General features: G+C 40.9%; 4 protein-coding genes across 4 annotated transcripts in view; 3 read left to right on the forward strand and 1 right to left on the reverse strand.

Moving 5' to 3' along the window:
* Positions 1-9053: 9053 nt before the first annotated feature.
* On the forward strand, positions 9054-12704 carry zic2b (zic family member 2 (odd-paired homolog, Drosophila) b). Its single transcript, XM_072657347.1, has 3 exons — positions 9054-10205; positions 11215-11378; positions 12003-12704. Exons 1-3 carry the CDS (start codon positions 9332-9334, stop codon positions 12153-12155), a joined length of 1191 nt encoding a protein of 396 aa, XP_072513448.1. The 5' UTR covers positions 9054-9331; the 3' UTR covers positions 12156-12704.
* A 3300-nt stretch (positions 12705-16004) lies between these two features.
* On the forward strand, positions 16005-70872 carry pcca (propionyl-CoA carboxylase subunit alpha). The gene is made up of 23 exons (XM_072657507.1): positions 16005-16076; positions 17991-18068; positions 20793-20840; positions 22306-22374; positions 27520-27633; positions 29788-29841; positions 35972-36103; positions 38877-38913; positions 40046-40124; positions 42651-42753; positions 42858-42952; positions 43463-43613; positions 44596-44739; positions 45918-45992; positions 50937-51005; positions 51117-51192; positions 52904-53117; positions 56342-56444; positions 57941-58039; positions 58611-58664; positions 62766-62906; positions 67584-67661; positions 68735-70872. Exons 1-23 carry the CDS (start codon positions 16023-16025, stop codon positions 68801-68803), a joined length of 2136 nt encoding a protein of 711 aa, XP_072513608.1. The 5' UTR covers positions 16005-16022; the 3' UTR covers positions 68804-70872.
* A 2233-nt stretch (positions 70873-73105) lies between these two features.
* Positions 73106-108352, reverse strand: marchf4a (membrane-associated ring finger (C3HC4) 4a). The gene is made up of 4 exons (XM_072657238.1): positions 106613-108352; positions 84659-84814; positions 83298-83490; positions 73106-74443 (listed from the first exon to the last, which is right to left on the reverse strand). Exons 1-4 carry the CDS (start codon positions 106988-106990, stop codon positions 73956-73958), a joined length of 1215 nt encoding a protein of 404 aa, XP_072513339.1. The 5' UTR covers positions 106991-108352; the 3' UTR covers positions 73106-73955.
* A 22698-nt stretch (positions 108353-131050) lies between these two features.
* Positions 131051-144179, forward strand: part of vps8 (VPS8 subunit of CORVET complex) — a 107033-nt gene continuing 93904 nt past the window's right edge. The window contains 9 exon segments of the mRNA XM_072656910.1: positions 131051-131247; positions 132798-132866; positions 134048-134178; positions 135754-135850; positions 136838-136870; positions 136986-137040; positions 141201-141325; positions 141428-141514; positions 141615-141682. Coding sequence (XP_072513011.1) covers positions 131176-131247; positions 132798-132866; positions 134048-134178; positions 135754-135850; positions 136838-136870; positions 136986-137040; positions 141201-141325; positions 141428-141514; positions 141615-141682 — 737 coding nt within the window. The 5' untranslated portion in view covers positions 131051-131175.

A 144179-nucleotide genomic window follows, 5' to 3' on the forward strand; every position in this document is an offset into this window, starting at 1 on the left:
GATAGAACATTCAGATTAGGTTTCTAGCAGTAAGGGCAGATTTCACTTGTTTCTTTACATGTTTCAGAGACACATAACCATCAGTTTACTCCTGGTTTGTGTAACACTCAGTATTTTCAGATGTTCCAGTTCAATTTTCACAATTATGTTTCAAAGCTGCATGTCTGAGATCTCTCTTACAGGCCAAAAGTTGGGAAACAAACAACTAAACATGTAAAATGTATTTATTTTCATAAATAATGGACATTTCCTATAGTTTCACTGCAGGTCTCTAAGGTTCAACTTTGCCTTTACCAACAGTGTGTGCAGTAAGTTTTGCTGCTGCTGCTGACTCCCCTGCAGAGTTTTACTGCAGCTCTAATCACATCCACCTGATCCTCCTGAACAATCAGAAGCTCGGAATTCAGGAGCTTGAACTCAGTAAGACATGTTACATTAGCAATTTACAGAGGTAAAGAGTTAAAAATGAAGTAGTAAGAGCATAGCAGCAGATACTAGTGGAATACTATGGGGAAACGTCCTCCATATCCATCCAGTAGACGTCAAAGGACACTTTCTTAATAATTGGCTAAATGACATTACTGTAAATGGCTTCAAAAGGTTTCAGAAATCACAGTTCGTTTTTAAATTTGGCCTGATGCATATGTTCTGTCTCTTTTGGTGTACTGTATCTTCATATTTGTCATATTTCTATTCTATTCTAACTTAAATAGTAACTCAATTTATCCAAATTTCAATTATTGAGATGTAAACAAAGCCACTCTGATGTTGGTATTAAATGGTTAACTGTAGGAAAAATTACTGACTGATTTTTTGCAAATACAGAAAATCTAGCCTTTATTTACTATCAAAAACCAATAACCGATCCAGTTATTTTGCAGTTATTTTGTATCACCAGAGACTGACCCGATTCATCTGTTCAGTAAAATCCCTTTTTTCAGTTTCTATAATCAGACATTCTGGCAGATAATTCAGACAATCTTAAAATCGCTGTTTGACTCATCTCCCTGACCAATCAGCTTCCAGCTCCTTCACTACACTGCAGTCTGATCACTTCCTGTGTGTGTGTGTGTGGTGATACACACTCTGGACTCATATCTGTTGTTGTTGCTCTACTGGTGTGTAATAACTGGTTTATAGTGGGTGAATATGCTGCGATTGGGTTTCTGTAGCGTTAGTGTTAGCTTTAGCCTCCACTCCGTTCTGAACAGGTTCTTCAGTGCTGGTTTATAAACAGAGAAAGGTGACCGGTTCTCCCGCCGATAGACAGTTTTATAAAGGTTCAGATATGATGGTCTGTTTTCATGTTCATGTTTCACACTGCAGACTCTAAACTCTTTTATTTACCTTCTGAGATTGTCTGCACTGCTGCAGCCGACTGGGCAATAATGTCTGTTAAAGGCACCTTGAGGACACCAGATGGCGCTCCAAACACCCTGGTTACAACAGAGACTCAGAACTGGGTTGGGTTTAAAATAGCCGATACCCAATCCATTAAAATAGGCCGGGATCAGCTCCTGATCTACTATGTTAAGGATAGTAAACTAGTGGTAAATATGATAGAATATGTTTTTTTATGGGAATTATTTTTCTTCACATCACCCTACATGTATCCCACCACCAGGAATAGATTTAAATAATATGTTGTAGGCCCAAACCATCTCAAAACGTCTGTAAAACAGTGTCTGAGAAACAGTGTCAACCTTTTCCATGCAGAAACCTTCTGTGATGAAGCTTTTAAAGGCAATAAAGTCTTTGGATGTAATTTAATCCATCCACAAATTCCTTTGTTTATATCTTGACCACTCAATTATGCAAAAACTAGTGGAATTCCCCTTTAACTGCTAATACTAAAAAAAACCAGTTTACACAAACATGGCTTAAAGAAAACAGCGGAACAATGAGGACATGATTATGGACTTCCTCTCTGAGATGGGACTTTGATCCATAACAATATGAGCAGTAAACACACCTACATCCTCGCTTCTGACACCACTGATATGGTGGAACATCAAACCCGACCTCTCAACCTCTCAACCTCAAAGCATGTTTACGCTGGACCATTACACTGCCTCCTGTTCAGAACATATGGATTAACACTCGCATGATGATGATAAACAAAACATATAGGCCCTATAACCACCCCTTTGACTTAACCCTTTGAAGTCATCACCAGCAGAAAAACAAGCATGGTGTCATTTTCTATGAATTATCTCACACTAGTAGTTCATTGAGACAAAATTTTGTGCCCAATCACTGTGGATCCTAAAGGACAACTGGCTTAAATTATTAAAAATGTTTCCTGCACAACAACCCCCACTCCTCAGAAAGGCAGAATGGGGATTTTTCTGATCTTGGGATTTTGTTCCAACAGCAATAATATTTGACATATTTTTCTGCTCTCTTTATTCTATTGTTTATATATCCTTATATTATTGTATCTTCTGCATTTCTGTCTGCATGGGTTATTCTCTTATTGAATATTAACATATACAAATTTACATTATTGGAAATTTATAATACTCTTTATTGTCGTATAATAATTATTGTATGTATCTTTGTATCAATCTATATATCTTAATATAATTTTGTATATATATATGTAGTGTTCTTTATATTGTTGTGATTGTATGTTATTGTGTATTTCTTTGATTGTATATGCCTTTATATTAATGTGTATATGTTTGTATGATTGTATGTATCTTTACGTTATTGTATGCATGTTTACATGATTGCATGTCATTGCATGCACCTTTATATTACTGTTATTGTCTATATCTTAATATGATTGTATGTATTACTATAATTGCATATTACTATATGCAACGTTATATTATTGTATATATCTTTGTATGATTGCATGGTTTATATATATATATATTTACATTATTGTATATTGTATGTTATTGTATTGGTTTTTATATTAAATTAGATTTGTTAGTATATATATATATTTATATATATATATATATATATTGTGTGTGTGTATATAGTGTTATTGTAAATGTTTTTATATTATTGTGTATATCTTAATGTTATTGTATATATGACTTTATATTAAATTATCCATGTTTTTATAATTGTCTATATATGTTCAGTTGATTGTGTTATATTTATATAATTCATATTTCTATATAATTTAATGTATCTATATATTAAATTATCCATGTTTTTATTGTTGTATACATTTTCATTTTATTGTACATTACTCCCTATATATATTTATATCATGGTTTATGTCTTTACATCACTATACATTTAGAGGGGAATGTGCTGTGTTAGCGAGCTTGATGGTAGATTCTGTTACAGAGTGCTGATGTGGGGTTATATGGGGATAATGCTGGTGTAAAGACTGCGAAACTCCATTGTCCTTTAACTCCATCACCTGTTAGCTGCAGACGCCTGGCGGGCGAGAGCTGCCCGGGGCCGCGTGTCGTCCATCTTGGTAAACCTTGTCTCTATAGGCATTGTTCACTGACCTTTGACCTTCGCAGACCCTTCTGCAGTCCGGTCATCAGGCCCCCCTCTCGAGCATTTGATTTGGCAGCGCAGTGCAAAGGGAAGCAGAATGCTTGGGAATTAGGGGCTGTTTTCTGGCATCCCCTTAGCGGGGGGGCTGAGCTGACCTGGTCAGACAGCAACAAGTGACAGAATCATGATGGTCCACACTGTTTATCTCAGCTCTGAGAGGAATGCGTCTGCTAGGACCAAGCGTTTCTTCTGAAATCAAGGCTCTTAATAGGGAGTTTGTCCTCCCTTTGCTGCAGTAACAGCCTCTAATCTTCTGCGAAGGCTTAACTCTAGATGTTGGAACATTACTGTGAAGATTTTATTGCATTCAGCCACAATAACATATGTGAGGTCAGGTGCTGATGTTAGATGATTAGTTCTGGATTACAAACATCACTCCAGCCCATCCCAAAGGTACAGGATGGAGCTCCATCACTCCAGAGAACATTAGTGAGGTCAGGTACTGACGTTAGCTGATCAGGTCTGGATTACAGCCACCACTTCAGTTTATCTCAAAAATATTGGATGGAGCCTCTTCTTTACAGAAAGCACAGTTCCCGTGCTCCACAGCCCAATGCTGGGGGGACTTAGACCCTCTAGCTGATGCTCAGCATTGGGTATGGTCACTGTAGTTCATCTGCTCTAGAAGGTTCCATTCTATGGGTAAAAGGGCTTTTCTATGGAGATTATAAAAGCTGCATGTGGTTAAAGCCGTTTAGCTCAGCAGTATGTGTGTCTCTACCTGTAAAAAAGAGGAATCTAGAATATGCATTAGTGTATGCACTATATGGACAAAAGTATTGGGACACCCGATTCATTCATTGTTTCTTCTGAAATTAAGGGTATTTAAAAAAAGAGTTTATCCTGCTTTTGTTGGAGTAACTGTCTCTACTGTCCAGGAAAGAAGAGAGAAGGCTTTCTGCTAGATTTTGGAGGAGCATTGCTGTGAAGATTTGATTGCATTTAGAGACAAGAGTGCCCAACTCATCCCAAAAGAATTCTATAGAGCTCCATCCTATCCAATTCCAGAGAACACAGTTCCACTGATTCACAGCTCAATGCTGGGGGGCTTTCTACCCCTCTAACCCACGCCTGGCATTAGGCATGGTGCCAATAGTTTCATGGTTATCTGCTCCAGAGAGTCCTATTCTATTGGCAATACTTCTCTACATGGACTGGGCATGCTGTGTGTGTGTATGTGTGTGTGTGTGTGCATTTGCACATCTGTGTCAGCAATGGGTGCAACGTGAAGTAGCTGAATGCATTCCTCAGAAGGAGTGTCTACAAACTTTTGGACATATAATGTATGCAGGCAACATCTGAAGGAAAATTGGGGATAACAGAAGTATGAGTGCATAAGATGCAAATTGTCTTACTCAGTGTATGTGTGTGTGTGTGTGTGTGTGTGTGTGTGTGTGTGTGTGTGTGAATTGCAGGTGGGTTTGAAGTTGGAACTCCTGCTGTTGATCTGAACAGACCCCCTCCCCTCTTCATTCCTGCATGTTGGTGATATTATGCTAATCCTTCTCTCCCTCTGAATTGCTTCTACATTATATATATTTTTGGGTTGCCATAGCAACAGCAGTTCCCTGGACCCCCAAACCTCACATAGTTGCATAGTTGATCAAGTGGACATACCTGGACAATAAGAGAAAAAGAGAGGGAGTGGGGGGAGTGAGAAAGAGAGATAAAAAAGAGAAACTCGACAGAGAGAGAGAGAGAGAGAGAGAGAGAGAGAGAGACAGAGAGAGAGAGAGAGAGAGAATGAGTGAGAGAAAGTTCAGATGTTTTATTTATTATATATTTTATACATATGACATATTACATTATACATACATACATACGTTCTTATCTGCACTTAATTAATATGTTATCTGTACTTAGTTAATATCAGCTTCCAGGTTTAGCCATATTGTCATTTTTCCTCAATATTAGACTTAAAGCAGTTTAGAAAATTATTAGAAATAAAATATTGTAAATAATAAGTAATTTTAAATTATTATAAATGACTATTAATTAAAAATTATATTATAAATTATATTGTTTAAATACCAAACAATCTAAATATCTCTTTAATAAAAGTTTCATTACAGCCACATATTATTTTATCATATATCATATTATCATGTTATATATATTTTTGTGTGCGATATGATATTAAACTAAATAAGTCGTGCGTTTTGTTTAGCTGTTCAGGGTTTAATGCAGTGGGTCTGTCTAAGAATCTGCAGCAGGTCTGCGTCGCGTTACGAGGCGATCTCATTCTCATTCTTTCGTTTCGGTATAAACGCGTAACTCTGGACGTTTTGCGTAAAGTTTTTTTTACAGTTTTATTTTTCGCGCAGAAAAATACAGTAACGTATCAGTGCTGATAAACATATAGCGCACGTTCACACACGCCTTTAGCCTTTATACCTACAGAAACATATAGGGTCTCGTGCAAAAGTTTGTGCACCCCTAGGCAAATTGAACTGAACAATAATAAGTCTGAACTGAACGATGCGGATAGAGACTGAACCACTGCCGGGGTTCATTTACTAAATTTAACTTAGAGTCAGTGAACACACAGACATCATGCTTTAAATGTGCAGACCTGTCCGATTTTATTAAACATTTATTATGATGTTGTTTACAGAGGATTTCTTCACTTATTTGCACTTAGTAAAGGAATGTCATTTGTCCAGGAGTGTCTATAGCTGTGTATATCACTTATAATCCACATATGTGCAGTGATGAGCAGTTTAAGGGGGCTGTTGGTGAATATGTGTGTCAGTTTGAATGACTTTTGACATTTTTGTGATCTGCGTGTTTTTAATAATTGTCAGGGCTGCAGGGCGGAAAGCGGGTCAAATGCTGACCCGGAAAAATGCTAAGGCTTCCCCAAAACAGGCTGAAGACGCCCAGTGAAATTAGGTTAGGGTGCAGGTTCAGAGTGAAGCGAAATAACGTGCCTCCAGGACCCTCGTGCAGCACAGAGCAGCACAACGCTACACAATAACAGGCCAAACACAGGACAAGTGTGTAAACATCAGTGCAAAGCAAAAATACATACAGAGCGATGGAGGCCACAGTTATACGGGTGATTACGCCAATAGGTGGCAGACCTGTCAATTTTAGACTACTCTTTTTTTTTAACTCATATGATGTTATGAAGCTGTGTTAGCGTGTGGAATGCTGGGATATGTAGTTTTGATGGCATGTAGTCAGATTTTAGGCATAAATAGCCTTTTAAATAAGTGTTGAAGGTCTCTGGGCGCTGGGACGGGTTGGGTTTCCTCTGTCTTTAAACAAATTGAAGAACTTTCACAAAAAGCAAGTTCCTGGAGGTGCTTTATTAGGTGTCTGTCGGTGGGGTCAGTCCAACCGACCCCTCGAAGTTTTTTTTTTGGTTGTTTAGAGAGCGGTGCACGAGGAGATATGGGTATATTTTAAAGACGCTGGTCGCTGACAAAACTGACTGCTTTTTTGTGAGGTTTTTTTTTCTTTAGACTTCGTTAATAAATGCATTTAGACTTACAGTCCTATGCAAATGTTTGGGTACCCCTGCTGAAAGGATAGATTTAGTGGATTTTCTAAGTGTAAATAAGTGAACAAATCCTCTACAGGAAACCAGCCTAAATCTAACAATCCACTGCAGTGTTTTTAGACACAGCTCAGATTTATTTTCTGAACTGAACCTTTTGGAAATCAAACCTGTTTAAAAACTATTGAAAACAGTTATTTTGAGTTGCAGTGAAACCGGCGACTGGGTCAAAAAAGAAAAAAAAGTAAAGCAGAGTGTATAAATCACATTTATTAAAAACATAAGTTTGTATTTAAGGCTCTAAATTATGTTATGATAGTAAACCACTCTGTGTGGTATTTTTCTGTAATCGTATTAAATGAAACAAACGAACAAATAAATAAAAAAATACCAAAAAAGACTCTAGAGAGACTAGAAATTAGGCTGCACGTGAAATAAATAAATAAAACATGAATAAATAAATACATTAATAAAATAAAAATATATGAAAATATGAGAAACAAACAAACGAATAATTAAACACAAAATTAAATAAATAACAACAGTGAAATAAAAAAACGGGTGGGGCTTGACGAAAATCACGTGCAATAAATAAATAAATAAATACTCGAGATGAACATCCACCCTCTTCTCTTCTTTTCACCCTAAGACATTCTGGCTGTTGTGGGTCATTTCCCTGAACGCAGGATATTAAATTATATGAAGCACCGGACAGCAGGTCAGTGCTGTGGTGCTGGAGTGTCCGGTGGGTCACTCCGGGTCAGTTTTCTGGTTTTGGAGGTCTGAAGCTGGGCTTACTCAGCTCTCTGAGTTCAGCAAGTCTGGATTTACACCATGTCCCACCATACATGTAGGATACTGTTATACAGTTAAGCTACACACCGACAGACAAACTGACCTGCACACACACACACACACACACACACACGCGCACACACCTGCACGCACGTACACACTCCTATACATATGCATAGCCCAGAGGCGCGTGAGTAGTCTAAACCCATTAAAGAGTAGAAGAGCTGCTGCTTCCCTGAAATAATGACTGAAGTCAAATAAAAGTGTCTTTAAAATAAAAGTATTTTTATCAGAATGTTCAGAAGTGTTGCTGAAGGACTGAGGGGACCTACAGTACCCCACCCAGCCTCGAGCAGAGTATAGAAATATAGCTATAATAAATATAATAAATATATAATAATAATAATAATAATAATAATAATAATAATGCAGTGTATGTAGTGTCATTACTTTTCTATCACGTCAAATCAAGTAAACCAACGTTGACTGTGCTGCAGATGTCTGGTGTAGAGGATGTCACGCATTCACACTTAGAAGCGGCTCATTAAGCCCTTAGTTTTGCATAATAGTAACTACGTGTTTAGGCTTCCCTTTTTGTGTTGGCGATGTTTATATAATTAATGGTAAATGTTCACTTAAAAAAAATAATATATATATATATATGTATATATATATATAGCAGAGCTTATTTAATGGGCTATTTCGTCTGCGCGCGCCTCATTCAATTTTATTCAATAGGTTAAATGAAAGCTTCTGCTATCGCATAATGTGAATCTGGCATTTGTTGTTTACATTGTGTCCCAATTTCAGAATGAATGGGCCAATAGAAATGCTCCTAAATTGTTTTGCATTTGATTTGAATTTAATTGCATTGTCTTCCATTAAAAGTTTATTTAAAGTTGGTTTTTATCTTCTTCTGTAATATTTATTTTCATGTGGGTGTTTGTTTTTATTTTTTACATTAACTTCTGTGTTTTATCCACACACATAAACACACACACACACACACACACATACACTTTATTCCTCTAAACGCTGTAAACCCTGGCGCTTCCTCACTTCGCCCTGCACTCTGGTTGGCTGAGAGAGGAGGATTAGTGTTTTTTGGCACAGCCAATCAGAATGTGCGGCCCGAGCCGCAGGGGTCCGGTTGTAAAGGGGGCGTGAAGGGGGAGCAGTAGATAAACGGGGCCAAACTCGAGCGGAACAGCACAGAGACTCTCTCTCTCTCTCTCTCTCTCTCTCACGCCCGGATTTAAACCTCAGCTTTAGTCTCGAGATGAGCGCCTGCGTTAATCTCTGGCACGTAGATTTTGAATTGATTTGATTTTAAAATCTTGTGCTTTTTTTTTAGTCTATATTAGTTTTTATTTCATAGATTTTTCTTTCTTTCTTTTTTCTCCTGCTTTGATTTTTTCGCTTATTCATATTTATTCACTTTAAACTCTCAGATTTTGGGTCGTTTTCCTCGTTTTAACTTCTTCGCGCGCTCCTCAGTCAGCCATGCTGCTGGACTCCGGTCATCACCAGCTCTCCGCCAGTTTGGGCTCGATCAACGGGGGCGCGTTCTCGCCGCACGACCGCGAGCTGGAGCTCGCGCAGGGCTACGGGCTGCTGGGCGCGCGCGCGCACTTCGGGCCAGCGCGCGCGGACTTCTTCCTGCGCGGCAGCGGCGCGAGCGGCGGTTTTGGAGAGGCCGGCATGAGCGCGAGCGCAGGCCATCACCACCCCGCCCATCACCAGCATCATCACCAGCAGCAGCAGCACGCGATGTTCGGCCACGGGCACGCGCAAACGGACGGCCAGGGCGCAGTGGGGCATGCGCTTTTCCCGGGCTTCCACGAGCAGCAGCATCACCACCACCACCAGCAACAACAGCAGCAGCAGCATCTCCACGCGCTCAACGGAAGGTTGGACGTTTTCGCGCGCGCCGCAGCCGCCGCGGCTGCCGACCCGTACAGTCAGTACGGGCTGAACGTGAACGCGCACGTGAACGTTGGCGCGCACCATGCGCACCCCTTCTTCCGCTACGTGCGCCAGCGGTGCGCCGAGCGCGAGCTCGAGCTGGCGTGCCGGTGGACGTCGGAGCGCGAGAGCCAACGCGAGCGTCCGTGCGGCCGGACGTTCGGCACCATGCACGAGCTGGTGGCTCACGTGTCCGCCGAGCACGTCGGAGGACCCTCGGAGCACAGCGAGCAGCACGTGTGCCGGTGGGAGGACTGCGCGCGCCACGGCAAGCCCTTCAAGGCCAAGTACAAGCTGGTCAACCACATGCGCGTGCACACCGGGGAGAAGCCCTTCGCGTGCCCGTTTCCCGGATGCGGCAAGGTGTTCGCGCGCTCCGAGAACCTCAAGATCCACAAGAGAACGCACACAGGTGAGTGACGGGGGCTCGAGGTTTAAAGGAACACTCCAGCGGTTTTCAACCACATCTGTACCTGCTGTATATGTCGAGGATGATTGATTATCATTGGCAATAATTTGTCTGTGGTAATCAATCATTTTTAAATTGATTAGAGAAGCAACAGAAAAGTCGTGGACTCAGAACCCAATAGAAGTCAATGGGCAGATGCTGAAGCTCATTGACTTCTATTGTACGGTCAAATGACACCCTTAAGGTCAGTGTTTCTAATAAAGTGGCCATTAAGTGGACGTACAAAGATCTCTAATAAAGAGGCTAGACGTTTTATTATAGTGTCCAGTCAGTGGATGTAGCAGGTAGGTGTTTCCAATATAGTGGCCAGTGATTAGCTGCTTCCAATATAGTGACCAGTGAGGGGATGTACCAGTTAGATGTTTCCAGTAAAGTGGCCAGTGACTAGCTGTTTACAATATAGCGACCAGTGTGTGAAGGTACAAAGGATGGTGTTTCCAATAAAGTGGCCATTGAGTGGACATCCAGTACAGATGCGCATACTGTGCACAAACCCATCAGACTAGATGTGCGGTTTCCGGTCGTTAGGAGGTGCGAGACAGTGGGCTAAACTGACATTTCCAGTGTAGCATGAAGACAGGCTTGTACTGGAGGACGTGTGTGTGTGTGTGTGTGTGTGTGTGTGTGTGCACTGCAGAGTGGGTGTGAATGGCTCTGCTATTGAGGACACACAGACTTGGCGCCGGCATAGATGGGCCGTATTTGGGGGTGTGTGTGTTGTTGGTGTGCAGGAATCAAAGTTAGCCCAGTTTTGTAGCTTGTTTGAAGTGGTGCGCACTCCTGCACAGCCAAAGGATAAGAACAGGGACAATACGCAGGAAAAGCTGCAGCTCATGCCAGTATTTTAGCAATTATCCCACATCTCTGCGCCTTTAAGTTAGTGTGTGTGTGAATTTCCTGGACTGGATAATGAATTAATGTGTATTTCTCCTGTGTTTGTTCTCTTGTGCAGGAGAGAAGCCCTTCATGTGTGAGTTCAGCGGATGTGACAGACGCTTCGCCAACAGCAGTGACCGCAAGAAGCACATGCACGTCCACACGGCGGACAAGCCATACCTGTGCAAACTGTGCGACAAGTCCTACACACACCCCAGCTCTCTGAGGAAACACATGAAGGTATGCAACCCATTTGACCCTGTTCTATTCGGCTCATTAGGCCACACTTGAGACGCAGTAAAGGGCTCATATCAGGGCAAAATTATGAAAAATGATTTTTTAAAGATAGTAGTTGATGTAGTTTTAAGCGCTTGTTGCGTTTCGTAACTCCTTAGTTCGTTCAGTCTGTAAACAAGAAAATCGTTTCCGTGTTTTTGTGATGTCACAAAAACAATTAAACCTACAGCTGTTTAGCTCCGCCCCTTTTAGTTATAAGGACTAAACAAAGGTCGGTCTTAAACTCACAGGCTTAATTTATAGATGTTTTTTTTAAAACATTAAAAATTGTATTAGGATATGGGCCCTTTAAGAAAGTTTCATGTATAAGTTAAGCTAAAACTAAATAAATAAATAAAAACTATATATAAAAAATATTAACTATTTTATAATTTATTATTATTTAATAATTGTATTTAAATAAAGACATGTATATGTATTTAAACATATTTTGCATTAAACTATATATTTTAGGCTGTTTAAAAAAGTAAATATATTTTAATATTTATTTATTTATTAATATTTATTATTCTAAACAGTCCATTGCTATTTACGCTAACATGCCCTCCTCCTCTTCCCCGGCTTCAGGTTCACGATGAGCAGAATCCACTGAAGGAGGACTGTTCTCCAGGAGGAAGTTCCGGTTACGACTCCTCCAGTGTGGTTTCTCCAGGCTCTGAGGTTCAGGACGGACTCTCCCCAGAGCCCCCCAGCAACAACTTTAGCGAGTGGTACGTGTAGAGGAACAGAACCGACCCAGTGAAGATCTGCACCACTTTACCCACCACTCCTGCACTGGACTGAGCAGAGGACAGTCTGTTACCTGTGTATTATATTGTAAATGAAGGCGGCTTTTTACTTTATGAAGGAATGAATACGAGCTCTCGCCCGCAGGCCTGAAGGACGGGTGTAGTGTGTTTGTGTCTCGCTGTAAAAATCAGGATCTTATGTTAAGAAATGGTTACAGGACACGCTGAAATGTCCGAGGACTCTTTTCATACAGAGCATATCTACTTCAACCGGACAGAAAGTGCAGAAAAATGGGCGCGAGGTGAAAACGGACAGAGAAAGTCAGCGTGGGACTTTTATTTTATAAATTTTTGGTTAACGTGACGTCTTGCAGATGTACGTGTCCTGCTATATTGCAACAGTGTTCTGTGGATATCGATGAATGATGTGTTTATAAAAATGCAAAGAAATATTTATGGAACTTTTTTTTTTTCTGAACAAAAAAATTCTTATGTGTTTTGTTAAAAAAACATTTCTCAGCTCTGAGATATAAACTCTTGTGATAACCTATGTACAAAATAAAAGTCTTATAAAGAAATAAAAGAAATATTTGTGAAAAATATATATGCTTGCAGTTCTGTGGCTTGTTTAACTCTACATTCTTATTATTTATTTTATTCTACAGCTTATTAACAGTAATTACCACCAACCTATAAAAGCCATAACATTAAAACCACTGAAGTGTAGTGAATTATCTGGCCACAGTGGCACCTGTCAATGGGGTTGGAATATTCTGTACATATTAGGCAGCAAGTGAACAGTCAGTTCCTGAAGGTGATGTGTTGAGAGCAGGAAAAGGCAAGCATAAGGATCTGAGCCAATTTGACAAGAACCAGACTATGATGGCTAGACATGCAGCGGTCAGTACCTCCCAAAAGTGCTCCAATAAAAAACACCTGGTGAACTGGCGACAGGGTGATGGGTGCCCCAAATTAATTAATGCGATCCATTGAGGACCCACCTCACAACTGCCTCTGCTGCTAAGGTCTTGGTGCCAGATACCACAGGAAGGTCTTTTGGGGTCTACAGTGGGTCAGAGCTTCAGTTTCAGTGACACGAGGTGGGCCTACACAGTATTAGGCATGTGGTTTTAATGTTATGGCTGATCAGTGTGTCCTGCCAATAAAAAGATTGAAACGCCTTATATGCATTAAGCTAGCTATGATAGGTCTGAATTACGTGAAATTATTGATGTAATCAGTGTAACCAATTTCACCATTACATTATTGATTATTAATCAATGATTAATCATCATTTCACATAAATTTGACAGATCAGATGTTGACAGATAATATATACAGTCCATCGTAGAGAAGAACCCTGGTTTAATCACTCAAACGCTTCTTTGATTTCACTCATTGTTCTGTGTACAGTTGTGTGCAAAAGTTTAGACGCCCCACCTTCTAGGTCAAATTACATGGTTTGTTAATTTAAAAAAGTCGAAAATAGTAAATAAATCTTCCACAGATAGACATAGACATATTTTTGCTCATGTTGTTGTACTGTTTATAGTTAATGTATTTAAAAATGCATCTACAAATCTATAAAGGTTATAACTAATATTATAGTTTTTATATTTAAAAATGTGCGGGGTGTCTAAACTTTTGCACACAGCTGAATCTCCTTTTTAAAGGTCAATTGATTTTACTGAAGCATCATTCTTAATCCCAGCTAACAGATCCATGTGGGGCCTGTATGTGTAGCCCAACAGGAACCCAAAAATATTGTCCTTGGGTTTCATGTTGGTCCCACATATGGATGCCCACCAGGGTCAGTGATGTGACCAAGGGGGCCCTTACCTGGGTTGCACACTGGACATGGGGCCTAGATGGGACCCATGTGAGATTGTGCCCATTTGGAAGCCAATACAATTTGTACAAACCCACTCAGAGCCCACCTGCAACCCACCTAGCCAATATTCCACCCATGTGAGCTCCACATGAAGTCATTGTAGAATCCTCTACTGCTTTGTTTGCCATTCAGGACAAATCTAACATTTCTGAACTTCCTACCCATGATTTGAAGCCTGTGACGGTGCTCAGGACTGACACTGAGATCATTCATTCAATCATCTGCAACCAAAAGGATTATTTCATTCCAAATACTGAATCCAAACTTTTGAACAAGGATTTCTTTTCAACATTTCTTTTGCACTTCAATGTTCCCAACAGGCCTCGTTATTCAGCAGTTCCTTGCCATTCTGAATATTCGAGAAACAGGCGAGGGCTTGCATCTCTAAAGGCCTTTATCTTGTAAATGCAGGCTAACAGGTACACTGAAGAAAGTGCTGCATTGCATTGACCCGATTCAAATGTGAGCAGCATTTCCACATGAATACAATATGTACACAGCACTGTCCTTCAGTTTGTTTACTTCTGGCTACTGAGCATATTTGATTCGTGTGGAAATGGCGCACACATTCGATTCAAGTATGCTAATTGCGCCACTTCGTTTGGGTGCTGGGTCTAAATTAGAAAGTCAATAACCTTCCTTAAACTGTTTTAAAGGAGAGGTTCATTTACACCATTTCTTCCTTATCCCAAATGTAGATTACCTGCCAGAAAGTTTGGTGTCTGACCAAAGCAGTGGCGCGACCAGGCTAATGTAAAGACGTCCATGCCACCAAAAAGATTCTGGGTGACCATAAACTTCCATTACTTCCATTAGCTAAATTAACCTTTTAGCTGCAGTACAAAACTGTAGCTAAAAAGTACAAAAATCAGAAGATGAACAGTTCTTGGCTGATCTCTCAACTCTACTTGGTGTTAGCGGGATGATATAATAAGATAATATAATAAAAATGCTATAAAACTGTGGTCAAAAGTAAAGGGACGCCTGCTTATTCATTGTTTCTTCTGAAATCAAGGGCAATAAAAAGAGTTTATCCTGCTTTTGTTGGAGTAACTGTCTCTACTGTCCAGGAAGTAAGTGCATTGCTGTGAGGATTTAATTGCATCCAGCAACAAGAGCTTTAGTGAGGTCAGGATGCTGAATGATCCCCTCCCCACCTCAACCCGACTCCCCAGCTCAACCCAAAAGCACTGGATGGAGCAGCATCCATCATTCCAGAGAACACAGTTCTTCCACTGCTCCACAGCTCAATACTGAGGGTCTTTATACCCCTCTAGTCCACACCTGGCATTAGGTACGCTGCCAACAGGTTCATGTTTATCTGCTCCAGAGAGATCTATTCTATTAGCAGTACTTCTCTACAGGGACTAGACAAGCTTTGTAGGTGTGTTTGTGTGCATTTGCACATATGAGTCAGCAAGAAAGTAAAAGTAGCTGAATGTGTTCATTAGAAGAAGTGTCCACAAACATACTGACTGTCCTTTGTGAGTAGATTTGTTATTGTATAATTTTCTGTCGTAATTACATCTGTAATTATAATTGTAATTAAATTAAAATCTTAAAAGTAATTGATGTTTAAATGATCATAGACATTTCTAAATATTAACTGGTTAATGTCAGGTGGTGATTTCTGTCGTCAAATTACAAATGACTACAGTCTAAAGCCTTCATTTATTATATTAATGATATATTAAACATATATATATATATATATATATATATATATATATATATATATATATATATATATATATATATAATTTAATATATTATTATATTATATTAGACTTTAGGAAGGCTCTCGGGATCTCGTTTTGGGCTCAACGAAATGCAGAAGTGTGATTGGACGAAGGGGAAAACGCCTCAAACATATCTGCTCCCTGATTGGCTGAAAGAGACCCACGCCGTTCTATCGAGTGACGTCAACGTAGCGTAGCAGCAGCAGCAGCAGCAGCAGTGGCGGCCAACATGGCGGCGTACAGAGTCACTCCAACCTTTCAGAAAGTCTTGCGCGCTGTAAAGGTGAGCGTTCAGTTCCCGAGTGTTTGGACACAGGTGTTTAAATACTTCGACCACCCTGAGGTTTAGTTGCAGGGGTTGTGCGACGACACGGTGCGCTGAAAAGCCTAACTTTGCAGAAATAAGCTCGAGGCTAGCACAGTTAGCCACCTAGCATTCTCGTTGTTTCTGTATGCAGGAGTTATTAAACTGGTTTTATCTGCTTCATACTCATAACACTGATCCACAGAGCTGGTGGTGGAGCATGGCAGATGACTGTCTGGTGGAAAACACACTGATTTGGTCAGTGCAGCCGCTGGGTGTGAATGACAGTGTGTCAGTCTGCTCTGTCAATGTCAAAACGTCCCATATGAAGCAGCTGCAGGGCAGCTCCAGAGGTCTGTGGGCTTCACAGCTCCACAGATAACAAAGTTCAAGGATTCAAGGAGACTTTATTGTCATTTGCATCACATGTGGTACATGGGGTGGAATTAAATTGAGATCCTAAGGTCCCAGTGAGACCCAAAGAGCAATTATTCAATAAATAAAATAATAACTATACAAAAAATCTACAATATAAGAAGGGTAGACATAAATAAGAAAAGTAGGAAAGCAGATACATTTTTAAAAAGTAGCAGCAATCTAATCACAATATGAGATGAATGTAGCAGCGTGAATGAATTAAAAGCAGTAGCATAATAACATGTCTGAATTAAATCCCCCCCAGCTTAAAATGAACCTTTTAGCCAACCAAGTAAGACACAAAAATCAATCAAAGCAATTAGTGTTTATCAAGCTTAAATATATTTTTATTCAGAAATGCATTCATAAAAACTTTATATTTAAAGCACTCCTTATATCTATTTTATATTCTTTATATTTATTTTATATTCTTTATATTTATTTTTTATTTCTATTTTTAATATTCCATTTTTATTCCCTATAGGACCTCTTTTCATTTAATTTAGGTCCACTTTTGTGACACTTCTGTGGGTGTATAAGCAAAAATAGTCATACATCACTTTCACATTACTACTTTCTGATGTTCCGTTTTACAATTAAACAGACTGTAAGACTCCTTTATAAGAATTATCTGTTTAAATTGGCTGCACCCCATGAGAAGCACTGAGAAGCTTCTTACAGCTTCAGCATGAGTGGGTGGAGATAAACTGCAGAAGAATATATGTAAATATGTTGGTTTGTGAATCATAGTGGTCATAAAGGGACTATATGAATTGGTGAGTGAATGGCATGTTTTAAAAAAACCCAGAATTGTTTATGCTTTTACAGTGAAAATACGTGATACATGATACATGTATCAAAAACATGATAATTAATCTTTTTTTTTTAATTATTATTTTAACCCAATTTTCACATTATTTTTAGTCATTGTCAGTTCCCACCCAGTAGCACATGGACACAAGACATGATGGCTGCAATGCTGGGAGGGTGAAAGCTAGCAAATCCTTCATCCGAGAGTAGTTGTGCTCTCTGGGACTCCTGGGATAATACTGGCGATCACTGATAACAGTGCCAACACTTAGACAGCTGTGCCACTTGGGAACCCCTGCGGTTCATATTAAACACATGTAACCATGCTCAAATCATCATCATCAGTACTATTGAGGTTTAAAAGAAGCAGTTTTTGTTAACAGCAAGGCAAAAAATCTGTGTAGAATTACTTGACTTTTTTTTTATTGTGATTTTCATTTACCCCTGATCTTATATCCGCACCTGCTAACATTCAGAAACCTGTATTCTATTCTATTCAGTTCACATTTCAGTTCTCACTATGAAGCTGTGGAAAACAGAGCAATGCTTGAATGTAAACATAAAAAAACAGTACACAGATATTTACAGCTTTATTATTGATAATTACGGTATGTGACCTGTTCTGATGTGAGATCAGTGTTGACAAAACCACTGTTTCTGTTTCAGCATGCCTCCCTGCGGCCGAGGTGCTATGTCATAAGCTGCCATGCGCAGTACTCCACAGTGTATGACCCACATGAGAAGGTAAGACCATACTGCTTGGGATTCATCTGAACTGGACTTTACACTTGGCCTGAGGTCAGTGTATTAGGAGCAGATTTTTACAGTTGATCATAGACTGAGATCACTTCATATGGGCCAGACTTTACAACCTGTCCGGGATTTATACATATAAGACAGACCTCATGGCTGATCTGGGATGTAAGCTAAATTTTACAGCTGCTCTGGGATCAGTTCATATTATCCAGAGGTTACTGCTAACCTGGCATCAGTTCCTTTGAGACATACTTATAGACATGCTGTAGGTAGTCTGGGATCAGTAATCTGGGCCAGATATTACAACTTGACTAGGATCAGGTCATACAGACCAGATTTTACATCTAATCTGGGATCAGTTCATAGTTCTTCTGCTGCTCTGGGATCCATTTGTGTATGCCAGACTTTACCACTGCTCTAGGATCAGTTCATATATGCCAGACTTTACCGCTGGTCTAGGATCAGTTTGAATATACCGTATTTTTACAGCTGGTCTAGGATAAGTTTATACATGCCATATTTGTACAGCCGGTCTGGGATCAGTTTGTATATGCCAGACTTTACCGCTGGTCTGGGATCAGTTTGGTTTTAGCAACACTTCATGGCTGAATAGGATCGGTTGGTATTTAGCCTATATGAACTAATCCCAGACCAGCTTTCAGTCTAGTTGCAGCTGATCTGGGATAAGTTCATAAAGACAAGACTTGACAGCTCATCTGAGATCAATTTGTATCAGCTAGACTTTACAGGTGATCTGGGATCAGGTGGTGGATTTTCCAGCTAGACTGGACATGATATACAGGATGTTCTTCAGAGTAACTTTCTTTTCTTTTCTTTTTTTATTTTTTTATTTGTAAAATCTCTCTCCTTCACTCGTCCTTACTTTGGCTGCCTGATCGTCAATACAAACAACATGCCTGCATCCTAGTAGCTTTGATCTCTCTCCTTCAATCAGCCAGTGCCCAGAGGCCTTGTGTGTGTTGTTGGGAGGGTGCTGGATTAGAGTAACAGTCGCTCAGTGGGAGTAAATGGGGGGGAATATGCTCTGGGGTAATTCTTGAGTGTGTGTTGACCAAAAGGGAAAGAGTTCTGACATAGCTCTCAGATTTTTTTGGAAGGGGTGCCATGAGCAATCAACTCGGTCGACTACAATGGACGACCAAATTAGTTGCTGATTAATTTAATAGTTGATAAATAGGTGTTTCTCATGTTAACTAGGAACGGTTCAAGATGTGCATGAACTAAGCATTAAATCCAAAGTTTAACCACAACAGTGTGGGGTACAGTTTTCCTGCCACGGTTACTATTTAAAGTAATAATTCCCTCAGTCTGGATACAGAGCTGCAGTGAAAACACACAGACTGAGCAGCTGTCTGTCACGTGACATGTGAGTGTGTGGATAAAAACAGTATGGCCTGTAAACACTGAGCCATGAGAGCCGTAAGCCAACACATTGAGGACGGCCTCACATCTGCAGAAACACCCCTCTGGTGTGTGAGTGGAGAGCAGAGTTCTATTAGTGTGAGGCGTCGAGTGTAAAAAGGAGAAGCAAAATACAGACAGCAAAAACAAGGTCAAATGCAACAACAAATGTGTCAATATAAAAGTCATGAACAGATTGTGTGAAAATAAGTCATTAATACAAACAGAGTGTATCAAAGTAAAAGTCGCAACTACAAACATTGCAGTAAGACAAAATACTTGCAAACACAAAAGTTAAAAGTAGTGTCTCACATTTTCCTTTTTTTTTTTTGAAGATCCAATACATTGCAGGAGAAACTGATTTAGTTTTGTTCTATTTTATTGCTGCTACCTAAACGAATTATGACAGGAATAATAACTGACTTATTATTATTGTTGTTATTATATATATATATATATATATATATATATATATATATATATATATATATATATATATAATTTTTTTTTTTTTGGGGGGGGAACAAGGTATTTATTCACTTCATTGGAAGCAAATGCTTAAAACATCCTCATGCTAAATTCAAAAGCTTCATAAGAGTTATTTGGTAATTGAGCGATTCATGATCTGCAGCCCTAATTTGGACAAATGCTGTGTTTTTGAAAGCTTTATACACACACACACACACACTGTCTGTAGCAATGTCTGTATGTGTAGGGTGCTTTGTGATTTTGTTAGCTAAAAATGGAAGCAGACCAGCAAACTGTGACGCCTCTACTTTTGTCCATTCTCATACAGGACAGTATGACATCAGGTTGGCACTAGAGCTGTGTAGTAACAAGAACCTGCCAATACGATACGTATCATGATACTGGAGTTACAATTTAATATATTTTATATTTTGGGTGTTCAGAATATACATTTTGAGAAAATTTGTCAAATTATACAAACACACCATTATCTGCATTAAAATCTGAGTAACAATCAGAACAGGGCTCTGGAGACTGTACTAAATACACCACTGTCTGCCACCAATCTTTACATGTAAACTATTCATTAATAATCAGTACTATGTTTTTGAGAATCCATACAGTATTGCTAAACAACTACCACAATGCTTCGACATATCGATAGTTTCTTACACTTGTATTCGTCACTGGGATTGTGTATGAAGAAGGGAAAGTTTTTTTTCACAGATACAAACATACAGCAACACACAAACACAGTAGGCAAATCACCTGTTGTCAAAACGAAAGCCTTAATTGTGTTCTGCTCTTGGCCTCTTCCTACAGACCTTTGATAAGATCCTCATTGCAAACAGAGGAGAGATCGCCTGCAGGGTAAGTAGAGTGTGCGTTTCCTTCCTCTGTATATCCTTAGGCAGTCACAGGTGTGGATGTCTTTCCACCATGAGCTCGTCTGTTCTTCATTTTAGCCTGATAAGTAATGAATTGGGGCAAAATGAAGTCCTTCTGCTGGTCAGAGTATCTCAAAAATGTGATGTTTTCAGTTTGGGCTTTAGGTTTGGTGACTTCTTTCCACACTGAGTACACTTGCAAGTGTGCAAATATGCAGTCTTCCTTAGGATTCAGTTGTATTTTTCATTATTTGTCATTATATGAGCTCGGTTTAGCAAAGTCACTCAAACATATCATCGCCGTCATGCAAAATCTCAGTTTTTCGCTTTTTATCATAATGTGAATCTGACTGGTGTTCTTTATGCTCTGTCCAAATTTCATGATGAACGGACCAACAGAAATGCTCCAAAATTACTTGGAATTATATATTTTTACATTGACTTCAATTAACGGTTAAGAAGGTTTTTTCCTTTTCCTGTAAAGTTGTCATTTTGGAGGTTTTGTAAATTTACAGGAAGGTTTGTAGACACCTGTTCATTCAGCATTTCATTTTAAATGAAGGTTATTAATATGGAATTTTCCCACCTTTGCTGCAGTAACATCTACTTGTCAGTGCTGTAAAGATTTGATTGCATTCAGCCATGACAGCATAAGTAATGTCAGGTACTGATGCTCCACAGAATGCACTTGCAGTGCTTCAGAGCACAGTGCTGGAGGGGTTCATACATGGTGACCTTAGGGTCATGTGTGACGTCTTCAGAAAGCCCCATTCTGTTGACGAAACTTTTCTGTAGAGGCCGTACAGCTGGACATCTGTATCAGTACAAGTAATATTAATAATTTTAGTGTTAGTACCAATAGTCAGTTATTAGAACGGGTGTCTAGGTACTTCTGGACATTCGCTTAGTGTCCAAATGTTTGGGGACACCCCTTCTAATAATGCATTCAGCCACTTTAATCTGCATCCTTTGCTGACACAGATGTGCAAATACACACACAGCTTGTCTAGACACCGTAGAGCAGTACTGCCAATAGAAAAGGACTCTCTGGAGCAGAGAAACACAAACCTGTTGGCACCAGGTGTGGGCTAGAGGAGTTTAAAGCCTCCCAGCATTGGGCTGTGGAGCAGTGGAACTGTGTCCTCCATCTAGTACTTTTAGAATGAAGTTGGGGGGAGTGTTCATCCAACATCCTGACCTCACTAAAGCTCTTGTAGCTAAATGCAATCAATTCCTTCCAGTAATCCTCCAGAATCTAGTAGAAAGCCTTTTTCCCTGGACAGTAGAGACGAGACAGTTACTCCAACAAAAGCAAGATAAGCTGCCCTTGATTTCAATGCCCTTGATTGCTGAAGAAGCAATGAATGAGCAGGTGTCCCAATACTTTTGTCCACATAGTGTATGGTTTATTGTATAGTTTAACATGTACCTCCTTTGCTTAACCTCAGGTGATTAAAACATGTAAGAAGATGGGAATCAAAACGGTTGCTGTGCACAGTGATGTGGACTCAAGTTCGGTGAGTGCATTTGACCTAGAGGCAGCCTTTCTAATTCTGTAAGTCTTAATTCTTCATCAGCGTCATGATCGATTAAATTGGAGGGTGTTGTCAATTAAATAATAAAAAAAGACCTAATCTTTAAAGAGTCTGTGATTCTATACACATTCTAGTGCTTCACTACTTAACTTGCATATTAATAACTGAATAAAAAGCCTATAGTTTAAGAGGTTAACCACCGCCCCCCTTCTCCTCACCCAAGAAAAGACAAGGCCATCCCCAAAGCCCAGCAAATATGGACTTCTAACCCAAACTGCTTTCGCATGCGTATAAGCAGCTCCCCTACTGTTCTGTTAAAGGGAATCTGTATTTAGAATCTCTTTAAAGGCTTCTAATCAAATGCACAACCTCCTCCCCCCCTCCCCAGTTTGGACTTCAGCAGCAGGGGGTCCAGCCTGGGCCTGGTGTGAAAGACCTTCTCCCCCTCCAAGAGGGGGATGACTGACAGCCATCACATCACGTAACGGGGGTAGAAAAGTGCCCTCCACAAATGGTGTGGGGGACAGTCCTGGCTTTAGCTGCATTAAACACGATTAATATTCTAAAACGTAATTCACATTTCACAAATAAACTAATTGACTGTCCTTTACTTCTTATTTGCATCATATTTACGCCATATTGTGCACGATTCTCATGCATATTTTAAATATTCTTGAGGTTGGCACTATCATTTATATGCTCTTCTTGCCTCATTGTGTTTTTATGTTTTTAATGAGTCCTTTTATAGACCTCCTAGATACCTCCAGTGAAATATCTTAAGCCATTGTAAGTCTGAGGGATCGCATGTAGACCCACACTTGTGTTCCTCGCTTTCAAAACTTCGTAACCTACACACTATATTCATAGTAGCTACACTCAGATTCACAGTAGCAACTGGATTATACGCCTAAAGATTAATATTGAATAAAACTGTAGGCTTTAATGGTTTGCCTAAAACCAAAAATAACTCCTTGCAATGAAATTCTTATTTATGACCTGTGTTGACAAGTGATGACAAACATATTGTTTAAAAGTAAGAACTATATCTCAGCAGTAGGTGTGTGTTTGCAAATATATATATATATATATATATATATATATATATATATATATATATATATGTATATATATATATATATATATGAAGCAATAGAACACAAAAGGGAGTTTGTTGGTGTGCCGTTGGTGAAGGCGAAAATAAATAAAGTAAAAATGATTAATTAAATTAAAAAGTGAATTTATTATGCTTTAATGTTAGCATTTCCTTCCACCAAATTCCAAAAAAAAAAAAAAAGTTCCTTAATAAGCAGCCGGTTGCTATACCACAGAAACTCCGCTGTGCAGCCTGCAGTTCCTTCTCCAGCTCCAGTTTCCCTCTATCCCTCTTTATATATATATATAATTTTTTTTTTGTATAATTTTTTTTTTTTTTTTTGTAAATATATATTTTTTAAATGTATTCATCTTTACCAATCAGCTCGCGTGGCAGGAACTTCCTGTTGAATTATACATAAATAAATAAAATATATGGTATGATATTCTCTATGGACTGCAGACGCTACGGAATTGTTCTGTTCCACCAGCTTCTGATTCACTTTAATGAAGGACTGATTAGATAAACTAGATTTCCCCCCAATTTTCTCTCTTACCAGTGCTACCAGTGCTGGGAAGGCAAGCATGTGCCAGCATGAAGGCCAGCATGTCCTCTGAGTCACATAGCATCATATAGGCCCGGGACCATTTTGGGAAAAAAACTGCAATTGCTGTATATTATATTTTTTCTACGATATTAAGAAGTGCAGGAATTTTCACTACATTTCCTCAGAAATCACCAAAAGTCAATGATCCTTGATATCAGTAAAGCACTCTGTGAATCCAAGATTGGAGTAAAATAAATGATACCGTACACGTCAAATCTAAATGCCTCTAATCTGTAAAATGAGAACATGAAATGATATCTTGTGCAGCCCTGGAACTACTGCAACTTTTCAAACTGCTGCTAACTCAACCTCATTGGACAGCTCAACACATTGGGAAAAGAGCACTAACTGTCAGTTCTGTTACATTAGCTTATAGACTGGCTAGCGCTGCACTGAGCGATGGCTAGAGCGAGTGGACCATCCTGAAAAGAACGAGGCCAGTTGTGCTGTCTGGGTCTTCTGACCATGAATAATGTTAATAGTAACAATGTATTGTTTTTGTAAAATGTACAATAAGTAAAGCCCAGATAAATAACTTCTTTAACTAATTGACTAGTTGACTAATATTAACTTTAATATTTAATATTAAAGCTATGTTTCTGATGGAGGCAGTAGCCTGATTGGTCTTGCTTGGGACCTTCACCGCCTCAGGTTAACCTTCTTGTCGTTGCTATGGGTTAACTCTTCCCACACTGCCAGACGTCTCAGGAGTTTATTGGGCTTTAGAGACAAATGGTCTGAAGCACTGGAGCCCTGACAGTTAGATAGGAGCCAGACAGAACACACACAACCTGCTTAAGCACTCTGTAAAATCACTGACCTCACAGATGGCTGGGGGTCTGTGGTGTGAGAACTCGGAGACCATCTGAAGCTGTAACCAGAAACAACTGTTAAACTGATGATTGGTCCAGAAATGTTCAAACAGCTTCCTTGCTTACTCAGTCATGACATGGTTTAGTGTCTGAAACGAGCTTCTTTACTTTAGCACTGGAGCTACGAGGCCAATGTAGCTAACATGTAATGGAAGCGTATCTATATTCCACCATGCCTATCCATCTAGCTGTCTGTCGTCTGTCAGGCTAGCTATCTGTCCAGCAAGCCAGCATTCTAGATGTGCATAGCTAGATATCCAGATATACAGTATGTCCATGTACATTTTAGCATCAAGATACCTGTCCATCTAGATTTTTAGCAGACTGTCTTTCTGTCTAACGATCTAACAATCTATCCATCTGTCTAGCTAGCTGGCTACACAAATATCTGTCTAATATCAATTAATATACATAGCTAGATGGTTGAATAGATATCCAGATATGTCAGTCTAGACTTCTAGCAGTCTAGCCAATCTTTTGATCTAGCTATCTAAGTGTTGTTCTTGCTCTCTGTTCATCTGTCTAGCCAGCTATCTCATTATCAGTCAATTTACATAAGCTAGGTAGATTGATAGATATCTAGATCTGTGTAGGTTTGTAGCCAACTATCTTTTAATCTAATTAGCTATCTAACTATTCCTCTAGCTATCTGTTCATTCGTCTAGCTAAATAGGAAGTAACATACATAACCACATATATGAATATATATCCAGATATCTGTCCATCTAGATATTTTGCAGACTGTCTTGCTATCTATCAATTTAGAGACCTAAATATTATTCTCGCTGCCTGTCCAACTTGCTGTCTGCAAAGCTATCTAGCCACCTATCGAATTGTTAATAAAATATCCACATACGTAAATAGCAGACAGATAGCTGTTATCTTTCCAGCTAGATGTTCAACTACTGTCTTGCTGTCTATAGATCTAGCTATTTACATATCATGCTAGCCAACGTTATTTGTCCATCTGTCCATCTATATTTGTTGCTATTTTCTGTGTATCTATTTTTCAGTTCATTTACTTATTAATTTAGTCCATCCAGATATTTAACAGGCTATCTATTGATCTTGCCATTTAACTATTCTTCTGCTTTCTAATTTATGTGTCCGGCTAGCTATCGGTTTAGCTGTCTCAGCAGCTTTCATTATATCTAATTATTAAATAAACATCCACATATGTAGCTAGATATCCAGATATCTGTCTATCTAGACCTTCTGCTGACTGTCTTGCTGTTTATCAATTTAGCTGTTTTACTTGTTTATCTGTCAAACTAGCTATATAGCTGTTTAACTGTCTATTTGTCATTCTATGTATCTGGATATCTATTTATTAATCTATCTAGCTATCCGTTGGTTCAGAGATATAGCTAGATATGTTATCTAGCTGTCCACCCTTCCAACCGTCCATCTTGCAATATGATCATCTGTCTGCGTAGCCAACTGTCTATCTAGTGATCTAGGTATCTATCCTATAAAACATCAATGCAGACAGGAGAAGAGAACTGATGCTAGACCAGCACTCGTACTCCAGAAAGCTTGCACTCATGTTCTGGTGGGCAGTCACTGGCCTGGTGGGCTACTGATTGAAGTCTGATGATAAAACACTACAGTGTCAGAGTTGGGCGATCCAAAAAGAGTAGGATCACATCACAGCGATGCTGTCCTATTCCTTCTGGATCGCCCACCTCTGACCTCAGCTATTGCCGTAGCCCCCAGAGGTCATTGCTCTTGACCCTGACTGACAACACACTTGTAAAAAGAGTGTGAGCACTTCGTTACACGTCTTCTCAGTAACGTGTGTGTGTTAAGTGTAGCAGCATAGAGGGTGGCAGCTGGCTAGTGAGCGTGTTCTGACGCGCCGCTGTTGATGCAGTTGTCGGTGTTAATGCTACCCCAGGGTGACGTCTGTCACCTCATTAGCCAAAGACAATACTACCAAGGTGTCTGTGTGTACTCTTCTACATACTTTAGCAATATATACAGCACTCTGCTATAATTATTTTAGGCACCTGTGATACTAAAACACTAATATTAGAATAAGTACTAATAACAGTCATTTAAAGAAGTTGTGGTTCTCCATCACTGTCTTTATTAGAACATCTCCAAGTTCTCCTCATGGAGGCTAGTATTATTTAGAGTTCTCCTCCAACACCTGGTTTGGTAAATCAGTGCTTAATGATGGTCAATCAGAATGACCTGGTGATGGAATTGAACAAATCCACAATCCAGAAAAACCTGGAACCAAGCTCAGTTCTCCAAACCAGCTCACAACTCTCCACTACACTACTGTATATATATATATATATATATATATATATATATATATATATATATATATAATGTTCAGTATTTGTACAAATGAGCAATATAAATTTATATTATATATAAATTTAAATTTATGTTAGTAATAATAAGTGTCATATTTCCCACCCCTATCTCTACTGTAATGCTGTAGTCGTATGTGTGAGGTGGAAGTAAAGGACTAAAATCATATTAGTCACAGAACTCGTGCAGTGTTGTCATTTTTGGGGTGTGTGTGTGTGTGTTTCATTCAGGTTCATGTAAAGATGGCGGACGAGGCAGTGTGTGTAGGCCCCGCCCCCACCAGTAAGAGCTACCTCAACATGGACGCCATCATGGAGGCCATCCGACAGACAGGAGCTCAGGCTGTGAGTGGCCTTTGTAAATCTCTGACCCCACGACTGTCCAAATCCAGTCATTGAGTTAAGCTTCAGTTAGGGATTTCAAACTTAACTTATTAATGTCACGTTAACATGGTGTATTATTAATGCTGCCAGTTTTAATGCATATGGAGGACATAAATAAATGAATATAGTTATTGAATTATTGAAAGTAATAAATGCATTCTCTGTTCAGTCATATAGCTGTAACACAGTTTATTGCTTTTCTGGGAAAATCAAACATTAGTGTCAAATCTAAGCAAATATGAATTACATTAAAACAAATTGTGACTAATAAATACTGCAATATATAATAATCATAATAATATAATAATCATAATTATTATATACTTATACTTAGTCTTTGTCAGTCTTAGTTTCACATGCATCATGAAACTGCATATTGTTACATTTTTATATTTGAGAAATTAAAATGTAAAATATTATTTTATATGTATTTATTTATTTTATTTGTTTAATTTACTCTTTAATTTGTACAAAAACAATACAGTACAGCAAGACTTTTTGGACATTTACATTTGAAAATAACATTAAAAGATTAAATTCTCTCAAATTTGTATTTTATAGAACTCAAAAAAAAAACAAAGCCATTTCATCACCACCTTTCGATTAGTTTATTATGTTTATTTCCCTAAGGATCATTTAAATGGAATTGGTCTTGTTGAAAAACTGATGATCCACCAGTGCTCCTTATATCCTTTCTGCTTCAGAAACTATCTAGATGTTTTTATAGATTTTACTACGATATGTTTGGAGCATGAAAATGTTTTCTACTGGGCTTAAATAGTGTTCTGAACATGTACATGAAAAATAACACATTTCAATGTATTTATATTATGTCTATTAATACATGTTTATACACCCATACTGTTCCAGGCAATTTGACCCAGTTGTGGCAAAAGAGGGTTTAAAGGAAAAGAAAATCAAATTTAGGTCCAAAAAAGGATATTTTTGTAAATGATAATAATGAAAAAAAATAATTACATTTAGCTCAATTAATTTAAACATAATCTATATGTAATGTAATATTATTAAATAACAAAATGATGAAATGGCAAAACGTTTGAACTACTTTTGATAAGAAAAGAAAACTTTATTGTCTATTAGATTTACCTACAATGAAAACTTCTAGCACAAAAATACATACAAATACTTAAACAATTTTTTTTAACTAGTGGGTCCTTAAGTCTTCTGCCCGATGGCAGCAGCTGGAATGGATGTAGAGGGTGGGCGGGGTCATTGTAGTTCTAAAATGCTTTTTTTTTTGGTTATGGATGGGATGTATAAGTTCTGTTGTGACAGTTATCTTACTGGCCTGGTTAACCACCTGGACCAGCTTGTTCCACGGTTCTCGGACCAAAACACAATGTAAACTTGGTTAAACACAGGTGAGTTTGACCTGGGAACATTATCAAATGCATCTCACACATCACAGTGAATCAGTTTGATTCAGTCATACTGTTTCAGTTCAGAGTAATTGTTTAAATATGTGCCTATAAATGTGTCTTGAGGGGACATAAGCAGTATAAACGACACAGTTTGCTTATTGGAAAATACTGATTGAAGATTATAGTGATTGAATAATAAATGCTAATTGATGATAGAAATTAAATGAAAACCAAAATGAATACAGTTGAATCACCAACTTCAGAGTGATGCATGCTTAATTCCCTAAGCATAACTCAAAGAGAATTGGACTTGGTGAAAAGCTGATGATCCACAAATACCCTTTATATCATTTCTCCTCTAGAATTTAAAGATTTTTCAATGTATTATAACCTCGAATTTTACTAGGAATTAGTCATTCTGTTTCAATTCAGATTAGTGTTAAAATATTAGAAATCATTGCCATAGGACTATAGAAACACTACCGTTTATCTATTTAAAATAGTGTTTAATTGCAGGGATGGAATGTGTAGTAGTTGATTGTAGAATTCCAGAATCAAGGCAGTTGATTGCACTGATGCATATTTACACCCCTACGCATTACTAGGCCAAGTGGTTCATGAAAAAAAGCTAATGATCCATTAATGCTGCTCATATGGTTTCTCCTATAATAGATCTGTCATATAGAGCTAGGTCTTATTTTTCTCTTGAACAGCATCTCCTTTTGTTTTCTAGGTGCATCCTGGTTATGGGTTCCTCTCTGAGAATAAAGAGTTTGCCAGGAGGCTGGTGAGTCCGCTAGCTTTTACAGTTAGTCAGAGAGAGAGAGCATGAATGAATGAATGAATAAAAGAGAAAGAGAAAGAGAGAGAGAGAGAGAGAGAGGGATTGGGAAATGAATATTCAAATGACTTTGTTTTAAAGTTGGGGTCAGAATGGCCCCCTCGTGTGCTGATCTTCCCACACACACAGTCTGTTTTTGTAATTAACAGCTCAAGGCCCCCCTGTAGTAATTTAATTAAAGGTGTGTTCTGAGGTGAGAAGATTATTTGCAAACCAAATAAAAGCAGAGAGGCCGAAAGGTCGGTGTGTTACAGTTTACAGCCCAGCTTTTTTTTTCTTCTTTAAACAAACAAAAAAAAACCCCACACAATCTGTCTCAGTAGATCAGTTTTTCGCATGTAGTTCGGTGCTAAAATGTTTGTTTATCACATAAATAAACAGAGTTTGTGCAAAAGTTTTAGCGTAACAGCAGATCCGAATACTTTCCGTTCTTTTTCTACTGTTTTTAAAGCTGAAGCTTTTTTTATTCATTCTGAAACGTGAGACGAGAGAAAAACGGGGCCGGCGGAACCACAAGGAGCGACCTCCAGCCGGGTCTGCCCGTTACCACAGCAACCGCGCCAACCCCTGCGCCAAAGTGATATCTTTATCCGCCCTGGCTGAATATGTGGTGGATCGGGAGTGGCAGGAATTCTGACGCTTTCCAGAAAAATGCAAATAAGCTTTCAGATCCCCGTCCCGAACCCCCACCCCTACGCCCCCCACCCTCCCAAAGTTTGAGTTTTCTTTTTTTTTTTTAAATATAAAATCTATGGATTCCAAATTCTCTTAGCGATCTTTTGATTCCAGAGAGGTTCCCTCTGTTCTCCCTCTCAACTCCCTCACTGCGGGATACACACACACTCACACACACTGCGCTGCGGGACACTTCTCCGCAGTGCGATGAAGGGAGGGAACAGAACGTGACAAAGAAGACGTCTCTCTCAATATTTCTCTCTCTATACCAACCCCCTCCTTATCTAGTACGTTCTTTAAATATATGCACGTTGCCTTGCATTACATACACACTGAGGTTCTTGTATGTGTGTATGTCCTAAGAGAGAGTGTGAGAGCGTGCATGCATGTGTGTGTGCAACCAGTAGGAGTGTTCGTCAGTGTGATGGCATTGGAGCAAGCGGGGTTCCTCGGAAAACTCTTTTGATCTAAATCAGGCTCAGGCAGGAGGCACAAAGAGAGACGCGCGCACACACACACACACACACACACACACACACACACACTCTGAGTGTCGGGCGCACGTTGTCCCAGCAACCTTGGCCCCACATTGATGCTCATTGTAGTAATCATGATGCAGAGTACATCACGCTACAGTACCTTTGTACTTTAATGGCCGCTGTTTTGTACAGTAGATCCTCAGACAGGACACGGTTCTTCTAGGCTTCTTCAGTAAAGGCACAGGATATAGAGGGCCATTACAGCTCAGAACCTCAGTACTTCAGTGCTTAAATGGTTCTTTGCCTGGTTAGATTAGGTTCTCACACAAAGCCATGTATCTTCTTTTTCTTTTTTTTTTTTTTAATACAATATATGGACAAAAGTGTTGGGACACCTGCTCATACTTTGTTTTTTCCTAAATCAAGGATATAAAAAAAGAGTTTCCTCTGCTTTTGTTGGATGATGATGATCACTACTCCACCTCATCCCCCAACTTTTATTGTATTGTATAGTATTGGACTATCATCATTCCAGAGAACACAGTTCCACTGCTCCTCAGCTCTATGCTGGCATTAAGCAGGCTGGTGCCAGTAGGTCCATGTTTATCTGCTCCAGAAAGTCCTATTCTATTGACAGTACTTCTCTACAGCGACTGGACAAGCTGTGTGTGTGCATTTGCACATTTGTGTCAGCAATGGGTGCATCGTCAAGTATAAGCTCAGTGCCTTCATTAGAGGGAGTATCTACAAGCATATGGACCCCTTTTCCAAATTACAGTTGCTGACCTGCCTCAGGCCTGATTGGCTAAATCTAATCCTTTGTTTATGATGTCCAGACTTTTGCACAGGCCTCACTGATTATTTAGATTTTGATATTTTAGATTTGTCAGAACGAGGCATTATCTCTGTCTCTTATTCATTTATTTTAAACACACTATACAAAAGTATTGGGACACCTGCTCATTCATTGTTTCTTCTTAAATCCTAAGAATAAATAAGAGTTTATTCTGCTTTTGTTGGAGTAGCTGTCTCTACTGTCCAGGGAAGAAAGATTTCTACTAGATTTTGGAACATTGCTGTGAGGATTTGATTGCCTTCAGCGACAGGAGCAATAGTGAGTGCATGATATTGGATGATCACCACCCCAAAAAGTATTTGATGGAGCACCATGAAAGAGAATGAAAGAGGAACTGTGAATTAGGATTTGCATTGTATGCTAATTTGCTACAGGGGCTGTGTTTGCTATGTCTTAGTTAAGGAAAAGACAATGTGTCATTTGGCCAAGGGTGCTCAAACTTTTGCATAAAACTGTATTCTAAATAACAGTATGTCATGCAAACTATTGAACACCTCAACATAGCATTTTCTACGTTCAAATGAAAAAGGTAGGCTTTAAGTGAGCTGGCAGAAAACATGGATGGGGAACTACAGGGGAGGGCATATCTATCAAATTTGAGTGATTGGCATTGATTGATATATAACGAATCTGCTTGAACTTTAGCTTCATAAATCAGTAACAGGGATTCCTCAGTAGATCCAATAAGGGTTACATGTTTTTTTATATATGAGAAGAACCTTGTTTAGATGGTTCTACCCATTACAATGGGTTCCACTATTCTTTTCTGTAAAAAAAAAAAAAAACCCTTCCTTAGTACTACTACTTACTACCATGTTTGCTTCTTTGCTTACGTTTTTAACAGAGCTGCAATTCTCAGGGGTCCAAGCACTGAAAGTCCTCCACACATATCAGAAGTACAGAGGTGTTCACTACATATTCTGTACCGATGCCCAAAGTGGCTGAGGATTTTACTCTACAACACATGCACACACACAACACAGAAGAGTGGGCCATCCACTGCCTTCTGTGTGTGTGTGGAAATGAAGATGTCATTACATTAGCAGTTGAATGGTGATCCCCCCCCCCCCACACACACACACACGCACCACACACACTCACATAAGAATACAAGGTGAATGAGCCCCCTCTTTGTGAATGGAAGCCCCCTCTGCCCAATAGTTAGTACACTTTTATGTAGCGCAAACGACTGGCCCAAAACCCCTCAGGCCCAGAAAGATCTGTTAGGATTACCTCTATGGCCTCTTTACCATGGCAAAAAGACATTGCTTTTGAATAGAGGAGAGGAGATTGACTTCTTTAAGTGGGGTTTTTGGGGGAGATCGTGTGTGTGTGTGTGTGTGTGTGTGTGTGTGTGTGTGTGTGTGTGTGTGTGTGTGTGTGTGTGTGTGTGTGTTTCCAAAGCTTCCACTAGAGATGAGGGCACTTTACCAAATACAGTTCTTGTCTCCACACTTGAAACATTAGCTACATTAGTGACATTTGTTGGTTAGTAACGCTGATGTGGACGTGCATCCCTCTGATTTCACCAGTTTCCACGGTTTATCTGCAGTCAGTTCTATAATTATGCTTTTTAAATGCTGACTCTGCACTTATTTCTATAGTGATGCTATATCTGACTGCATGGTTCTGCTGCACACTTCCATGGTTGATGTTCTCATTTCTGTTGCTATTCTCCACCTATTTTTGTTGTTACTCTACACCTAAATCCATGGTTATGCTGCACCCATTTCCATAGTTATGCTACATCTAAATGCATGGTTATGCAACTTCCATGATTGATATTCTCATTTCAACAGCTATTCTACACCCATTTCCATGGTTTGTTAAACCCATTTCTGTAGTTCTACAACACGTATACCACACTTACTGTGCCACATCTGGTTCCAGTTGTTATTCTACATTTATACTCATCGCCATTGTTACACTACTCCCATTTGCAAGGTCATTCTTCTAAAAGTTCTGAGGAGACGCGTACCGGCAGTTGACATTTCAATAATTTAATTAGAGGGTTTGTGACGCTCAGAGTTTCCACCAGTGCACAGAGAAATGCATCAGATTACTATGAAATGAAAAAATTAACTTTACCCAACAGAAAATACCCCCCCCCCCATACACAAACACCTCCTTTATAAACATGTCTGTGCTTTTTCTTTTGCAGTTTTTGAGAGTTACTGGATGTAGTGATGTACTTCTTACTCAACACACACACACACACACACACACAGTGGAAGTGTGAAATGAGCAGAAGGAGGGAGGAGTGTGTGAGTGACGGCTGAATAGATGGAGGTGTTTTAATGGATTTGATTAGTCAGATCCCACAGAGAGAGCTTTTAGTCTATACAGTCTACCATTACAGCACACACAGGGAGGCCTGATCACATTATATATGGTCTTCTATTATTTATACAGACATTTACTAATTAGTTTTTTGATTACTTATTTAGTGTTTTATTATTTGGTTATTTTGTTATTTACACATTTGCTACAGTATAAACTTTATTTATAAGCTTTTTCAAATAGAATCTGAAATCTAGTATTTATTTTGACAGATGTTGACAATAGAATAAAAAATAATTATATTATTATTATTATGTAATATTATGTGCTGTATATATTATACTTATTTAAACCTATTTTTTATCTATGCATTTATATTTTTATAATTATTTATTATTATCATTTATTATAATATTATTATTTTATTTATAATATTTAAATCCTGTTTACATTTTTTACATTTAAAATACTTAAAATGTCTTATTTTAAATCTTAAAATGTATTAATCTAAAAATAACTAAAAAAACTTTTTAAAGCTTTTCAAAGTACTATCTGAAGAAGTTTGTCTTTACTTATTGGGAAGTTACAACATGTTTGATCATTTTACAAGGATAAAAAACAATTATTACATTATCAGTAATTTATTAAATGAGGCTGACATTAAAAGACCAGTGTAATAAACTGTAAAAAGTAATATCAGATAATATATACAGCGGTTATTAACACAGTCATGGCAATAACTCTTTGAATTGAGTTTGCGTATATAATGCTAATATATTAATGCTCTCTCTCTCACTCACTCACTCACTCATATCACTCTTTCATCACTGTCACTAATTGTATTGTTTAGGAGTCATGGGGTGAAATCTCTCTCCTAATTACAGGCCGCTCAGCGCTGATACTCGCCCCAGGCCCTCTATCTGTAGTATATTAGCCAGGACTTGATTGTGGAGCGTGAGAAAGGGGGATAACTAAAGTGGGACCCCCTTTTCCCGGGCTGTGCTTTGGTCAGGGTTAGGGTCTTTGGGCCGCTTATGTCCGCAGGCATCACCTGAGGCTAACTGTCCTCTTTTCTCCCACCTTGAGGTCAGTTTGTGAGGGGGATATAGTTTGTCATGGCAACCCAGTGGGGTACCTGCTGAGTCTGTTTCTCTTCTCTCTTTGTTTTCTCTCTTTTTTTCTTTTTCCTCTCTTTTGGTTTTTCTCTCTTTTCCTTTTCTTTTGTTCTTCGTACTGTTTCTTTTTCTGTTTTTTTCTCTCTTTCTCATCCAATCTTTCCTTCTTTTTCTTGTCTCTAAAATATTTGCAAAAAAAATCCTTTTTTTTAATCCCTGAAAGTATTTTTTTCATCTTCCATTCTTTAAAAAATAAATGAAATAAATTATTATGGATGTTGTGTATATTGTCATGAGTCATGAGGAACAGCTTGAACAAAGCATGCTAAAAAAGGCTGGTCATGAATGGAAGTGCCCCCAGTTAGCCTGATGTCATTTGAATAATGCTAACTGATGGCTGTACCCTGTGCTGGAGTGATGCCTGTCCAGGGGGTATTCTAGCCTTACACCCAATGATTACAGGTAGGCTCTGGACCCACCATGACGCTGACCAGGAGGAAGTGGATAAGAATATGAATTAATAAATGAATAAAGGCTGCCGTTCAGTCACGTTCGGTCATTATCAGCAGTATCAGTATTATTTACTGTTCTTTAAAGTGCTTTATTTTAGGGGTCTAAATATGTGCCTGACTGTATTCTCTCTTTTTTTAATTATTATTATTAAAAACCAGGCAGCTGAAGGAGTCTCCTTCATCGGTCCCGACACTCACGCCATCCAGGCCATGGGGGATAAAATCGAGAGCAAGCTCCTCGCCAAGGCGGCCAAAGTTAACACCATTCCCGGCTTTGACGGAGTGGTCAAGGTTAGTCCAACTGTTTGACTCTTTTGGGCTGTTTAGGAAATCACATCTGTATTTCAGTGTGTGTGTGTGTGTGTGTGTGTGATTACATTCTTAACACATTTAATTAGTTTCACACATCTGATTATAATGTAGTTTGTCTCACAGTCACAGACTCCCTGTGTGTAAGTACACACACTCAGTATGCACAGCTGGAGGGCCATTACAGCATACAGTTAAACCCCCCCCCCCCCCCCCCCCCCACACACACACACACACACACACAGCCCAACAGAGCACTAACACACCAACACATCTACACCCCCCACCCCACCCCCCATTACACCCAATTACTAATGAAACACTCTACCCAGTGGTCTACAGCCTGAGCTCTGCTGTGTTTAGTAACCATGCACAACACACTGTCTAAAACACACCTGTATTAGAAAGCAGTGCTGCTGTACCTGTAAACACACACTGACCCCGTTCACAGCTGCTCACTTCATATGACTGGTATTTGGATTGAGTCCTGATAAGATTTCAGCCTGATCCTGATACTCAAAACACATGAAGTGACCAGACGTACACCAGACGGACAGAGTGTCTCTGTCGTTTCCCGACCCCTCTTTGCCTCCCCTCCCTATAGCTACCTCTCCCTCTCCCTCTCCCTCTCCCTCTCCCTCCCTCCCCCAGTAATAATAATAGGGTTTTCTTATCCCTCTTTTTTAAACACTTTTCTTTAGCACTTTTTCACTCACTCTCTCAGCATCACTATTTCCTTATCTCCCTCTCTCTCTGTCACTGTTTTCTCTCCCTCTCGCTCATTCTTTTTTTCTCCCTCTACCTCTCTAACTTACTCTTTTCTCTCTATCTATCTATATCTCTCTCCCTCTCTCCCCCCTCTTTTTTTTTCTCTTCTTTCTCTTTTTTTATGTCTGTATTTTTCTCTTTCTTTCTCTTTCTGTCTTTTTTTCTTCTCTATCTCTCCAACTCACTCATTCTTTTTCTTCTCTCTCTCCACCACTGTTCCTCTCTCTTTTTCTCTCACACACTTTTTTTCTCGCTCTCTCTCTCTCTCTCTCTCTCTCTCTCTCTCTCACTCCTACTCTTCCTTTTCTCGCTCTTTTTTATTTCTGTAATTTTCTCTCATGTTCTTTCTCCATCTCATATGTCTATCTCTCTCTCTCTCTCTCTCTCTCTCTCTCTCTCTCTCTATTTCTTACTCTCTCTTCCGCCAACCTTTCTGTCTTTTCCTCTTTTCTATCTCTTTATTTCCTTCACTCTTTCCACCGTCTAAATACTTCCTCTTTGCCCTTCTTTAATTTTCAGTTTTCTTTAGTTCCTTTTTTCTATTTTTCTTTGGATTCCTTTGAAAGTCTTCTTTCTCTTTTTTATTTCTTAATTTCTTTTGTTCTCTAGAATAATTGCTTTATCCATCTTATTTTTCCTTCCCTCTTTCATTTTCTTTTCTTTTTTTTCTTTTTCATTTTTTTTTTTGTCTTTTCATGACTTTTATCTGTTCATTTATTATTATTATTATTATTATATATTTCTCTCTTGCTTTTCTCTTCTTTTTTATGTATCTCTCTCCTCATCCTCCCCCCCCCTCCTCCTCCTCCTCCTCCCTCCCTCCTGTGTGAATGTGTTTTAATGACCCCTCGTCGTGGCTGTTTTGACACTTCCTGGTCTTATTGCTCTATAAATGGGGCAGTGTTGCTCGCCGGCCGCAGACAAAAGCAGCAGGTCCGAGTGGGTATTAGCATATGAGAGAGACCATTTAACGACCACTGCGTCGTCCAGCAGATCGCTATCGTACTCTCACACACACACGCTAAAACACCACTCGTTTAACCCAGGACATGCCTGCACTGCTAGGCTTCTTACCTCGCTCTGAGCGAGGTGTGACACTTAACATTCTCTGATTCATAGTGTGGTGAATTTTAGAAGTCCTGTATAGAAATTCAGATTAACCCTTAAAACCAGTTCTGAAAAACAACATCCCTCGATCATATCCATACCATTACAGTCAAAAACCAGTCACCCACATTCAACCACATCCCACACACAGAAGAGCAGTGCAGTCACAGAGATCACTCGCCCTCCGCTGCCTGAGAGGGGGAACTGCACCTCTGTCTTACAAGTTTATTTGTCACAAAAGTAGTCATTCATGGTGCTGTTAGTCCACATGAAACAATAATATAAAAAAAAGATTGAATGTATAAAATATAAAGATAAAAGCCAAAACGTACACACACACACACACACACACACACACACACATATACACAGAGATAAGATGAGTGAAACTGTTCATTCCTCCGTAATTTCTATATATTTTGCTTTAATATTTATATATAATATTATTTTCCATTTTCTCCCATCTTTGTTTTTTTATTTTTACATTTGTGCCTTTCTTTTGCATTCATCTTGAGCCGGTCTCATTCCCATTATCATTTATTAAGGGCATTTTTTACTTTTTTCACTTTATGTGAATCTGGCTGTGAGTTACAGTTTTACAGTGTTACAGTTTCTCAATATTTTATGATGAATGGACCAATAGAAATGATCCAAAATTATTTGATTGACTACATTGACTTCCATTAAATGTTAAGAGGGTTTTTCTTTTTCTTTTTTTTCCTTTTTAGTTTTGTTTTTGATACAGAGATACAGTTTTTACGTGATCAGTGAAGTTGCTGAAGTTCATCATTAGACTTTGTGCTGGGCATTGCTGTGGATGTAAGTGTATGAACAGTTGGATATTACACATGTACCCGAAACACTGTGTTCTTGTTTGTAGGATGCAGAGGAGGCTGTGAAGATTGCAGGAGAGATCGGTGTGTATCTGTGTTAATCAGATTTTAGAAATTCTTGTTGGTAAACTTTTGGCAAAGTAGCATCCAACTTTCACTCTCTTCCTTTTTGTCCTCCTGTAATATTCAGTTAATGCTAATGTGTGTATGTGTTCCTTTGTCTGGTATTGACAGTTCTTTTCAACTGACCTTGGACCAGTTGTCTCCACAATTAACAAAAACATACCATATATACAATATCAAACTTGACAGAAGAGTGAGTGTCCAAGTCTAGAAATATGTAGTTCATCTTTAAAGGAGTGCAGACTCCTCAGAAATGATCTGTTTAAATAATAAACACTGCAATGCTAACTGAGATCCAGCAGCCCACCAGCTACTCATGTTTTGTTTTAAGGTTTTCTATAATCCCCTAACCTCTAGGCTCATTATTACAGTTATTAATAGATACCTAGATATAAATAGATATGGATCAGGATAGGGTGACCAATTTTTTGTTTTCAAAAAGGAGGACAATGGGGATACACAGGTATCCACTGTAGTTAGGATGTCTGGCTGGGAGAGGGGGTTCATGTAGGTCTATGTTAAAGGACTGTGGCAGTGTGTGTGTGTGAGGGTGAAAATACCTCTGAAACCATGCAGCTACAGGATGTTAATCCACATTAACACACACACACTCTTACTCATTTAGCAAAACCAATAAATAGCCTTAATAGCCTACATAACCAGATCATCTCCTTTCAGTTTAACCTACAACTTGGGCCTACTTAAAAGTCCCCTGCCACAGCATGCTAACTGCGGTGGATACCCGTTTGTCCCCCAGTGTCCACTTTTTTTTTTTTTTTTTTTTTTTTTTTTAAACACAAAAGCATGGACTCCACAGCATTTAAATCAAATGTTTGCACACATTCAACCAGGTGTTTCCAAACATTGTGTGTGTAGATATAATAAAATAAGATAAGCTAGATGTTAAGAAAAGCATAAGACAACCTAATATTCAGCAACCACTATGAATTTCTTCTTAACCCCTATGAAGTGAATATGTAATATGTAAAGGACATAAGAGAGAAGAACTGAAGAATGGGCCGACCTTCATGTCCTGAACCTCTCCTCTGTGTTAATATGGTTTTCAACCTGGTTTGCTTGCTTTTTATGGCAGGTTACCCTGTTATGATTAAAGCATCAGCTGGTGGTGGAGGAAAAGGCATGAGGATCGCCTGGAACGACGAGGAGACCAGGTGAGACAGACATGAGACATGAGACACTACTGCTACTTAACTCTACTGCTCCCATAAGAATCTCTTGAACGTGCTTGACTTTAGGCCTAAGTTTGACTGAGGAATACACCACTTAACCTCAGTTAGGTATCATCTGCATTGTTCAGTCTTACTGAACGAGGTACAAGTGATAAAACTGATAATATACATTATGTGTACAGCATCTTTCATACAAATGTGCTGCTGAAAATGCTTCACCAATAAGAAAAACCTCAACAACAACAAAAAATAAGTAAAAAATAAAGTAATGTAAAGATGCCAGAAGGAAGGTAATCGTGACAATCGTACAATAAAGCCTAGTAGCTATAGAAAATCAACATTTCTCTGCATCCCTGCAGTGGTCTGTAGTGAGCTTCTGTGTGTCTACACATACAGTGAAGGAGGCAGCTTCTAATTGCTGTCCTTATCTCTGGAGTGAAGTCCTGCCGTCGTTTGAATTGTAATTGGATTGAAGTCAAGCCAAACAGACAGCGAGAAAGTGTTGGAGTGAGGAGAGATGAAAGAGATTGGATCTGATAAGAGCAAGGCTTTGTTACCGACACCATGTCAACATTCCCCCTAATTCACTTTACCAGTCCCACTTAGACTGACCAATCAGACCCGGCAGTCTGAGCAATTGAGCCAATCAGGAGGAGTAGTCTACTCGGGTCGTGCGGCCAGTGCTCAAGTTTGCCTTGCTCTCGCTCAAGATCAGTGTTTGCAGATATTGAAAAAGTTCAATATCATGGTTCTCCAAATGGATTACAGTGTTAAAGAATGTTTAAGTGATTATTAAAGCATTATTAATTATAATTATGATTACTACTGCCTCATAAACAAATGTCCTACTAACCTGACAGAGCTTGAACATTAATACAATGCACAAAATGTAATTCTGCGGTATTGCAAATGTTAAAAAAGCACTTGCAGAAAATTCATGTATTATGTATCATAATATGTATGATTATATGTAATCTATTATCTGAAAACTAAACTAAAACCAAGCTTCTTGGCAAAACGAACATCATTATACAGCCATGTCTTGGATTTCCTACCAACTACATTACTAAAAATATCAGTGAGACTGCAACTCATCGTAGCATACTGAGATGAACCACTGCATCTCAAACTGTTTTTCCTCAAACCTCCAAACCATCCAGAAAAACCTTCAGCTTAACTTGCAACACATGGAGATGGAAAATGTGAACCCTCCGGGGGTCCCTGAGGAGGAGCGAATTGAGAACCACTGGTATTGATGATACACTATATGGACAAAATTTGGGACACTCCTCTTGATCATTGAATGCAGGTGTTTCATTCAGCCCCTTTGCTACAGGTGTATAAATCAGGCCTCTAGCCATGCAGTCTGCCTTTACACACATTAGTGAAAGAATGGGTGGCTCTAAAGAGCTCACTGAACCCCAGCGTGGTTCTGTAATAGGAGCCACCGCTGCAACAACAAAAAGTCAGCTGGTGAAATTTCTTCCCTCCTTGATCTTCCACCATCAGCTGTGAGTGGTTATTATTATTGAACAGTGGAAGTGTTTAGAACCACAGAGAGCAGCTCAGAGAAGCTACAAGCATGTATTGTGTTTTTATTTCAGTTAAGAAGTATATTAACACGCTAAACCTTTGCTTAAATGTAAGCTTTGCTGCTTAATTCATCACATAAACAGTTGAGTCCCACAGGGTTCAGTTTTAGGGTTTGTGAAACTGCTGCTGGTTGTGGCATTAAGTTGTTCAGTAATTTCTAATGGGCTTGCTTATGTGGTTACTGATACTGTATGACACACTGTTAGCTATAAATATATATTTGTTGTGTTGATATATACAGTATGTTGTACAGTAGCTATGTTTAAATTCAGTCTGATAATCCATTAATATTCCAATATTATTGTTTAATATTAAAGAATATTTAAACTGGAGCAGACTATGTCCAAATATACACCTCAGTACACCTCAGCTGGAATAGATTAGTCAGATTGAGAATTAAATCAGATAGATTTCTACCTGATTTAACAAGGTATGGAAGAAAAACCAAGATTACCTTTCCAGTACAAAACCTTGAGTATGTTCTGCACACAGTACAACACGGTTCTCAGCGCAAGAGCCTAGCTTGTTCAAGGCAACGACCACACGCGTTGTGGCTGTTAAAAGAGCTCTGGAACTGTTCTGGTTCTGGTTCTGCTGTGCAGCGATGCCTGGGACAAAAATGACCTTACTGAAAGAGTCATCAGAAGAAATGCTGTCCTAGACTGTTAAAAGTAAAAGATCCTTGAGGAACTGTGGAGGAAGCTCTCAAGGTGCTTTGAGGAAACGTCAGGGAACCTTTTTTTTATTTTTAAAAGCCGTTTCTTGAGCTTCTTCCACAGTTTTAAATTGAAGAGCCTCCAAAAGTTCCTCAGGGAGTTCCATCCTTTCGGTCCACACACTTTCAATCAGGGGTTCTGTGTCATGGGGTCAAGTCTGTAACAAATTGTTATAATTTTATTTATTAATTTTTTAAAGGGAAGGTTTCCGTTTCTCCTCCCAAGAGGCTGCATCCAGTTTTGGGGATGATCGGCTGCTCATTGAGAAATACATTGACAATCCCAGACACATCGAGATACAGGTGAGCACAAGCCGCAGTTTGAGGAGCTGTACATCGTTTGGATGTTGTCATCAGTTATAATTTTATGCTGATTATAATGTGTGTGTGTGCGTGTGTGCACGCAGGTATTAGCTGATAAGCATGGAAATGCTTTGTGGCTGAATGAGAGGGAGTGCTCGATCCAGAGACGAAACCAGAAGGTGGTGGAGGAGGCACCCAGGTGTGTGTCTGTGTTAGAGGTCTACTACCCGACCCGGGCCCAGCAGGGCTGGATCTCACACTCTTTTACGCTTTCTTCAAGGCTCTATATACTTGCACATTCTGTATATTGTGCTCTCCTGCACTCTCGCTTGTGCTTTCTCGTACAGTCTTGTGAGCTCTCATTTGCTCTCTTTCACGGTTGCGCTCCTGCGCACTCTCGCTCCCTATTGCTCTTACACTCTCTTGTTCTTGTTTGCTCTTTCATTCTCTCTTTCTGTTTTCTGCACTCTCATAGTCTTTCTCTTGCACACTTTTTCTTTCGCTCTCTTTCTCTCTGGCTCTGTGATCGCTCTCTTGTGCTTTATCTATTAATGAAAAAGCTTTTAGGAGGAAAGGAAATAGAAAAGGTTTCTGAAGAAGTGTGACTTCACTGGTGTGTATGTGTGTATGTGTGTATGTGTGTATGTGTGTATGTGTGTATGTGTGTATGTGTGTATGTGTGTGTGTGTGTGTGTGTGTGTGTGTATAGCACGTTTCTGGACCCGGTCACTCGGCGGGCAATGGGTGAGCAGGCTGTGTCTTTGGCCAAAGCAGTAAAATATTCTTCGGCTGGAACTGTTGAGTTTCTCGTTGACTCCAAGAAGAACTTCTACTTCCTGGAGATGAACACGCGCTTGCAGGTGTGTGTATGTGTGTGTGTGAGTCTGCAAAGACTGTTTTAATACTGAATACATCGCATAAAAGAGGCCATATTGTGGAAAACTGATTTCTTTTCTGTGTGCAAAATGAACATTGTTAGGCTTTTTAAATGGACCATTCACTCTATGCGGGAATTCTCTTAACACTCAACATGGTGTCTGGTTATGAAATAGTCCCCACCTTCAGAAAAGAGCCAATCAGCTTGTTAGTTTTTGAAAAAGCCCCACCCTTCATCTAAAAAGAACCAATCAGCTTGCAAGTTTACAAGCAGAGGAGGGATGACATAAATCCAGTCAGGTTGTCTCAAACTAAGTCATGAACAAAGCAGAAACATAAAACACTCTAAAACTGAAAGCTAAAATTACTGTCTCACATTTCACTCTTTTTTGCTGATTTAATTTGATTGAATTTAATTTTTTTGTATTTTATTTCTGCATCCTTAATTAAAAATATACTGGAGTTAATACATTTTTTATATTTTTTGGAAATTTCATTAAAACAGTGAATTTTTAAATAAGTTATCTTTACTGTCCTTGTTTCTTAGCAAATGCATAAAACACATGCAAATGCATTAAAAGCATGTGGCTACATAAGAGTTTGGTAATTAATTTGGTAATCGATTATTCATTATAATAATTATAATAATTAATAGATTATTCGACTAATAAAAATAGTTGTTTGTTGCAGCGCTAAATTAAATGCATGAAAATTTAACAGTATGTATGTTTATCTCCTAACACCTAGAACTATATAAAGACAAGTCATCTAAGGGGGCTTATCTGGCTCACTGATACATTGTTGACTGATAAATGGGAAATTGTTATTGGTCTAAAATTGGAATTACTGCCAATAATTACGACTGATAACATGCTGGTGCACATGCAGAGCACACAGCTAGCTGCTAGTGAGTGGAATTAGTTTTAAGTGAATCCTTTAAATCTGTGCCTGTGTGTCCTTAATCAGGTGGAGCACCCCATCACAGAGTGTATCACGGGATTGGACCTGGTGCAGCAGATGATCCGCGTTGCTAAGGGTTACAAACTACAGCACAAACAGGAGGACATCCCCATCAATGGGTGGGCTATAGAAAGCAGAGTCTACGCTGAGGTAAACAGACAAACAAGTAAACATACTGAAATACCTTACATGTCCAAAAGTTTGTGGTCAACCATTCTACTGAATGCATTCAGCTACTTTTAAGTCGCACCCATTGCTGACACAGATGGGCAAATGCACACACTCATCTTCAGAATAGCACACTCTACAGGGGTGTAATGGTGTACAGGGCAATAAAGTTCCCCAGCATTGAGCTTTGGAGCGGTGGAACTGTGTTCTCTGGAATGATGCTGCATCCACAACCTTTGGGATGAGTTGGGGAGGTGATTATTTAACATCCTGACCTCACTGATGCTCTTATCGTTGAATGCAACCAAATCCTCACAGCAGAGCTCCATAATCTAGTAGAAAGCCTTTTTCCCTAGACAGTAAAGACAGTTACTCCAACAAAAGCAGGATAAACTCTAATACCCTTGATTTCAGAAGACGCAGTGAATGTACAGGTGTCCCAATACTTTTGTCTGTATAGTGTGGCTGCTAATCCACAGCCCAACATTACCAAAAATGTTAAGTCAATTAAATCCATGTTATGATCACATTTTTAAGTGTGTCTGTTATTAAATGTGTGCACTCTATGTCCAAAAGTATGTAGACACCTGCTCATCCAATGGTTCTTTAAAAATCAAGGGGGTACACAGGGAGCTTGCCCGCCTTTGCTGAAGTATCAGCTTCTACACTAGATTTTGGAACATTGCAGCACAAATTTGATCGCATTTAGTTACACAAGCAGGCACTGAGGTCAGGTACTGATGTTGGGTGATCAGTTCAACGCACCGTGTGCTTGCATGTTTGCATAGCTGAATGCTGGTGTAATCCCTTAAGGTAAGGCTGTTCAAGCTGAATTCACTAATTAGAAGGGGTGTCTGGATACTTTTGGACATATAATGTGTACATGTAGTTATACTCACCCACTCCTGGATCACAGAAGCTATTCAAATAAGTTGTTGTTTAGCATTTCTAGCTTTCTGAACCACACACACTCTGCTTTGGAGTATGTATGTGAGACTTGGCCTTCTGAACATTATTTTGCTGTATTTCACTCTGGAGACAAGCACTTGACCTCTGGTCTCGTGTGATTTATCTGTGGAGATGATGTTTCTTCTCTGTCTGACTGTGTGTTTGTTTCTTGCTTGCTTTCTCTTTCTTTCTCTCTCTCTTCCTCCTCTCAGGACCCCTACAAGTCGTTTGGTCTTCCCTCCATCGGTCGGCTTTCTCAGTATGAGGAACCCATTAACCTGGCTGGAGTGAGTATTGAATTTACATAGAGAGAGAGAGAGTGATAGAGAGAGAAAGGGATGTATAACACTATTAAAGGGGTCACTGGCATCTTTGACCTTTGCTACATGTCTAGTCAGTAGGGGTGTAATTGTTCTTGAATTCACACCGAGCCGCCATGGTAGGGTGCACTCACTGTGTGATGCACACAGTCTCACAGAGAATACATGGTATGTGTTACTAGGGCAAATACAGTAATTTCACAAGAGGGCGTGCCACTTGGAAAGCTGTAAGGCTATGATAACTGTAGTCTTTGTCCTTTTTTATGTTTTGCTGCTTACTTAACACACTGCAGGCTGTATTGGCTAACTATGGAGTGTGCTGTACAGCACTAGATGGAACAAACGTTTAGCATGAAAATGAGCAGCTAACATGTATGTAGGCTGTAGACTGCATTACACAATGACTTGCCTAAAGCTGCCAGCCTCGTCGCACCTTTGGGGAGTCTTTTGGTTGGTCTTCTGGATTTGACTGAGGTTTGCCACAGACTTGAACAACCCAGGGTATCTGTGGCATTCACAGCGAAACCCAATGTGTCCAGTGTCTCCATACTGGATGAAAGCTGGTAAAAAAAAATCCACAGGAAATGATGGAATATTTACCCACATTCTGTTTCACACAGGACTAATATAACCTGAGGTTATTTTTATGACTGATATGGCGCAGTCAGACAAGACTAAAATCACTGAGGAACTATAGTAGTTATTTACAACTACTACTCTAGCCCACATTTTATTTATTGTTGTCTTCACTGTTTTGTATTGTGGTCTTTTGTCCTCTTACTGCTTAAAGGTGGGTACACTGACGTTAGACTAAATATGATCAAAGATTTAGTTTTATTACTTACCTAGATATGTACTGTGCATTGCTTCATGTATTGCTATTTAAGAAACAAAAACAAATTAAACAAACAAATAAAAAAAAAACAGTATTATGAGGTATTTTTAAGATGTACATCTTTTAACCTGTGGTTCTTAGTATTATGTAGTAGTATTCTGTTTACTTTAAACTGTATTTACTGTAAAGTAATAATTACTTTACCCCACCTCCCCATGTAACACTAATCCTGTCTGAATAGGGCTTAGGACACTAAATAAAAAAACAGTTAAACAGTAAATTTGCACTTATCATATTCTTATAAATTCCTAAGAGAGAGTGTGTGTGTGTGTGTGTGTGTGTGTGTGTGTGTGTGTGTGTGTGTGTGTGTGTGTGGTGTCCTGAGCTGGTGTATGGTATCAGGATACTCCCTGCTCAGATGTGCTTTGAAGCTATAGAGCGGACCTGTGGGCTTTTTCTTGCTCTTTTTACAGCTTTCCTGCCTCTAGAATAAACATATAATTGCTGCTGGATCTGTATGTATGTGTGTTTGTGTGTTTATGCACATGAAACACAGAAACCCCTGACAAGGAGAAAGATGTCAACAATAAAACGGAGTCAGGAAGTAAAAAAAAAAAAAAAATAGGGAAGCGAAGTGGTGATCCTATTGTAGAGCAGCGTTTCATCTGTAAAGAAAGCAAACAGGGCTGAGGATATTTACACTCATCTTCTGCCCGTTATATCCAGGACAAATAGATCACTAGCCATTTATAACAGTGTTTTGCTGGTCATTTATAGCAGTGTCATATTGGGACAATATGTTTTCTTTCTAACCCAAAATAGAACAGCTTTAAAAACTACTATTGTCTTCCTCCTCTGTTTGTTGGTCTAGTTATTGAGCAGGAATAGAGGCAAACATGAGAAGGACTGTATGACCCTTCATGATCATGGATCAGTCCTGTGGTGCCACTGAAGGCCTCTCAACTGACCATCTCAGAGTTGTGTATTGTTTAGCAAATTATACGGTATCTAGAATAGTCAAGATACAAGATCTGGCATGCCGTATTATATATTCTGTATTATATATACATATATAACAGGGATGCCCTGATCTGTTCCAGTGGATCTAAATCAGGACCGATCCTGGCATATTTTAATGGATCGGGTATTGACTATTTTAATCTTAATCCAGTTCTTAGTCTTTGATTTAACCACAGTGTTCAGAGCGCCGCCTGGTGTCCTCAAGGCGCCATATATGGACATTGGACCAGTCAGCAGAATTGTGGAGTCTGCAGTGTGGAGACATGAAAACAGACCAATAATATCTGAACTTTATAAAACTTTCACTGAAACGGTCTGTTTTACCGACGCTTGTTGTGTTGTGTTTTTAAACCAGCACTAAAGAAACCATTCAGAACCGAGTGGAGGGTAACGCTAATGCTAACACACACACACGCGCAATAGAAACCCCACACACTGCACATTCACCCACTATAAACCAACTATTATACACCAGTAGACCAACAACAATATATATTAGTCCAGAGTGTGTACCACTATACACACTCTCACTCACACAGGAAGTGACCTGACTGCAGTGTTTTAAAGGAGCTAAAAGCTGATTGGTCATGGAGGAGAGTCAGACTGGATTATAAGATATTAAACACTATAAAACAGTAATTTAAAAAAAGTCTCAACTAAACTGAATCAATCAGTCTCATTATTTCTCAAAGTTACTGAACGGGATAATCAGCAGCTCATCTTGGCTAAACTGAGACCCAATAGTTCCCATAGTTTAATGCATTGAACCCTTGGTTTATTATTCAGGTGTTAAGTACTGTGAATTATTTGGTAGCTATTTTGGGGTCTTGTGGAGTCCCTCAGGGCTCTATTTTAGGGCCTATGAAACTGCTATTAAATATGACAACAATGTTGTACCTGAAGTGTGGGCTTACAAACAAAGTCTTAGGGGTTAAAGCAAATCCCAAGATGGTTGATCAGGAACAACGTCTGTTGTGTTGCTTTATCCTTAGTAATTTGGAGTTGCATTACAACCTTGGATCAACGGCCTGATTCCAGTCCGCTAAGTGAATTGAATGATTTTAAAAGTCTGCTTTAATGATCTGTCAGGCAGTGATGGTGGAGTTGAATTACAGGTCATTGGCTGAACTGAAACTGAACTTCAAATAAACTTTAAAAAATGAAATTGAAATGATAATTGACCCCATTTCTATCTTTGATGCTGAGCTGACCCACATTTCATTCTTAAATGTAATTAGTTGTTAGTTGGAGTGAAGACTGTAAGTGATGTCTCAGAGATGATGGTAAATTGGTCCACACAGTAAAACAGATGATGTTACAGTGCTTTTCCACTGCATGGTATCTACACTACTCGACTTTACTCTGATTTGTTGCTTTTCCATTAGGCAAAACCTGGTATCTGGATCTTATATTTTAGTACATTTAAGTACCTGCTTGCTTGTGGTTCCAAACAAACGAAGTGGGGACTAAAACATGATGTCCAACACTTGCAGGGCGTTGACAGGCCAGTGAGAATCATCACTCTACATGATCTGCAAGCTAATCTAGGCGTTTTAGTGGCTAGCTGTTTTAATGGTCACTATTGACAAACAAGCCTGTTTTAGTCTTAAAGTTGTAAAGCATTTCACTGATGCAGGCTTGTGCCTACAGACTAGCTGCTGTCCAATGAAGTAACATGTACCTCCATTTTTGTCTGATTTTCTGTGTGTTTTCTTTATGGTTTGAACTGTCTGTCACTAAACAGACCAATAGAAATGCTCTAAGTGACTGAGTAAACTCTTATTTTACTTTAACTGCCATTCAAAGTTAAGACCATTTTGGCCTTCTCCTATAAAGTTACCATTTTGGAGATTGATATATATCTACTCTTGCTGTCTGGCTGGACATGTAAGAGAAAGCTATCTGGCTAACTGGCTAATGTTAAAATAATAAAAATACACTTCCAGTTTAAGCCTTTAAGTAAAGTGTTATCTAAAACATGAGACATTAAAGGGTATATATGTTACTTCTCTGCCTGTAATGAGCTGTGAGTTTAAAAAAAAAAAAAAAAAGTTCTGACCTTAAAAATAGAGCGGCACAAATAGAGCCGAGCTAACCCAGCTAGCTTGACGCCAACATAGTCAGCTCGCATTTTATTTATTTGCTTTTACTTTACTTTCTTAATAGGATTGCTTTAAACAAATTAACTATTTTAAATCTGAAACCTGTTCAGATAATGTAATTTACAATCTATGGTAACATAAAGTATCCAAACAATGAAATTCACATGACAATAAGCTGTCCCCAATATCATGCACATAGTGCGCATTTTACTTTAATTTTATTTACTTCAACTTATATTATTATACTTTATTTATTTTGTATATATTTTTATTATTAATTTCTTTTTTGTTATCTTTATCTATTGGTGAATGGAGGGACAGCAAAGTAAGAATTTCATTGTACAGCGTAACTGTCTGTTTCTGCTGTGCATATGACAATAAAACTCTTGAATCTTGAATTTAGGGTGGAAAGATTACAACGTTGTTAGTGATTAAATATTGTTTTGAGATTTATTTATTTATTTTATTTTTTGATTTATCTTTAAGAATAAAGTCTAAGTGCCTCTCTAAGGCGGGAGTTTAGAATTTCATCCAACTGTTTGGCAAAGAGAGCAGGCAGAAATGCGCACTACGCAGACGTGGCCAATATTGTGGATGGCCGTTGTTTGGGGGCTAGTCGCAGTAGTAATGGAAAACGAGCCAGGTAGCTACCAGATACCAAAAAACAAGTAGAGTCGAGTAGCGTAAGAAACCATACAGTGGATAATTGCCATAATGAAGCCCAAAAAAATTGGTGGTGTCAGAAACTGGATTATTTTGAACAAGAGAACATATAAATAGGAATATGCTGTAATTCCGAGATCTGTCAGCTTTATTGTTTTTCTGGTTGAGACAGTATCAGACAGGCCTGGGCTCTTTTTGAAATAAGTTTAGCACCATGTGCCTTTAGGTGTAAATCTTCCCTCTTGATGGAGTGTTTTATATTAACATCAAACATTGTCTTCTCTTCCCAAGGTGCGAGTGGACAGTGGCATTCAAGAAGGAAGTGACATCAGCATCTACTATGACCCTATGATCTCCAAAGTAAGCAGCTTGTTTTGAAGATGGTGGTGTTGAGCGTTCAGAGTTGATTGGATTGGACTGGACTGGTGTGTGGGTTGATTAGTTGATTAACTGGTGAATGTCTTGGTGTAGCTGGTGACCTATGGAGCCACGCGAGCTGAGGCACTGAAGAAGATGGAAGACGCACTTGATAACTACGTCATTAGAGGTAATGATGAGCACAGGCGGACAGACATGGTAGGCTTACTGTTCAGAAGTTTGGAAACATGGGGGCTCCAAGTGGTCCTGTGGTCTAAGGCACTGCCACTATGATCTGAGGAGCGGTGATTCGAATCGCAGGTCATACTTCTTTCCGGGTGGGTTGATTGCACTTCCTTCCCACATCACTCCTAGTGAAATGTTGGTTAGCACTGGGGTCTGATAGCTGTTGTATCAGAGCTGGGAAGCCGCGTCAGGCTTTACCTAGTGTTGGGGGCATTGCTGGTGGTAGGGGGAGTGATGACTGGGTAATTGTCCTTCCAAATTGGAAACAAGGTATAACTGGAAATAAATTAATACATTGGAAACACTTGTTACATTAATGCTTTTATTATATTTGATGTACGATCAGAACTCACAATGTCATTTTAATTAATTAATTTAAATTTTTTATATAATCTGTGACACACTGTGTTTAACAGCTCTTTCTACCCCATTCACCACTCTGTTTATTGCATATTCACCTTATTCTGCCACGCAATGTCATATCAAATGATCGTATGGTTTATGATCATATTATGTTCAAAGTGACTGTGCTCTGAAGTAGGCTGCTGCTGTGGTCACTGATCTTAAAGTGGCTAGCTATGCTAACCCAACATTCCAACAGGCTACTTAAAGTTGTTCAGAGCTGTTTAGCACGACACGCTGTCCAATACAGCACAAAAGGATCATATCCCAAGAAGAAGAGGACCTGCATCTGTGGAGGTGAAACTCTGTTATCAAGCTCCAGTGAAGCGGACGCTTTGGGCATTTGTGGCTGTCAGGTAAGCAGTTAGGCTAAGAGCCTCGCAAGCACCCAACTTCTCCGCTTCACGGGAGCTTCATGACCGAGCCATTTCTCTGGGTGAGGATGTTCTGGTGTTGGTTTCCCCTCCACAAAACAGTAAGTGCAGATGTATGATCGTTTGGGTGGATGTTTTAAATGTAGCTTCTTCAACTGGAAACACAGGTCCTCTTCTTTGGAAGGTGGTGGATATAAGTTATATGGTGCTCCGCAACACTCTGATCTCTTTTGTGTTGTATTCGTAACGCTGCTGCTGTTTAAGCGAAATCCTTCTCTTCCAATTATTGTGACTCCCTCTAAATGAGCAGATTACACTGCTCACTGTAATGTTTATTATTGTTGTGCTTGTGGTCCATATCAATGGATCCAGTGGATCCAATTCCTAACCTGAAGTAAGCAAAGATGGCCACCCCAATTATTGTCATTAAAAATAAGGTGAATACACCTCTAAAAATAAGGTGAATACACCTCATAATTTTAGGAACCATGTTAGGAACTCTGGGTATTGGCTGACTTTCTATGTGGCGGAAATGAATGGGGTTTTTAAAAACCTTAACACATTTGGTTCTATGGTTCCTCTTAAAACTCCTAAGTGCTCTGAAATCCAGATTACTCCCAAAGTCCCTAATATTGGAAAGTCGTCACATGCGGAATGCCAACAAACCTTCTGTGGTCTATTGCAGTAATAAAGAACTCAAAATCTACAGCTGTTATTTGAAGTTGCAGTGAGCATAATGTGAATAAATTTGGCCGCTGTTCTTTACATTGTGTAAAAATATCCTTCGTTTATTTTAAATATCAGCTTTGAAGATATGAGATTTTTACTTGACATCATTTTAAAACACTTATCTGCACTCTCACTCTCTCTTTTTCTCAGGCGTCACCCATAACATTCCTCTTCTGAGGGAGATCATCGTTCACCCTCGTTTCATCTCCGGTGACATCAGCACCAACTTCCTTCCAGAGGTTTACCCCGAAGGGTTCAAAGGGCACCCGCTGGTGGCCGGGGAGCAGAGGGAGCTTCTGGCAGCAGCCGCTGCGCTATATGTGGCCACCCAGCTCCGATCACAGAAGTTTCTGGGTCAGCAGAGGTCAGTGAGATGAAAGGGTTCGATCCATTAGTTCCATTAGTTCCTTTAAGTATTTACTTTACAGAATGAAGAGTGTGTTTCTTAGCTAAGCTAACCTTCAAGCCTATCTTAACTTGTTAGCTTGCATTAGCTGAATCAGGCACTCCTAATAGAACAGAAAAGCAGCAGTTAAATTTTAATTAAAGAGCCACCATGTCTGTTTTTCTAAAACTACAGTAGAAATGGTTCAAAGATCAGTTTTTTTTCTGTATATTAAAACCTTAAACAGGAAGTTTTTACAAAGAAATTAATATATGCAGTTATTTATTTATTATATAAAAGTTTAAAGCAGCATTATGTGAGAATTGTTTTTTTTTTTTGCTGCAGGGCTCCCTGTGTAGTTGGGGAGTGTAGTTCACTTGTATGTTACTGCTGTAAATACAAATGTATTCGTTGACAAGCTGAGAGATCCAGAAGCAGCATCAGAAGGTGAAGAAGCATGTGGACTGAGGCAGTAGAGTGATATTACAGGATTTTACACAACAAATAACTCTAATTATGTACATGTTAACCAGTTCTGGGGGGAGGTCCCAGGCAGTTTCACTAAGGTTTCATATTGCAGTAGCACTGTCAGGAGTGACAATGACAGAAATGCCATTCTTCCCATTACAGTGCATGAAACATCAACGTGATTCTGACACTGTAAAAATCTACATAATGTTGCTTTAATTAAACTGAAAAAATGTATTATGGGAAAATGATCTTCTTATATAAGTTATATAATTATTCTAATTTAATAACTACTTTCCATCTAGGAATATGTGTTGTTGATGTACTCTTCGTGTAATATTATTAAACTTATTATTAGTGTTATTAAATTCTTGAAGCAGAACCAAGCCTGATGAGTAGTGGTATGAATAGTTGTATAAGACTGCACTGCATCATTCTTTACTCACAATTGTATATTAGCAGATGTTTGCAGTATATTCAAAAAGTACAGTAAAATACTTTATAAGAAAGAATGCAAAATATCATAAAACAAAAACCATTAAAGAACATTCGTTAATATCAGAGTGAAGGAGAAAGTAAGCCTTACATTTGAGAGCATGGGAATCAAAATGAGTAAAATGCAGCAGTTAGCTGTTAATAATGGTAGGTGTCTAATGATCATTAATGGATAAAGGGATCTGTAACTTTATTAAAGAGATCTCTATAACATTTAGTAATGCTCCTAAAACAAGACAAAGTGTGTTGTGCTGGAGTAGGCACTGGGATCATGTCCTGAAGGACACAGTGTGTTGTCTTTAACACCTCTGTCTGGTAGAGATTATTTTCTCTATTTGAAAATGAAGTAGTGTTTATATCTGAGGCTACACCCAAACAAGCCATCTGTCCAAACATGCCCCCCCCCCTCTTTTTTTTCCCCAATCGTTTTCTAAAGTTATTCATGGCTGTGTGTGTGTGTGTGTGTGTGTGTGTGTGTGTGTGTGTGTGTGTGTGTGTGTGTGTGTGTGTGTGTGTGTGTGTGTGTTTCTTTGTAGTGACTGCAGCCCACCATAGTGGAAAAAACTTTCTTCTCACTAATTGATTTACTTTAGATCTGGTAACAGAGAAGCTGTCAATCAATCCATACCATGTGTGTGTGTTGTAGGGTCACATGTGTCCAGCATCAGCAGGGTTGCCGTTCTTTAAGCAGGAAGTTGTGGAGGAAGGATTAGTGTGGAGAGAAACAGTGTTTTTGAAGCAGCCTTTGCGAGTCGCCTTTTGTTATTGAGATAAACGAGTGAAAGCTTCATTCTCCTGCATCTGCCAGCGAGCTCTTACACGCTACTGTTCAGACGTCTGTATTCACTAATGAATCAGTCTTATTCTTTTTATTCTTTTTTTAATATGAAACAATAACTTCCACAAAAGCGGATTATATAGACTAATGATAGGATAGAATAGAATAGAATAGAAACTACTTGCCAAAATATCTTTTAGGTCTTATTGTTATATGTCATGATTTTGGGTGATAAATGATAAATGATGGATATTAATTTTAAAAGTAACTTAATTCTTAAATTCTTCTTTCTCATCGTTTGAGCATCATATGCAGCTCTGTTCATCCGGATTGAGGAAAATTCAGTTTTCTACTAATTGTTTAAAATCTGGGTTATAGAGGACTAATGTCAGTTAGGACACTCATTGCTAAATGGCATATTTTGCCATTTTATTATTAAAAAGTAGTAAAATTATTATAATAATTATAATGCAAAGAAGTTATTATTCAAATTTAAACACAGTACTAATATTTGAACTTTGAGAGCATTCAAAAATCACTATGGTGAAATAACCTTTACTACCAATCACAGCTCTCATGTCTTGGCCGGCTCTTCTTTAGTCTTTCACTTTGCTGTTGGGTGACTTTATGCCATAATGGAAATGCAAATTTAAGAAAAAACGTTAAGTGGTCTCTCTTTTTTCCAGAGCTGTGTGTATATGTTTTAGAATAAAACATTTTAGTCACAAAATCAAGCTCATAAAGAACAATAATTTCATCAAATCTGAATGTACAGTTACTCTTTTTCATAAAATCAGACCCACAAGATTGGCTACCCTACATTTGTTGGTCATTCATATTTTTATGAATAAGAAATGTCAGCTTTATCAAATTTTCAAGCTTTATAAATTCGTCATACCTTGTAATACCCCTCATCAAGCTTGGACGCTTCTAAGCAACTTCTGGTTTCTGCAGTGTGGATTGCTACTAAGAAATGGCAGTTCATGGGAAGTGTGGAGGTCAAGATGAGCTCTGGAAGGCCAAGAAAACTGCCTTTATGCCTTTATTAAAACCATCATATGACTGCCAACAACCTGCTTGGAGATTTTGAAACTATGGTCTGCAACCAGCAAACGTTTGCAGAAAAAAAGGACCTACATTTTATGCAAAAAACGCCACCACTGTGAAGTATGGGGCTGGGTCTGCCATGGTTGGCGGTTGTGTGGCTGCCACTGGCACTCTCAGTACTGCACTGGTGGAGAAAGAATAGATTCCACAAGCCATGTGTTAAAGGCTGATGTTGAACAGAGGATGGCTTCCACAAACACACAACCTATGTTTTGCATGTGACTGTGTCTGGTAAAACATGGCTGTATATTATTGAAGGTGTTTAACAGTAGTGTATCAGTGCACTACTGTTTTTATAGCAGTAGTTTTATTAACCTGTGAAAGTCTGTGACTTATTGTGTTTATTCCCTCGCAGAGTGCAGAGTGTTTCTCAGGAGCAGAGGAGCTGGGAGTTGTGTGTGGAGCTGGGTAAAGGAGTTCACATGCTGGGTGTGTCCCGCTCTGGAAGCAGCTACACAGTGAGTGAACAGGCCCAGAGTCTTTTCTGTTACACTGCTAAACTGGACGTTTGTGAATTCTTTTCTCGTCTCTCTCGCGCTCTCTCTCTCTCTCTCTCTCTCTCTCACTCTCTCACTCTCTCACTCTCTGGCTCTCTCCTTCTCCTGTCATTTGGTTCCTGGGTGTTTGCACACCTGTGGAACTTCACTGATGGATGAAAGGACCCTCAGGGGTCCTCATGATTTGGGATCAGCTCCCCACTGCCCATGTAATCCAATTAAAGCAGGTTTAAAGGCAAGCACTGATCCTAGATCCGCAGCTTGAGTTTGATCCATTTAACGCAAATCTGGTTTCCATAGAACTCATTTCTCACAGGTTGCTCAAACGATGCTGATCTCCCACCTGTTTACACTATTATTTTTGTCACATTAAAATATTTATTATTTTGTAAACAAATATCATGTAGATTTCAATATTGTGAACTAAATTTTTTGTTTACGTGTAATTCAAATTTAAAGTATTTTGGGGAAATGTTAGAATATTTAATATTGTAATAATACAACATATTATAATAACACTGGAATGGAGACTTTAAAGTTCTGAAGGATCATTTCATAATGCTAACCACTAAAATCCACAGTTCTGAGTACAGATTCCAAAATTCCATATGAGGGTTCTGAAGTTCCATATGAGGGTTCTGAAGTTCCATATGAGGGTTCTAAAGTTCCAGATGAGGATTCTGAAGATCCATATAAGGGTTCCAAAGTTCTATATGATGGTTCAAAAATTCTGAATAATTATTCTAAACTTCCATAAGATGATTCCAAAGATTGAATGGTCAAATGGCTAAATTCTTAATAGTGGTTCTAAATTTCTGGAGGACAAAGTTCTGAATGCTTATTTTAAAGTTCCATATGATGACATTTTGACCTGGTTTCTGAAGTTCTGGCAACTGATTTCTAAAGTTCTAAATGGCGGTTCTGCAGTTTTGGATGATGATTCCAAAGTTCCGAATGTGGATTCCAGACCTTTGACATGTTCAAAGGGAGTTAGCCCTAGATCAGACATTTACGTCTTAGATGTTCGATGCAGATGGGCTGTGTGTTTTGCCCCAGGACGCCACTTCAAAAATGGACCCCCTGCTCTCATTAAGGTCCTGGAGGTTGGGGGTCCTGAAGTCTTCAGATGCCTACTGACAGGCAGTGATCTGTACTGTTATTTACACAAGTGTTTCTGAGTTGAGAGTTTTTGGTGTGGGGGTGGAGGGGTACAGATGGGCTGGGATTGGGTTTAAACCCCAGCTCCTGGTTTTCCTTAAAGGCATCAGGTGGACTGCAACTCACACCAGATGTCGGTCATCCCTCTGTTCTCTGAAACACACACACAGCTACTCTCTCGGAATCAGGCACCTGTGAGAATACTCAGTAACACACTCTTCCCACTGATGACAGATTGATACTGATTTTCATTCTCTCACCATGTGCTGACCCCTGATACTTTGTGTGTGTTTGAGTAGGTGGAGATTGATGGAGAGAAAGTGGAGGTGTCTGGGGAGTGGAATCTGGCCTCTGCTCTTCTGCCCCTCACCATTAACGGCAACCATAGAGTCCTGCAGGTGAATACACATACACACACGCGCATACACACACACACACATACATATGCACATTCATAGCAGAATATTGTGACCGCCTCCCTACTAGTGGGAATAATCACCCCTGGCTCGGATGACAATAGAGAGACATTGTGGCATGGGCTGTATTCTAGCCATTTCTAAGATGCTACCACCTATTGATGATATCACTGCTGTCCCAGACATATCAGAATATTATAACCACCCCTGGTTTGGCGTGAACTCTGCCCAGGACATTCACAGATGCCATGTGACAGGGTTTGCTGCATGTATAAATAAGCAGTCACACCAATCAGTTGTAGCAGAGTGCAAAACGATCGCCATCGGCTAAGTATGTGATTCGACTGATGTCCGAAAGGGAGTGATAATGGGGTATAATAGGGTGGTAGAATTTTAGAAACTGCTAACTTGTGATGATGCAGCCCCTTTGTTATCGTCCCTTCAAAGTTTAGAATGAGCAAAAATAAAGCTTACTACCCAGATAAATAGCCTTTTGTGTATAATATATATATATATATATAACTTAACTGCTGTAATTTGTGTCTGATTTCAGTGTCTGTCCCGGAACTCCTCTGGAGAAATCACACTGCAATACCTGGGCACATCGGTAAGTTCAGCCTCATCATTAAACCATAATCTGACCTCGTTTCACCCCAAACTTGCCCTCACTGCCTCAGTGCCTGTGTGTGAATATCAAATACGAGCCGAGGGACGTCTGAGCTAAACTGAGTCCTTCATGAGTCCTTCACGTATCTTCCATGTCTAAATACTTACTCTGGCCATAAAAACTTGTAGTCGCAGACAAGTGTAGGTTGGTTTAGTTCACTGTGCTCTGTATTGTTCTAGGAGGTTTCTGCTTTACTTGAATTTTATTGAAATGACAAGGTTTGATTTCCCAGTCCAAGCAGATACGACTATACCAATGCAAGTACAGAGTGTTTGTGGACAGCCCTTCTAATGAATGCATTCAGCTATTTGCACCCATTTCTGACACACAGATGTGCAAATACACACACATGGCCTGTCTACTCCCTGTAGAGAACTGCTGCCAATAGAGTAGTACTGCAGTGCAGATAAACATGAACCTATTTGCACAATGCCTCCTAATGTCAAACTTGGGCTTTAGAGCGGTATAAAGCCCCCAGCATTGAGCTGTGGAGCAGAGGAACTTCTCTGGAATTATGGTGTTCCATCCTGTACTTTTGGGATGAGTTGGGAATGAGGTAACAATGAAATGGCCAGGTCATTTCATAGCATTTCTGTTGATCATGCATCATGAAATTGTGGCTGCCATTTAAAAAGTGACAAATAGTGAGATGCAGAAGTTTTTGTGTGACAGCAGTGATATATATTTGTGGGTGTGAGTGTTGGTGTTGTCGATGGCAGGATACACACCCCAGTGAGAGAAACAATACAGAATACAACATCCTGCACGGAGTACATGAACGTGCATACACACACACAAATGCACTCTATAGAGCAGTGAGCTCTCTCACAGTCCAGGTGCTCACAACATCACCACAAATCACCCTTGTGCCGCCTGAGTTGCCCCGTTCTCACCCAAAACAATAAGCAGCTTCAGTTCAGAGCAGCCTGAAGCTCAAGCAAACAAACAGCATTAAAACCTTCCTCACAGGAAGAGGAAGGAGGGTCCACACGCGGCCCAGCGTGTGCTCCATGCTTCAAACATGCTGATGGCCTTTTGCGGCTCGGCTCAAAGCGCTAGCGTGCTAAAGACGGCCTCAGTAGTAGTTTCCGGCAATTCTGTGTTTTTGGTCACTGGAGCTGTGGTTGCTCGCTCCTGTCCGGTTCCCGGGCGAGATGGAGGGAGCCTGCCGAGATTTAATGTTTTTTGGGGGTTCCCCCTTATTTCCCCCTACAGGGGATGCTATGAGAAGTGTCTGTGAGCACTGTCTATACAATGTTTTTAGGTGCTGTTTATCAGCAGAACTACTTAAACTGCTCAGTAGTTGATTCAGTAACTACTATAAATGATTCAGTATAGTTTAGCAATGATGTAGCAATAGATGACTCACTATAAATTATAAATGATTCTGTATATACAATAAATGATTCAGTAACTACTGTAAACGATTCACTATCTACTATAAATGTTTCCATATTTTAGCAACGATTCAGCATCTACTTTAGATATTTCAATATATATTATAAATGATTCAGGAACTACTACAAATGATTATGTATATATTAGCAATGATTCAGCAACTACTATAGAAGATTCAGTAAATATTTTAAATGATTCTGTATCTACTATAGATGATTCAGATGACATAAATGATTCAGTTACTACTATAAATGTATATGTAATGTTATATAAAAAACACTGTAATAATTCCAGTGTCTTTCCCTAGAATCACAGGAGACTGCTGTTAGCAAGCTAAACGGATTTGTAGCCAGTTAGCTTTTAGCCTTTCCCTCACTCTCTTCTCCGGGTTTGACTTTCTCGAGTCTTACCAGTAAAAGGATAAGCCTGTGCTTTCTATTCTGATGTGGTTAGCTCCAGCTCCTGTGTTTTTGGAGGGTGCGGACGTTGGAGAGAAGAGATGGTTGAAGTCAAGCTGTTTGCTTTTTAGCCCTGCCCGGATCCCCATTTGCCCCATTGATTCTGCGTTGTCGCATGCAGAGGTTAAGCTCCCCTTCTGCGGACGCTACCTTAGGAAAAGCTGCGGAGGCCTGGTTCCTGTAGCAACCCGTATTCCCATAACTAGCAGAGTCTGGAGGTGATGAGCTGCTCTCCAGTATCAACAACACCATCTTCTCCTGAAGTCAGCTTTCTCTGGAGGGCTGGGTGTTTGTGAAATGTGAGGGTGACAATATAACGAGTCAAGAGTGTGATGTTACAGTTTTTGTGTTTTGGAATTGGGCGATTTTCCAGCCCTGTTTTGGTTCTGTGAGTTTTCCTTTTGAATGAAGAGTCAGCAGTGTTCGAGGTTTGTGGTTTGTCACTTCCATGTACCGAACTCTCATTCTTCAGCCATGTCAAGCTAAATTCAGTTCTCCATTCTAGAGCCATCAGAACCAGCAGCAGTGTACAAGGTGCATTAACTTTACAGTTAAAGCGGACCACCCTGAGGGCCGTGGAGCAGTAACTGTGATGGAGTGGTCCTCTGAGGGTCTCTAACCTCTGTGACCTTGCCCTACCTGTGGTTCAGGATGATGTGAGACTTTCTACACTGAATTCCTGGAAAGTAGGCATTTCCCGCCGTGCAGAATGTTCCGGATGTTTCCCAGATGATGTGATTAATGAGCGGGTACAGCTTCATGTCCTCTGCCCACTGACCCTGAGCTAAAGTTACCCTCGTTAGAGGATGACATCATCTGGACAGAGTCACTGAAACCCCTCAGTTTAGAGTTTAGAGCTAGTGTAAGAAACAGGATGACAGTAGATGGAGTTTCTGTCTGACTATCCGTCTATCTCTCTCTCCCCCTTTCGTTCTTCTCTCCGTCTAGCTCTCTCTACCCTACGCTCTGTCCTTCATTGTCACACTCTCTCTCTCTTTCTCCGCTCTCAGACACTTCTCTCTTTCTCACACTGTCTCCTCTCTCTCTCCCATTCATTCTTTCTCCCTTTTTTTTGTCCAGGTTTTTTCTTTCTCTTACTCTCTCTCACTCTTTCTTCTTCCCCCCTCTCACTTTCTGCCCTGTTTCTTTTTCTTTCTCTCACTTTCTTTCTCCCCTCTCTCACTCTGACCCATTTTCTCTCACCCTCTCTCTTTGTCCCCTCTTTCTTTCTCCTCCTTTTCTCACTCACTCACTCTTTTTCTCACTTTCTCTCACTCTTTCTCTCTAACTCTGTCCCCTTTCTTTTTCTCTCACTTTCTTTCTCCCCTCTCACTCTTTTTCTCTCTCTTTCCATCTCCGCCTTCTCCTCTCTTCCATCTCCCTCTTTTCCATCACTCTTTTCTCTCTCTTCAACTCCCCCGCCTCTCTCTCCCTCCCTCTCTCTGTGTAGTGTCATTATAGTAATTAGCTGTGGTTGGGAGCAGGTCGCTCTAATGCTCTCTACAGACTGTTATAAACTAATGGCTCTCCATTAACGACAATTCTCAGTGCAGTAGGGCTCGTGCTCTTGGCAAAGTGCGTGTGTGTGTGTGTGTGTGTGTGTGTGTGTGTGTGTATAAAAAACAAAAAAAAACAGGGACAGACAGAGCTGCTTCTCATTCATTTAGTCACTGTGTGTGTTTGTGTGTGTGGAGGGCCAGGTCTGGTCTAATTGAATTAGGCTGAGCTTTGTTAAAGGCCTCTCATCCCTCTGATGGGCAGAACAAGGAAATGAGCCCTTAGCTCTGTGTGTGTGTGTGTGTGTGTGTGTGTGTGTGTGTGTGTGTGTGTGTGTGTGTGTGTGTGTGTGTGTGTGTGTGTGTGCATGCACGTGTTTGTTTAATGAGGGGTGCGGTACTGCCATCTAGAGGCAGAGAATAGAACTGCAGATATGTTTCGCTTATAACATGTGCTGTTCATCTTTTAATCTTATACACTATATGTCCAAATGTTTGTGGACATCCCTTCTAATAAATGCATTCAGCTACTTTAAGTTGCTGACACACAGCTGCACAACACACACATAAATATTTGGACATTTGGTGTGTCTCCAGTGCAAAATCGAAGAAGCCTAGCTTCAGAGACCAGGCAGACACTGAATCGACTTTCCCTGAACTTCACTGTAACATGGTCTGTCTGTGTTCAGTTTAAGGTGCGTGTGCTGAGTAAGCTGGCGGCCTCCCTCAGTAAACACATGCCGGAGAAGATTCCTGAGGACACCAGCAGCATCCTGAGGTCCCCCATGCCTGGCACGGTGGTGGCTGTTTCTGTTAAACCAGGAGATACGGTAAGAAAGAAAGTTATATTCAAGAAATATTCAAAGAATTGTTCAAAAGATATTATATAAACAAGAGTTTATATGTTGTCTGAATATTCAAAAGATTGAGTCTGTTTTCAAAATATTTAAATCACTGTTCAAAAGATTCAGATCATTGTTCAAAAGATTCAGATCATTGTTCAAAAGATTCAGATCTCTGTTCAAAAGATTCAGATCTCTGTTCAAAAGATTCAGATCTCTGTTCAAAAGATTCAGATCTCTGTTCAAAAGATTCAGATCTCTGTTCAAAAGATTCAAATCTCTGTTCAAAAGATTCAGATCGTTGTTCAAAATATTCAGATCATTGTTCAAAAGATTCAGATCATGGACCAAATACAGGAAAACACTCATTTGCGTATGTAGGCCTCTCTGAAAGCCCAGAGTGATGTTTTCTCCAGAGGAACATGCTTCACTGATTATGGATGGTTAATCTGACACTTTAGCCTTTCATAAAGCCTGCTCATAAAGTCCCAACCATGCTGGTTCTGAACAGTGATTTGAAAAGCAGTTCACAGATGGATCCACAGACTGATTCACAAACTGGTTCGCGAGCCGATTCATGAACCAGTTCTTTTGACTAATTATGTAAGAAGGTGAACAAGCTTCAATAATGCCCCTCTCTAGCTGTGTACTGAAAATGTTTTTAATAATGAAGACTCTCTGTTGCTCATCGTTCAGATCAGTCTGCTGGTGTTGAGGTGGACCTGTGAGCATAACGGCATTAACTCAAGGCAATTCCCTCTGACGTAATGATTGTGTGTTTGGCTGTTTGCATTCATAATGCATGTAGTGAGGGAGACAGAGGGGAAGTGAGGGAGTGTGTGTGTGTCTGTCTGTCTGTCTGTCTGTCTGTCTGTCTGTCTGTCTGTCTGTCAGTCAGTCAGTCAGTCTGTCAGGTTAGATTGAAAGAGTGCTGATTCAGAAAGGAAATATGTCATCTATATGCCAGACTCAGACTGACTGGCTCCACTTAATACATTACAGCCAGTCCATGCCCTCTTCCAGTAATACTGCCCTCTCTCTTATGCAGCTAACACACACACACACTAGAGCTGAGAGCTCTCCTGTTGATTACTCTCTCTCGCAAACACATACCCGTGCGTGGTAGAGGTGTACCGATTCTAAATGTTCATAATTCAGTTTGACACTACGACGCCTCGATTCAGTACATTTATCAATACAGTAAAAAATAAGAAGAGTGAATGTGCTGAGAGCCCATATACACACACACTTCTACACCGACTGACTAGAGTCTATACATACACACATGCAGTGCAGCCTTCAGTCCTGTGAAATATAAGAACACCCCATTAAATATTTGCTTCTTTATTAAGAAGTGTGAACATATCAGTAATTAACACTATCTGCAGATAAAGGTGATGTAATTACAATTAATCTTTGTAAAAACAGTGGAAAATTGCCTTTTTAATTATTATTATATAAAAAACGAAAAATAAAAGATGCACATTTCTACTGAGGAAAAATTTAGATCATCCTAATAGCAGGTGTCTTCCCCATTGACTGAAGAATTTTTTTATTTTTTACATTACATTTTAAACATTCCCTATAACCGCTTCCTGTCCCATACATCGACTAGGAGAATGTTTTTCCCACTCCTCCATGCAGAATTCTTTCAGCAATGTGATGTTTGACGGGGTCTTGCCTGTTTCAGATCGTCCCAGAGCACCCTGGGCTTTGACTTGGCTATTCCAGAACTCTCTATTCCATCTTTTAAGCCATTCCTTGATGGACTGTTTTGAGTCACTGTCCTGTTGCGTGGTCCACTTCAGCTTCAGTTTTTGGACAGCTGGTCTCAACCTTTCCCTCAAGCACCTTCTGATACGACAAAGAATTGTGGAATAGTGGATTCTTGCCGTCTACTCTTTGACTGATCTTACTAGGACAGCCTGACCTGATCTGGCCATGTTGGTCAGTTGTTCCACTTAAACTAAATGGTTTAGCGGACAGTGGAACGACTGATTTTGAATGAGTCTGAGATCTTTTAAAACCCCTTTCCAGACTGATCTGCATCTACGACCTTCTATCTGAAGGCCTCAGAGAGCTCTGGCCATGGTGATCTTCACCACTCACTTCAACAGTCAAGAGCAAACCAGACAAAATGTCTAGGGTTTAGATAAGACAGACTCCTCCAGAATCCTATCTAACTGTGTTCTAATCATCTGAGCTGATGTGGAGCACCTGATACCTGATTTGCCTCCAAGTAGTATTCAACCCCCTGCAGATTTTGCAGGTTTACACATTTGGAGTTAACTTGGCATTGTGACATTTGGACTGTAGATCAGCCTGGACGTGTGAAATGCACTGCAGCAAAAAAGAATGTTATTTCTTTGTTTATTGTTTTTTAAAATTGTGAAAAGTTTATTCGGAGGGTCAATTATTATTCAACCCCTCAAACCACCAGAATTCTGTTTGTTTCCCTCAAGTATTAAGAAGTAATTGAGGCATAAAGAACAATGAGCTTCACATGTTTGGATAAATGATCTGTTTTTTCCCGCCTTTTCTGACTATTTAAGCCCCTCCCCAAACTTGTGAACAGCACTCATACATGGTCACCATGGGAAAGACTAAGGAGCATTCCAAGGCCATCAGAGACAAAATCGTGGAGGGTCACAAGGCTGGCATAGGGGTACAAAACCAAGGAGTGGGGCCTACCTGTCTCCACCGTTGGGAGCATCATCCGGAAGTGGAAGGCTTATGGAACTACTATTAACCTTCCACGGCCTGGACAGCCTTTCAAAGTTTCCTCCCGTGCCGAGGCCAGGCTTGTCCGAACAGTCAAGGCTGACCCAAGGACAACAAGGAGGGAGCTCTGGGAAGATCTTATGACGGTGGGGACATTGGTTTCAGTCAATACCATAAGTAACGTACTCCACCGCAATGGTCTCCGTTCCAGGCGAGCCCGTAAGGTACCGTTACTTTCAAAGCGCCATGTCAAGGCTCGTCTACAGTTTGCTCATGATCACTTGGAGGACTCTGAGGCAGACTGGTTCATGGTTCTCTGGTCTGATGAGACCAAGATCGAGGTCTTTGCCAAGTGACGTTTGGCAACAGGATGGCACTGCATACGACCCCAAGAATACCATCCCTACAGTCAAGCATGGTGGTGGCAGCATCATGCTGTGGGGCTGCTTATCAGGCAAGGGGCCTGGCCATCTGGTCCTTATCCACGGGAAGATGGATAGCACAGCCTACCTGGAGATTTTGGCCAAGAACCTCCGCCCCTCCATCAAGGATTTTAAGATGGGTCGTCATTTCATCTTCCAACAAGACATAATAATATTGTAATATATGACATTGTAATATTTTTTGCATCTGTTAATAAAGGCTGCTCTTGTTCAAAGTTTGAAGGTTCTAACTTATTTGCAACTTGTTATATTTGCAAAATCTGCAGGGGGTTGAATACTACTTGGAGGCACTGTAAGTAGTAATACATGTGTGGGGGTTGGGGGGTCAAACCTGTCCTCACAGGAAACTAGTGTTTTTATTAATTACATTTTTATAAATGATTTTAAAGATATTTCTTAAGTTGGATGAAGTTAGTTACCTGCATCTTTCAGTATTGTTTACATGAAAATGCTGTATGACATATGATGTTTACATATGTTAAAAAGACAATGGTCTTAATGTGGTGTCCTGGTTTTGTCCTAGTCCTCACTGTATGACTGTATACACCCCCACATCATAGTACATGTGTGCAGTGGTTGGTGTGGCGCTAGAGATAACACCACTACCTACCACTGAGTTACAACACCATGTGGGAGACCAGGGTTCGATTCCCGGTCTGAGTGACTATGCTGCGCTACACCAATAAGAGTCCTTGGGCCAGACTCCTAACACTACATTGGCCCACCTCTGTGATATGAATAACCTTGTAAGTCCGCTAAATGCATCCCATAAATCATAGAAACACTTGACATGTAAAACACACATTTCTCAGTTCCCTGTCTGCGAACAGCAGTAGACTGTTGGTCCATATAGCTAAGGAGGTAAATGTGGGGATGACATTTATTTGATTGAGTGCGGCCTGTGGAGTTCTCTGCTGGAGAGTAATCATCAGAAATCATCAAAGCTGCCCTGCCCGCCTCGCTCTGCACACATGTACTGAATGCAGTGCCATTAGTCACCCAGCGGTTCTTCTGAAATCAAGGGGATTAATCGGGAGTGTGTCCCATTTACTGCAGCGACAGCCTCTGCTCTTCTGGGGTGACTTCACACTAGATGTTGGAAGAGGCAGTTTTATTGTAGCCTATATTATAGCCCATCTTTTATAAGATGTAAAAGTTATGAAACTTAAAATGTATTAATTAAAGAACTAAAGAATTTCTTATTAGATCAAAAATGATAAGTTATTCAACAATCTTTCTAATTTTTCTAAGATCAAATCATATTTAAAAAAAATATGTTCTTCAATACTTTCTTGACCTTATGATGGCCTCACACTGGTCTTAGAGTAAGTGTTTTTACAGAAGGTCTGTCTATTAATCAGTGTAAGAGTTTAGAGTTGAGTTTATTTATTTTTTAAAATGATCAGTTTAATACCCCTTTTTAAATAATAGATGTCCCAATACTTTTGTCCATAGTGTTTTTTTGGATTAATGAAATATTTTGTCTGTGTGTGTGTTTCAGGTGGCAGAGGGACAAGAGATCTGTGTGATTGAAGCCATGAAGATGCAGAACAGCATGACCGCTGCAATAACGGCCAAGGTGAGCACACACACACACAAGAACAGAGCATTGATGATACATAATCCACCTCCCTGACACTCCTCTCAATTAATCACCCTGACATAAAGAATGTCTTCTTCTGGAAGCAGCTTCAGTGCAGAACCAGAGAGAGAAGAGCGAGGGAGGGAAAGAGACACAGAGACACTTGCAGGAAAGAGAAAGGAGAGAGAGAGCTGGTCTTAAGCACAATGCAGATGATTCGGCCGTTAGGATTGGTTATTTGTTCCCCAAGTAAAGTCTCAGATTTGATCACTGAACAAGTCCACTGTGTTCTGAACAGACTGGCTATAGTGGCAATAGTGTTGTAACTACTGACACTTAGTGTATTAAAGCAACAGTATGTAGCAGTTCAACCTTTACAACAGCAGCTTCAGAATCATGCTGATGCTCCACTGACTGTAACAGGGAGAACAGCGCCTCTGTCATTCCCACTCTGGGCCGGAACGCTGCTACTGCAGTTTTGGCATTGTGGTGGAGCTGCACTACGAGACCTTTCTCCAGAACTGTGTAACATCTTATAGTGTAAAATCCTGTAACATGACTCTACCACCTTAGTCCACATGCTTCTTCCACTTGTATCTTTCAGCTGTCCACGAGGGGGCGCTCAAAGAGTGATTTGTATTCATAGCAGTAGTGTAAACATGAATCACACTCTCCAAGTGCAAACCATTCAAATTCTCACATGATGCTGCTTTAAGTGCGAATGGTGGCATGTAGTGTGGCTGATAACACCACCATTCCAATCCACCATCCCACAATGCCGCAGATGTAAATCCTTGCTGTCACACAAAAACCTCATATCTCCAAAATGTGAAAGTTGTTTTGGAGGATTTCTATTTGTCCGTTCAATATGAAATTCGGACACAATGTAAAGAACAGCAGAAGGACTCTTAACTCTTAATTTAAAAAAGTGGCAAAAATGGACATCCAAGGTTTTTGCAGGACAGTGTATAGGTACAAGTATCACATGTTCACATGTTGCTCTTTAACTGTGTGTGTGTGTGTGTGTGTGTGTGTGTGTGTGTGTGTGTATGTGTACTTTTCCCTCTTAGGTTAAGAGTGTACACTGCAAAGCTGGTGAGACAGTTGGAGAGGGTGATCTTCTGGTGGAGCTGGAGTAGTGCACACCTACTGTATGCTGTCCCACCTGGTCTTCGTCCTTCCAACAAATCAACACAGACACTACTAGCCTAGGAGGAACATTCCCCGTCACTGCGCCTTCTGTTACGTTACGAAATGTTTTCGGGGGCTTTCCAGATCAGATCGCAACAAAGCAAGTTCAAAAGTAAGGTCACTCCTGTGCCTTTGTTAGGGATGGGCATTTTCAGTATCCATCAGTGATCCAGGATGCCAGGACTTTCAGCAAAGCCATAACCATTAAAATAATAACAATAATAATAATAATAAACATGTTCTCCAATTTGGTTCTTTCCATACTCCGCCCACAGATGTGAGTTCTTTTGTAGGTACTGTTGTTTGGTTGGGCCAAACTTTTTAGAATCCTAATGAGGTTATTACTCACATTAACCTGAGTGTTTTAGATCTGCTACGTAAAGCTGAGTTTAATGTTTAGAAAGCTACGTTACCAAACTGGATTTCTGATGATGTTGCTCTGAAATTAAAACTAGGTGGAGTTGAAAACAAGTCACCATGCTAATGTTATGCAGTGACACAACCAAAACCCCCCTGGAACATCCTATAATGTTGCTTTAATGTGAAAACCTTTCCCATCCACACACATCTGTACATTTGTAAAAATTGAAGTTTGCATTTTGGCCTCGCACTTTCACAAAAACGCTGCATTTGGTCACTGAGAACTGAGTTTTTGGAAACCGCTCTCCAAGGTAGACATGTTTCTGGCTAAATCCCAAATACTTTCTTTACTTCCTATATAGTGAACTACATAAGTCATTAAACTACAATGTCTACCTGCAGAAAGCGCTAGATTTCAGATTTCCACATATGTAATCAGACAGAATTACTTTTATTTATATCATACATATAAAGAACTGTTTATATTTAGATTGCATAATTTTGTGGCTTGTGTAGAACACCACATAGGGAGCAGTGTGTAATTTGGGGTTAAACCTCTGTGTTGTTCGGGGTCTTCTTCGGGGTCTTTTGATGTCTCTTTAAGAGGTACTGTCGCCCCATATAGGGCAAACATGCTCATGCAAGCATTTTCATCTATGGAGGGAAATATTTTTATGTGTGGACGTGGCCTAAATCTATTATTTGTTTTTTGCATTCTGTCCAGATTTCATGATAAATGGAATAATAGAAATGCTCCAGAATGACTTCCGTTGAAAGTTAAGAAGGATTTTCTTTTCCGGTAAATCAGCAGCTTTGGAGATTTAAAAGGTTTTGCATGACCATGACAATGATAATCTGGAATTAATAGCGTCCTTTAAATGTACTATAGAAACTAACTGTTCGCTGTAGTCTCATTAGCTTGCATATACTTTACCAACTTTCTGTAAAACTTGTTAAACTCACCTGTGGGCCGATCATGGGAAGGTCAGTTGTGTTCAGTAATAGCAAAAAAAATAAGCTTGGACTCCTTATTGAACGGTTGTCTTTACACTGTTACTGCAGTTGAGATTAGAGGAAGATTTATGTAGCACATGACTTCATCCACGATCACCTTTTCAAAAAAAGCACTACACTGATCTGTATCAGCATCAACATATCAACCAACCAGTCGTCCTCAATGCCCATCCCTAGCCTCCACCTCTGTCAGATGTTGGTCTTTTGCGTTTGCCATCACCACCACCTCATATTGGCCAAGTTCACTCCTTCTGCTCACTGTATTAGATAGAGGTCAAGCTGATCAAGAGATTTGCTTTAAGCATAGGATAATTCTACCCCTTCGTAATCAGTGGTTTATAAAATTCTGAATATAAAAAAGACAGTTTGTACCTTGTATTAATGAAGCTTTGAGCAACTCTCAGATGACCAAGTTCGAGAAGATGCGTCCACTAAACTCTCCAGCATGTTTTCCTTGAAGATGTGAATGAAGCTGGTGGTCTGGGTGCAGTCTGCTGGACCTGGTGGACGTCAAACCTCACTGAAGTTTAGGCTTTGTTCTCCGTTGTCATAGGACTACACCACACAGCCTGAACCCATGTTCTGATTGTAAATGTTTTTAAGAATGATTTTGTAATAATAAAAGCAGCACTCATGGGAAGCAGCTTGGTTGTGTGTTGTGTGTGTTCTCAGTATTAAAGAAAAACAAAGCTCTAATTAACACCTTGTGGGTATTTTTCACAAAGCAGGATTTCTCAGTTTAGCCAGATAACTTAAGGCTACAAAATTTCATATGTTTGTGGTTGTTTTGTGGTGTGTGTGTGTGTGTGTGTGTGTGTGTGTGTGTGTGTGTGTGTGTGTGTGTGTGTTTGTTCACTTGTTCACTTTAATCACTGTAGCATCTGTCAATAACGTCACGTAAAGGTGATAATTAGACCCATCCATACAGTTGCCACACAAAACCCTGCAGCTCAGTTTACTGTCTATTGGCAAGGTAAGGACAGTCGCTGCTAGTTAGCTGTGTTGTCATTAGCCATATTAGCTTGTTAGCATGTTCACCCAATAAAGTAGAAGGCTGAATTACTAAACCTAGATTCAGACACAACTGGGGGCCTTCCTGCCTCAGAAGCCTGTCTCAGCAAGCAGCATGTCTTACGTTTCAGACGCAGCCATAGAGAAGAGCAGAGCATCCGGGGACTTTGCCCTTATAGTTAGACTGACAGTAAATTAACATGAAATAAAAATATCAAATCCTACGACCAGTCAGACGAACTACCCTGTCATGTCGACACACCCTTCATGGGGCCCTAAGCAGATTTTCATTTGGGGTCCCCCATACCCTACCTCGGCACCAGATGCTTCATCATTTCATAGAGAGAGAGATATTGTGCAATACGCTGAAGCGCCTGGGCCTTTATTTACAACCCAAGCAGCACATTTCTGCATTTGTCCAACAGTGGCAGCAGCCAACAGTAGACATTGGTTAACCCAGTATTGGTGTGATAGCATTTTGTTTTATTATTCAATGTTATTTTAATTTTTTTATATTTATGTTTTATCATGATATCTTGGTGCCTCTGGGGGCCCTCTGGAGGCGTAGGGCCTTGGGCCGGCTTTGGTTTCATGTTCTTAATGCGCCAACAACCACCTTCAACTGTAGACTTGCCTGAAAGCACTTTGTTGTAAATGACCTATAAACCCCTTCTGCTGTATCATTATCCACAAGTGTTGGCAAAATTCAGACTGGACTGATACGTCTTGTTGCCTCTGCAATGTTTATGCATATATACCGGGGTGGGATCTATAAGACACCAAGTGAACAGGTACCTCTTGGAGTTTGATGTGTTGGAAGCAGGAAAAAAGGGCAAGAATAAGTGGTGTTTTTGACGACTGGGTCAGAGCATCTCCAAAACACCAGGCAGGTCTTGTGGGGTGTTCCAGTATGCATTTGTCATTACCTACCAAAAGTGCTCCAAGGAAGGACAACTGGTGAACCAGCAAGAGAGCCATGGACACCCAAGGCTTGTTAATGCACGTCCAGGTCAGATTCATGATTTTTTAATGATCGAAAGCTCAGAATTGTTCACAGATCTGCTCTGATAATGACGGATCCCACTGTCCCCGTAAACGGAACAAGTTCCAAATGCGAAAACATTGGGGAACCTCAGGAAACTGCTACATTTCTTCTTACGAACAGTTGATGAATAAGGTCGTATTCTTCTGCAAAGTGCGTTGATAGGGAGTCTGACAGCCTCCTTTTTTATGAAGGCTTTTGACCCCTCCAAGCTGACACTTTACATTTGGCATGGTGATCTTAGGCTTCATATGCAGCTGTGCAACGGAACATGTACGAGCAATGGATGCACCCTGAATGCCTCCACTACTTGGAGGTGTCTGGATACTTTGGGGCATGTAATGTAGCTTTTTGTATCTGATAGATTTAAAATAAGGAAGAAAGATGAAGCTTCTGGTTGTCCTGTTCTGGACAACCCCAGACTGTTGTAAATTTGGGTTAGCATTGAGCACTGAGCATTAAAGTGGGCATTTTTGAATGCAAACAAATGAAGCCTGTAGACTACAACTGGCATTTTCTTGGTACATGACCAATCAGATCAATGATGATGATGATAATTAGATTTTTGGCCAAGCATATTCCCTTATTTACTTAATTCCCTGAGACAGACACACTGGCTGAGTGCCTGAATGTGTGCCCTCGATAACCAATCAGGGAAAGTGGAAGGCATATGAGTGATGGATAGCCTTGAATTGATCCACAATAGCAGCTGGTTGAGTAGTCAGCGGGAAGCGATGATGTCACCACTTTCCCCATCGCTCCTCATCAATCATTCCCTCCCCCATCCTGAGAGAAATGACAGCCTCATCCTTTACATTGCACTCCTTTTTTCTTTTTTAATTTAGCAATGTTTTTTTCCCACATATTTTAACAAATGTAAACAAAAGTAGTCCGTCAAACAAGACCGCTGAGGTCGGGCCACGTTTGCTGGGTAGCTCCGCTGGGTTACAATGGCTACAGGTCATCCCCATGGTGAGAAACCTGGTCAGTAAGAGTTTGTTATTAAGGCCAGGCAGCCTTGACAGCATCACCGACCCATCTGAAAGCAGCCTGGTGGGTTTCAATGTAAACTCAAGTTTGGCTTCAGTTCTGCTCTGTGTATTTACCACTATTCCCCCTGGTCACACATGGAATGCTGTGTGTGCGTGTCTGTTTGTGTGTGTGTGTGTGTGTGTGTGTGTGTGTGTGTGTGTGTATATACAGTACACTGCACCTGCATTGCATTCTTAGGTTTGTGCTTAAAACGCTCGTTGCTTCCTGTGGCCTTTCAGCTACTAATTTCAGCTCTAATGAACCGCCCACAGACATGCAGGTGCTTCAATCAGAGCTTGACCTTTTGAACCCCTTGTTAGAAACTGTACAGCCTTGAATTCTGTGCTTTAACAGCTAGCAAACACAGGATCAAACCACCCTCGCGCTCTTTCTCCCGTTCTTTGTCTATCACTCTGGCTTACTTTCTTCCTGTGTTTTTTTATCTTTTGGTAAACGCAGAAGTAAAATGGAAGGAACCGTTCTGAGCTTTGCTGCCTAGGAAACTTGCAAATTTCTCTAATGAAAATCTGGGCTAGTGAACAGCCTTAGAAGTGAACATCTCCCCCCTTTAAACTTGCCCTCATGAAGCACTGTGTATTTGAACATTTCAAACTTCAGTCAAGTCCCTTCCAGGCTGACCCTCAGACCGTAGTGACTCTCATGACCAGTTCGCGGTTGCCGTTTCCCGGCTGGCCTGCTTGTCCGGCCATGGCAGCTGGTGGGCGTTGCTCCTGAGGCCGGAGGTGCTGGCTGAGCAGCTGCAGTAGGTTGTACGCACAGTGATGTTCGGCCAGGCTCGCTGGCCCATTCTCCGCCTCTGACGATTCCTCAGTTTCTGGGGCGACAGGTGGCAGCGGTATGGCGGTGCCGGGGGTGGCCGTTGCCGTGGTGACCCCCATAAGGGAGGAAGTAGAGGGGGATGGGCCGGAGCCATTGGGCGGGGACGTCGACGCCCCAACCCGATGGCTGAGGGGCAGGGTAAGGGCGCGCAGGGTGCTGCTGGCTCCTCCTTTCTGAGGGTCCTCAGTGTCCTTCAGCTTGTCATAGTTCAGCACCTTCCACTGCTGGTTGACCGCCTGCCAGCGGTTGAAGATGCGGAACACGGACGGGCCTTCGTGCACAATCAGGGCTGCGGGGATGAAAGAAAGGGAGTCAGTGGACAATACATAAACACACACGCACATTTTAACTACAGTAACAAAAAACAGTATGGCAAAAGATCACATTTTCGATATGGACAAAAGTATTGGGACACCTACTCATTCATTGCTTATTTCGAAATCAAGGGTATTAAAAAAGAGCTTATCCTGCTTTTGTTGGAGTAACTGTCTCTACTAGCTTGCATAGCATTACTATAAGGATCTGATTGCATTCAGCAATGAGCGTTGGTGAGGTCAGGATGTTGACTGATCACCACCCCACCTCATCCCAAACTCATCCCAAAAGTACTGGATAGAGCACCAACCATCATTAGAAAATATAGTTCCACTGCTCCACAGCTCAATGCTGAGGGGCTTTATACCACCCTAGAGCCCACGCCTGACATTAGATATGGTGCCAACAGGTTCATGCTGCTCCAGAGATTCATATTTTATTGGCAGTATTTCTCTACAGAGGCTAGAGAACAAAAGTTTTCCCAGGATATCCCAGACCTGGACCATAGTGACCCTCAAGACTCAAGTCTATCTGAGATTCCTCCATTTACAACACATTTTCCTACCATACTCTTCCACAATGCTGATCTATGATTAAGACTGTAGGAAATACAGTCTCTCCCGGTAAAGTATGTCTGGGCAAAGGCCAGCAATTCTATAGCTTCTGCTGTGAGATTTAACCTCAAGCCCTATCTGGACGAGCTTAAAGTAAACATGGATTAAATTTACATGGGGTCACGGGGTAATTCTCTTTCACCGGGGCTCCTCTGTGGTTTTATTCTTGTCCAGATCGACCATGTCTGTGTTTTTCTCGGGCATTCTCTGAGAAAATAAGAGGTTGGATGGACAGTGGATATGAAACATGAACACTTTCTGCATCAATAAACAAAAACTCTGAAGCGAAAATGAAATCAAACTGTTTCTGGAAGCAGCGTCTCTTCGGCTGTTTGAATGCGGTTGGTGTGAATGTGATCATGTGACAACGTGAATTAATAAACATTCTAAACTCGCTCGACCTCTGCTGATTTTATTGCCTTTCGGATGCGAGAGTTTTATCATTGAGGAGATGTGTAAAATTTCTAATAATAATAATTTCTTTCATAATTTTCCCAATCAGAGCCTGCTCTGTTTTCTGGCCTGTACAGATGCATTAAAAGCAGGTTAACCAATCAGAGCTTTGTCGTCCTGGTTGCAGATCAAACAAATGAGCATCCAGGCGGCGGCAGAACAGCTCAGCCTGTTCCTAGCAGAAGACAAAAGCTTATATGAGAAACAACACGCTGCCTATAAACATGCAGAGGTTGAAGGAAATATATGGTGGAGCAGAGCTGAAAGGCTGGGGAATGACTGTGAGATCTTCACAGAGCATCCTAGTCTGTTCATGTCCACAAAGAACCGCAAACTATAACTTCCCTCGCTAATGAGCAATCGTGTGGAGGAGGGAAATGAAAGAGGGCTGAAGAAACCAAAGAGGGGAAATTTAAGAACGATGGCACTTTTTCAGCCCGTCTCCAGAGTACAGAAGAGCTGGTGTGAAGGTTCCACTACGTTAACAACTGCATGTGTGTGTTTTCCTCCGAAAGCAAAGTTGCACTTGGTGTGAATAGGCCCTTTTAGTTTTGGAAGATGCAAAAGAAATTTGGTGAACAGTTGTTACAATTGTGGGACAGTCTAGGAGGAACTGGTTAGTAATCATCACAGACAAACCTCATTTCCATTTAGATGTGGTCTGTATTATAAATGCTACAGAAGAGGTGCTCTGGTTGGTTGATTATTCAGTCCGACTGCTGAATACAGAGCGTGTTCTGCTGCTTTTATTAGAATAAAACTCTACGTTTCTCCTCTGGTTTGAAGAGATGTCCTTTTCTCTTAAATGTCCAGTACTCCTGTTTGTAACACTACGTAAGATTTGAGGCGTCTGTGTTCTGTTGTGAGGACCTGGCGAGTCAGTTTGGTTTTTTTTTGGTGAGCAGCCACACTCGCTGCGCATTTCTGCCTCAAGCTAGCCTTGTTATCCTTTATGTGTTTCTGAAGAAAGCTGAAGGCTAGCTGTACCGCCGCACCCTCTGGGTGTTTTAGAGCGTTCTGAGCTAAGCTGCAGCTCTGAACTCTTAACACCTCAGAAATCGCTGAGGACACAACGAAAAACTTTGTCTCTACCTGTCCTTGAAAGTTGTTGAGCTAAAAGATCCAGCAGTGGGAAGTTCTGTTCACTTGGCCTGGAGTTGTGTGCGCTATTTGGTTCGGATAATCTGGCCCCAAACATCTGCTTAGTTCCCCACCCCACCCTAAAAATCACATGGCTCGCATCACATTCACAACGGTTGGGACTGATATGGAAAAAACCTCCAAGGTTTTTTTTCAGTCAGTAAAAGCACTGTGCTGTTCAGGGAATAATCTATGACCGTTGCATTGCTGAGCAACCTAGACCTACTGTTACTGAACTACATGGGAAAATATCTGATTCACGGCATCCAGTGGCTCGTAACTGTCCCTTATAAACCTATATCAGCAAACATCATCCGCTCCATTTCGGCCCACCGTCTGTTGCTTAGTATCAAAGAGACTCGCAATGCATTCTGGTTACTAGAAATTACCAGTGCATTGTGGGAGATTGTAATGCTCACCTAATCACACTCGCATTCTACTTTGCGATTCGGGCACTCAGAGAACAGAATAAGTGGACAAGAAAGTGAATGGTTGGATGAAAGTGACTCGCCGAATTGACAACACGTCAACACGTCAGACGCACCCCCCTCCACAATCCAATCAATGTCAAGTATAGGGGAGTGACAGCCCACACAGGTGAGGGCGGGATATAGGTATGTCATGCACGGTTCTTTAGTGCACTCGCTGAACTACAAAGTGAAACCGGATCAAACTAGATCAAATGTGCAATTCCTTGCTATTAAAAAAGTAAGCCATTGCTATAAAAATATGAAAGCATTTTTACTCAAATCACATAGAAATCTAAACTGCACCCTACATTAGGTTGTGCCCCGTCCCCCCTTCCCCGTCCTCCCGTCCCCTACACACTACAAAAGATTCCTCCCCTAAAACACTGATAAGATGTGCTTCTCCACATTTTTCATTTCCTAGTTCACTCTACTTCTATTTTATAGTAGGCCTAGACACACACACACACACACACACACACACTGCCTTCTGCTCTGGTGTCTCCCCCGCGCTCCCGTATCGATTTTCTCTCTCCATCCCAGTCCCTTTTCCCACAGCCCCTCACTCAGTGCACTCACACACTTCAGCTGATCCACAGACGCTAGCACACGCTGGCTGCTATTTTTGCCAGTAGCTGAGTGTGAAAACTGCCTGCTTCTGGTGAGACGCTGACAAACCCAGTCTTTGTTTATCCTGGATTTCAGTCAGTGCTGTAGATCACAGCTGAACACAGCAAATGTCCAACACACTGTGCTGCTGATGCTAACGCTAAAGTGATCTGATTAGGTAACATTAGCTTAACCTCATTCTTTCTCTCTCTAACACGGCAGAGGAGACGCCTTATCGGTGCGGATCTTTCACACGCTCTCTCACTTTCTCTGTCTTTCGCACTCGCTCTAAATAAACACCACAGAAAAGCCTCTGTATCCATCAGCTAATCTCTCTCTCTCTCTCTCTCTCTCTCTCTTTCTCTCTCTCTCTCTCTTTCTCTCTCTCTCTCTCTCTGTTGGACTGCAGATCTTCCCATTACTGGTGGAGAATGTGAGCTGTGTATTGATTTAAACACACACACAGTTCTTCCCCTAGAGCTGGGAAAATCGGCCTGACTGGAGGAAGCTCTCGGGGCAAAGCTTGAATTTTGATCAGTGGGTCATTTCTCGCTTCTCTACAGGCCCACACCCCTCACGTTCTGTTACCACAAATAATTCTGTCGTGTGGATGATGTTAAAATGATCATTCTGGGCCATAATTAGGCAACTGATATTAGGCAACCACGCACCATGCATGGCAGTGAGCCGTCTCAGCTCGGCAGTGATTCTGTTCAGCTTACCTGAGCTAAATTCCTCTTTTCTATATGGGTATAAATGAGCAGCCGTTCTGAGCCATTTCTGCCAGGCCTCTTCTGAATCACTCCAATTATTCCCAGCATTAAAGCCCTAAAAAGGCTCTTAATACAAGTGTAATAGCATTGTTAAAGTATGAATGCTACATACACTATATAGACAAAAGTATCGGGACATCTGCTCATTCATTCAGTATTTTCAAGGGAGTTGATTCTGCTTTTGTTGGAGTAACTGTCTCTACTCTTTGGACTCTCTGGAGCATCATGTCTAATGCCAGGCATTGAGCTGTGGAGCAGTGGAAGAGCTGTGTTTTCTGGACAATGGATGGTGCACCATCCAGTACATTTGGAATAAGTTTGAGAGGTGGGGATGGTGAGGTGGGGTGGTGGAGCTCACCATCCTGAGCTCACTAACGCTCTTGTTGCTGAATGCTATTGAATCCTCTAAGCAATGCTCCTCCAAAATCTAGTAGAAAGCCTAGAGACAGTAGAGACAGTTACTCCAACAAAAGCAGGATCAACTCTTTTTTTTTTTTTTAAAAAGAAGAAACAATGAATGAGCATGTGTCCCAATACTTCTGTCCACATAGAGTATAAATTAGATTATTTAACAACTCGAAACACTGAGGAAAGCATGTAATGATATAGGCTTAGCTGCATTAGCCTCTTAGCTCCAGCGCAAACCCAAAGAAACAAGAATTAGACAACTAGCATGGGCTTGGCTGACTGACTACGTAATGAGAAAAAATCACTTAAAAATTCGATATTCAAAAGCAGTTTTAAGTGAGAACTGGTATTGTTTGCTCCAGGGCTCCCCCTACAGTTGTGGAGTATATTTAATATTTATACCACTGACGCAAATCCAAATCACGCTATATGCTCCACCACATGGACTGCTGTACACATGCATTTGTTGACAAGCTGAGAGACACAGAAGCAACTTCTCCAGTAAAAGATGTTAACATGTGGACTGAGGCAATAGAGTTAAATCAGCATTAACGTAGAATTAAAATTGAGTTAAAATGACAGAATGTTACACCAATATAATGCGCAGTATTACGCAGTTCTGGTGAGAGGTCTCGTGCAGCTCTACCAAAGTCCCATAGTGCAGCAGCAGCTGTCCTTTAACACACTCTCTCTCTCTCTCTCTCTCTCTCTCCCTCTCTCTCTCTCCCTCTCTCTCTCTCTCTCAGTTCATTCATCCACTCTGGTCGCTTGCTGAGACAGAGTGATACTTCACCGGCACAAACTCTGAAGAACTCAGCCATTGATCTCGCCTTCACACACACGTAGACACACACATGCACGCGTAACATTAGTCAATGAAACAATCCAGACAGTGCTATTGTTCTGGCAAGGCCCATTCACTCCACCAGAGACACACACTCTTATTATTCCCTTTAATCTAGCAAAAGAGTGTCTAACAGACTCCATTTAAATCCAATAGCTTCTCCATTCTCTATTTAGGCCTGTCTGGTACTCTAAAGGAGGCAGAATTTCCCCTCCATCAGTCTGTCTGTGTGTGTGTTTCTCACCATATTTCTCATCAGTTTTTATAGGCCAGCTGTGACACAATGGCACTGAACAGGACCTCAGTCACGGCCTCATATTTTACACAGCCGTCAGAGGTGAAGACCTGAGCACACCGCCTAGTCCTTACACTCACTGCAGCTTTAAGCCTTTCACACGCAGGGTCCTACCAGCAGGATGTGCCGTGGCTGGTCCCTGGTTGGTACGGACCCACCCATGGGATTATAATGTGCAGCCTATACATTCAGCTTCAAGCGTGACGCAACGATCATGTTTAGGTCAACAAGTGAAAAAAACACAGCGACACCTAGGTTAATCAACGTAAATCTGTCATTCATGCCTCTGGTAATTCTACCACCCCGTCACATAACCTCAGTGTAACATTTCTGCCATCAAATTTAGAATGTGCTGATTTATGTCACTGTAAACTTTTTTTTCCAACGTTTAATTTTATGCTCAAATCAAAAATAGAAAATGAAAAAATTCATCTAAAAATATTTAACATTATTCTTCACAAATGTACATTACTTTACTCCATAGTAAAGTTCATAGTAAAGGGAGTATTATGAGGGGCATGGTCGGAAATGAATGGAAACCCAGGCATGGCTGTTTCTGTTTAGAGTTGTGGTTCTGAGGAACACTGCAAAACGCCTGCAGAACCCAGAAATGTGAAAAGGGTCGATTCTAGGCTCTCTCAGCGACTGCTCGAAGTTCCACAACCTTTGAAATGTGGTTGAAATGTGATGAGAGATATTGCAGGAAACATTACAGAAGCCCTGCGTGATGATGCATTACCAAGTTTGCCTGGAAAGGTTAATGCAGTGTCCAGCCCCGCCCTCCAATCTTTATCATCCATCAGCCAATACAGCTGATCTCCTAAAGTCTGTGGACACCCCTTCTAAAGAATGCATTGAGCTACTTTAAGTTGCACCCATTGCTGACACAGATGTGCAAATGCGCAAACACACACAGATCAGTTAATCGCCCCCAGAAACACTGATCGGCCCATCTCTAGCCATAAAAATAAAGAGAGATCCCTGACCTGCTGGTCTGCACAGCTGCTGAAGCTGCGGGACGATCTTTTTCTAGAACTCCCTTGTGAAAGGGTTAATATCGGCTTTACAGTGCAGTGATTTACTGCTGAGGAAATCTCCATTTCCACACTTCTACTTCAACTATCTGTCAGTACATCTCTCTCTCTCTCTCTCTCTCTCTCTCTCTCTCTCTCTCTCTCGCTCTCTCTCTCTCTGTCCTGCTGTTCTTTACTGTTTTACTCCGGCGTACTGTCTCTCTCTTCTTTCCTCCCTCTCTCTCTGGTTTAAGGTCATCCTATTCCTACCTCAAGCTTATGCTGTCTCGCTCTTGCTCGCGCTCTCTGCTCCTGTCACACGCCCCACAGCGAAACAGATCCACACTTATCAGTTGACACTTAATTGACGCACAGTTTTATCATTTAATTAGAAGAGAAGCTTCTCCGATAGAGTGACACAAAAAGAGAGACATAGAATGAGCAAGACTGGGGGTTCTTTTGTGTGTATGTGTGTGTGTGTATGTATGTGTGTGGTTCACCGCCTCAATTACACCCAGATCTAGGAGCGCAGTGTGTTTTCAATGAGACACACTGGGCGGATTATGACTGGACCAACATCCTAAGACGAACAGATTAGTCCCAGTCTGTCTGTCATCATCTCTCATGCTTTTGTTTCTCTGTAGCTTTAACGTGGCTCGGCACTCGCTCACATTCGATTATGAGATACAGTTAAACAAAAGCACTCAGCTGCTCTCAGAGATTAGCGCAAGTGCCGATCTAGAATCAGAGTAAATGAGCAGAACTGATCTCAGATAACCACCATTACTCTAAAACACATCTCAGAAAGGGAGAATAAGGAGTCAGCGTTGATGAAGAGTTACAGAAACCAATGAGCATACTATGCGCTTATTTGCTAACTGCTACACTGTATGGACAAAAGTATTGGGACACCTCAACACAGTCGAGGGAAGGCTGAATCTGGATCTACTGGATCTGATAGCATCCGTGAGCATGCAATCGTTAGTGAGATCAGGATGTTGAATGATCACCACCCCACCTCATCCCCAACTCCCCAACTCTACTCAAAAGAACTGAATGGAACACCACCATCATTCCAGAGAGCACAGTTCTACTTAGCTTAATGCTGGGGGGGCTTTTTACCCCTCTAATCCACACCTGGCATGGTGCCAATAAGTTCATTACAAACATTAAAATATAAATTATATAATATAGTATATAATATAGCATAATACCTCAGGAGCTCAACCTAGTACAGACCAATTAGCATCCAGTTGCTTACTGGGTAATAGGCTAGTAGAAGTATGCCTAGACATCTAGGGATTCAACTGATCGAAATGAATCAGCACCTATTTACATATTCTGTGACACTATCCATCATCCTTTATTAGCGACACCGTGCTTCTGAAGTATTTCTATACAATGGTAATGCGTAGACTGAATACGTCTAGACTAGTTCGCTCTTCCTGTGCACTTAAATGCACAGACGAGTGAGTCTGCCAGCTTTTATGAATAAATACTGCTATTACTGCAGCCAAGAATTAATCCTCTCAATAACGCCCACGGTCTCATCATCTCAGACTGAGGCCCGGGGTTAGCTCAGCATGTGTGCTGTTTCTATGCTGCTGTATCTTAGCGCCAGCCCAAGTTTACTGTCACTGTTCCTGTGCTTAGCCTGTATCTCCTCCTTCTCTGTAGGTCTCATACATCACAGCCCGCTCCAGAAATAGAAGGGACCTCAGTACACTAGGAGAGGGGCTAGTCTGCGAGGGCTCTGTGCTGTACCCATTTGTAATTCATTGACAGGCTCCTACAGTTCATAGCAGGAACCAGCCTGCACCAGACAGCTGTTCTCTCTCTCTCTCTCTCTCTCTCTCTCTCTCAGGTTCACCTCAGTGTTGTGCTGGTGAGGGCTTTGCCATGTAAAGGTCAGGCAGAAAAACTACATCATATGTCCAAATGTTTGTGGACACCCCTTCCAATGAATGCATTCAGTTTTAAGTCACTTTAAGTTGCACCCATTGGTGACACAGATGTGCAAATGCACACAGAGAGTGCCTGTATAGAGCAAGACTCTCTGGAGCAGATAAGCATGAACCTATTGGCACCATGCCTAATGCCAGGCGTGGGCTAGAGGGGTATACAGTTACTCCAACAAAAGCAGGATAAATCCTGTTTCAACACCCAGTGAATGTGCCAGTGTCCCAATACCCCCCCCCCCCCTTTAGCTTACCGATGCACACCAGATCCATGAATCCATACATGGCATAGCAAATTTGGAAGAGCAGGTCCTGCCGCTGCCACTTGGCCGAAGGGCTAAGCGAAGACCACACCAGCCACGAAATGCTGGCAATTAGGAAGAGGGAGCCAAGCACAGCCGCCGCTATCTGCACCTTCTCAATCACTGTCAGTGAGATGGCCTGCCACTGCAAAGAGGCAGAAATAGAGAGCGAGAGAGTAAGAGTGACAGGGAGAAAGACGAGGGAGAGGGAAAAAACACAGTTAAACCAGTTAAAGAAATGATGTAATGGGCCATTCCCATTTCTATGAATTATTCTAGGTATACACTCATGTCCATGGTTATGCTAGGCACTTATGCTAGGTCTGATCGTGGTTGTTCAATTCATTGCATCAAAATGTCATTATGAATGGACCAATAAAAATGCTCCAAAATGACCTGGAATAAAATATTTTTACAATGACTTCCATTTAAAGTAAAGAAGGTTGAGGCTCTGAGTGGCTCAGCAGATGCAGATGCTGACACCATGGACTGAAGATTGTGAGTTAGCCCGTCATCAGCAACCGGAGCCTGATAGAGCACAATTGGCCATGCTCTTTCTTAAGGGGGGGGGGGGGGGGTAGATTGCATTCTCTCTTCTAATCACTCCAATTGCAATGCTATCTGTTGGCTGATGTATCAGTGTTTCCTCCAGGTGTGTTTGCTGCCCAGTAATGCTGGCTGACTTTACATGTATTGGAGGAGGCATGGGCTTGTCTTCACCCTCCTAGTGTGGGGAAGATTGCAAGTGACGCGGGGGGTTACTTTGCTCAGCTATGTTGGATAGAATGTTGGGTAAAAAATGTAAAAAGAAAGTTGGAGATATGAAGTTTTAATCCAACAGCGATGCTATGCTAAGTTTATAGCTATGCATCGCAACATAAATGGTCATACATACAGTAAAATATATGTCAGTAGATTTTATGGCACAATAATATGCTAACTACTGCTAAATATAGGTATCTCCATTGGTACCTCCACTGTACGAATACCTGCAAATATCAGTCCATATTTAAAGTGGAATGGCTAAGCTGTTTATGTTTGGTTGGAGAAAGCTCTAATCTCAGTGTCATACCCACTTCTCAAACCAAAACTAGCTTAGATAAACCCTAAATCTTCAGATTTTATACATCAACTTTTCTAGTCTACATTTATGCTCCTATTGCGCTTTCTGCTACTGACTGCATACAAAAAGCCTACGTGTCTATTCGTCAGACTAGATTTTAAAGTTGTATAGCATAGTACAATGAAGGGTTTTCCCAGCTCCACTAGGCCTGATTCACCTTACTGTGAGCTTAATAATGAAGGTGAGTCACCTGTAGTGGGTTTTTGGTGCTGATGGCGATGACCTGGTACTTGTAGTAGCACAGCTCACAGCTCCAGGAGCCTCTCTCGCTGATCCACTTTATCAGGCACGGCTCGTGAGTGCAGCGCACTGAACCACTACAGCGGCACGGACTCAGCAGCTCCCCCTGCAGGACCCAGCATGCAAGCATACATACCTTTATTATTGTTCCTACTTCCAGAAGAAAAATGGCAGTGCAAATTTTTTTTTAAATAAAACCTTTGCTTGTCGTCACAAAACAGCTTTACATAATTAGTAATTAGTAAAAGACAAATAGCGAAAACGAAATAACGTAAGAAGACATGAAGGATCAAAGACCCCCAGTGAGACCCCCCGACCCATCCTCCTCTGATCAGAATTATTTATAAATTATTGATTAAATTGACCAAACCATCTATACTGTTGAACTGCTCTGATCATAATCATAATATATGAATCATGGTGTAGATAGTTAATAGTGGTGATATTAGTAGTGGCAAATAGTTAAGAGTCCATTTAGGTTTGAACATGGTCATTAGACAGGTAGCAGTGGTAGGAGGGTGTGCCGCTGGTCTGGTATGGGTGGTGGTGGGTGGGGAGCCTGCTGGTGGGACTGGTAGGAGGCAGCTGGTCTAACGCAGGTAGAGGGGACCACAGCGGGCAATCTTCCAGCAGGTCGGGCTGGGTGGCCATTTACTTGGAGAAGGTAAAAAGAGGGTGGGACTTAAGGTAAGGTAGGTAAAAAGGTAAAACTCTGGAGTTAAACTCTGCAGGAGGGTAGCTCTCCAAGACCCAGAACTGGGCACCCTAGCTGAAGATACCTTAGATCCTACGGCACAATGTTGCTGGGGATTTCAGACAGTACACACTTACTGGTCAGTTCATAAACCACACTTATCTTGTAGCTGCAGTGTTAAGAGACTACAGCTCACCATTTCCCATCGCATCACTTGTGTCAGTCATCATCTAACTATTCATCAACGGTCAGTTTCCGACCACAGGCCTGCTGTTGGCCGTTGTATGGTCAGTGGTGGTCTTACAGTGGTCCCTGTCCATTGATCGATGGAGTGGGGGTTGATTAATTGTGCAATAACAGATGGGCTACACTCAGTTATTATAAACCTACAAAGTCAAAGGATCATGGCCAGGGAATCAATTTATAAGGTAGCTGTCTACCAAACTGGTCACTTTACACAGTGCAAAGTGCACACTGAAAAGCAAGTCGAGCTCTCTGGAATCCACAAGTCATATTTATTGGTATAACACAGTACTGTACAGCTTAGAGTGCCCTTAGTCAACTTAATGTAGGTGGCACACACACATACACACACTCTTTAGAATGATTGCACATATTTACACAAAGCCCTCTTAGTTAATTTGCTGAATGGCTGTATATCCGTCTGCCGCTACCTCCATAATGAGAACGCTGTCTCTCATTATGGCAAAACTGTGCTTCTAATTAAACACATTCCTTATTGAACAGTAACCAGAGACAATGGCAGCGGCGCTCTCGTTTGGTCCAAAGCCTTCTTCGTCTACACGCAGGCGCACACGCTATAATGATCCCAACTACACCATCTGTTGTGCTTTCTGCTGGCAGTCTGCTGGCCGGGTGTGCACACTTGCCGGAGCAGAGTGTGACTGACTGAACCTTCTTACATTGATGTGAGGTGAGTTTCACAACATCTCTTCATCATCTCAAGCTTCAGGTAGAGCGCGCTGAACGTATGGAATCAGGGCTATAAATGAACAGCACAGAACTGCTTGCAGCGCCACACAACTTGGGAGTGACTTAGGTCACATGATCACATCAGAACCCACATGATAAAGAAGCTGAAGAGAAGCTATATGAATTGCTGCAATTCTGGAATCCAGGCCCGAAACATGTGGGAACTCTTGCTCTGAAAGGAGGTGGTGGAAAAATACAAGCCCTCCGTAGTTGTGAATTTAGCGACATGCTAAGTTCGATTCAAACAGAAAGCAAGCAAAGCCCATATAATAGCAGTCTACTAAATGAGCCTGAAAACAGTGAAAACTCCTGAGACCATACACTCTCTCAGATATGAGATTTTGTTCTGTAAACGGGCGAGATTTGCTTCAGTTAGCTGGACAAACCTGGCTACACATTGCTGTCCATAGGCCGTTGGTTCTTTGGTAAATTGGATGGATTGCTGTCGAGTCCATCTGCCTTTAACTTGAGCAGATAATTGTTTCATTCCCGGTTTGGCTGTTTTCCCTAATAAACGCAGCCGTGCTGCAGAGTGTTTTGCCACTTGGTCCAACTAAAAGGGGGCATGTTCCAGCGGGAACGTGACATCAGTGCATATCTTCTATACATTTACATTTACATTTACGGCATTTAGCAGACGCTCTTATCCAGAGCGACTTACAAAGTGCTTTGCTATTTACCCATAGTTATAGTATCCATATGGACACAATGAAGAAGAAACTCTGGCAGAAGAGAAACTTGTACTTCATTCCAAAGCCTAGGATCCTTCTTAGTAGCTTGTCACGCAGATGAAACAGTCTAACCAGGCTGTGTGGTGATGTCACCTGAAGAGTCCCACCTTCATGTCTTAACGAAAATGAATTATAATAATAAGAGCATTTTTAACAGGTTTAGTTTTCTGCCATTTTCACTGTACTGTTCTTTCCTCTATCCTCCCAATGTTGTCTGTGCGCAGAGAACTCTGGGCAGCCTGGTTTTTGAAACACAGCTTCTCCACCAACACCATGTTTGTCGTTGTTACAAACATTTGACTCTGAACTGCCCTCTAGTAGATGTATTGCTTACCATCCATGCCAACGTAAAGAACACATAGAAGCACATGGCCAGGCATGGTTACAACAGTTGCCACAGTTTTGCATGCAAAGAGAGCATAAATGAGTCTTAAATAGGTCCTGGTTGTGATTCTGAAGCTACACAGTGCAGCTATTTGTGCATGGGAATTCACAGGGCGTCCGACAGCGTTTTAAATTAGGTTGATTCCAAAAAGCAAAGCACATTTCATCTTGAGAGATGCTGCACAGATCATTACAAAAGCCCTGCACGATGATGCATTACTGAGTTTGCCTGGAAAGGTTCATTTGGCATCCAGCCATGCCCTCGATCAGTATTGGTGATTGGCTGACCATGCTGAAAGACGACTAGGGTCGGTATCGCCCCCAAAAACACTGATTGGCCTGTCTCTAATAAATATCAATGCATTGTAGTATAGCATACTGTCTAACATAGCATGAAGCTAAAGCTGGCTTCTTATCCAAATTTGTCTGTTCCACCATTAAATGGTAAAACAGTTGCATTCGGCCTCCTTTACCCCTCATTTGATGTTAGTCCTGCTCGCCTAATTTGGCTGAACTGGTTGTTCTGTACACTTCTCCAGCCATATGTTCAGCACTGTTATAAGAGATGTGGGAAACTGTCCTTTAGAGTAAAATGGTCAGTCTCCACCACTTCTCTTAAAACAACCTTTATTTTAAGGCTGCAGTACAGTCTAGACTTACTGTCTCCAGGTCTAGACGTTTCAAGGGTGCTTGTTTGGAGTTTGGAATGTGTTGAAGGTCACGGTCGTCAGCCAACCAGAGTTTAACTGAAGAGAGGATTCACATCAGGACAGCACACATTAGAGCTGGCATTTTAGTGCCTGCATAATGCGTCTAAAATGAATACATTAACTAAACGTAACCTACATTTTAATATGTTCAACAATACTGAATTTAGCTTAAGATTTAAATAATACTAATTATACAACAGAAATCAACTCTTTCCTTTACACAGCTTGTAAGAGTTTTCTTAAGAGCCTTGTGGCTGAAGCTTTATCAGTAGAAAGCAGATACTTCATTAACATAAACAGTTACACTAGCCTTAACCAATAGCAAACAGTGCTTCGTACTAATGTACGCAATGTAGGCTCATTTTATTTATATATGAAAACCCCTCATAGCAACTGCTGCTTATCCTATTCAGTCTAACGAGAGGTTTTCTGTTAATAGACATACGTTTCCAGCATATTATCGATTTCAGCATGTGTGTAAAAACTTTCATACTGAAACTTACAAACTTACTTTACTGTTAAGTGCTATTGGCTGCAGTGTTTAAATGCTGTGTAACGGAGCTAACTTTAGCATGATGGCAAAAAGTGTTGTAGTCAAGACCAAGACAGGGACATGTAGGCCAAGTGATTACAAAGGCTGCGTAATTGTAAGGGGTAGCTCTAGGGCAAGGCCTCTTCCTGCCACCAGGGGGAGGCCCAGAGTCACGCCAGCCAGTAATTAAGCCCGATTTACTACACCTGGGCAGCAGGCTATATAAGCACACAGATCCAGTTGCCCCACTGCTGGATCTTTGACTCTGGTGGAGTGTGAGTGTCAGCCATATTCCCGAGTAGAAGGTTGAGTGGGTGTCTGTGTGAAACACACGAAGGAGAGTAATACCTATGGGTGGCACGAGGAGGCCTTGCCCTAAGGCTACCCCTTACAGTAATACTGTTCTGTGCCGTTACATACAATTTTTGAGTGCATTTCGGTCGAGATGACACCTCATTTTATGGTCTCCAGACCACATAAGTGTCAGGTAAGTACAAATACTTTGTTACCTTACTTAGGTAGAAATTTAAGCCAGTAATAATCATGCGACAGTTTTGCTCTTTAGTCTTGCACTACAACCACAAGGCTAATGTAGCGAGATAATGCTAACTAACTAACTGAAGCCTTAATTTACCTGTTCGCATCGTGTAACAGCTATAGCTGTGGTCCTGGTATAAAAGACGATATACAGCCACAAAAGCATGAACATAGTCCAGCATCATAGAACAAACATCAGCTTTTAATACAGACTATTCACGTTTAAGTGTTTGCCTTGTAATGGAAATGTTAGTATGTAACATTACAATGTTAGTAAAGTACCGAAGTATGCTAAACTTTATTATACTACATGCCAATGTAGCTAGCGAACCATAGCTAACTACTGAAGCTCTAATCATCATAGCTCATCATATAGAACTGAAACCAACACCATCCATCCCTTCCATCCACTTTTATTATTCAACATGGAAACATATCTTTTCAGTCTGCCTAGTTAAGCCATTATGGTCTGAACGTCATGGAGCAGTGATCAGTTTCTCCGCACATCACAGTGCTCTGGTCAGCATTCTGCCATTACTACGTTAAATTAAAGTCATATCAAGACCAAAGAAAGCCGGAGTAGATATAGACGTGTGGCTTAAACAGCAAATGAAAATGCACTTTTTAGACTTATGGCTGGTCTCATCTCAATAAACATTTTAAAAGTACACTTCGATCGAAATGAGACCGAATCCAAATGAGATTGAGGCCAAAACTTCCAGCTTTTTCACACTGCAGTAACAACAAAGTCAACCACTGGTGGCGTAGCATTTAAACTGGAATCTCAGTATTATAGTAACTTCACAATTACTGAATCCGTCCAATTCAAATACTTTACCTGTTTAAACAATCACTAGTGTGATGCAGGTTCCCATTACACTGCATTACATTTTCAGCCAGCATTCTGTAAAGTTCACTAGACCCATAATCGTACACATTATGGGTGGAGCATGGGGAAGTCAATTAAGGATATCAATTCATTCCAAAAAACATTTGCCCACTAGCTCAGGAGTTGAAAAGTTAGGTTGTGCCACTGCACTAAGGTACTGGCTACTGGAGTTCAGTTAGCACCGCTGATGAAGCTAATCAGGATTTTCTCTGTTGGATTGGAGGTTCTTGTTCTAACACACCTGGCTCTCACGAAGGAAAAAAATATATATATGTGCAGTTCGGAAAACCTCAGGGAATCAGAAGATTAGGTCTAAACACCTCCACCTGGATTCGAACAGGACTAACCCACACACAGCCATCCATGTCTCGGAGTCCAGGAGAGCGTAACTAGCTCTCTGGCTGGGTAGGATGGCGCCCCTCTCTGCCTAGGAATGGGCCAGAACAGTGATTTCTCTTTCAATACCAACATCTTGAACATCTTGAAATTTTAAAGTACGTCATTTTCCACAATGGCAAATTAGAGCAAGTTACATACATTTACAAACAATGTAATGTAACTTTTCTCAGTAGGTTCCATAAATATTAGGTGCACAAACTAGCACTATATAGGTCAACTGGAAATTCAATAGGATGCTTATACTTCTTCAGTACATAGCAGACCTATTCAAGTGAAAACTACATGTCTATTACAAAAAATCCTGTAAATCCTCCACCTAGATTTGAAGGTTTTCTGGTTTATATGTTTTTGGTCAAAAAACATTTCAGGCTTCTTGTAATCAAGGGTCCAGAACAGTTTGGCAAGATCTCCAGTCAAACACACCCACTGCCTGAAATGAATGAAATAATGTGTGAGTGGGGTTTGAGCAGGGACATGACTAAACCCTGCTGGACGCTGGCCTTCCAGGACTGGACTTGAGTATTCTGTTGTAATCTCTATTTATCTCTAAAAACTATTTATTTGGTAATAGTAAATGTATATTTATTAGAGGGTTATTTGAATAGAAAGATTTAAAAGTTCAACATCTCATAAGGTCTTTTGTGATTAGACGTTTGAGTTTTTTACAATTAGTTCTGGGATGTTTATCGACAAAAACAACATTTCGGTGGTATTTTTTCACATGAAGTAAAAACTTGGCTCTTTACTGGCCAGCTTACATATCTAATTTCTGTTCCACCTTAAATGGTAATACAATTGCTGCACCATTTAAGGTGGAACGAAAAATTTGGACCAAAAATAAATAAATAAACTTTATATAAATATATATACACATACACATATATATGTATGTATTATTTATTTATTTATTTTTGGTATAAATAACTATATATATATATATATATATATATATATATATATATATATATATATATATATATATATATATATATATATATATAGTGATGAAAGTGTCAACTACAAGTAATTTAATCTAAAGTCACGAGAGTTGCTCGCGGGGGGGAGCTTTTAGAAAACAATAGTTCCAGCACTGTTAAAATGACCTGATCGTGTCAATATCAGTACCTGGATACTCTCCAATAAACTCTAGCTATTTCACTCCAGCTCCAGCTGAGGTGTCTTTCAGTTTTTTTCCCTCCCTCTCTTCTAACCGCCTCTGATGGAGCCCGTCATGCTCAGCTGTGTGGCTCATGTTCAGGTGTTTAATCTTTCGACATCCATCACATTCAGCCTCGTTATTGTTTACTGGGGTGAAATATCTCCACACCAACACTTGTTTTTCTTTCTGTCATGTCAGAGCTGAACTACACGCCATCCTCTGGTGGGTCTGGGAGCAAGTCTGTGACTCACTGCACTACTTTTTCAGCGTGCCTGTGTGTTTGTGGGGGAGCGGTGAAAGAAGGCGGAGGAAAAAGTAGTTCCTATATGGCCTTTTTAAATAATGTGATGAGGCAGCATACACATCCATCCTACTAAAAAAATGAACTAATGACCAGGATCTTAATGATAATCCATATTTATGTGTCAATGCACCCATTACTAGCTCATGCAATATAACATATAGAAGAACCACTTATTTTAATTAAGAAACATGTTTGTAGAAGTGTGAGTATGTTCCAAGAACAGGTTTCAAGAATGGTCACATGATGTAAAAGTTCTTCACACTTCACATATCACCTCTGTTACAAACATGGCTCCTCTTATGGAGTCAAAAGAGGTTATTCTATGGCATTGCTCAAAGAATCTCCATTTTTAATAGTGTACTAAAAATGTCTTATGAGCTCCTTATTGGTGTAGCCTGAACCACACTGAGACAACCCACATAATACAGTTTGAAAATGTCACAAGTTTGGTACAGAGAAAAGCTCCCTGTCAAAGCTTCAGCTTCAAGGTTACTACTGACCATTAAATCTCGGAACAGCACCTCCGCAGTGCTCCGCTCAATCCCTCAGGTTTTCCTGAAATTGAGTGCCAGGATCTCGTTTAGTAAAGTCTTTTCTGCAGACCACACTTTTATCAAGCTGTAACGGGGTGGTGATGAGTGTGCAGGGCTGCTTTTCAAAGATGACACTGAAGCGGGCTGCACTGACCACATTGTAGGTATTGTGTGTGTGTGTGTGTGTGTGTGTGTGTGTGTGTGTGTGTGTGTGTGTGTGTGTGTGTGTGTCTGTATGTATGAACCCTGCCAACTCATCTCCCTTTGAGAGGATTAAGGCCTTTTATGAGGCTCCAGGTTGACAGACACACAGTATGTAATCTCTGCCAATTTGAGTGTGTGTTTGCCAGTGTGTATGCATGTATGTGCATGCACGTGTCTGTTTGTGCATGAGTGTGTATGTATTTGCATATGAATGTGCACATGGGCACATGTATTTGTGTGTGTGTGGGTTCACATGTGTGAGAGAGGCAGGAGATCCTCCACGAACAGGCTTCGTTTAATAGGATTATGGCATAAAGGCCTTAATCTGAGAGCTAGACCCTGCTCTCCACAGATTACATTTGATTTAGGGAAATCTCCCCTTACTTTTTTGATGCATAAAAAAAAAACATTCAAAAATGAAACCCCAAATCTAGACAAACTGACTCACAAGAGTTAACTCAATTAATGGACATTCCCTAAATTACATATGTACAGTTGTGTTATATGAAAGTAGTCATGTCATACATTTTCTTATAGTCAATAGTCATAATGTTTCACATGACCACTTTCCAACCTGTCTTTATCCCATACAGGTAAACACACAGTTTATTTCTGTGTCTTTAAAATGGCTCTAAAATGTCAAACTGTATTTTCCTCACCTCAGTTGAATAATGAGAATTCACTACATCAAAATAGAGCTGGAAAACGGGCCAATTCCAAAACCCCAAAACTCTGATGTAACAGTCTTGGGTTATTTTATTAACACCCCTGAAATTTATACACACCCAGCCCACTAACGAAAGCTGTTCAAGGCTAAACACAACAGCTACTTTGGCTAAACGCTAAGGCTAGACTTTAGCTGAGAAGGCTAAACGCTAAGGCTAGACTTTAGCTGAGAAGGCTAAACGCTAAGGCTAGGCTGTAGCTGAGAAGGCTAAACGCTAAGGCTAGGCTGTAGCTGAGAAGGCTAAACGCTAAGGCTAGGCTGTAGCTGAGAAGGCTAAACGCTAAGGCTAGGCTGTAGCTGAGAAGGCTAAACCCTAAGGCTAGGCTGTAGCTGAAAAGGCTAAACGCTAAGGCTAGGCTGTAGCTGAGAAGGCTAAACGCTAAGGCTAGACTGTAGCTGAGAAGGCTAAACGCTAAGGCTAGGCTGTAGCTGAGAAGGCTAAACGCTAAGGCTAGGCTGTAGCTGAGAAGGCTAAACGCTAAGGCTAGACTGTAGCTGAGAAGGCTAAACGCTAAGGCTAGACTTTAGCTGAGAAGGCTAAACGCTAAGGCTAGGCTGTAGCTGAGAAGGCTAAACGCTAAGGCTAGGCTGTAGCTGAGAAGGCTAAACGCTAAGGCTAGGCTGTAGCTGAGAAGGCTAAACGCTAAGGCTAGACTTTAGCTGAGAAGGCTAAACGCTAAGGCTAGGCTGTAGCTGAGAAGGCTAAACGCTAAGATTAGGCTGTAGCTGAGAAGGCTAAACGCTAAGATTAGGCTGTAGCTGAGAAGGCTAAACGCTAAGATTAGGCTGTAGCTGAGAAGGCTAAACGCTAAGGCTAGGCTGTAGCTGAGAAGGCTAAACGCTAAGGCTAGGCTGTAGCTGAGAAGGCTAAACGCTAAGGCTAGGCTGTAGCTGAGAAGGCTAAACGCTAAGGCTAGGCTTTAGCTGAGAAGGCTAAACGCTAAGGCTAGGCTGTAGCTGAGAAGGCTAAACGCTAAGGCTAGGCTGTAGCTGAGAAGGCTAAACGCTAAGGCTAGGCTGTAGCTGAGAAGGCTAAACGCTAAGGCTAGACTGTAGCTGAGAAGGCTAAACGCTAAGGCTAGACTGTAGCTGAGAAGGCTAAACGCTAAGGCTAGGCTTTAGCTGAGAAGGCTAAACGCTAAGGCTAGGCTGTAGCTGAGAAGGCTAAACGCTAAGGCTAGGCTGTAGCTGAGAAGGCTAAACCCTAAGGCTAGGCTGTAGCTGAGAAGGCTAAACGCTAAGGCTAGGCTGTAGCTGAGAAGGCTAAACGCTAAGGCTAGGCTGTAGCTGAGAAGGCTAAACGCTAAGGCTAGGCTGTAGCTGAGAAGGCTAAACGCTAAGGCTAGACTTTAGCTGAGAAGGCTAAACGCTAAGGCTAGGCTGTAGCTGAGAAGGCTAAACGCTAAGGCTAGGCTGCAGCTGAGAAGGCTAAACGCTAAGGCTAGACTTTAGCTGAGAAGGCTAAACGCTAAGGCTAGGCTGTAGCTGAGAAGGCTAAACGCTAAGGCTAGGCTGCAGCTGAGAAGGCTAAACGCTAAGGCTAGGCTGTAGCTGAGAAGGCTAAACGCTAAGGCTAGGCTGTAGCTGAGAAGGCTAAACGCTAAGGCTAGGCTGTAGCTGAGAAGGCTAAACGCTAAGGCTAGGCTGTAGCTGAGAAGGCTAAACGCTAAGGCTAGACTGTAGCTGAGAAGGCTAAACGCTAAGGCTAGGCTGTAGCTGAGAAGGCTAAAAGTGTCCTCACTGCAGCAGCGGTGTGAAAGGAAGAATGGCAGCATGCACGCTCACGGCTTGAACCGGTGACAGTGCCATCTAGCTCTCTGGTGGTGATGTAGGCTTGAAATGATTCGTAGCATTTTTATAACTGCAATGAGTAACAACGATGCAGCACATAAACAATGTAACACAGTAAAAGTATTAAACTCATCCAAAATATGTAGTGAAGTAAACGTGGAAGTAGGAGAAAAAAAAACAATCCTCCAGTAGATACAGATACAGTATTTTAATACTCAGTACAGTAGGGAAGTAGTTCGTGCTATACAGCTCTGGTAGGGAGTGAAGAGTACGCAAGTGCTCTGAATGCATGAGCATTTGGAACACAGGTGAATGGTGCTTCAGAGTCCTGCAGTGAACCACAGACTAAAAGCTTCATGATTTGAATCTGAATCTTTTTAGTGTCATGTGATCCAACCTGAGTCATTTCACTGATTCAGACTGACTTGATTCCACTTGGTGGTAATTAGGCACATCCGATTTGCTCATAATCTCTAATGTAAGAGCTGTAATCGTGATGTGCACGCTTGTAGAACTCTAACGGCCTGCTTGATGGAGCAGATGACATAGCTAAGCGGCTCATTTCAGCAGGAGATGAGGCTACTTCATCTAATTGAGTGAACTGAGTGAATCAGCAAAGTCTATCAGCCTGATAACCCACAGCACAGCTGGCCCTGTCCTGCAGAGTGACATGACGGAGCCTTTTCCTACACCCATATTTTCTACATCTTTACCCTTGAGTTTCACTGTATTTTTTACTCAGTTTACTCATGTGTACATTTTCAACCTCTCCTTATCCCATAAAATGAATCAGGGTGTTTTTGTTACTGTGCTTTACTGATATACACTATGAGTTGAGTTTAGGTCAGGTTGAGGTTAAAATTAGGTTAAGGTGTAGCCGATTAAGTTTAGGTCTAGGTGTAGTAGATTAGGTTTAGGTGTAGTAGGTTTAGTTTAGGTTAGGTTGAGGTTAGAATTAAGTTTAGGTGTAGTAGGTTAAGTTTAGGTTAGGTTTAGGTTGGAATTAGGATTAGGTGTAGTAGATTAAGTTTAGTTTAGGTTAGAATTAGGTTTAGGTGTAGTAGGTTAAGTTTAGTTTAGGTTAGAATTAGGTTTGAGTGTAGTAGGCTAAGTTTAGGTTAAGTTTAGGTTGGAATTAGGTTTAGGTGTAGTAGGTTAAGTTTAGGTGTAGTAGGTTAAGTTTAGGTTGAGGTTAAAATTAAGTTTAGGTGTAGTAGGCTAAATCTAGGTTAAGGTTAGAATTAGGTTTGAGTGTAGTAGCCTAAGTTTGGGTTAGGTTGATGTTGGAATTATGTTAAGTTGTGTTAGGTTGAGGTTGGAATTAAATTTAGGTGTAGTAGGTTAAGTTAAGGTTAGATTGAGGTTAGGTTTAGGTGTAGTAGGTTAATTTCTGTGGGTCTAAGTTGCGTCAGTAACCGTCAGTAACCTGTGCATATGTTCAGTGTGTGTGTGTGTGTGTGTGTGTGTGTGTGTGTGTGTGTGTGTGTGTGTGTGTGTGTGTGTGTGTGTGTGTGTGTGTGTGTGTGTGTGTGTGAGTGTGGGAGAGAAGCCCTGTAAACAGCACCATAGGGTATCCTATTTTGTACGATAATATCATAAGCATACCTCAAGGACGACAAGAAATTAGAAGAAGGTTAGAGAGAGCGAGAGAGACTCACTGATTAGAATTAACAGAGGAGAGAGAGAGTGAGAGAGAAAGTGAGAGAAAAGGAGAGCAAGATTGTATGAATCACAACTTGCATACACTCTTACAGGAGACATAATTAATGCAGGTCACTCTCATTCTATAGCATCAAACTATACACACACATGCACAAAGCAGCGGTGGAGCGGTTAGTGTTTGTACAAAGGCTGAATGAGAGGCTTTTAGTGTGGTGCGTAGCCAGTGATTGAGTGCTGCAGGAAAAAGCACACACACACACAGAACCTGGCCAGACTGAAAGCATTCACACCAGCACAGCAGCACATGAAAGCACACTCATTAGTCTCCATCAGGGATCCAAACCAGTTCATGGAACAAAAACCCCTGAGACCCCTGAAGTACAGTGTTTTGCAGGGAACAAAAAACAGGTGCGGCGCATTACGTTTGAAATCCTTTTTAATAAAGACATGTTCTGGTTCTGTGCAGCGCACTAGCTGCTAGCTGGCTTTGTCTGCTCTCGGGTGTTTAAAAAATCAACACCGCATCTCACGTGATGTCATCGTTTAGTGGCACACACTACAGCATTTCATGGCTTCAGTTTGTGACCTTACTATACAAAGGAAAGCCATGGCCTACTGGTTAAAGAAGTAGATTTGACACCAGAAGGTCACAGGTTCAATCCCGTGGGGGGTAGGGAGCTTTCTCCTCTGTCCACATTCATTTTGCTTGTGAAATACATATACGCCGATGGGCGTGGTGGTCTCGAAATGTCGTAAAATCATTACAATTTCTGGCGTATTGCTATCTTGACAACGGAAAACACAGGCGCGCCACTAACTGAAAACAACCTAGGCGGACGTGTACAGTCGGACGCTCATTGCTATCTTGGCAGTGAATTGTCAACACAGGCACGTGCCCAGTGTGTGTACACCCCCGCTCTGTGCCATTGAAATAGCAATCCGCCAAAGTCAGACCGCACCTGGCTCTTAAAGACAATGGCAAGTGACACGCTGATTGGTTTATTGCACGTTATGCCTAAAACACACCACATTATTAATTAAAAGACTTAGTAACAGTTCCTGTTGTTGCAATATCAAAGACACAATGACACAACCTAAATCAAGCTTTTGCAAAAAGAATGCTAAAATATGCCCCCAGGTGTTGAGTGTAATTCACTTTTACACCACTGCTGTAAATATAAATTGTGCATGAGTTCCCGTGCAGTTTCACCAAGTTTACACAGTGCATTAGCAGGATTCCGGCCCGGCGTGGGAATCTCAAAGACGCCATTCTCCCTGTTACCGTCAGAGGAGCACTAAAATGATTCTGAAGTTATTTTAAGATAAAATGATTAGAAAAATTGTTAGCTTGTGTTGCTTTAAGGGGATTTTACGTGATGTTGTTTCCTACCTAACAACAGACCTTAACCATGGCTTATTTCTTTATATATGGTCAACACACCACAAAACATACAACCTTCCACATTCACAAACTCCTTCAGTTTAACAGTCCTATTGATTCACAGCTTATTCTTACATAAAAAAGTCCATTCTAAAGGACTGCGAGTGTGTCTGAGAGCATCAGTGTCCTTCTCTGTCCCCGCGCTAACTTTTCGTTGGCCTTTAGCTGTGTGTCGGACACAGGCTGGCTGACTGTGGCTGGGGGCGCCTTTAACATGCAGGGCAGTGGATAGCTCTGACATTAAATATATATATCCAGCCAGAGAGAGCGCGGGAGAGAGCGATTAAGTGACAGGACTTTGGCTCGACCTGGAGAGCCAGAGTACAGCCGCGAGCGGAACTGGAATTCAGAAAACGAGAGAGAGAGAAAGTGTGTGTGTGTGTGTGTGTGTGTGTGTGTGTGTGTGTGTGTGTGTGTGTGTGTGTGTGTGTGTGTGTGTGTGTGTGTGTGTGTGTGAGAGAGATGAGACGAAGACCTTTCATGCTCCAGTGCTAGCGAGATTCACTCATCTGAACTAAGTGTGGCCCTGCTATCCTGCCTGAGTGAGAGAAAGAGCGCGAGAGAACAGAGCGAATGAGGGAGATGGAGAGAACTATATCTGGTAAATGGTAAAGTGATACTCAACACAAACATCCAACATATTATTTGTCACATATTGATATATACTTGTTTGTGCTCGTATTAGCCTGTATTAATAGCATTAGCCTGACTTAAACAGTAGTATTAGCCTGTATTAGTAGTATTAGCCTGACTTAAACAGTAGTATTAGCCTGTATTAGTAGTATTAGCCTGACTTAAACAGTAGCATTAGCCTGTATTAGTAGTATTGGCCTGACTAAAACAGTAGTATTAGCCTGTATTAATAGTATTGGCCTGACTTAAACAGTAGTATTAGCCTGTATTAGTAGTATTAGCCTGACTTAAACAGTAGTATTAGCCTGTATTAGTAGTATTAGCCTGACTTAAACAGTAGTATTAGCCTGTATTAGTAGTATTGGCCTGACTAAAACAGTAGTATTAGCCTGTATTAATAGTATTGGCCTGACTTAAACAGTAGTATTAGCCTGTATTAGTAGTATTAGCCTGACTTAAACAGTAGTATTAGCCTGTATTAGTAGCATTAGCCTGACTAAAACAGTAGTATTAGCCTGTATTAGTAGCATTAGCCTGACTAAAACAGTAGTATTAGCCTGTATTAGTAGCATTAGCCTGACTAAAACAGTAGTATTAGCCTGTATTAGTAGTATTAGCCTGACTAAAACAGTAGTATTAGCCTGTATTAGTAGTATTAGCCTGACTAAAACAGTAGTATTAGCCTGTATTAGTAGTATTGGCCTGACTAAAACAGTAGTATTAGCCTGTATTAATAGTATTGGCCTGACTTAAACAGTAGTATTAGCCTGTATTAATAGTATTGGCCTGACTTAAACAGTAGTATTAGCCTGTATTAGTAGCATTAGCCTGACTAAAACAGTAGTATTAGCCTGACTAAAACAGTAGTATTAGCCTGTATGGCTGATGTCTGTCATTAGCACAATGCCAACGGCTAGCGGTGGTAAAAGTTTCCATTGTATTGTCATGGAGTAATGTAGTGTTGCCTACATGTCCCTTGCAAAACTGCTCCAGTGTAAAACGAAGACAACAGAAAAATACAGGATGAACAGCTACCTTCAGGGCAAAAGGAAAATCGTGTACATTGTGATTTTTGCTCGTACCACCACCTCAGGGCCTCTATTTCCCCGACTGTATATGCTGTTATGCTAAAACTTGCAGTCGAATGCAACGGCTCCTTATCTGTTACGCTCAAACTCGAAGCGTGGGGAAATCATAGCAGTGTCAGCGCTATGGGGGCTGGGATACATCTGTCAGATTACTCGCCCATGATTCAGTAGGCCAAGAGTTGGATCCCAGCCAGCAACTGCTGCTGGTGCACCTGTGAGCAATACACTTAACCCCAGGCCCCTCCAGGGAGACTGTCCCTGCGGCAGCTTAATGTAAAATCAAATGTAAACTGCTCTAATACCCATCCTGGAATTTTGAGTCATGACTGTGTAGTTTCTGCGAGTCAGTGGAATAAAATGAGAGATCAGTGTTTGAAATCCCCTTTCTTCTATTCCACAGGGGATACGAGTGTGTTGCTTATGAATTGTGAATAAAATTGCTTGAACATCAACACCTATCCTGTGTAGCAGTAGAAGTGCTGATTAGGATCAGCTACGCTGTATGAGAACGGTGTCGAATCAGATGTGAAAGGCAGAGACAGGCCCTGTATCAGCACTTTTCCTCTCACAAACAGTAAACCACTCTTTCTATAACAAATTTCAGTATCAAAAAACAAGTACACTATATGGACAAAAGTATTGGGACACTAGTTCATTGTTTTGTCTGAAATGAAAAAGGGTAGTAAAAAGTTGATCCTGCTTTTGCTGGAGTAACTGTCTCTACTGTCCAAGGAGGAAGGCTTTCAACATGATTTTGGAACAGTACTGAGGATTTGATTGCCTTCAGCCACAAGAGCGTTAGTGAGGTCATCACACTCCATGCCCAACTGCCCTTGTCATCCCAAAAGTATTGGATTGGGCACCATCCATCATTCCAGAGAACACAGCTCAGTGCTGGGGGCTTTGTACCCCTCTAACCCACACCTTGCATTAGGCATGGTGCCAATAGAGAGTCCTATTCTACTGGCAGTACTTCTCTACTCTATGGATTAGACAAGCTGTGTACTACTTGAAGAGAATATGTAAGGCTAACAAGGCTAATGTTGGGTATCCACAGGAAAGCAGGAATCAAGGCGGCCTTCGGAGGTGCTAGCGGAGTAATAGCCAGGTGCTTGGCTAAAAGCTAACCCTAGCAGACCCTTCAGTCTCTGGCATGCAGTCTCTTCAGCTAGCTAACCGAATGCCATGTTGACTGGACACCTGCAGAACCCAGAAAGAACAGCAACAGTATTCGGTAAGACACTAAAAACAAAGCTATGCTATGTTATGCTATACTATGTGGCTACTGTGAGCTGTCAAAGTGATGCTATTTTTGTAATGTGCCAAGAAAAATCAGTGTGTTTCATTCTGAGGCAAAATAACAGGGTGGTAAAAAGGCTTATAACACTGCATCTGAGCATTTCGCAGCCCAGCCAAAATCTCATATTTACTATTTTACACCAAACACCATCGTAAATACCCAATCAATGCATTCTAAGGCACCTGATAGAGTGTACAAAATACAAATACAGCAAAACTGACTGAACAGTAGAGCTGTTATTATTCTACAGATCTGTAGGTGGGCCTAGAAAGTGTCTGCTTTTGAATATGAACTAAACTGAACAATGAAGTAGAACACATAAACATGCTGAATACTGGGGGTCATGTGATTGAAAATAATGGAAAACTTGGCTACTTGGTTTGCATTATTATTAATATAACTGCCAGGTTGACGCTTAATAGCACTTAAAAGCATCATATTAGTGTGTCGGAACCAAACTACAATCCTTAGTGCCAATTCTTTTATGCACTGAGATGAGTGCCAACTGAGATGGGTGCCAGCTTTTTTAAACACCATAGCATACACTGCAACTCTGATACTCTTACAAACAAAGGTGTTTCAAAGGGTTGCTTGAGTGATGCCGTAGAAGAACCACTTTTGGTGTCATAAAAGACCCATGTGTGTAGCTTTTTTTTTTTTTAAGGTCTCTCACACATCATCAAAAGTGGTTCTTCTATTGCATAGCTCAAGGAACCCTTTGAAGCACCTCTATTACCATGAGAGTATCAGTAGACAGAAGCTCAATCTGTCCTCATTTCAGCACATCAGCTCTGAGTTGATTCAGTAATGTACAGGGTAGTGGAGGGGGGCGGAAATGCGATGTCCTCGCACAGAGGCCGTGGGATCTCATTAAATTATAAGCAGCGTTTGCTTACTAAGCAAAATTACAGAGGAAAAACAATCTCATAACACACAGTGCAGTGTGTTGGGAGCTGTTGGAGATACAACCTGGATTTAAAACTGCTTATGTTATACATTATTTGGACAAAAGTATTGGGACTTGTCAGTTCTTGGCAATGTAATCTTTGTCTGCCGCATCTCTAGCGTACGGGTCATTACCACAGACAATTAGAATGCAGTCCCCTGTAATTAGAAAACAACTGAACCCCTTGACTAAAAATGCACTTACAACATAAGCCAATGGAAACATGCTGAAGTTATGTCAATGCAAATATTATGTGGACAAAAGTATTGGGACGCCTGCACATTCATTGTTTCTTCTGAAATCAAGAGCATTTATCAAGAGAGTTTATGCTGCTTTTGTTGGAGTAACTGTCTCTACTGTCCAGGGAAGAAGACTTTCTACTAGATTTTGGAGGCATTCAATGACAAGAGCATCAGTGAGGTCAGGATGTTGGATGATCAACACCACCTTTACCAATATAAAGATTCCTCACACTCTTAAAAATAAAGGCGCTTCAGCAGGTTCTTTGAGCAGTGCCCTAGAAAAGCTATGTTGGTGCCATGAAGAACCAGTTTTGTAAAAGAGATACATGTGTGAAGAACCTTTCTAAGACATAAAGGTCAATATAAAGGTCCTTTACCTCTTTACACTTACATCTCCTACACAAAAATGGTTCTTAATGGAATCGAAAAGTGGTTCTTCTATGGCATTGCTCAAAGAACCATTTGTAGCACCTTTATTTTAAAAGTGCTTCTTTTTTACAATGATTGTTCTTTAAGGAACCATAAAGAACCTTGGTTACTCCACCCTAACACTTCACATACTGATGGAGAGTGAGTTCCAAGGCATCGCTCAAAGAACCCTTTGATCTATAAGAGTGTAAAACGGAACTGTTCCATCTGGTCTGTTTTAGTAACAACAAGTCAGACCCATTCCCAATAGCTGTTATTTTAACAGGTTCAATGGCATCCACCACTCAGAAAGGTTAGCGCTGATAGCTTAGGTCGCTTAGCATCGTGTGGAGCAGAATCATGCTAACTATCTTCTAATTAGCTTTAATTCATATCAGCCTTTTTCACATGACACATTCCTTTCATCCAGCATCTCAGAAGCTCTGGGCCTGGACTACAGGATTTAATATTCTGCTTCATGGTAGCCCTCATAGCACTAGGGCCATTACCTTCAGCTGGATACGTCCTGTCATCCTGTCTGAAGGAGCACGTATTACATCCAATGACCCAGTGGGCTAATTAATCACTGGGGTGGGAGTGAAATTATGCAAACCGGATTGGGTCCTGCAAGCAAGGCTGGAAAAATGCTCAAAACAATCTCCACCTCCTGTTTATTAAACCTCTCTGCCTACTTTCTCTCTGTCTGTCTCACTCGTTTTCTTCTCTCTGGAAGAAACGGGTCCGGAGGGGATCCAAAACACCTTTCTTTCCACCCCTCTGTGGTGTTGAGGGGGCGAGAGGTGAGCAAGGTAGGGAGAGAGAAAGAAAAAAACATTATTTCTTTTCTCAAGCATGTAATTGGCCCTGCGTTGGCCACGCCACAAGAGAGCCAGCGCGCATTTGCATATTTTCATCTGGGTCTGGATGGTGGTGGGCAGTTTGGAAAGCAGCTGTCCCTGTTTGAACTGTGAGTTGTTTGATGTTTCTTCATGGGTCAGAGCAAGGAGAGAAAGAGAGATGCAGATAAAGATACAAAAAAAGAGAGTGACTCAAAGCCTGACCCAACACAACACACACACACTCACACACCTTAGCCAGAGAGTCTCCTCACAGCCCCATCTGCTTCCTGCACTGCTCTCATTACAGACAGAAAGCCATCCATCAGCCGCCAGCCAGCTACACCACCCTAACACTTCACACACTGATGGAGAGCGAGTGAGAGAGAGCGGGAGAGAGAGGGAGAGCCCCCTGCCCAATGGCTAAGGTTGAATTTTCCTCACTGGCTGCAAAGGTGCAGCACTGCTCAACAATGACAGCACTAGATCAGCAATCTGAGTGAGTTCAGGCACACACACACACAAGAGATTTTATAACACTGTTGTGAGGATTTGATTGCATTCAGCGGCAAGAGTGTTAATAAGATCAGTAACCCCAACTCATCCCAACACCCAGCATCGGATGGAGCACCACCATCCTTCCAGAGAACACAGTTCCACTGCTCCACAGCTCAATGCTGAGACACTTTATACCCCTCTAGCCCACACCTGGCCTTACTTTTACGCCTGGCATGATCTGCTCCAGAGAGTCCTATTCTATTGCCAGCACTTGTGTGTTTGTGTTCATGAGCTGAATGCATTCATAAAAATAGGTGTCCACAAAAATATGAACATATAGTGTATATAGTGTGTGTGTACCAGGCTTTCTCCAGCAGTGTGTTGTGTAAAGGGTGGCTGTCATTACACTTGTATGCCTGGAAGGCCACTGAATTAACCTTTAAGTAATGGGATCAGCTAGCCTGCTCTGCCTATGGACAAATATCATTCTTATAAAACCCCTGAGGCGGAGTAATCAGTAGGTAATGCGCATGCAGAAAGGTTCTAAGGTCCTGAAACCCCAGTATGTAAATGTGTATATGGCACCAACACCCCATGCTAAAAGATAACACTGTGATGAGCTATCCCTTTTTTTTTCACATGGAGATGTTCTGACTGTCCATCCCGAGTAGACAGTAAGCAGGAGACTAGCAGGCCTGTGCACTCAGTCATTAGGAACCACCCTGCAACCTGCAACTCTAAGCTAGTGCTCTTAGCTTCATTTAGATTGCTGCTTATCTACATTTCTGTGCTGGAAATACTTTCATCACCACAGAGTGTTGCATCTGCTTCAGGAGAAAGACCCCTTGACTGCTGTGAATCTCTCTCTGAGCTTGAGGAGGGCAGTTGGAGAGATCAGGCTGCTTCCACATTTAAAATGCATTAACACTTGAACCGTGTGTGAGTGGTGATAAAACACTACCCTGATGTTGATTTGCCATTACATGCTCCACTTTAGAGGATGTTATTCATGCTGTGTATGATACTATAGCCGCCAAAAGGTGTCCCACAGCCTTTCCAAAAGTATCCAGACAGTCCTTTAAGACCAGAAAGGCACCAAAAAGACAGGAATAGAGTCTAACAGACTTCAGTTCTGGTGTTGATCGATGCTGAATGTGGTAAAAAAAAATTCCAGTGCAGTTCTAGGAGTTGCTCAGTGCTTTAGTATGAGATGTTTGTTTTATTAAAGTTATCAAATAATGAAGATCAGTTTAAGATAATATGGTATTTACCAAGTGTCCCACATTGTTATGAAAAATGTTATAATTAATCATTTATTTTTTAAATTTACTCTTTACCTGATATTATATGATATATTGTATTTTCACAATGTGTCTCACTTTATCTGATATTACATGCAATATGATTTGCCAAAATTGTCCCACTATACTTGATATTATGTGAAATACGGTATTTACTTATGCGTACTAGTTTGCCTCATGTTATATGAAATATGGTATTTACTAAGAGCCCTGCTTTACCTGCTATTATGTAAAATACGGTATTTGCCAAAAGTGAACTAGTTTAACTGATATTATATAAAATATGGTATTTCCCACAGTGCCCCACTTTACCAGATATTATATAAAATATGGTATTTCCCACAGTGCCCCACTTTACCTACTATTATATGAAATACTGTATTTCCTAGAAGTGTCCCATTTCACCTGATATTATATTAAGAATGGTATTTGCCAAAAGTGTCCCATTACCTGATATTAAGCAAAATACAGTATTTTAAAGTGAACTAGTTCCCCTGATATTATATAAACTATGGTATTTGCCAAAGTGCCCCCCACTTTACCAGATATTATATGAAATATTGTATTTTCCCAACGTGTCCCACTTTACCTGATATTATATTATATTAAGGATGGCATTTGCCAAAAGTGTCCCATTACCTGATATTAAGCAAAATACAGTATTTTAAAGTGTACTAGTTCCCCTGATATTATATAAACTATGGTAAGTGCCCCCACTTTACCAGATATTATATGAAATATGGTATTTACAAAAAAAAAAATACCATTATTTACTAAAAAAGTATGACAGCATTACCAGACCTGTCCTGCTTTATCTGATCTTCTAGGGAATCCGGTAGTAACAGTGCACAGGGGTCTTCTCCGGTTCCTATTCTAGTTCTGTATGAGACTCTATAAATCAGGGACACTTCACCTGAACTCCAACCCACCCCCCTAACCCCGACCCCCTTCAGTTCTCCTACCTGTTCTGGTCCCTGGAAGCAGATCCTGCAGAGGGGCGTCCTGGCCCCGCTGTCCGTGCAGCTGCTGAGGGACAGTCTCTCTCCCAGTTTGTCCAGTTTGTCCACTTTCTCCTTGGTGCAATCCTCAGCCGGGCTGCCCCCTGTCCCCTCTGTCCCCTCTGTCCCCCCGGCGGCTCGGCTCCACTCGGCGCTGCCTTCGGCGCTCCCTGCCGCCTGCTGGCCGTTCATGGGTGTGAGCGGCGGCCTGAGCAGCAGAGCCTTCAGGTCACTGAGCAAGACGCGACGGCGGCCTTTCTGCTTGCCCTGGCGGCGCAGCATCGGTGTCCCACTCGGCAATGCCCGGCAGCGCACAGCAGTGACACCGACGGCCAACAACATGTGCCCACTTTTACTGGACAACGGGGTGGACGGCGAGAGCGCGGAGCTGCTGCTAAGACCTAGAGAGCTGGACTCCGGCGGGACTCATAGAGGGTGGCTGTGGTTGGGTGATGGAGTCGTTTGTTGGCTGAAGAAGCCTGGAAAACGCGGCAGTTCTAACGTTTAAACGTTAGTTTGTCTCTCAATGTTTTTGAAATGTTCAAAATGGTCTAATTTGGCAGCTTTTAAGGTGTGTGGCCGTTAAAAGCCGAAAGTCAAGCCGAAACCTGCCCGTGTGGGACCTCCTTCAGCGGTGCGGGGTCGCGGTTTTCCGTTAAAACCGTTAAAACCGTTATTTTCAAAACGAAAGAACGTTTATTTTCAAACCGCGTTCCATGGTCGGAGTTCCAACGCCGCTATTGGTCAACGGAGCCGCCGAGCACCCACGTTTACACGTCCTAGGTGCAACAGTGTGTATATGTCGCTGTGTGTGTGTGTGTGTGTGTGTGTGTGTGTGTGTGTGTGTGTGTGTGTGTGTGTGTGTGTGTGTGTGTGTGTGTGCGCGCGCCCGCGCGTGTGCTACACTAATTACTCACTGACATTCACTGCCAACCCATACGAGCACACCAACCGTTTAAAGCGCTACACTGAGGCTGACCAATCCTGGCATCTCCACGGCAGAACCTCCGAGATGGAGAGAAAAACATGTCGAGATGGTTCTGGTTCCACATGGAGATCATGAACTAGAAAGCAGGTCGAGCAGATTCCTCAACAGGAACCAAAAGCTATGGGAGGAAGGAGGCAGCTTCCAGTCTGGAGCTCCATAATTGCCCCCACCTCCCCAATCCCAATTCCATTCAGTTCCCAGCCGTTGATCACTGGACTTGAAGGCTCCCGGGAAACGTACCGCGTTGCAGACGGTGTTCAGGGCTGGTGCCACCAGCCAGCAGCGGCAGCAGCAGGACGGGATCTTGGTCGCCTTCACGTCCTGTAGGCTAGTACGCCCATCAGAACATCTAAGCATCCCAGAGTCGTGTCATGTGCACGCGCAGGCCGATTCCAGTCGCACACACCACACACACGCGCTTCCCAACGGTTCCTCCCTAACCGCCCTTCCTTTTCCTCCCTATGGCGGGGTTTCCTTTTCCGAGGCTGCCAGCAGCGCCGAGCATGTCCGAGAAATACCAGCCGGAGCGACGCTGAAAAGCGAAGGAGACGAGGGGTGGGGGTGGGCTGGCTAGGGGGCGTGAGGAAGAGGAGGAGGAGGAGGAGGAGGACAGGAGAGCTGTCGTTCGCCGAGCGCCGCCGTCGGTTTTCGTCACGACAGCTCTTCCGTTCGCCAACCAGAGACACACATCGCTGCTGGAAAACGATCAGAGTGACTGCGGCTTCAGCACCACGGGCCCGGACAGCTCCCGCGCCTGCCTCTGTACTTTATCTACAGTATGTGCACACACACACACACACACACACACACACACACACACACACACACACACACACACACACACACTCTCTCTCTCTCTCTCTCTGTTCTCTCTGTTCTCTCTCTCTCTCTCTCTGTTCTCTCTGTTCTCTCTCTCTCTCTCTCTCTCTCTCTCTCTCTCTGTTCTCTCTCTCTCTCTCTCTCTCTCTGTTCTCTCTCTCTCTGTTCTCTCTCTCTCTCTCTGTTCTCTCTCTCTCTGTTCTCTCTCTCTCTCTCTGTTCTCTCTCTGTTCTCTCTCTCTCTCTCTCTGTTCTCTCTCTCTCTCTCTCTGTTCTCTCTCTCTCTCTCTCTCTCTCTCTCTGTTCTCTCTCTCTCTCTCTCTGTTCTCTCTCTCTCTCTCTGTTCTCTCTCTGTTCTCTCTCTGTTCTCTCTCTCTCTCTCTCTGTTCTCTCTCTCTCTCTCTCTGTTCTCTCTCTCTCTCTCTCTGTTCTCTCTCTCTCTCTCTGTTCTCTCTCTCTCTCTCTCTGTTCTCTCTCTCTCTCTCTCTGTTCTCTCTCTCTCTCTCTCTGTTCTCTCTGTTCTCTCTCTCTCTCTCTCTCTCTGTTCTCTCTCTCTGTTCTCTCTCTCTGTTCTCTCTGTTCTCTCTCTCTCTCTGTTCTCTCTCTCTCTCTGTTCTCTCTCTCTCTCTGTTCTCTCTCTCTCTCTGTTCTCTCTGTTCACTCTCGTTCTCTCTCTCTCTCTCTCTCTCTCTCTGTTCACTCTCCTTCTCTCTCTCTCTCTCTCTCTCTCTCTGTTCACTCTCCTTCTCTCTCTCTCTCTCTCTCTCTCTCTCTCTGTTCACTCTCCTTCTCTCTCTCTCTCTCTCTCTCTCTCTGTTCACTCTCTCTCTCTCTCTCTCTCTCTCTCTGTTCACTCTCTCATTCTGTATGTCCCTCTCTCCCTATCTGTCTGCCGCTATCTACACTATCCAAGTGTCCAAATGTTTGCAGACACCCCTTCTAATGAATGCATTCATCTACTTTAATCTGCACCCATTGCTGACACAGATGTGCAAATGCACGCACACACACACACACACACATAAATGAGCAGTGAAACTCTCTTGGATGTTGCTCCATCCTGTACCTTTGGGATGAGTAGTGGAGTTGGGGATTGATGAGGTGGCGTGGTAATCATCCAACACTCTGACCTCACTAATGCTCTTCTAGCTCAATGCAATCAAATGCTCACAGCAATGTTCCAAAATGTAGTAGAAAGCCTTCATCCCTGGACAGTCGAGACAGTTACTCCAACAGAAGCAGGATAAACTTTTTTAAATACTAATAAAAAATTTTAAATACTCCTGATTTTAGAACAATGAATGAGCAGGTGTCCAAATACTTTTGTCAATCCATCGCTCTTTGTCTTCATGTCTCCTCTTCTTCCTTTTCCGTCTCTCCTACCTCTCTCTCTCCCTTTCTCCCATGGCGAAAGACAGCTTCATGTCTATTGTGGATTATTTATATGTGTGGATCTGTGTGTTATGCCTTCTATACAGGCTACACAAATATATAATGAACCTTGTATGTAGAGAGGCATTAAATACACGCCTCTACATGTGTAACGTTATATGCTTATCTCTGTGTATGTTTTACATTAAATATATCAAGCACATGGTCCTGGATCTTTATCCTCCCAGCCTTCTTCGCATAAATGTCATGCTTTCCTCGCTTAATAATTTATCTATGCTGCTATATGGCCCTGAACACCTCACACACACTCCACACACACACTCCATACACACACCCAGCCCGTAAACCCACTGAACCTGGGAAGAAACTCACCTAAAAATAGAAAGAGCGAGGAGTTCCCTTCCATCACAGTCACTGAGTGCAGACTCGTGTGGGACCATATGTCCAAAAGTATCCAGACACTCAGTTAATACCCTCAGGCTAAAACAGAAAGAATAGAATAAATAGTGTGTGTGGTGCTGCATGAGTGACAGAGCGACACAGTGGTGTTTCTGGAGGTTTTTACACACCTGTCTGTCTGTCTGTCTCATTCATTGTTTCTTCTGAAATCAAGGGTATTAGAAAGAGTTCATCCTGCTTCTGTTGGAGTAACTGTCTACTGTCCAGGGTAGAAAGAGAGGAGAGAGAGAGAGAGGCTTTCTACTAGGTTTTGGAGCATTGCTGTGAGGATTTGATTGCATTCAGCGGCAAGAGCGTTGGTCAGGGAGGTCAGGATGATGTTGAATGATCACTCAGCCTAAAAGTATTGGATGGAGCACCAGTCATCATTCCAGAAAACACAGTTCTTCCACTTCTCCACAGCTCAATCCTGTGGGGCTCTACACCCCTCTAGCCCACGCTTGGCATTAGGCAGCATGGTGCCAGTAGGTTGATGTTTATCTGCTCCACAGAGTCCTATTCTACTGGCAGTGTCAGTGTCTCTACAGACTAGACAAGCTGTGTGTCTGGAGGGGGGTATGCATTTGCATATGGGTGCAATTCAAAGTAGCTGAATACATTCTTTAGAAGGGGTGTCCACAAACATTTGGACACAGAGTGTAGCTATATAAACCTACGTTATTGTTGTTATTATTGCACTGTGTTGGCCAAACAGAAAAAAAAGAATACAATAAATAAATAAATATTAAATAAATAGACAAACTGTCAGCCCACTCTGCTTTTTGCGACTGTGGAAAACACTAACTTCCTGGCGCTGAGCTGAAGCAGCCAATGGTTTCCATTTTTAGACTCACCAGATGATGTGTTGTGACAAGTTTGGCAAACCTAAACCGTGAATTAAGTGTTCAGTGTCCTGGTATAAAGCATGATGCGCTTCACAACACTGTCCACCGTCTCTCCGGTGACAGGCCGGTCAGAGCAAATTTGGAAGCACTGTGTTGAGGTGAAGTTTCCCGTTAAAGGTGGGGGGGGGGGGATTGGCAGTGTATAGAGTGGCTCAGAGTGGGAGCGCTGATGTTTCTCTCTCTCTCTCTCTCTCTCTCTCTCTCTCTCTCTCTCTCTCTCTCTCTCTCTCTCTTTTGTTAACAAACCCACACTGACCACAGTAATCTTACATAAGTGTTGCTGGGGAAGAAAACAGCGCACAGGAAGTGGAGGAGACATTTGTCTGCCGTGGACGCTAACGCTAATGCTAACACTGCCTGACAGATTGGCCTCTATCTTTCAGTGGCCGTGAGTCACTCCAGCCATGATGTGAGGGAGAGAATGCAACTCAGACCACTTCTCTCCATAGCACAAGAACCCAAGCCAAAGGAAAAAGCAGCTTATGGAATTTGGAAAAGTATGATTAAGTAAACTGAGTTGGTAAGGCATTTAGGGGCTGTACCCTGGCGTTCCCGAAGAGGTTTGGAAATTTGGGGGGGTGGCGGTCTCCAGTGTCTCCAAAGTCCAGCAGCTAGTTTTTCACCCATTTTTTTATTTCCCCCAGAAATCAGATTGTAAGAATCGTAAGAAGGTGGGGTTACGCTTAGGAATTAAGTGATTGACAGCTGAAGGAGACTGGTTATCTGCAGGGCCTGCATGACACCCTTTCTGTTCATTACATGGAGAAGCTGTAGTTGTAGAGGAACTTACTGGACAAAAATCCTGTAAGCTCAGTGAAGGTGGTCTGAGACTAGTGAGTGAGTCTGGCTTTGCCCCTGGTCTCTACTGCACAGACTCTGGTTGCATATTTGACAACATGGTGGATAGTTTTGGCTTCATTTCTATAGAACGGACAGGAATGGAACCACAAGTTTTAGAACAAGGGCTAGTCCTTCATTTGAACCCAGTTTGGAAGGCCAATTACTCAAGTGAACTCCCCAAATAACAGGAGGATGAAGACTCCAACACATGTGAAGCCAGACACTGCCGCTTTTTGAACGGCCACTGACCAACCTCTCGGACACTCGGAGTGAGCAAGGCCTGAGAGAGCAAGGCCAACTGTGCTCTATCTGACTCCAGCTGCTGATGGCAAACAGCATGACCCAGGATTCAAACCAGCGATCTTTAGATCATAGTGGCAGCACCTTAGTCCACTAAACCGGTTTCTGGAACGGACGTGTCATTGATCACTGGTTTTTAATTATCCAAGTCAAAGAAAGTGTGCAAACGGTGGTTTTACAACCCATTAAAGCAACATTATGTAGCAATTTTACCTTAAAATATCAGCTCCCCTGTCTGTAACAGGGAGAATGACATCTCTGTAATTCCCAGTTACACTGGGAAGAATGGTTGGCACAGTACTGCAGACATAGGAATGCGATAATGGAACTTCTCACTTCTATACAGGCTGTGAAATCCAGCCCTGCTTCCTACCTTTCCATATGTTCGCAGACGATGCTACTATGTTCTGCAAGGAGAATCGCGATTTCAGCGCTAAATCCTCTTAAAACACCTAATCTCTTTCTCTCTCTGTTACACACACACACACCAGCCACACCATTTTACAGGATTTCCCCACCATGACCAATAAACCTATGCTAATGAATGATTTCATGTATGTTCTGAGAAGCGTTTGAAGCACCATGGCTCGCAGCCTCATTCCTATTCCAGTGAATCTAAGCCACAGAGACACAAGAGAGTGGAGCAAAAATAACGAGACACACTGAGACGGAGCCAAGTCTCAGAAAGCCATCCATGCAGAAACGGACAGAGTGGAATATAGCTTAGTGGAGTCAGTCAGCCACCGTCAGCACCATTCAAACTGTCACTGTGCGAGATAACTTCACCCTTACATCGCTATTGCTAGTTTTATGGCTCCGCCCAAATTGAGACTATGCCTTCTGGCGTCCTAGAATTCACTTGCTTTTTGCCACATTGATCATGTTGTGTGACGTTTCCCTTTAAAAATGCCAACGAATGCATTTATTGAGTATTTTAAGTTGATGGAATCCAGGCACTCCATTTAAAGGTAAAAAAGGTGCACATATTTGTCACTGTACAGCGAAATGTGTCCTCTGCATTTAACCCATCTGTGGTAGTGAACACACACACACAAGTGAACTAGGGGCAGTGAGTACACACACACCCAGAGCGGTGGGCAGCCAACTCCAGTGCCCGGGGAGCAGAGAGGGTAAAGGGCCTTGGCGAGCTTGCAGAGCCCGGTAATCAAACCCACAACCTTGTTATGGATAGCCCAGCGCTCTAAACGCTGAGCCACCACTGTCCCTGATGAGTGAGTTCACCTGTTACTGACTAGACTATTTTAAAAGTCAAATAATTATATGAATTATGAAAACAAATGATTACATTTTTGGATTATGAATCCCTCCATCACCAAATATTTCCTATGTAGCTATTAGCTTTTCAATGTAGCTTGTTTTTATTAGCATTTGCTAAGTTAAATAACTTCAAAATTGACAGTTCATTGTTTAAATGAAATTTCTGCTAATATAAAATCAATAAAACTTCAATATATTTTTCCTGTCAACAGGAAATTTAATTTTTTTTTAATTGCAGCAATATAACTGCAATACCCTCCCCACACACACATGTGCAATTAAGAGTCATTTGCAATTACCTGTAAATAACCTGTAAATAATATTGTTATTGTTTTTTTACTACTACTACTTTTATATTGTGTATATAGTGGTCATTTATCTACGTTTTTGTAACTGAGTGTCTTGCTATCCCTTTCTGCTGTGACACTGAGAATTTCCCCACTGTGGGACTAATAAAGGATTATCTTATTTTTTCTTAACATATTTTTTCTTGACAAAAAAAAATGTGTCAAATGTGTTTTTGTGAGGCAGTGTGAAAGAATTTTGTGTTTCTGCTTTGTTTGTATTAGTGACTTTTATTTTGCTGATTGGCATAAACTGACGCCATGTTGAGCATTACGAGAACTGTCGTCAATATTTCGCTATTTATAACGTCTCTGGGTTGATTTACTTAAAGATTCCTCTTTTTACACTCAACCAGTGTCCATATAAGACTCCCACACCTCACAGATAATACTCCACTCTGCACTCACACACCACAGTGATGTAGCTGTAGGTTCACGTGACCGACCGACAGCTTAAACAATGCTAACTGGTGAATTACAGCTCAAGTAAGTTAGCTAGCGTTAGCTGTCTGCATTAGCCTAAACGTTGTAATGCAAGACTACAAGAAGTGCAAGAACGAGACTGTGGCATAATTATTACGAGAAGCCGTGCGACTTCCTGGCCCTGATTTAGCAGCTGGTCTGTCGGGTCTGTGTCTGCGTGGGATGGTACGGCATAGTACCAATTTGGCCCTGCAGTGAAGAGGCCGATATTCCCATAACTAGAGTCTGGAGATGATGAGCTGCTCTCCATTATCAACAACACCATCTTCTCCTGAGGTTGCCTTCCAGTTTTACTGCTTCACCGGCTTTGACTCGGGCTTTTTTTTAGTGGGCTGGGTTCATGTCAGTTTCAGGGGTGTAAATATAACAAGTCAAGACTGTGATGTAACAGTTTTGGGGTTTTGAAATTGGCCTGTTATCCAGCTCGGTTTCGCTTCTGCTGGATTTATTTCTAAGGGAGGAATCTCCTTCATCCAGATCTGTTGCTAAGCCCAGGCGAGATCTGATAAGCACAGTTACTCACACTGTCAGATTCTGAAGATGTGGACGGGCTGGAGAAGCAGATTTGAGAATTAGGGACGCTTGGCTTGTGTGGACAGAAGAGAGAGATGTAGCCCAGTGGACCTGTGCTACATGTTCGTGCTTGTGTGTGTATGTGTGTGTGTGTGTGTGTGTGCACTTATGCATGGCTTTGAATGTATATGAAGTGAAATGTATAAGGGAAAGTAGGGTAATCCTATTAAAAAAAAACTTTCCAGGAATAAGACTCCTCCAGCTTTGAAGCCAGAGATTTGACGTCATATTCCAAGAGATCCGTGCAACAGACCTCAGAGGTTACGCAAGATTTCGAAGTTTGGGCAACATGCCCAAATAAGGAACTGTAGGATAAGCAGTTTATCTCTATGGAAAAAAATGAATGGTTTCCTGCCGTCACACCCTGTGTACATTTCCCCCTTAACCTCACTGTATACTCTGTTAAGGAGTTGAGGAATGCTACAGCCATGCTACAAGCAAGCTAACTCCGCTATTACTAGGCTATAACACTAGTATTTCCTGACAGCAGCAGCTACTCAAACTGAACTCTACTACTGCCCAAGCCTCTTACCTCCCACACTGGACAAAGAGTGCTGGTTTGCTTGAGGTATTTTGGTGAGGCTTACCAGTCGTATCATCTCATTTACCACAAGAAACGACCGCAGCGATTTCAGTCTCTTATAAGAACAGCCTATAAGAGTTCCTTATATGGACATGACTGCATAAGAGTGTGGTTGGGAATTAGATACACATCCTATATCCATCGCTTTCTTCTGCACTGAACCCATACAATATGTGGACAAAAGTATTGGGACACCGGCTCATTCACTCTTTCACTTCTGAAATCAAGACTATAAAAAATGTTGATCCTGCTTTTGTAGAGTTCATCATATCAGAGGACACAGTCCCACTGCTCCACAACTCAGTGCTGGAGGGGGGCTTTATACCCTTCTAGCCCACGCCTGGCATTAGGCATGGTGCCAATATGTTCATGTTTATCTGCCCCAACTGAGTCCAACTGCCAATTCTAAGTATTCAATAACAAAAATACAGTAAGAATGAAGGACTTAGGTACATAATTATAATTGCTCCAGAATATTTTCCACTCTGACTTTCAAGTCAAGTCATTTCAAGGCCCCTGCTTTTCAGTCTAGATGCTCCTCTGGATGCTTTACATGCACAACTTATATGTAAGGGAGTCAAATCTGCCTCCATGATTTGACAGAGAGGGTTGTTTATCCAGTATGGCAGTAATGTCTTACAAGACATTTAAACAAAGCCTCCATCTAAAGAGGAAGCCAAGTAGAACCACAGCCACAGAGCTTCTGCTCAGCAACCTCCCGTCGAATCTGAAGCTGCTGGTTGCGGACAACGCTGCGGAAACGTCACAGGCTGCTTCATACACACTCAAAAGAGCGGAGTGGCTCCCAGCGGGGTGTCTGATCTAATATGCATGTCTGATCTTACCTCCCTAATACCACTTTCAATAGCGCTGAAATCCGCAGCAAGCAAAGCTGAAAAAGCACTGTGACTCTAAACTGCAGGACGTGTTTCGTTGATTGCTGTTCAGTGACTATTACACATTACACAGGCATGTTAGTACGTCTCACAGTACCTATACGTTAGATCCTGTCCAATGAGAAACATGTCTCTCCAACATGATGACTTTACAGGAGAAGGCAAATGTGACTTCTTAACTTTGAATGGATGCAGAGGCGGCCCAAGGCATACTCGAATTACGCGACCGCTTAGAGCCCCAATCCCACCAAGTGGCCTCCAAGAGCACCAAGATATCATGATAAAAAAATATTTCATTGAATAATGAAACGTAATGATATGACACAGGGAAAAGCCATTTCTGTATTTATTTATTTTTATAGTTGGCACACTAATACTACTCAATAAATGTCTAATCAATGTCTGCTGTTGGCTGCTGCCACTGTTGGGTAAATACAGATATGCGCCTCTTGGGTGGTCGATAAAGGCCTGGGCTCTTCAGCGTATTGCACAATACAATGATGAAGCATCTGCTGCTGAGGTGGTGGTACGGGGGGCCCTCAAATGAAAATCTACTTAGGGCCCAGTAAAGGCTTGGTCCGGCCCTGAATGGAAGTTGAAAAATAACAGTTTATTTCAAGGGATTTAAAGCATTTCTATTGGCCGATTCACCCAGAATTATTTACACAGTGAAACTGTTAAAAAGATAAGATCCTTGAGGAGTGTTTGTTAGTTCTTCAGTTTGAAACTGTGGAGGAACCACTTTAGGTGCTTTGAGGAACCTTCAAGAAAAGGCGAAAAATGGCGATACAAGTTTTTCATTGGACAACAGTGATATGGTCACAATCTTGCCAAAAAAACCTTATATCTCGATTTTTTTATTCCATACTGTGAATCTGGCAGCTGTTTATGAAATACCTACATCTTCAGAGGAGGAACAGGCCTGAAGCCCTTCCTCTGTAATCCTCCCTCCCTCCTTCTCCCTAGTCCAATAAATTTCATGTGTTTTTGCACGTCTGCACAGCCCTCCACCACCCTGCCACCACCCTTTTAACCCTGTCAACTCTCATTCCTGACTCCACATATCAGAGCAAAAGTCACCTGAACTCCGGCCCAAAACTCCTCCTTCTCTCACGGTCATCTCAAAAATAATTATAAGCAGAAGGCTTGGTTGGAACCAGCAGCTGCTATTGTTGCCAATAGAATAGGACTCTCTTGAGCATGAATGAAACCTGTTGGCACCATACCTAATGCCAGGCGTGAGCTAGAGGGGTATAAAGCCCTCCAGCATTGAGCTGTGGAGCAGTGGAATGATGACCCAATCATGTCAGCATGATTTGACCAGAATCTCAAAAAAAATGTTTCCAGCATCTTGTGGAATCCATCTCATGAAGAAATTGGGGCTGTTTAGAGAGAAATGGGAGCCTGTTTAGCTCTAAGGGATGCTGGGAGGTATGGAAATGGTCATGTTACAGTTGAATTCTGACTGTTTTGGTGCATTACACCACAGCGATGGAGGAAAAAAGTGAAACGCAAGACAGATGGAGGATACAAGTCATTAATGCAGTGCTTGAACTGCATCAGAGGTGCCTAACCTGCAGCTGACTCCCAGCTGGCTCAGCTGATGCAGCAGTAATAAGTGGCTCAGCTTCCAGGGTGTAGATTACACTATCAGCCTGGAGTCACACCTCTCCCTCCTCCCTCCTTGGGGTGGAGTGTATAAGACATTTGATCTGTGGTGTCGAGGAGAAGGTACCTTGTAGATCACATTCCGAAGGCCTGGAACGTCGCAAGTGTGTGCGATGAGTCATGATTTCATTTTAACGTATTTAGAGTGCAATCAAGTTAGCAAGCCTGTAACACATCTACATGGTGTTTAATCCCACTTTTTAGATGAGAGGAATTTATAATTAAGGCTGTTTAGAAAGCCTTTTAGATTCCTAGAAAGGAGAGCTACATTAACTTAACCAGTTGGAGCTGGTTGTTAATGTACTGCATAAGTGATCATTTGCCAAGTGAAAGCATCTTAAATATGCCTAGTATAAGTATACCATAAGATTATTCAACCTACACTGCATGTCCAAATGTTTGTGGACACCCACAAACAAGTGATGAAGGCATTCAGCTACCTTTAATGTGAAAATCCCCTGTAGAAAGGTTTTGCCAATCAAATATGGATGCATGGACATGCAAGCATGGACCCCTAGTAATAGAAATCCTTCTTCCCTGGACAGTAGAGACAGTTACTCCAACAAAAGCAGAGTAAACTCTTTTTAATACCCTTGATTTCGGAAGAAACAATGAATGAACAAGTGTCCAAATACTTTTGTCTGTATGGTGTATGTAACTTGTCATTTGAAGTATGGGCCCACATACAGGCTTTTAGGGTTAAAGGGGTTAAGTAGCAAAATCTGCTAATTGCACATAGGCTGCATACATATGCATATACTGTACATAGTTGTTAAACATCACATACAGTGCTGCAGTAGGCTCATTTATTATTCAGGGAAAAGTCTTGTCAGACATGTTTACAATTCTTCCTTCAGCAGATGCTCCTCTCCATAGTGACTTACTAAGCATGCAGAAAAACAGATGGTACAAGGGAACTGGTACTCACAGGAGGAGGACCACACCTGAAACAACAGCACAACAGCAACAGCTTTTACCAGAACACAAGTCTAAATCAGGAAATTAGAAAAAAAAAGAAAGAAAAAGTATTTAAGAAAATAAAAATTCTAATCTGAAGTGAAGGGCTGAGTGAGTCTAAGCGTTGGCTCTATAATCTGGATCTGTTTATGTTTATCTGTGGCAGAGAGTCCTATTCTAATGGCAGTACTTCTCTACAGGGACTAGACAAGCTGTGTGTGTGCATTTGTACATCTGTGTTAGCAATGGGGGCAAACTAAAATATCATATGGGACACTATTCATTGAAGGGGTGTCCACAAACATTTGGACATGTAGTGTATAAGTTTTATTAGGTTTCATTAGTACATACTGAATAACTATTATTGAAAAATGAGTAGATACTGAATAACTAGTAGATACTAAATAATGAGTATGTACTAAATAACTAGTAGATACTAAATTAGTAGGAACTGAATAATTAGTAGGTACTGAATAGTAAGTACTTACTGAATAAGAAGTAGATACTGAATAACTAGTAGATACTAAATAATGAGTATGTACTAAATAACTAGTAGATACTATTCAGTACCTACTAATTATTCAGTTCCTACTAATTTAGTATCTACTAGTTATTTAGTACATACTCATTATTTAGTATCTACTAGTTATTCAGTATCTACTTCTTATTCAGTAAGTACTTACTATTCAGTACCTACTAATTATTCAGTTCCTACTAATTTAGTAAGTACTTACTGAATAAGAAGTAGATACTGGATAATAAGTAGATACTAAATATTTAGTAGGTACTTAAATAACAAGTAGGTACCAAGTTAATGGGAACAGAATAATTAGTAGGTACTGAATAGTTAGTACTTATTATATAATAATTACTGAGCACCTTGAAACCTCCCAAGGTTTCTTCCTCCAGCTCTGAGGGAGTTTTTCCTTGCCACTGTTGCCTTTGGCCTTTAGGTTTTCATGTCTTTTTATGTTGTTGATTTCTTGTCTTTTAACTAATTACTGATTGTGTAAAGCTGCTTTGTGACAACACCAGTAAAAAGCGCTATACAAATACATTTGATTTGATTTGAATAATAAGTAGGTACGAAATATTACCTATCTAGATACTAGTAGGTACTAAATAATAAGTAGAGTGCGTAGAAACTGAATAATTAGTAGGTATTTAATAGTTGTTTAGTGTTTACTTATTATTTAGAGCCTACTAGTATCTAGATATTTAGTTAGTAGAAACTGAATAATTAGTAGGCACTGAATAGTTGGTACTTATTGAATAATAAGTAGATACTCAATAACTAGTAGGTATTAAATAATTAGTAGGTACTAAAATAGTAGGTAATGAATTATTATTTTTAACTGAACTATTTAGTGACTTGGGTGTAAAGCCCCCAGTGTAGGGTTGTAAAGTGGTTTTGCTACTGCAGCAAAGTGGGGACAACATGTCTTTGATTTGAGATGAAGTCTCACAGTCCACAGACTTTTGGCCACATATTGTCTGTAAAATTGAATCTTGTGTAGGCCTCTGGCGGAGACTGAGCCAAAGAAAAAGCATCCCTAGTAAGAGAGAGACAAATCACAAAAGACTTTTGGCGTAGGGACTGTAATAATTATAATAATCTTCTTACACACACACATACACACACACACACACATACACATACACACACACATTCTCCTCTTCTCTAGAGACTCAGGCATGCCAATTAGCGTTGCTAGCATGTTTGTTCCTGTTTTATTTGAGCCGGTGTTTAATTATCAGTTTGCCAGAGAACTGCTTCCTTCCTTTTTTAACATTCAGGTGCTTTTCATTTTCCTTCATGCATTTTTTTTTACACCTCCCGCAAACCTCAAATTACAGTATCTGATACAACTCACACATATCCTAATTACATCTCTCTGCATAAGCTGTCTTTAGACTGCAAGTATACATTTACAGCCTGCAATTTTATACCCTGTATTCTGGGGTTTGTCACCATCCTCAGATGTTAGACCTTATTCTCCTCATTGAAAAGAGCATGTAATGCTGTTTATATCCACTGTATGGCGAAATCATAAACAGTACCAGAAAAAACAGAAATGTATTGTTGTGATGCAGCTCTTCAAGCTGCACTGAAAGTTGGTGAATTTCATATTCTACACCCCCAAACATTTCTATTTTTGTTGAATGGCAGAAACGTGACAATAAAATGCCTCTCTGTGTTATGCAGAAAAGTGCGTTACTGCTTGGTTGAGTTGCCCAGTTAGGTTAAACAGAATTGGATGCTAACGTTTAACATAAACACATGATCATATAGTCAATTTCCTTGCTAGACTAAATTGCTGGCCTGTGTTTTGTCTTCAGACTGAAGCCATACTCTTCACATAATAAGGTATGAAGATTGCTTCATAGGCTCATTGAAGATTGCTGTGCTTTGAATAGCTATAGCTTATGCTGTTTAGATAGTTAGGTAGGTAGCCATACATTTTACCTTTTACTCTGATAACATGTACATGAGGCTGTAATTAAAGGAGTGGACATATTTGTCTATGTTTTATTTGGCACATGTATTACAATAGAGAGAATGTTCTGTAATACTGGTTAGTTCATGCCTAAAATTACCCTAACTGGGCAAGTCAACCAGCTGGGTGACTTGCATATCTGCTTCCTGAATTGGTCATCTGAGAAAGGAACAAAAAAAAATTTACCATAAATATTTTTGCCAATGTGTGATTGTTTCTTAATGTGGCCCAATATAAATATACATTTTTAAACATGTTTGGTCGCACAGGCAAGTCTTTATGCTCCTTTGCCCAATGATTTGTGGATTAATTTATATTTTTAAGAGTTTGTTTTCATCTGTGGGATTAAGCATTAAGGCCATATTGACTTTCATTAGAATGCAGTAATACACAATATAATCCAATCTAACAAATAAATCATACATGTTTTAAAATATCTATAAAATATTTTTACAATGGCAAAGAATGTGGCCCAGCCACATGCTTATGAACCAATTCCAGATTTCATGACCCACCAATCACACTATGAAGGAAAACATGACTGACAGCATGATGAGATGTTGATGACTGAGCTGATTAAGCACACTGTGCTTATCTCTGCTGTTGTCTGGAAGCCTGGAGGAATACTGTGTTTGGCCTTTTCTCTTTCACAGCCAGCGGCTCTCCCACGCCCATCGTCTGTTCAAATCTGTATTTATAGCAGCCCGTCCTCCCTATCAGCATGGCTAATTGAACGCCTCTGTCATTCTCTATCTCTCTCCCCCACCTTTCTCTCTCCCTCCTTCTTTCTCTCTCTCTCTGAATTCTCAATGTTCAGTTTAGAGCAGCTTCCCTGGCATGACAACAATATACACTTACAGTATTCTCGCAGCACGTAAATCACTCTGTATCTTTTATCAGTGAATTAATCAGCCTGTAATTTGAAATGAGAATTTGACATGGTTCCACTGAAGCGGCATTAATGTGGAATCTAATAATAAAGTCATTTATGGGCCTATATGTACTTATTAGCATACAGTGAAGTCTTCCACTCCCTGTAATGGAAGATAATAATAACTGATGTCTATGAAAATAAAAAAACAATCGTGTAGTCATTAAAAGTAGTTTTAATGCAAAAGACTGAAAGGAGTCTGTCTGCTTAATAAGCTTTAACTAAAGATAATTAACCCATTTATGTCCAATGATGTTTGGACAAAAATGTTTGGTATGACCATCTCCTGCATTTTCTTCCATTTCAGTTTATAATTCATAATTAGCAAGACCATTCTCTAATCTTTCTTTATATATCCCTAGAAATGCATTTAGTGAGTGCTTAAGTTCAGTAACATCTGGGTTGCACACTGCATACAAGGTTTAGACCCATGTGAGGTTAGGGTGTGTTGTAATGAGGTGGCCCTTTTGGGAGGCCCAACAGAGTCCCAGTAAAACCCATTCAGAGCCCACGCCCACCTGGAATCCACCTAGCCCATGTTCCACCCATGTGAGTTCACACATGAGTATGTTAGCTGGGTTATGGCATTTGCTTTGCACCCTTATTCAGAGCGACTCTTATTGGTGTAGAGTGGTGAACTTGCCTGGTCAGGGTATGGAAACCTAGTTTGTTAAGGGGGAGGCAGTGTTGTTATCCACTACACCACACCAGTTTTGGCATGTTACATCAAACTCTCTTACCAAAAACATGATTTTTCCATGAAATATGCCTTTATGTTTGATAAATGCAGTGATAAAAGCTCACCTTTTAGCAATATGGTATTATTTATTTGACAAATGCCAAAATATATCTCCAAAATGTCAACTTTACAGGACAATAAAGAAAACATTTCAATGGATTTCAATGTAAAACTATTTTATTCCATGTAATTTTGGAGCATATATATACTTTTATAGAAATATAAAATGAAATATAGAACAACTGCCAGATTCACACTGTCACTGTCACATGTCAAAAAGTGAATATTTGCGACATAGTTGTTAGAGACATACATTACAATAGGCCTATTTACTTTATATTTCCTGCAGGTTGTATTTGACCTGATGCATATCTATGCATGTAGACAGCACTACATCAATATTTGCAGCCCCTCTATATGTTTGCAATAATAGGAAAGCCACTAAAATCTTCTTCAATTCATGATTTCAGTGATAAATGCCAACTTGGCACTGTGGAAGGAATAACCTTGAATCCAGCATCCGGCCTCGTTAAACTCTCCACCCGTCTACACCTGTGAGTGAGTGAGTGTGTGTCTCTGCAGGCTTCGTACTTCACCACTGACAATGTCACCCTCACTCCTCTGTAATTATAGAGCTGTTACCTACAGTAAAATTACACACCAGGACTCCCTCTTCATGAGGGGAGCCGAGCACTCAGAAGAGGAATTACTGGATGAACTTTATTATGCCTCGCATTTCCATTCAGAGTCCTCATCTACAGACTTTGTCACCTAATGATAATGTGCAAAATCTTTTATATTTTAGTGCAACTTATTATTTTGGTTTTCATTAAATGAAATTTTTAGATGAACCAATAATATATGCATTTATATGCAATAATATGCAATAATATGGATTTTCCAGCAATACTATCATTGTTTTGTAAAAAAAACAAAAAAAACAAAAAAAGCACTCTGTTAAAATATGGTTTTACATATGAGGACAGAAGAAAAAAACATCTGGTCCCTAGCAGGTCTTAAAATTAGGTACATAACCTTCATTATTGCACCCCACATAAGTACACCCCACAAATCAATAACTTGTAGAGTCACCTTTAGCAGTAATGACCTGAAGTAATGGTTTCCTGTATGAGTATCTCACACTGTTCTGGAGGAACTTTGGCCCACTCGTCTTTACAGCATTGCTTCAGTTCAATGAGGTTTGTGGGCATTTGGTTATCCACAGCTCTCTTCAGATCCTACCACAGCATTTCAAATGGGTTAAGGTCTGGACTCTGACTGGGCAATTGCAAGACCTTGATTCTTTTCTTTTTTCGTCACACTCTTGAAGATTTGCTGGTGTGCTTGGGATCATTGTCCTGTTGCATGACCCAATTTCAGCCAAGCTTTAGCTGTTATTATGATAGATGGCCTCACACCTGACTCTAGAATTCTTTGGTATACAGAGGAGTTCATGGTGGACTCAATGACTGCAAGGTGTCCAGGTCCTTTGTCTGCAAACAAGCCCAAATCATCACCCCTCCACCACCATGCTTGACAGAATTGCAGCTTTCATGCCAATACGTGCAGTTTTACACCTCTACACTCCTCTCAGGTAAACAGCTGTCAGTTGACACTCCCGTTGATATAAATCCATGAGGGTTGCACCTAATGCTCAGCTGTGACTAAATGCATCCATATTGTGTGTGTAGTAATCTGTAGTGTTAACTGAGCTATATCCTTCTCTCATTGGCTGCTCTGCAAATAAATGGGTCTTTATGGCCATATGCTGAGCGTTTTGGAGGCTGCCAGCTGGCGCCAGGTAGAAATTGCCTCATGCTGATCATGGAGCAGCTCCTCTGGGCCAGAATCTACTAGATTTTGTAAGTCAAACCACATATTTGACTGTAGATAACCATAGAATTATAGATCTATCTATCTAATTATGATTGCTTGGTATTGGAATCATATTTTGCATTGGCAGATAATTGCACGAAAAATGATTTATTTGATGATGAGTTTATTGTATTTTGGAAGAACATGAGATTTTTGAGCTGGGCTGTTGTGCTACAAATGTCTGCATTTTATTCCCATATATAGAACCCTATACAGTAATGAGAAGGGTTCCTTGACTTGCAACATTAGTAAAACTTGTTTTTTGTGCTATATAGAAAACATTTCAGGTTCTGCACAACATTTCAGGTTCATGTCCTGGCCTTTTATGTTCTCGAATTATGTCACATGATCATATTCTTTTTAAGGAGTTAATTGGCTTATCTACCGCAGCACAATGCAGATTACAAGCATAATGCAGCTCGATGGCAGGTTAAATGAATAAACAAATGGACCTTATCTCACTGGATATCGAATATAACCGCTGTAAGCAAACCACTTTGCTCTGATTGGTCCTCATAAATCTGGTCCTTGCCAGTGGCCACCCTGTGAGTATATAGAGGACACTTGTGAGTACCATTAACATGGTGCTAGCACACTAGCAACCCTTGCAATCATTTGGGATACCACAGCAACCATCTTGCAACCCTATAGCAACAACCTAGGATAGGACACTGTGAGCACTGCTTTAAAATCCAAAATACAGAAATGAGACACCATGTGACCTTGAGGTCATCGTAGATGCAAGCGTGCCAAATAGGACAGGGCCAATTATACCCATTTCTAGAACCCCACACTCACATCTGGATTAAAACACGCCCACTATTGATTTGGTATTTCATTTAAGGTATTAAAAAATAACAGGAATGGACCAGAAATCAGTCTGGAAGTCAAGGCATCAGAATTGGCACCAATATCGGAACATTCGGAACAGCTACACCAATCAGCACTTTCTCTTTTTTGACAGCAATGTTGGCAGATGCTGTTTCATGACTGTTGCCCTTCTATAGGTCAGGATTCTGGCAGGGTGAGATGGGTTCTAGATCAGTGTCCTCTTCAATCTGGTCCTTGTCAATGGCCACCCTATGGGTATATATAGGACACTTGTGAGTACCATTAACATGGCGCTAGCACACTAGCAACCCTTGCAACCATGTGGGATACCAAATCAACCAGCTATAAACATTCTAGTAACCATTTGGGATACCACAGCAACCATCTAGCAACCCTATAGCAACCTAGAATAGGATAGGAACTGTTGAGCAACTTCAAAGCAATCACTTGCTTCTTTTGGCTCATGTGAAAGTTTATACTGGCTCCCAAAACAATAAAAATAAAAATACAAACCCCTTTGAGAACCATGGCTTTAAAGAACCATATAGAGAACCTATTAACTGGGCTATAAATCATGCTATAAACTCAAAGACTCATTCAGATGAGTCTTTGAGTTGTCATAGTTCAATACACAACCAGCACTTTTACTAATGAAGGCTTCATTCTGTACATACACATAAATATGCATAAACACACCAAAAGCGACCATATGGTCAATAGAGGGCGCTTGGGAGCACCACTTTTAACTTTTTACATTGTGAGACTCCACACGTCCTTGAGTTCATCACAGAAGTGCAAATGAGGACTGCAGGCACTGCAAGCCTGCCAAACGGGACAAGGCCTATTATACCCACTTCAAGCACCCCACACTCACATTTGGAATAAACCACGCCCACTTCTGATTTGGTATTTAATTTAAGGAATCGAAAAATAACAGGAATGGACCAGAAATCTGTATGTAGTCAAGTCAAGGTATCAAAATATCGAAAAATTTGGAACGGCTACACCAATCAGCACTTTGTTTTTAGACAGCAATGTTGGCAGACACTGTTTCACGACTGTTGCCATTCTAAAGGTCAGGATTCTGGCAGGGCGAGATGGGTTCTAGATCAGTGTCAGAGGGTGCATCTTCCAAACTTGAGCTGAAAATGCCATGCTGTCTTTGGCCTCTTCTCCATCCTCCTCTGAAGCCAAGCAGTAGGGCAGTTTCTGAGCATCCATCTGCTATCAGATCACATCCATCTATGAAGCTGTGAAGTCTATTCAGCGTCCTGGCTGGACAGCAGAAAGCTGTCCTTGTTTTAGACAGAAGAAGGGGGGGGGGTGCGTTACAATGATGAATACGCAGCCGGTGAGATTCCGGTTCTTTATCCAAGAGAGATGCTTTATTCTGTTACATGGGATGCACCCAACCCCCCCCCCCAACTGCAACAACAGAGTCACAGAGTCAAGGTAAAATGGCATCTCAAGTGCCTTGTCAGGAAGCAGCGAGACATCTGTTTGACGGGTGTTTTTCATACACCCACAGCCAAGCACAAAAAAGCAGTCAAGGTAAAATGGCAGCCGTGCGAGCACTGTATCAACACAGGCGCAAATGCTCTTTTCTTTCACAACACCCCCATGACAAGGGTGACATTTAGCTGCTAGCTCTGCCACATTTCTGCCCAAGAAGCTAGAGACAAGGTCAGCTCATTAAACTCTGGACAGGGCCTGTGCAATTGTGCCATGTCGGATACGCAACACACGTAATCCACCATGACTAGCCCTCGTGCATCATTAGGACTAGATGGCGTCATTATCCCGCGGTTTCGCTTGGAAATCATCATTAACACCCACCCGCTCAAGATAGCTGTCATGTTTGCTTACCCTTTGATTTCTTCCAATTTAGGTGTAATTGAGTGGTTCAGATGTAAATAATTCACACTGCATTGCCACAGAGCCTCACATGAGGCCACAAAGTAAGTTTCTAGATGCCACAAATTAGTACACTGAGGCCCACATAATAATAATCATTTAAGATAATATGTTGAGGCCACAAGATAATATTTTGAGGTCATGGGATCATTTATTGACCATGAGACCATTGACCATGAGATAAATATATATATTAAGATCACAAGATAACATCTTGTCTAGTCTGTGAGTTCATATATTGAGGCCATTAAATTATATATTGAGGCCACGAGATATTAAACTGAGGCCATGAAATAATATATTGAGGCCATAAGATAATACATGGAGCCCATAAAATAATATATTAAGACTAAGAGAAAATAATTTGAAGTCAATAGATTTTAACTTGAGACCACAAGATAAAATATCTTGAGACCACAAGATAATGTTTTAAGACCATGAGTTAATATCTTGAGGACACAAGATCATAAATTGAGGCCATGAGATTATATCTTGAGACCACAAGATAATATATTGAGGCCATGAGATAATATCTCAAGGTCACAAGATCATAAATTGAGGCCATGAGATTATATCTTGAGACCACAAGATAATATATTGAGGCCATGAGATAATATCTCAAGGTCACAAGATAATATATTGAGGCCATGAGATAATATCTCAAGGTCACAAGATAATATATTGAGGCCATGAGATAATGTACTGAGGCCGTGAGATAATATATGGAGCCCATAAAATAATATATTACGACTAAGAGAAAATAATTTGAGGTCAATAGATTTTAACTTGAGACCACAAGATAATGTTTTGAGACCATGAGATAATAGCTTGGCTATGACACACTTACCTATTAAAGAAGAACCTATTAAAAAGTACATGGCATGGCAAAACAAAAAAACAAACAAAAAAACAATAGCTGTGGTACTTTTGTCCATTTTTATAAATAGAACTGTTATATAGTCTCAGAAGCCATGTTAGAAACTTGATACCACAAGATAAAACATATTGAGACCATAATATAATATCCTGAATATATTGAGACCATACAATCATAAATTAAGCCCATGTGATAATATCTGCTAACCAGCGTAGGGGATGCTTTTGCCAGAAAAACCATCTTTTCAACCATCTTAACCATCTAAGACCAGCCTAGACCATCCTAAACCAGCCTGAGCCGGTGTTTTTTTTCAGCTGGGGTATTTTCCTCATCATACTAAATGTAGCTGTTGGACATGAATGAGTTAAAGGGGACTTTTGACAGTGGATCTCTTTACAGTAATGAGCGCTGAAAGGGTTTTCTAGGTTTGTTAGAGGCTAATAAAGAGTTCATATTGACCTGAAAGAGCATCCTCGTAATGACCTTCCTGATTCCAGAGCTCCTCATTAGTCCTAATGGTCTTCCTACAGTTCATAGGCACACTCTAATAGAAGAGCTGTGGCAAATCTTAAGACTTGGGGATGTTTCATGTTTAAGTCTTACTAAAACATCTGCTTTATGACTTGTGGAATCGAATAAAGACTGACGGAAAAAACAGGGCGTAAAAGATCTAATAAAAAGTTAGAAACTGCCACAATCTGGGCCTCATTTCCACATGAATAAAGTTCAGGGCAGAACTGACACAACCGGACGCTGGGTAAAATGTCACGCAGATAAGATGAGATAAGATAATCCTTTATTAGTCCCACAGTGTCACAGCAGAAAGGGATAGCAAAACACACGCAAAAATGTCGATAAATTATATATACACTATATACACAAAATAAATAATAAATAAATAAAAGTAAAAAGCAATAACAACATTATTTACAGATTATTTACATGTCATTGCTAATTACTCTTAATTGCACGTGTGTGTGTGTGTGTGTGTGTGGGGGGGGGGGGGGGGGGTATTGCACATTGTATTTTTACATTGAGGGATCTCTATTCCCTGAACATGTGTGTGTAGTTTAAGAGTGTGTGTGTATGTGGTCCTTCTACAGATTCAGTAGAAGGTTTTGGTGCCTTAGATTTTTTCACCCTGAGGACTGATTAAAGGTTCGAGATTTAAGACTTGTTTAGTGTTATGTGAATTCAGTACACAGGACATTCATTGCAAATATTAGATAGAGCTCCATCACTTCAGAGAAGTGGGTATGGGGCCTTAGGTTCATGGACAGCTATTCCAGACTGTTTTTTTCTCCAGGAGATTCTAGTTGATTTTCTCTCTTTCCTCAAAACTCTAGATCAGCTGCTCTACATCAGCGGTGCAGGTGAGTCATACAGTAACGTTTTCTGAATTCATACCCCATTACTCTTTTTTTAATCACTGTTTTAGTTCTTGTATTAAACTCAAGAGGGCAGCAAAACTGCACATTTACAACAGACCTTTCATCAGTTCATTAGACAGTCTGTACAGTTTTTAAAATATGACTATTTTGAATATTAGTATATATATATATATTATGTTACCTATTATTTTTAAATTAAATATAGTTTTAAATATTAATGTTATTGTATATTTATTCTAATTGTCTAATTGTTCATTTATTTTATCTGATTTTAATTGAATTTCTTGTTATTTATGCTGTTTTTATTTTTCTTTTATTTGCCTTTATTTACATTAAGCATTTGAATTGCCTTTGTGTATGACAGGTATAATATAAACAAACTTGCCTTGCTTTCTGTGGTAATTAGTCTATATTTATATTTTTTTCCTTTTCAATTTTTAAATTAGTATTTCATATTTATTTTCTGTATTAAATATTCTATAAGTACATTTCCATGTTAATCTATTGAATTGAATTAAATGTATTTTCCTATATTCAATAGACTATTTATTTTTCTAGAATAGGCTAGAAAAAGTATACTATAGTTTTTATTGCCCTGTTTTAAACAGTCTATGCATTTTTATTTTTCTATTTTCAACAGTTTTTAGTTTTATTTGTCATTATTAAGTAGTCTATTTTTTTTTTATTCTAGTTTAAATAGTCCAATAATTTTATTTTCTATATTAAATATTATGTTTATTTTTATTAACATTTATCTATAGTAAATAATTTGTGTATTTGTATTTTTCTTTTAAAAAGTATATTTATTTTATTTTATTTATATTAATTGACGTGCCGACAGCGGAAGCGATGTTCTGACGTCAGGCCGTGGAGTCGACGCCACTTCCGACAGAAACAAGGATGTCGGCGCTGATGGAGAGCGCTGCTGGGTTTGAGGGCTGAGGGATTTCTGTCTGTGTGTTTGTGCGGTTGAATGTGTGTGTGAGAGCAGCTCGGGTGTTTTTAACGATGTCGGAGTCTCCGGATACTCGCAGCCTGGTGTCTGCGTCCTCGCAGGTCAATCTAATGGAAATAGAGGCGGTGAGTGAGAGTGTGTGGGCTGGGGCTCTGTGTGTATGAGTCGCTGCTGCTGCTGCTGCTGCCAGATGTTGTTGTTGTTGTTGTTGTTGTTTACCTAAATGACATGTTTACATCACAGCAGGTTATTTTGCTGTTCTCCCCATCGTCTGTGTCGTGTTGTCAGCAGAGTAGCTGTCTGTGTCTGAGCGGATCAGAGCTGCATCTCCTGCTGTCATGTTAGCTAGCTGTTGGAAACCTGTTGGGATTTTAACCTTAAAATGATCAGTAGTTTTATATACTATAAATAGTCATGTGTGCAGTAAAACACAAGCTTACACTGTGCAGGGAAATCCATGCCTTGCTAATCCAAAATTCACACACAAACTATTAAGACATAAGTGAACAAAAGCTTTATTGTGGGGTTTTATTTTCTGTGTTACCCTTTAAAGCCAAATGCATCATATTTGCTAGATGTTCGAGTTTATGGGACCTCTGCAACACTGGTGCAATACTTAAATAATCAGCTTATGATATTGATAACAGGGTTGTGGGTTCGATTCCCAGGCTCGGCAAGCTGCCACTGTTGGGCCCTTGAGCAAGGCCCTTTACCCTCTCTGCTCCCCGGGCGCTGGAGTCGGCTGCCCACCGCTCTGGGTGTGTGTGTGTGTGTGTGTACTCACTGCCCCTAACACGTGTGTGTGTGTGAGTGTGTATTCACTACCAAATGGGTTAAATGCGGAGGACACATTTCGCTGTACAGTGTACAGTGACAAATACGTGCACCTTTACCTTTACTTGGGCTGCAGGAAGCATATTTTCTGCTCCTGTGCGCTCATGCTCTATTTGTGCACTGCAACAAATTTGACGTGCAAGTTTGAAATATTTCCCAATATTTGAGGACACCTCTTCTATTGAATGCATTCAGCTACTTTAGGTTGTACCCCTTGCTGACCCAGATGTGCAAATGCGCACACACACAGCTTGTCTGGTCCCTTTATAGAAGAGAAGTGTTGCCAACAGAATTTAACTATCTGGAGCAGATAAACATGTACCTATTGGCACCATGCCTTCTAATGCAAGGTGTGGGCTAGAGGGGTATAAAGCCCCCCAGCATTGAGCTGTGGAGCAGTGGAAGAACTGTGGTCTCTGGGATGATGGTTATGGTGCGCCATTCAATACGTTTGGGGTGAGTTGAGAGTTGAGGATGAGGTTCAGGTGGGGATCATCCAACATCCCGACCTCACGCTCAACTCTCTTGTTGCTGAATGCGATCAAATCCTCACAGCAATGCTCCTCCAAAATCTAGTAGAATTCCTTATTCCCTGGACAGTAGTCAGTTGTGTCAACACCCTTGATTTTGGAAGAAACAATAAATTAGCAGGTGTCCAGATACTTTTGTCCATGTTGTGTATTGTACATCGGTGCAGGTGAGTCTGAAGTAGGTCAGAAACAACTGTCTGCTGTGTTGGGATAAGAACCCTTCAGCCACACTGGCCTTTTTGCAAGCATCTCTGGTGTAGGCTGTTATCTGTATACTTACCACATACCACATCTCACACCTTTCATCACAGATCGACGACAAGGAGTTTGACATCCCCCAAGTGGACACGCCGCCAACTCTGGAGAGCATTCTGAATGAGGTGAGTCATTGTGTACTACTGTGAAGAGCTAGAAGTCGGTCCAGGTTTAACACACAGAATTTGATTGTCAGTGGCAGCTCTCATATCCCTAGTGTAGTCAAGCAGACAGGACCTGTTCAGTGCCTGAAGTTAGCTTTGTTAGATTTGCACTGGAGCTACAAGGCTAATGTGACTGTACACTATCAAAATAGACAAAAGTGTGACAGTCTCAGAAACCACATAAGGAACTTTATTTAATGTGATATGTTGTGTATGACACTGTTTGAAAATGGACAAAAGACATGCCATGGCTCAAAATAATAGCAGCCATGATATGCGTGTCCATGTTTATCGGCAGCAAAGTGTCATAGTGTCAGAAACCATGTCAGAAACTGTATTTGTGGTAACTTAGTTGGGTGGTGGTGCTATGCAGTTTTTTTTAGGTATACCGTGGTATGAAAATTAATGGTTGTTATTATATTGTGTAGATTTGCTTAATACCGTTATTGGAAGAAAAACCCAATCAAAGCGAGAATCCCACCCATTCCAATTCTTACTATTTTCAGCGTTTAAAAATCAAACAGTCAGTTGATTAATAGGGAAAATGATCAGCAGATTCATCCAGACAGTGTCAGGAACGGCGTTAGAAGCTCTGTGTAAGGTTCCTTATTGATTTCTGACATTGTAAGAGACACTACTTGAGATTCTGACCATGTTCAAAGCAAGTGTGAGATGATTCGCGTGTGCAAGACGGTAACTGATGATGTCTAATATCTTCTCTATCTTCTTATTTTTGAGCTACATTAGTCTCAATGTTCCACTGGTCAGATTTTTGCCAAATGCGTTTACACTGGGTAGTCAAATGCGTCTCCGGTTAGTCAGACTAGTCGTGTCCTCACAGACTCCGATCACGTGCCCAGCGGTGTAGTGCATGGGGAGGTGTTTGGGTTGTACTGGGTTGAGTCTTGGGTGTGTTTACACTGATTTATGTGGTTTGGCCATATCCAGATATAATCCTGATACTCAAGATGCATGAAGTGAGCAGGTGTGAACGGGGTCATTGTTTCAATCAGTGTTCCTCCCTGGTTCTTCTTGCGCAGGCGACCACATGACCCTGGCATTAAACTACCCATATCTTTGTTCCTCTGTAATTGTCATTTCCACACTCAGCCTTGCTTTGTTTGGTGTGTTTGGTGTGCTAGCCTGAAGATGAGGACGAACAGTTCATCCTGGAGGACACGTGCCTGCTGAGCACGGAAAACATTGACGCACATTCCTGTGAGACATCTTCTCTTGCCAGCTCGGACAGTGGAGACCGGGCACACATGAAAAGGTGCCACACACAACTACACATTTGTGATTTATAGCCCTGTCCTGCATATTCTAGTGGTTTCCTGCTCCAATGCACTTCCTTTAACTCAGGAATTGCTAGATCAGTTGTTTTGAGATCAGGCTAAACACTAGAGGGAGCAGGGCAGGAGGTCATCCAGGGCCAGGGTTAGGAACCACTGCAATATGCAATTTTTACATAGTATAAAAAAGTAAAAATTTACATAGTATAAAAATAGTAAAAAAGTACATAACAGCATATCTAATGAAGTTCTGCAATGAGTGACCTCTATATTTCCATTCTGTGTCGGCAGGTTTGAGTGTGTTTTGGCTTTTTTCCAAGTTATTGGAAACTTCTTCAGTTTCAGAACTACTGTAGTGTCATAATTACCATCAGTTTCACAACCCCAAAATGGAACCCGGGAAATTGGCAAAATAATTACAATAGAGGATTTTTGCTTAAAGATTAATAGCTGAATAATAAACGTAGGGTTCAAGGCGCTAACAATTGGTCGTGTTGTCTGAAGGTCACTAGATTGATCCCCAGTTCGATCCCCAGTAATGCCACAGGAGAGCACAATTGCTAGCCAGTCTGGGCATCTGGCAGTTAGTGTTCACCCCTAAGTGTGTTCAGCTGTCCAATGATCTTGCATCAGCTGCAGTTCAGAAATGAGAGATTGGCTCTGAGAAAGCACATACTAGTCATCACCCTCCCAGCGCTGGTGGTGTTGTGCATTGGAGAGTTGTGGATGGAAGTGGGAAATGATGAAATTGGTGGGGACAGTTGGGAGAAATGTAAAAATAGGGCTGAGGATAATCTATCAAATATCTTCAAATTACTCTTATGTAGATTTTCAATTCAGCTCGAGGTTGAGACAGTCATTTTAGTCTTCAGTTCATAAGTATTTAGTGTTATTGCTTTGTTTGTATTGACTTTTAGTCACTTTTGACACTATCTTGTTGGATTAATATCAATCCTCATCCACTCGTGGTGTAACCATAGATATACAGCTCTCAAAGAAATTAAGAGACCACTTAAATTTGCATCTCTACGTGTATGACAGCCATTTTATTCCAGGCATTTCATCAAATAAAGCTGAGTTTCCTGAATTTGCAGACTATGAATGGCATAAAGTCATCCAACAGCAATGTGAAAGGCTAGTGGAGAGCCTGTCAGGACATGAGAGCTGTGATTGGCAGTCAAGATTATTTCACCATAGTGATTTTTGAATGCTCTCAAAGTTCAAATATTAGTAGTGTGTTTAAATTTGAATAATTATTTGAGTAGTTGGTTTTAAGCAGTTGACATTTATGCAAATAAATGATCTAAATAGCATTTATGAAATACAATGCAAATGCTAATTTCCCTAAACACACTGCCTAGAAATAGTAAAACCAGAGAAAATGATAATGCAGGGTGGTCTTAAATTTTTTCCAGAGCTATATATATATATATATATATATATATATATATATATATATATATATATATAATGTATGTATTCATTTCATATGACTTTCAGAGATGGATTTAGTATCTGCTGTTTGTTTATGTGTCTGTGTGTGTCTGTGTTTTCAGGAGGAGGAGAGCAGTAGAGACGAACGCTACAGTCCACGGATCAGTTCTGAGACACAGTGTGCTGAAAGGCATCTCAGCTCAGATTGTCTCCGCTGCTGTGAGTGTCTTTATGTAGGACACTTCTCATGTAGGCCTGTACTCTCAGTTTTTTAGTAGGTTCCACAGTGTGCTGCAAGACAGTGCAGCACACTGATTCATTTCATAGGCTCTCACTCTCTTTCTCTCTGTCCCTGTCTAACACACACACACACACACACACACACACACACATTTTTATTCCTGATGGTCTACCACATTCTTGAGCATCCCAAACAGCCTTAAAGGAGTACCCCCCTGTTTTCAACATTGAGCTCTATCTATCACATCTGTAGCTTTCTCTTCGGAGAAGACAGACTCCTCCCCGAAATCGTCCGAACAAGGGTCAGGACCCCCACAGGTCCACCACAGAGCAGGTAGTATTTGGGTGGTGGATCTTTCTCAGCACTGCAGTGACACTGACTGACTGACTGACTGGTGGTGGTGTGTTAGTAGTGTGTGTTGCGCTGCTTGTATGAGTGGATCAGACACAGCAGTGCTGCTGGAGTGTTTAAACACTGTGTCCCCTCACTGTCCACTGTCCACTATTGAACATCCATACCTAGTTGGTCCACCTTGTAGATGTAAAGTCAGAGACAGAAGCTCTCAGAAGCTCTAGTTCTTCATCGCTGCCCACAGGACGCTGCCTACAGGACGCTTCTAGATGTTGGACTTTTTTCAGTCCAGCAGTGACGCTGAGGTGTTTAAAAAGCGTAACACACACTACTTACACACCACCACCACCACCACCATGTCAGTCTGTGCCACTGCAGTGCTGAGATTGACCCACCACCCAAATACTACCTGCTCTGTGGTGGTCCTGTGGGGTCCTGAGCATTGAAGAACAGGGTGAAAGGAGGCTAATAACAATGTCTGGAATTATACAACTACAATATAGTTACAGTAGAGTTCATTTCAAACCGGGGGTGGTCATAATATTCTGATATATCTGTATATTACTGTATGATTTTATTAAAACTGTAGCCTCTTTATTTTCTTTTCTTTTCAGGACAAAGTTGACGCAGGCTTGCCGACAGCCATCGTAAGAACTTGGTTTGAGTCACATCCTGAGTGGTTTTGGTTGTGTTCTGTTTGGTTCAGCTCCTCCTCCAATGTTGTGTGTGTTTGTGTGTGTGAATATGTTGCTTGTGTTTTAGACGGTGTCCAATGTCATCGCCGTGGGAACATCACATGGCCTGGCCCTGGTGTTTGGTGAGTGTTCATGGCTTAATAAGTGTTCATATCTAATGTTATTTTAGAGATAGGCAGTGTGGTGATGTGTTCTTGTCAGTCTGAGGATATTGATCGTAGAACACAGACCCACTGCGTGTTGCATCACAAAGAGAGCATAATAATTAGTCCTGTTTAATTGGATCCAGTGCAGCGCAGGGTGTGAAGCGCTGAGTAAAAATCAATGTACTAATTAGAGATGGCACAAGATCACTTCTTCTTTTCCGAGACTGAGATCGTGTGGGAAGTGCTTCAATAAAAAAAAAAGTTCTAAAAGTAGACCATCGTGGCCACGCTCAGACTCAATCATATGAAACCTCCAAGCAAAATGAAACACTTGCTCTGACCTGATTGGTTGTTTCAAAACCAAAGTGTTGCACGGGACCTCACATAACCCGGGCAAACGATCGTAACAGGAATGGTTCCAAACACTATATGGACAAAAGTATTGGGACATCTGCTAAAAAAGACAAAAGAGAGTATCCTGCTTTTGTTGGAGTAACTGTCTCTACTGTCCATGGAAGAAGGCTGTCTACTATTTCGGATTGCATTGCATTGCTGTGAGGATTTGGTTGCTTTCAGCAACACAAGTGTTCATGAGTGAGCTCATGATGTTGGGTGATCACCACCCCACCTCACCATAACCTATTCCCCTCATCCCAGGAGTACCCGGGGGTACCCCATCATTCCGGAGAGCACAGTTCCACTGTTCCACAGCTCAATGCTCGGTGGGCTTTATACTGCTCTAGTCCTGGCATTAGACATAGTGCCAATAGGTTCATGTTTATCTGCTCCAGAGAGTCCTGTTCTTTTGGCAGTACTTCTTTTCTACAGGGACAAGACAAGCTGTGTGTGTGGTGTGTGCATTTGCACATCTGTGTCAGCAACGGGTGCAGGTATAAGTAGCTGAATGCATTTGTAATAAGATGTGTCCACAAACATTTGGACATATAGTATAAAGCTTGGTTTAAAGCAGTATACAGGTTTCCTTTTTATTTTTATTATTATTATTATTATTATTATTATATACAAAAGCAGTTGAGCAGCAAGTAGTTCTGATTGGACAGAGGTGATTCTGCAAGTCAAGCCGTTTTCATGTAGTAACTCTTGACCTGGAGGACCGGATAAGCACACTTGATCCAACTAATTTGTTAATCCCCAGGTTTAGTAGGTCTGTTTAAGCAGGGAAATCAACAAATGTGCCGGTCTGCGGCCCCTGTTGTCCACCCCTGATGTACAGGGACACCACAGTCCGATCCAGTTCCTGGGGATTGGGGCCGATCCATGCTTTTTTCTTTTTTTTCTTTTTAATGGATAATTTATTGGCTTTTAAAGCCCAGTCCACTTCCGACCCTTGGCTTTATTGTAGCAGGGCGTGCTCTGGCATCCTCTAGGCGGCATGAACAGACATTCTGCTGTCGGGAGAAACCCGAAAACTACCCTAAACATTCATTCATCGTTCATTTGTGTCCTTATTACAGTAAACAGAACAAGAAAGAGCTTCATTTGAACTGTTGAGTGTGCTGACGTTACCAGTTAGCAGCCCAAACAAGGCTATGGTTGTCCTTTTACTCAAACTTTCTATTCCACCTTAAATGATGCAGCAGTGACACTCTGCTGTTACAGTGTACACACAGTTTAAGGTGGAATGAAGAGTTAGAATTAAAAGCCTTGTTTTGGCTGCTAACTGGTGAAGTCAGCGCACTTATCAGTTCAAATAAAGCTCTAAAAGAGCAGCAGGCAGTAAGGTAGACTGTAGAGTGTGGGTAAGACTTCAGCTTAGTTCAGCTTAGCTTGCTCAGAGCCTCCTTGTAAACAAGACGCAGCAACAACAAACTGTACACAGAACAGAAGTTAGATCGGATCGGGTCGGTGTTTGACGACAGTAGGTATTAGGGTACTTGGATCGGATTGGGAAACATTGAGACATTCTTAATAATGTGTATGTAAATATGTATATTTATGTATGTATGTATTGATGCTGGTGTATAGGTATTGATGTTTTCTACAGTGGCTTTGAATGTCCATCATGATGAGCATTAGACTTACAGAAGCTGAGCGCTATTCACTTGGCAAGCGTCAAATCGCTCCCTGCTCCGACCTTCTCTCTCTTCTTCCCATATAAAAGGTCAGAACTCAGCACAGCATTTCAGGGGGCAGTCGGAAAATCATGTGGCCACCTTGGTCCACCACCCAGTGTGGACTTTAAACATAGCAATAGAAATCGCCAAAAAAGGTGCCCATCCATGTGTCTCCCTCCATTAAAAGCTGCACGTTACAAACGTACCAAGTCAGAGTCAGGCGGGCTCAGTAGGAAAATGAACCGGGCAGAGCGATTGGCGCTTGCTGTGTGATCAGCTGTTCATTTTTTTTGCTTTGTATTATTGACCTTTTTATCTGCCACTCTTTCATTGTGTCCTAAACTGTGTTGGACTGTCTTTCTCCCTTGACTTGTCTTGGGTGGAATGATCAGGAAAAGGTAAAGTATAAAGAAAACAACATTTGCAGTAATGTCTGACAGCAGCAGGCACCCTCTCCATTACCGTAATGATGGCTGTGGATGAGCAGCATGCTGCAGAATGGCTGTGCTTTTTGGAGCTTAGGCTGTACTGTAGGAGAGCGTTGTTGTTGATGTTGTTGTGTGTTTTTCTTTTTATAGCTGGAGAGGGTTTCTTCCTAAATAGCATGGTCGCGACTTGTCTTTTGGCTGCTGAGCTTGTGTGCCTGACATGTTGCTGACATTTCGTGTTCATTACTTCAGTAGGAGTTCAGAACACTGAAAGAAATAGTTCAGCAATATAATAACATGTAAACCGTGATCCATATTGCCCCTAATGTTGCAGAGGAGCCTAGGTATGTTTGGTGTCTGAAGCGCTTTTTTAGTTTCGTCTTTATAATCTGATAAAAAATATTGTCTGGATTTCGCTCAGAACAGGTTAACAACCCGACTCAGTCTGAGGCAAGTGTTCGTTTTGAAGGTGGCATCAAAAAAAAAAAAAAAAAAAAAAAAAATATATATATATATATATATATATATATAATGTGTTTGGTTTTTTTTTTATGCAAAGTATGTGACTTTATTTGTGGTGTAAAAATCCTCAGATATCTGTTTACCACCCTGTTATTTTGACTCAAAATGAAAAACTCCCTCTCCTGGCTGTCGCAAGCTGCCTTTGTTGTTCTCCCCTAGTTATCACGTCCTCCAAGTGGCCCTTCTCTGAACGGTGCGTCACATGGCTGGCTGGCGTAAAATGCTCAGATGTATTTTTACAAACCCATTTACCACCCTGTTATTTTACCTCAGAATCCAAAAATGCCTTACCCTGGCCTCTCTGCCCTCTCCTTACTGCCGCTTCCTCCAGGTGACCCTCCTCTGAGTAGTGCTCCACCTGGTTGGCTAGCTTTTAGCCTTTTTAGCCCCACTTCACATTCTCCTGAAGTAGCCATTGCTTTTAGCATCAAATGAAAGAATACATTTTCGAAATAGTTGAAGTTGTATAAATTTATATAAATTGGCCCGTTTTCCAGCTCTGTTTTACAAACGTCAGCTTTGCTTTTAAAGGAGAAACAAGAGTGTTTGAGGTTGATAGTTTGTCACATCTGTGTGCTAACCTCTGATTTTTAAACTATAACAAGGAACATTTTGAGTTTGATGTTCTAGAGCACGTTTAAGCATGACATGGCATTGCATTAGCCTTGTAGCTCCAGTATGAAACTAAGGAAACAAACTTTAGACACCAAACAAGTCTTAGCTGATCAAGTACATTCATGGTAAGAGGCCAAAACTGTGTTTTGCTGAACTATCGCTTAAGTGTTCTTTGTGGCTGAGCATGCTGGTCATCATGTGGTTTGACATTTCCTGAGATCCACAGGTGGCTTTGAGGATTGTTTTTTTTTTGCTGTGCTGTTTCCTCATAGAAAGCCTGTCTTTTTTCACCTGTTTTTGGTCCTCTGTCCTCTCGTCTGACTGCGATGTGTGATGTGAGATACCAGTATGAAAGAAAAAAAGCCTCACCCTGTATTTCCTGCTATGGATGACCTGCTGGAACTCTTACCTGTGACATTTAGCCTTAACATTTTACTATGTTGTACACCGATTCATTATGGGTTAATTAATATGGTAGTTTATATGCTAATTTCAGATCAGAACCAGGCGCTGAGGCTGTGTCTGGGTACCACGGCGACAGGGGCGGAGTATGGTGCCGTGTCGGCCCTCAGCATCAACCACGACTGCACGCGGCTGCTGTGTGGCTTCGCTAAGGGACAGGTGCGTAAACACACAGACACACTTCATCATACAAACAATTAATACACTGCATATTACACTGCCTGCCAGCTCTGTTCACTGACTCCTCCCACTGTCAATCAGATCACTATGTGGGATTTGGCCAATGGGAAGCTGCTGCGCACCATCACAGACGCCCACCCACCCGGGACGGCCATTTTACACATAAAGGTAGGTTTTTTTTTTCTTGGTTAAATTCAAATAAGAAAATAAATGACTTATGTGAGACGTCTTCATGCCTCATTCTTCCTCCGGTTTTCCCTTTCTTCAGTTCACAGACCTGCCGACGTTAGCTGTGTGTAATGACAGTGGCGGATCAGTGTTTGAACTTTCATTCAGGTATAAAAATGCAACAACTACTTCAATACACCACTTCCCTTATTATTGTTTTGCCTGACTGTCCATCTATCCGTCTGTCTCCCTGCCTGCATATCTGTCTGCCTGCCTATCTATTTATCTGTCTGTCTTTCTCTCTGTCTGCGTCCCTATCTATCTGACTGTCTGTCTATTTATTTCTCTGCTTGTATTTCTGTCTGTCTAGTCTGGCTACCTGCCTGCCTATCTTATCTGTTTGTCTGCCTACCTGTCTATTTATCTGTCTGTCTGTCTCTCTGTCTGCGTCCCTATCTATCTGACTGTCTGTCTATTTATTTCTCTGCTTGTATTTCTGTCTGTCTAGTCTGGCTACCTGCCTGTCTAGTCTGGCTGCCTGCCTGCCTATCTTATCTGTTTGTCTGCCTACCTGTCTATTTATCTGTCTGTCTGTCTCTCTGTCTGTGTCCCTATCTATCTGACTGTCTGTCTATTTATTTGTCTGCTTGTATTTCTGTCTGTCTGTCTGTCTTTTATATTAATTACTGACTAATATAACTGATTATTCTGCCTCTCTGTCTAATCTGGCTACCTGCCTGTCTAGTCTGGCTACCTGCCTGCCTGCCTATCTATCTGTTTGTCTGCCTTCCTGTCTATTTATTTGTCTGCTTGTCTTTCTGTCTGTCTGTCTTTTTATTTATTTTTCATTATTATTGACTTATATAACTGATTACTCTGCCTCTCTGTCTAGTTGTTTGTCTGGCTACCTGTCTCTCTGTCTGCTCGTATGTCTGTCTCGTATGTCTATCTATTATATTTATTACTGACTAATATAATTAATTACTCTGATGATGAGTCAGATTTTAAATATCAACATTTCAGTATGTAAACACTCAGATCCTGAATACTTAGATATTTGCAATTTGACTCCAGTCACTGTAATTGATCTTAACAAACTCCACTTTCTGTTTTTAAAACAGTGGCTCTCTTGTTGTTCAGGATACACAGACTGTACATGATTAATTATTTAGCCCCTGGCTGTATCTGATGTTGAGATCCTGGAAAATGTGGAAAACTGTAATCTAGTTATGTACTTAGTATTACCAAATAATACCCAGTTTTTATTTTATCAGTTTATTTTAATGCTTTTTAAACATTCTCATTAGGTCTGTACAGTGGTCTGTGTTTAGTATTTTGTGAGTACAGTGGAAAACAAGAGTTTAGAAATCCAACAGTGGCAAACAAATATTGTTTGTTGTACCGCTTGTATCAGAATCTCTGAAAGCACTGATTACATACAGTGTACTTACATCACTCCTTACATAGACTTGACCATTTTCCTCAACACTGGGGGGTTTTGACTGCTTCTGTTGACAGGCAGAGGGCAGTAAAGCATCATGGTCAGCATCCCCCTCCTCATACGGTCACGTAAACCCTTAAAATAAAGGTGCTACGAAGGGTTCTTTGAGTACAGCCATAGAAGAACCATTATTGGTTTTCTAAAGAACTATACTGTGGAACATAAACCAAGATGTTCTTCTATGGCATCGCTCAAAGATCCCTTTGTAGCACCTTTTATTGATGTTTAATGACTTTACCCTTTTATACAAAATCTAAGGGGGCTTTTAAATGTCTGAATGTGATTTATTGTAGTGGCCCCACTGCTAAACCTATGGCAGTTATGTTAAAGCCTGAGGCAAAATCTTATTGCCAGCTGCTGTTTTTTCTTTATTATTTTATATTATAATTTTATTTATGTATAGCTTAAGCTGTGGATATTGCGTTTTTAATTGAAGCTGTAGGCTAATATATGAGGGCTGTCTCTATTGATTGTATTAGTTGCTGAGTAATCAAATTTAGAGATCTGAAGATGAATCAGATAAATAGATTTTCTTTTTTATTATTTTTTTTATTTTTAAAATAAAATTAAATTCAAATAGCAAAAGCCTTACCTGAGCTACAACACACCTTGGGGAGCATTTGTACCATTCCAAAATACCTGAAAAACTCCAGAATACTGGTAAATAGTTTTAATGAGGTGTTAAAAATAAGTGTAAATATGCTTCCCTCAGCAGTAGCAGAATTTACAAAATGCTTTGTCATCATACCAAACCTGCTGACTAATTATTGTTGATTGAGAGGAAAAGGTCAGTTTTAATGGATTAAATTTTTTAGATGAGTAATCATGCTTAATTGCCTTAAGTTAAGGCAACAGTAATTTACAGTATTATGCAATAGTTTGGGCACCTTTGGTCAAATGACCAATTTCAGCAGCGTTCCGGCCCGGATTGGGATTGACCAAGTTACCTGTTTGAGTCAGTGAAGCATCAGCATGATTCTGAAGCTCCTGTTTTCAGGGGAAATGCTACATACTGTAGCTTTAAGGTGGAGTTCACTTGGTGTTTTTTGCTATATGTTCAAAAACAAAAAGCATGGATGTGTGTGGCTGGTTTGTTGTGGGAGGACTAATGACAGCATGAAAGCTGCTGAGCAGAAACACATTGTGTCTTTTCGTCATTCAGAG

This window comes from Salminus brasiliensis, chromosome 15, assembly GCF_030463535.1.
Source record: "Salminus brasiliensis chromosome 15, fSalBra1.hap2, whole genome shotgun sequence".
Classification (NCBI taxonomy): domain Eukaryota; kingdom Metazoa; phylum Chordata; class Actinopteri; order Characiformes; family Bryconidae; genus Salminus; species Salminus brasiliensis.

Excerpts from the sequence above, each read along its gene's own strand:
- zic2b (XM_072657347.1), top strand. The coding sequence starts at position 9,332 with ATGCTGCTGGACTCCGGTCATCACCAGCTCTCCGCCAGTTTGGGCTCG. Across the intron at positions 10,206-11,214 it reads CCACAAGAGAACGCACACAG|GAGAGAAGCCCTTCATGTGT; the intron begins GTGAGTGACGGG and ends TCTCTTGTGCAG. Across the intron at positions 11,379-12,002 it reads CTCTGAGGAAACACATGAAG|GTTCACGATGAGCAGAATCC; the intron begins GTATGCAACCCA and ends CCCCGGCTTCAG.
- pcca (XM_072657507.1), top strand. The coding sequence starts at position 16,023 with ATGGCGGCGTACAGAGTCACTCCAACCTTTCAGAAAGTCTTGCGCGCT. Across the intron at positions 18,069-20,792 it reads TGTATGACCCACATGAGAAG|ACCTTTGATAAGATCCTCAT; the intron begins GTAAGACCATAC and ends CTCTTCCTACAG. Across the intron at positions 40,125-42,650 it reads TGGAACGACGAGGAGACCAG|GGAAGGTTTCCGTTTCTCCT; the intron begins GTGAGACAGACA and ends AATTTTTTAAAG.
- marchf4a (XM_072657238.1), bottom strand. The coding sequence starts at position 106,990 with ATGTTGTTGGCCGTCGGTGTCACTGCTGTGCGCTGCCGGGCATTGCCG. Across the intron at positions 84,815-106,612 it reads GCTTCCAGGGACCAGAACAG|GGGGAGCTGCTGAGTCCGTG; the intron begins GTAGGAGAACTG and ends TGGGTCCTGCAG. Across the intron at positions 74,444-83,297 it reads CATGGATCTGGTGTGCATCG|CCCTGATTGTGCACGAAGGC; the intron begins GTAAGCTAAAGG and ends TCATCCCCGCAG.